Here is a 144,179-nt window from a genome sequence, read left to right as displayed (position 1 = left end):
GTGCCTTGAGATCCGTCCGATAGCTACAATGTTATCAATCCTATTCAGGGACTGGAATAGGTACAAACAACTCTAGGCCTTAAATGCAAATGAAGAGCTCAAGAATTAAGAAACCCTGAGTCAAAGGAAAGACCGATGCTTTTGTACTTGTTAGGAAGAAGGTTCGGTTATCAATCAAAGTAAGGGATTATTAGAACTCATGTCTCAAGCAATGTTGAAACTTCAACATATGTCCTAGCCGAATGGAGGAAGTGTTAAGTAAATTTTGCATGGAATCGCTTAGATCCCAAGGGGGAGAGCAAATACATGATGGAAAGGTTATCGCAACTATTCCTACAATGTTTGAAAAAGGATACCATTGTTTTTGTTGATTGATCAAATAACGTCCTAAATGCTTTTACATTAAACCGATTGTGGGATGTGAATTGAATGATTATTCCAAGTGCTTGTGTTTGATGGTAAATGTATGGCAGGGGTCTGTGATGACAAGTTGCCATGGAAATAAAGGAATGTTCTCTTGGAAGATGATATTAGATTGATTACCTTGGAAGATGATATTAGATGGAAATAAAGGAATGTTCTCTTGGATGATATTAGATTGATTACCTTGATTGTGGTTGTTTCTTAATTGGATTAATTAAAGAAGGAGATTTTGCGCGGGAGGATCACCTCTAAGGTCACGCCGCAATTTAACCCGAGAGGGCATTGCTCGATTCACGGGCCGAAGGTTGAGTGGTGAAAAGGCTAACCACGGAAAGTTGTGTCTCACTCTTAGGTCGCTTGGGGTCAGTAGAGCTCTGGACACCCCTTGCCAAGTACAGAGCGGAGGTGAAGACTGCCATGAGCCCAACGTCTAGGGCGCTGGAAGATCCTATTCTAGATAATAGATGGAAATTATGGTGCCATGTGATTTGGATCGGGTAATTCTATTGGACAGAAGGGATACATAATCTCTCATGTATGGGTAAGAGACAAAGATTAATGTGAAGATAAGTTAAGGAACTTATTTTCCAAAAGGACTGCTTGCACTATTTTCGTGTCTGTTCCATAAATTACGCGAACAAACCCTATTTCTTAAAAGGTTTAATTAAGGAAGCTAGTTTTAAATATCACCCATAAATGTAATAGGACCTAATTAGTTAACTAAATAATGCCTATTATTTAGGGAAACGGGTGGGCGAAACCACAACGGGTCTGTCCTACGGCAGGGCGATCCCAAAAAATTGAGAGGCTTCTCACAAGGTTTTTACCGACATCCGACCCTTAAGAATTGTTGGATTAGAACCCTGATTCATGCCATTTCAGGGGACCAGAATGGAACCATGCCCTACGAACAGAGAGTTTGAGCACCACATCCCTCTCATTTCCCATTCTCTTTGAACCAAGTGTGGCATGGATCTGTTTTGAATTGGGTATCTTTGTGTAAAGTAGGATGTCCAAAACCCAACGCTGGAATGCTAACAGAAGACCTTGACTCCTAGGAATCCAAGCTTCAGGTCGATCCTAGTGGGTTTGGTCATGAACGTTTCGTTGCGAGACAGACTCGAGAAACCCCAGGCAACCAACCCCGTGACATTCCATGGGAGTGCCAGGTGGTGTCACCTAGACTTATCTCTCAATGGACTGTTAAAAACATGCTTGGGTAATAGGACACATTATAGAAACTCTCTAGAACCGCACACCAAGTTTGTGTATTGCATTAATTAAGCATGTTTTGGGGCTATTTAAAAATGCTAAACAATTGTAAAGCATATTTTAGCTGAACATTCCCCTCTCATGCCCAAAATTGAGCCTAAAGGGAAGGCCAACAATGCTTATCCGAAGACGTTCCACCCCAAAGTAGCCAGGGCATTGGACAAAGGGTGCACGTCGACTGCCTAGTGGCTTACCAAAACTATCGGGATGATAGTTATCTTACCAAGGGAGTCCAAGTAGTCATCCCAGAGAGGATAGGGCATCTGACAAAGGGTGCATATCGGCTACTCAATGGCCTACCAAGCCCTACAAAGGCAAATGGAACCACATTGATTTTGAGGGTGGTGGCCAATTAAGTAACAGTGACCCACAAGATGAGAGTAGGGATGGTAACACCAACATAAATAGTACAAGCTTACCTAGGGAAAGGTGATGAAGTATCATGGGAAGAAGGATGGTGGTGTAATCCGTTGGTGAAAATAGCTTAGGATCCGTCTAGTGGTGCTCTGCACAATGGGATGCATAGTATGCTACGTGCTGAAGAATGCTCCGCAAGATGTGGATGATTTTCAAAATATGCTAACTTTAATAGAGGAGGCTCTTGAATTAAATACCCTTCATCACGTATATACCTACCATCTGTTTCATTTGAGCAAGTAAACCATACTTCTTAACTCCCTCCCATCACACCACTATCTTTTTCACATTTTGATCTACTCACATCTTCATTCCAAAATCTGGAATTACATTCCATTGCCACTCAAAGCACACTAGGGGTTGGATCTTCCATCTCTGCTCCTAATACTTTCTCTTTCTTCATCCCACCATCTATCTACCCTCCATTCACTCCACCTCTTGGTGTACCGCTAGAGGGAATGCCAGCCTTTAACACTATATCTTGCACCTACCCCACTTTACCACATCTTTCACTTTGCGATGGCTATGATGGCCATCCCCCTCACTACCCCCAAACACTCATAAACCCCCCATACAACCTTTCAGATGCAAGGATATTTATCATCTCCTTATGGACTCTCATCATACATCCCTTGGGTCACTCCTACATAGGGATTTCCATCCTCTGCTTCCTGTGTCCATATGCCTCCACCTTAGGCTCCACAGGCAGTTACCATACCCATACCCAATCTGCCCTTGCCCACATTTGGATTCCCTATGCACACTTCTTGTATGCACAGTGGGCACTCTGGGATTACTTTCCAAGTGTGCTTCACTCTCCCACCCTTATCCCCTATTCACCCTACCCCCATTACACACCTTCTCCATCTCCTAGCATTACCACTCCTATTGCAATGGCTAAGAATGCCTTCTTGAATAAGACACATTTTAATGGATCGAATTTCACCACTTGGTCGAACTTCATGCAACAAGTGCTTAAATCTCAGGAACTTTGGGACCTCGTCATTGGTACTAAGTCTTTGCCAAATCCTTGATTAGCTCACCTTGATCACATCCATCAATGGAGAGCCCGCAATGTCACAGCCAATGTTGAGTTAATGCAAGGGTTGCTTCCTAAGTTCCACTCTCAATTAAAAAATTTTCCCTCGCATCTGAGCGTTTGAGTCATCTCATTGACCGCTATGCGGCTCGAGATCGCACTCGACATATCGATCTCAATTTTGAGCTTTAGGACTTTTCCATTAAGGGGATGGTTGAAAAGTCAACTTGGCCGAAAATCGGCTGTTAGTGGTCAAGTTTGCCACTATTGGTTCCCGAAGTCAGACAACAATCAGGTATCATTCTTCCTAAACAAGTTGCTCAATAAATACTTTCATTTTATCTAGCACATTATCTCACTCCCTAGATTTTCGACCTTCTACGAGTTTGAGTGGCAGTTCTTGCATTACGTGAGGCTAGACAATCAAGTCCACAAGAAGTCCTCCACACACATCCATTTAGAGGTACAAGGGTTGGTTGCCTCTTCTTCAAGAGGTATATGTTGGGAGTAAAGGCACCTTCGTCTAGCCGCCCGTGTATTACTACACTGATAGTACCCGCACCTACACACTGCAGGTGGCGGGCGCCTATCACTGTCACTTCATTCTTTATTCTTTCAGTGACATTTCAATAAAGGGAAGGCCGGTCACACATTGTGACTATTGGAGTTCCCACATTTGGAGTCTCTCTCTTTCTTGCTCTTGCTCCATCTGCCATAGTTCTCACCTCCGTGCTCTCTTGCTCGATCCTTCTCACATTTCAACTGGTATCAGAGCTTGGCTCTTCAAGGTATTGAACGTGGTTGGGCACTCCTTCAAGATTCATTCGAATACCTACACTCTTGTCTTCACTCTTGGCAGCCATAGCCACACCTTTCGAGCTTTTGGTCGCGGTCTCATCCTTCTCGGGCAAGCATTGGGCCTTCTTGGGCAACCTCAGAGCATTCATCTACAGGTATTGGAGCACTCATTCCGGTCTTTATTTCAGCCCATAGGGTTTGAAGAATAGGGCAGCCATGGCTCAGCCCATGAAGGTTTGGAACTGAGCTCCCTCTCTTCTATGCCTATTGAGGCCTCTTGGGAAGCTTCTTTGGGAGCCAGAGAAGATCCCTAACCATTAAGTAGTGCCCAGCTCCCTCAGCAACATCAAAATGTGATTTTAGCAGGTTGTGCCATTTTCTCAGCCTGTAAAAAATGTGGCCTTCATCTCTAGCACCTCTTCAAGCTGTTGGCACTACACAAAGGTCTCATTTGAGGCACAGGAGCATGCTTCAACCATGGCATTGAAGACTTGAGCTTGGCATTGACATTTGGGTCTGATATAATTCAGTCCAAGACTGTCATAATAGTCCACAGGCAGCCCCAAATAGTGCTACATTAGCATTAGATGTTTATGCTTGCTTGGTACTAGCTATTGATGCCATTTGGGACCTGAATCATGCTCGGATATTATGGGAAGCTATGCATATGATATGCCATTGATTTGGTGCTGATTTTGGCCTTGTTTATGCTTAGTTTGACAATGAATTTACTGCTGTAATAGAACAGGGCTGAAGCTATTTAACTCGGGTTATGTTATGCCTATTGGTCTCATGTGCTTCCCAGATGCTTGTTATGACTATTTGGATGCAAATGGAGGTTGGCAAATGTCTTGGATGGTTCCATAATGTATTTTGAGCCTCGTTTGAGCTCTGTATTGGTTGGCACTTACTTGACATTGGTCTACACTAGCATGCTTTGTGACAGAGGTTATACCTATGGTCTATGCATGGCCTGTTGGTGAGCCCGTGTACACGCTTTGAAGCATATGTCAGTGATGCATGTTACCTACATTGGTTGAGCTTCTTTGTCACCTGGAGGTTCAGTTGAGCTTGTACTTGGATACTTTGGAACCTCTTTTGGATGTTTCTTGGCTTGTCAGAGATTGACTTGGGTTCATACATGATGTACTTGGATGCTATCAGATGCTTGACTGCTTACATGCTCTTGGTGCTCTCATGATGTACGGTCTTGGCTATGAGATGTCTTATGCAATTACATACTATCTCTGAGCTTGGTTTCTCATTTGCCATCAAATTATGTGCCAGTGGGAGCTTTATGCTTATGGTCTTGGATTTACCCAGAGCTTGCAGGTTATGCATTTGAGCTATTACTTGAGATTTCAGACTGGGATCTCTTACACGACCTTGACTATGATATTTACTTGGTAGATACTTTGTCTACTATTGGATGCTTATGAGCTAATTTGATCCGTCTTCATTGAGCATACACCGACCTTTGTCAGGTCTAGCCAGTGGTGTGTACATCTTGCTTATTAGTCAGGGGATGTATCGATTGTACTAACGGACCCTCTTGACACATTTGGGTGTTTGGCTCATGTTCATTGGTTGTCATAGTGCCTCTATTATGCCCGCTTGATGTAGGATTGGACTTGGCAGTCACTATTGTCATTGGATCTCTACTAGCTCACTGTTTGCTCTCATTTACTCGCTGTTGTCATTTATTACAGCAAGCAGTTTTATGCGGACTGTGATGTATTTACTGAGCTTAATCATGCCCTTTTGATGTACTTTTGGTACTATTTGGTGAATAGCTGGTCAATCTAGCAATTTCTCTTATTTTCAGCTTGTTTTGGCAATGGTTTTGGCTTGTTTACTGCTAATTACAACGGGTTATTTTTTGCATAGTCTGCCTCAGTTTTGACTCATTATAGCTGGTCATCTAAAAGATACGGCTTTGTTTAACATTGCGAAGTTAGATGACTATGGCTACTCGAAATCTCAAATATGGCAGGTTTTGGTACAGAAATTGCAGATTAAGCCATAAGAAACAAAAGTATTAAACCCGAGAATATGGACGATGATGAATGGGCTGATTTAGATGCACTATGCAAGTCCACTATCATTTTATCACTCTATAAAGAGGTCCATAATAATGTTGTTGAAGATGAAGATTAGAGTGCATGGAATCTATGGGAAAAGATTTAGGAACTGTATGCAAAGCAGAGCCCTGCTTCACAAATGTATTGGCTTAAACAGTTGATGGATCTTCGCATGAAGGAGGGGACCCCATTGTTTGCTCGCTTTAGCCAATTTCATAAGTCCCAATCTAAGTCATGTGGATGCAACAAATCCCATGGAGGTAAGTTTGATCTTACATGCCATTACTGTGGTAAGTTTGTGTATTTGGATGTGAGACCTCCCTCATATGCTCATTTGTGTGTCTTTGGATGTGAGGCCTTTTGCCATGTGCACAAGGATAAACGCAATAAGCTGGATCCTAAAAGTGTGAAATGCATTTTCCTTGGCTATGGAGACGTAGGTGAGATGGGATATTGTCTTTGGGATCCGCAGGTGCGGAAAGTGATCCATAGCCATGATGTTCTGTTCCATGAGGACAAAATGCATATGCATCATGAGAAAGTTGTTTAGATACACAGGGTTATATTTCAAGAGAGTCCCCCTACTCCCACATAGCTAGCTAGACAACCTGCACCAGTTGATCCTCATGGCCAGGATGTTAGACAGGATATTGGATAGGCAGCACAGCCTGCATTGAGGCATTATACTAGAGATAGACCGCTATGAGCCCGCCACAAATTATATCTTGGTTACAGATGCAGGAGAGCCTCTCACGTGTGATGAGGCTATGCACAGGGGTAACAGTCGCTCCTGGGAGAGGGCTATGCAATCTAAGATTGACTCGTTGCATAATAATTGTATGTGGCATTTGGTTTCCTTTCCTAGTGGTAAGAGGGCTTTGCCTTGCAAGTGGGTATACAAGTTGCCCTAGACTTTCATGGGAGACTTGGTAAGATAAACTCTAGAAATGTTGGCTCAACTATTAGATACAATTAGTGTAAGTGCCTACATAATGCGATTAAGGATCACGTTGATAATGGACATGCTCGGAATAGAAAAACCAATGTTTGGAAAAAACTAGACAAAGTATTCTTTTATTGTGATAAAACAGAGTGAAATGATGATGATCTCAAAGACTTCAAAAACCAATTGAACCTTTTTTAAAAGGCAATGACAGAAGCTCGGGGTAATCAACACTTCACTCACTATATGGTAAGAAGTTTGCATATGTATGTCTCTTTATTTTCTGACTCATATAGGATTTTATAATTGAATTTTTTATTTGTTAACTATGAAGCATATTTTATAAAACCATGCTCCATATTCTATCAAGAAATATAGATCTCTATCTATTTGGTCAACCCAAGGTATGGAAAAATCACATTATCAAGCAAGAAAAAAATACTTTAGACACACAAGACATGGAGGTGGAAGATACAAAGCAAACAGTTTATTAAATGTCTTTCAATGATTCTACATACAAATTTGGCACAAATTCAAGCTCAAAGACACAATCACATCATGTAATACATCATCTTTGGCAAGGACTATATCCACTATTACCCAAAGAAGAAAAGAGGGATATTTAAACTCTTGTGCAAAGCAAAGATATTCAGAATGGTTACAAACTAGACAAAGAGATGGAAAAATATGGGTTTCAAGAAACCCTTAACCTCTTTTATTCTGACTCTGTTGCAAAAGAGTCTTTAGTTTCGGGGAATTCACTAGGTCCTCTAAAGGAATCTTTTGTTTCATCCCACTTGATGAGACCTCTACATTTTAGGAACTCTTGTTTCCTACATCTTGGAAGGAGCTTCAAATTCTAGACATCTCCTACATGGGAGAGAAAATAAGAGCCAAGAGCTCCAAAGTATCCTATGCTAGATCCATTGTATCTAGGCATGAAGCCAAAAACTCTTACAACTTCTTCCTTCTCCACCAAAATTATCTTGTTTGAAGCTCTATTGAAAGCTTGGGATCCAATCACCTTGGAGATAGCTTTCAAAGCCATTATTGGTAATCTTGGAGAGCTTGGCAACTTGTTATGATAAATTGTAACTGCTAGATTATTTAAGCTTCCAATACAGTGACCAAATCCTTGTTGAATTTTGCCAAGCTTCAATGGCCTTGAGCCCTTGGCTCTTCCAAGAAAGTTGTTTGCATCTTCAATTTCTATCTCCACAATAAACCATAATAGTATAAGATGTTAGTAGATAAATATCCAATAATATTTGTCTATAATGCATAACATACTCTAATATAAATCACAATGGATATCTTAGAATTATCTTTCATACCTTAGGGTTTTCATCTTCTTCAAGAATACTATCATCATATAGATTTATTGAACTTTTTGGTTTCTCCTCTAATGGGGACTTCAACTTCTCTTCATACCCCATGTTATCAATATCAAGTCTCTACTAAATTTGTAAGTACTCTTCCTTTGTTAGGTATCCCCCCCTTTTCATATTCCACAATCTGATTAATACAAGAATGCAAGGTTACAGAGCTGTCTTGAAAATTATCTCCCTCAACATCAAGAGTTGCTAGCAATTCCTTTTCATAAACTATAAAATTCTTATCATTTTGACCCCATGTTGCAAGGATTGACAAGCAATAATTTTGTCTAATATAAAAAATGTGTTGAATATCATTTAGCAATACATATCTCTTTTTGTTGATGAGATAAGTGGGAAATGTTTGGACACATTCAAGAGGACCTGTTTCAATCTTTGCACTCAACTCTATCTCCTTTTTTTCCACTTTTGTAATGTTTTCACTTTTAAACAAAGCAACATCAAATCCGTGCACTAACTAGTTCTCAATATCCTCCTGAAACATTTTCCCCTTCTCTTCAACTTCTTTGTATTTGCATACAATATCCTCTATCTTCTTCTCTTATATTGTATTTTTGAAGAACAACTATCCATATATTGAAAATATACAATAAATCCAACATCCTTCTTTACAAGAAGACATTGATGTTGATTCTGATGAAAAGGTCAATCTTCTTTCCACTTCTTGAATTTCCCATCAACAAGGCTAAACCTTGTTTGCAAAGTTGTTCTAGCACCATTGGTAGCTTCCATTACATTGCTATAAAGGACAAATCCCTCAATCTCTAGGCCTTCCACATGTCTATCATAAAACTCCCTAAAATAATTCAGTTTATCTTCAAGATCCTTGAAGAGCTCTTCATATCAAAGGGAATGTCGAGCATATCTCTGATGTAAACAAATCTAGATGAATTTTCAGTTGCATGAAGAAAATCAAACAACAGCTTTTTATCACATGTATTGTCTAGATCCTCCTCCTCCATTCCCTCTAAAGAAAACTTCCTTTTAGTCATCCTGATTACTCACAAAACCAAATCCAAAAAACAAAAATAAAAATTAGGGGCAGAATATACAAATCCACATTTGCTCATATCCAGAAGACTAAAGAAAGATTGGTAAAAAAAATTAGTCAAAACCTACACGGCACTGCTTTTGTATTTTGGAAAATTTAACGTGTTTGTTATGTAAGATATTTGGAAATACAAGATGAATGAAGTGAATTCATCCTTTATGCAGTAGAGAAAGCATGAAATTACAAGTCTCATCGATCAAATTTTGTTTTACATTCACAACTCATGAAACATGAAAACAATGATCCAAACCACTTCATAGTTCATAAAATCATGTCTCACACGTCACTTTGACAAAAAAACTTGATGAATTTGTGTTTTATATATCCAAAAATTTTGAACAAAACAATGCATCAAGAACCCTTATAGAATTTATAAGTTCCTGATGTATCTTTCTCCTCTTAAACCAACTAACATCTTCAATGCCTCGAAATTGAGGATTGCAGAGAAAAAAATATTAAGAAAAGTGTGATACCTGCTATTTATGGTCCCTAAGAATAAATGGTTTTTTGTAAGAATACACTGGTTTGGCTTGCAATGCTTACAAGATAAATAGCTTGTCAAAGATAAGACAAGATACGTGAAAAAAAATAGCAACATAAACCCGACCATGAGTTGTCATATATATATGCCCACAGTCACCGCATGTTTGTTCAAGAAGTACATTGCACTAATTTGAAGGAGGTGCGCTTAAAATGAAAAGAAAATGCTAAGAATTACCTTTAACCTTTAAAAAGTGGAGCCATAAAAGCGCTATCATGCCAAAAAAGTGACACATGGCACAACTTCCCAAGCATAAACGGTCTACCCATCACACATGTGAAATTAACTACGCATTATAGCACCCACACATGCAAACCAACATCCTTATAAACCCAATTTCTGAATGGCCAAAAGATTTTTTTCGAGGACAAAGCTCTTTCTATGCTCGATCACACCAACACAACGCTAACTTGATCACAATGCAAAATTATTCTTCAACGCAAGGTGACTAAAGAAGGCTTCATCACCCAGCATACATGTCAAACCCTCGAAAATATAATTTTTTTGAAAAATGTGAGTTAGCTCTGAATCACTTGACAATTCCTACCAAATGATCCTGAAAAAAGCCCAACACATGAAATGCGATTAGTCATGAATCTTCCCATGGACAAGAGTTATTTCGTGTTTCATATATTGCTTGGAGTGCAAGTTTCTTCAAATAGAATCATGGATCAACAAATCTTGATCACACAGAAGGATAATTTTAGTTCCACTTATGTTGATAAGAAGTAACTGGATAAGATTGAAATATTATTGATGTGAACATTCAGATAGATCTTTCAAGGGTTGAAATCATTGAGAATAAGATGTGAGATTTGCAAAATGAGAACTGTTCTATTGTGAGACTTGCAAAACTTCATGACATTAATTTACTTTAATCAAATATGTATGTAACGCGAGAGGGTGTTAGTTTCTCTTGTCCATGTGAGTCCTCCTTGCATTTCATACGTCTTAGGCCTGCATTGTTTCTCTTGTGACATATGAAACGTGAGAGGATGTTAGATTCTCTTGTCCAAAATGCCTCCTCGTGTTTCATACGTCTTGTGTCTGGATTGCTTTATTGAAATTTGATTTAGACTATGTGATTAGTGTTTGTTTGCTACTTAGTGATTGTAGATAACATTATATGAGAGATTTGGGAGATCTGTCCTAATTTGGTTGTATTATTTGTTTTTTTGTATTACATTTTGTGAGCTGGACCACACAAGTCACCAGGTCATCTGCGTCCATGCGGATCAAAAGTAGTCTCAACTCATTGCATGCATCAAAGGTACTCTTAGCTTCAAAGATGGTTTCACAGTTCCCTTTTTTAAACCAAAATTTTGAAAGCATCAATTGCAAATGCTTGTCCTCAATAACAAAAATTTCTTTTAATGCTAAAATTTCAAGCGCAAACGTCACTTTTTGGTGGCATCATAACTACAAACGTTGATAACTAGAATTTCGTTCTTTGGTAGCATCATCACTTGCCAATGTTTTTTTAAATATTTTTTGGTGGCAGCATCATAAGTTGCATTTTTGTCGTTTGGACTATGCATGTTGACTTGCACATGTTTTTTTGGTGGCATCATCAACAATTTTGTTTGCCACCACCAATTCTGCTTCTCTCGTTTTTGTGTTAGAAAGATGGATCTAGAGCATGGCAAGACCTATGGAGGTTGGGAGATGAATACAAGACTCATGATAACATAGACAATGGACTGACTATTACACAACTGAATTAGGTTCCAGGATGGAACCTTGGACTCATAAACACAATTTTGTGTAAGACAATGAGAATGACACTAACTGAAAGAAGAAAACATCATGATATATTACATTTAATTCTCTGAAAGTGATAGTCAAGTACAATGCTTTATAGTAGTTGGATAGTAGCATTCTGCCTCACTATATGCATATGTGATTCAGGACATATCTTTTTGGAGCATATATTATTTGTCATATCTTTTAACACCCCCCTCTCAAATGACGAGTTCCTACACTTGCTAGCTTTTGCCCCCCCTACATGATGACATGGCTCAGGAGACTAGCTCATAGCAGCCTAGTAAAGTTAAAGCTTGAAACTTTACCTATTTGGCAAGTTTTTTTTTAAAAACAAAGCAAATTCACTAAGGGGAACAAAATCCACTATTGGAAAAACACAAGATCCATACAATGAGAATTTCTTCAAAATAATATGTCAGAGTGTCCAATAGCGGAAACATCTTCTTCATTCAGGGATTGATTTTGATGGTTACCATTCTGCACTTGTTGTACTCTTTTCCTATGGAAATATTCACTAGCCACGTGCCTAGTCTTACCACAATAATGACCTGACATGCCACTAGGTAGAGGAGGAGATGGAGACAAAGATGGGAGAGAGCAACTGTTGGATGGATCTGGATATGAGAGGTAGAGAGAGAGAGAGAGAGAGAGAGAGAGAGAGGATGGATGTGGGCATGTGTATGTCTATATGCCCACATGTTGACACATTTAGGCATGTGTATGTCTATATGCCCACATGTTGACACATTTAGGCATGTATGTGTATGCCTATATGGAATTGTTGTGTGATTTTTCATGTGTATCCACAAGAGAGAAGGTGTACCCCTTAGCATATATGTGTATGTCTATATGCCCACATGCTAACACATGCGTAAGATTGAAAAGAGTTGCGGGGGTGTGCTCGCTTTGTGACTATGCTAAAAGAGGATTTCAACAATATTAAATAGTAAATAAGGGCATCGTGGATTTTAATTTTCTTTGTGCTTTATGCTCAAGTTGCATATTATGGCACCAAAAAGACTGCCTAGCAAGATAAAGAAATATGTCTCACCTCATAGTAATCGTCAAATCAGCATGAAGCTATATTCGGGATGTGTTCCCAAGCGGATCATAGACTAGGAAGCATCATCACGTGTGAGACCTTTGGATAATCCTCCAAAGAAGAAAGGATGTGGCCCAAAAAGAGGTGTGTTCATTGACGATGAAGCACAAGTAGATCGGGACTCCAATACCATTGACGAGATTGCTGAGCAGACAAGTAGTCACTTATATGTTCATTTCACTTGGGTAAGCAAGTCTCTCTAGGCTTGATGAGTGATGTACTAAGCCAGTTTTATATCAAGAAGAGGATGTTGCCTCCTACTATTCCTTTTTCTAGATTGGTGACTCATGAGGCATTCAAATTTACCATAGAGATGATGCTCAATGGTTGATTCCTTCCTTTGATTCCATTGGTTATCTTGAGACCATGGGACACTTCCTTGTGTTAGTTGCAAGTCCCAAAGGGGAGACCATGCATGTGACATCCAATGATCTAGATAAGTGGGGTTTGATTTGTCATCAAAGAAATGAGGAGTTTGAGAGGGCTCTTGGGAGAGAATGGCAAGATCTTAGGGGCAAGAAGTTCTTGGTTTGGGATGGGAACCATAGGCTAATAACATAGTGGAGGAGACGTATCAAAGAAAGTAAGTAATCATTTATACTTTGACCATTATACATGTAAGCACTGAATATATGTGTCCTATTCTTATGTTATTCAGTTTTTGATTATAGAGTACTCCGACAATACTCAATTCCATATTTGTGTATGGTGTCAATTCATTCATGTGCCAAGAGAAGGAAGCAGAGCTACTACTCGCATTGGGTACCACCAGAGTGTAAGTCTTCCTCCTCCAACTATGCCCCTCATTGTCATATTTATGATTGCATTCTCATATTATGCTTATGTTTGTTTCCAATGGTATTTCTAAGGCGCATGTTGCTCCAAATATTGCTCATGAGGTGTACATGTTCCAAAATTTTGGCACTACAAACAAAGAATCCATTCTGGATAGATTTATTCTAGATATGAGGAAGTGGGTTGATGTTGAGATGAGTATAGAGGGAAGGTACTATCATGGTGCCACTCCATGGTATAACTCTCCCTGTAGTGTAATATCTCAACTTGTTGGAAGGTGCTCTTCTATCTCTAGCTCTCTTATATGGAATGTGTTTTTCTATCTTTGGATATAATTTAATTTTTGTTTTGGCATGATAGGATGAATTACATGCCTTTGTCTCAAAATAAATTGTGAAGGTTGAGGCTCTTGGTATAGATGAGTTAGAGAGGAAGAAACGTTTAGATAAGTGTATAAGAGCAAAAGAGGAGTGTCTCAAAAATAGGGGTTACAAATACTTGTGCATTGCCAATCTCCAAAATGGGGATGATTTCTTTAAGTTGTTATTTAGCCTAAGGTGGGATGATGTGAGCATGCTCAAGATCACAAGAGACAAGTTGTATTGTCTTACAAACTCAAAAATCTCTTCGGAGAGGTAATTTGTATTTATAAATCAAGTTGTGTGTGTGGTGCATTTTTTCATCAATGCTTTCTATTCATGCATGTTGTTGTGCATTGCACGAAAAAAATATTGTTACGTCCTATGAGTCTTACAAAGTCTAAATATCCCCAATACCCTCACTTTGATGATTACAAGATCTTTTGGGTTTACACAAAGAAATTGGGCTCATTTGCATTTGGAGGCAGTGCTACAGATCCAAGGGATACAACTAGAAGGTCCACAATTGCTGGACTCATTTGAGTTCTTCAACCTTAACTTGAAGAATCATTCCATGTAGGTTGACACAACGCAATACATTCATATTTCTTTCTTGAGCTTTTACATGTATGTGTCAATGTTAAGATTTTGTAAATGTTTGTAGGCTTTTGTACATCTCTTGGATGGATTGAAGTCTTTAGACACTACAGAGAAGATGCTAGATCTTGTGCATTCATCCAAATGCATGATTTATAGGTTTATTTTGATGGTTGTGCATGAGGAGTAATCATTTGTTCTCTTATGGTAAGTGCTTTGATCTTTATGGAGTCATTTGGATCGAGAATGTTGTGGGTGGATACTATAATGTGTAGAAGAGAAGAGATTGGATGCAGCTTCGGAATTCATAAGAGAGTGGATTGATATCCATGATGAGAATACTATGTATTCTCCAACATTATGTGAGAGGAAATTTGTTGCATGGGAGGAAAATGTTTGTCCTTGGTGGCTCAATTACCCTATGGGAGTTATCCCCTAGAAAAAGAAAATTTGAATGAGAAAAAGTACTTTAACCCATGTAAAGCGTCTTGTCGCTTTTGTAGAATTAGTTTTTGTTCTCATACATGAGGGTTTAAAGGTTTAATCATGCTTGTAGGGTTCATGGAGGAGATTGCTGGTCATGATTCACTTGCTACGCCCACTACTATAGACAAGCAAGCAACTAAGGATATAAGGTTGCAGAAGGAAGTACTTAGGCCACTGAAGCTCTCAAGGATATTGATATTATGCCATGTCACACTGACATTGGTATAAAAGGAGAGGATATGTAATTTTATAGAATCTTTTTGACATATTAATACAATTACAATATTTCTCTCCCTTCTTGCTCACAGCTTCTATGGCTTTCCCTTCTTTCCTGTCTTTCTCTCTCTAAATCTAGTCTTTCTCTCTCCTCGTCACTCTTCTTCTCTCTCTTCCTGCAGTCTTTCTCTCTCTTCTACAGTCTTCTCTCTCCTCTTTCTCTCTCCCTAGTTCTCTGTCTGACAAGTGGTATCAGAGCTTGAGTCTTTGATCCATTCTTTTCTTCCATTTTCAGTCCCATTTTCCTATTTCAAAATCAATTTCAGACAAAAAAAATGGTACAAGACAGTGACTAATGGAGTGCTGCAAGACATCTACAATTAGTAGGAGACTACATCTGGAGATATCCAAGGTCAGATATGGTGGATAATGGCTTAAATGGATGGACGTCATCAAATTTCATGCAAAAAAGGAGGTAACTAGGGTAAAGGATGGTTAACCGGGCTTAGTTAGAGGCTAAACTACAGTTACTTTTCAAAAGAGAGCTTCTCTTCTCTCTCCTTCAAGCTTCCCTCAAGCTTTCATGGTGGATCCTTGCTCATATCTTCAATCTATGGCTTCTACACTATCCAAGAACTTCAAATCTTGCCTCTCTTCAACATGAGCTTCATGAGGAGTAGCCTTATGGCTAGTTCATCTCGTTTTTTCTTACGCATCTCAGAGTGTGTGTGCAGCTGCCATGGCACTCAAGAACATACTCATGTATGATACAAAAATTGGGGCTAGATATCCAGTGCGATCCTGAGAAAGAAAACCTCTGCCTTTTTGCTTATCCCGACGGAACGTGGGAAGTGACTTTTCCAGCGCAAGAAGTGCCGTTAGACCTCCCTGAGCCTGCTCTAGGTATTAACTTTGCAAGAGATAGCTTGGAGGATCAGGATTGGCTCTCTCTCGTGGCTGTTCATAGCGATTCATGGCTATACGTAGTAGCCTTTTACTATTGTGCTCATTTCAACCAACAAGAGAGAAAGCAGTTGTTTACTATGATCAATGAGCTCTCAACTGTATATGAAGTGGTAAGCGGAAGGAAGCAAGTCAAGGAGATTTCCAAGCAGGTGATAGTCATCATCAAACGCCTGGAAGGAACCAGGACCGCCATCAAATGGAACTTGGTACATGTCAGAGCCAGCTGCTCCTCCGGCATAAGGCGGAACTATACTACTGGCATCATCTTCACCAGCTTCACCAGATCGGACACAAGATATCTTTGTCGACATTACCCTTGGCTGGCCTGGAATCCAAAGCCTCTGCTGAGCAAGAGTGAGGCTCAACTTTCACAGAAGGAACATGAACTTTGGCAGACCCATCTTCACATTGCGACTCCATCAATCCCAGATGTCAAGCTATGGTCACAATAAGAGTTATACTGGCATCATGAAGCTACACCGCACAACACAATAACCATTGAATGGAAAGTACATTGTTGTAATTCCTGCAATCAAGCCATGTCTGATTGCAATACGATATGCCAATGGGAGGTTCGAAGGCCATGACCTTGGAGGCCATTTGGCATTCATGATTCAAGTATTTCCCAGAAGAGTCTATGTGCAGGCCTGCCTAAGGCCCTGCCACAGTGCCATGGATTCCAGGGTGGTCAAACCATAATTACAGCTGCAAGAAAGTTTGCCGCATTCAGTATTCTGAAATGTCTACAGATTCTCCTGCAAAATTGATGTTCAGAAGTCCTGTTTACTTCATCTCATATGTTGGAATCTCTCTTGATGTTTTAGTATGCATGCCTTGGTGGCAGATCTTGAAAGTCTTTTGACTGGGTTTGGTCTTGGTGCTCTTCAGTACAATGGGATGCCTCTTTTGCCAAGTGCTCGGTCTTTTCAGAGGGTTTGCAATTTGCTGGAAAACTAAATCCTGGAGGCAAGTATGCAAATCCAGGGGGCAGCTCTGGAGAAAGCTGTGATGGAGTTTGTGAACCATGGCTATCTTGGGCCTTCGTTCCAATGGGCGTTTTCCCTGTATCCAATGACAGTGCAGGCACCTGCACCAAGATCATTTTCAAATACTGGTATTTCTATAGTCCTGAGACCAGACACTGGACTTCGTGTAGTCCTTATATTGCACAAGTTAGCTCCAAAGTGATTGTTCAAAGGATCAGCCTTCAAGCAACCTTTTGGACCTGCATCACTGTCTTCCTTGGGTTGCCTTACAGAACACTCATTTGTGAATTTTAAGACATATCTGAAGTTAATTCTCGAATGTTCTAATCCACAAGCCTGCTAAGAAGATCTGATTGTCTCTTGGCTCATTGGAGATCCAGATTCATACATTGCATTAGCATCATCAATGATATCTGGAACTGTGCTTTCTCTAGAAATATGACTGCCAGGATAAACTTCAGCAGATTTCACTTGAGGACTTCTGCTCAAAAGCACCTTCCTTAAGCATCTTCCATCACCGTCTTTGTCAGGCCTATTCCTTGATAGTTTATTACAGCAGCAAGTAAATCTCAGATTTCTTCTTCAAAATCATGGGGTTTTCATCTATTCCACTCCTTGAGGTCTCTACTTATACCCTATGACCGACATTGAAGGACCTTTGAGCTTGAAGCTTTGTTAGGGCATGGCTATGAGGTTTCAAACCCTAGGATTGATAGTTTTGGACAGCACTAAAATTGTTCAAAAATTTTGAAGAATTTCATGGGGCTTCTTCTCTTCAACACTTCCTGAATGTTCTTAGCATCAGTGACCGACAACATTTGAAGGTTCTTCCCCAACATTGAAGAGATTGAACCATTTCTTGAAGGCTCAGCAATGATCTATTTGAAGAATCTTGTGCCACTTGACTCCTCGTCATCAACCTATTGCCTATGGAAGACCGATGGAGCATTCTCAAGGGTATGATGCTTTGGGGATGCAATCTTGTAATGCCATATTCATGGAATGCTCTCTCCTACTCATTTGAGTGTATCGGTATTGGGTATTGACTCAAGTTGGATAAGAAGTACTCAAAACACTTGGAACAGGGCCAAAACAGGGTGTTGTAATAATAGGACAGATTTGGTAATTTTGCTACTGAAATTTGTCAACTCATTCTAACTAGAAAAGGACACTTGGAGTGGATACTAGGCATCACAAGCTTCGAGCGGAGCTATCAAACGCTTCATTTGGACACATATTTCTCAAATTAGAGCCAATTTTGTGCCGACAGTTCACTAGTAGTTCACTGTGGACAGTTCTGGAAATTCTTAAACAGAGAGGGGTATTGCTACTCCTAAATTCAAACCAGGATTTCTACTTGATACTAGACATCCTAACTTTCGAGTCAAGCTATCATACACCTTATTTGGACTTATATTTTTCAAGGTAGGGCTGAAGATGGCAAGCCAACAGGATTGCAAGGATTGTATGGACTCGGTGATTTTTCTTTTGGTCTGCATGTGTTGAATCTCAGGGCAGGGTACAGTTGAATATATCTGCTGGTTTGAGGACTGTGTATTTTGGGAGTATGCATGTCAGATGAATGAAACCGGAATTTTAAGGCAAGGACAGGAACAACATATCTCTTCAACTTGACTGTAATGGCAGCTGAGATCAATAGCTCCAGCTCTAGTGAACAATGTTGGCTTCAAACACAGGCTAAAATTGACAAACTTGGAGTTTTGACTGATTAGTGTATTGCTCTTATGAAGATGGTTATGGAAAAAACAGCAAGACCTGAATCAAATGCTTATGCTTATGGCCAACATGTATATGCTGATGAGTATCATTCCATTGAGCCTTGGCAGCAGAACTAATTTGGTTATATTATTCCTAATTTGGTTATATTATTTGTTTTTTTGGATGTTTCAGATGGCTAGAACTAAGGCCACTGCAAGGAAGCAAAAAGTTGATCCTAGAGGTCTTACTTCAAAGATCCATCAGTCCTACAAGTCTTCCAAACTTATAAGGAAATCAAAGCCAAGAAGAAGGTTCTCAAAGCATGTTAGGTTCCTTAAGAAGATTAGAAGTGCAATGAAGGCACTTAATAATGCAATTCCAAAACTACCTTTTCAGAGGCTTGTTAGAGAAAGTTGTGACAAGCATAGTCTTGATAGTTTTAGATGGACTAGGGTAGCTCTTAACTGTATTCAGGAGGCTATATAAAAAATTTTGATTGAGTTTTTTCATGATTCTTATATCTATGCTGGTCATGCACATATGCTTACACTTATGGATAAAGACATGATAATTCTCAAGAGATTGAGACACAGGTTTTCAATGGTCATTGAGCTAGTCCCCCTTTTTTATGTAAGGACTTTCAATATTTTAAATGTGCCTCTATATAGAAAGAAGAAAAATGATCCAAGTCTTAAGGTTGAAGATGTCACCCATGGAAAGAACACAAGATAACATGACAAAGAGGAAAAGGCCACAAACGAGCAGGCAAATAAATGGAGGGAGTGTAAAAGAAAGAAGGAAGAAGAAAAGGAAGCAAAAAAACTCCCATCTTTTGAAGATGAGTTATCTACCCTTCTTGAAAGGGCTGACCCTAAGGGCTTCAATGTTTGTTGCTTTTTACCTGGTGATATTAACGAAAGATCTGATATGGTATTTTTGGACTCTAATTGTGTTCAAATTCTCAAGAATAAAGTGAGAGAAGTAAATGACTCTATTCTTGTTGTTGGGATGAGGTATAGTATACCAAAATGTATTTTTACTCACTATATTTTTCTAGCAATAGACTTTCATGGTGATGCTTACTATCTCCATTCCTTTACTAGGTGTATAATGCATGAGCTCCCCTTTGATATACAACAAAAGATTGAGGTCCTTGATCCATCTATCTCATACTATATGAGAAGTGAGATTGATGCAAGTGTAAAAAGATTGATTGAAGTACTAGAGAAAAGTCCTCCCATGCCTTCTAACTTACTTGCAACAATGCAATATAAACAAGTTGCGATAAGGTCTTGATTAATATGGTTGGAACATACTAAGAAAATTTATTCTAAAAAATACCATAAACAAGTTTCGTAGTTTTACTTTATATTGTTCATTGTAGTGTCCTCATCAAGTTGATAGTTACTCTTGTGGGTAGTTGGAGAGTAATTGTAAATGCCAGAAGATTGGTTCAGTTTATTTATCTCAATGATGATAAACTTATAAAGATAATGTGAAAAATACTAAACTTTAAGATAGAGGTTTATTGCAAAATAGTCCATTGATGATAATAATATAGTCCATTGTAAAAAAGAACAATGAACTAAAAATCTTTTCTTACAAATGTATGATAGTTTACAAGGGATTACTATACAAGTGAGCATGTTTGGTATATAAGAGCAAAGCTAATGAAGTACATAATGGTCAGTTGTATCCAACCAACAATAATGGATAATAGTGGGGGCTTGGACATTGAAGGAGAGGAGGTGCATGTAACTACAACAGGTGAAGCTATGCCTTCAATACCCAAGACAACCAAAGCATCAAAAATAGGCAAAATGACTCCTAGAAAGAATGTCCCTTCTCCTAAGAAAAGTTCTCAAAAAAAGTATCTTTGCTTCATTGATTGTAAGCCCTTGTGTATAAGTCATGGAGGTGGCTGAAAAAATTTGCCACAAAATTTGTACATGTATTTTATATTGATAGTAAAGATATATTTTCTTCAATATCCTTGCATTGTATATTATTCTCTCTCCTTGTTGATATCTTTTTTAAAAATATGTTACAAATATTTATTAATTAGAAAGTAAAATCACATATACACCTAAGTGGATATAATATGATATAAAAACTTACTTGTTTGTTATTAAGTTGAAAAACAAATAAGTATGGTACTTCAATATCTTCATTCTGTAAATCCATCCTCACTTGATGTAGCATACATGATGATCTAACCTTTACGATTGCAATAATGTCCTTAGTGTACCAAACATCAAAATCCACTATAGGATATTTGCTAAAATTATCAAGATTTTGGTCTAAAGCAACCAAACTACCACCATTATAATGCCATCTACTACAATAAAAGCTAAGGATGAAATTTTGAGTAGCAATTATATATTTACAAGCTTTAGTCTTGATCTATCTTACATATAATTTTTCATTATGTCCTAGTGTCCCATCCCTTATCAACAAATTGTATAACATATTTTTGGAATGGGTTAAACACTAATATGGATGTGATTTGGGATCTTACATGCCTTGTTGAAGGTCAAATTTTTGTATCCATATGAGAGAGAGAGAGAGAGAGAGAGAGAGAGAGAGAGAGAGAGAGAGAGAGAGAGAGAGAGAGAGAGAGAGAGAGAGAGAGAGAGAGAGAGAGAGAGGACTGAGCTACCACAAGAAAGGAGGGAAAAACACGAGAGGGATAAAAAAAAGGAGGAAAAAAATAAGTGCCAAGCTCTTTATTAATTTAAATTTAGATTAAACATGTCATTTTCATTAATCTAGACATATCATCAAATAAAAGTGATGGGGATTGTATATCATTAATGCAAAGAATATTATAAAAGTTAGTCAAATAAGAGAGCTAAAAGTATTAGCTAAACTACAAACCCTTACCTATTGATGCCATCACTGGTCCTTAAAGTACTTGAAAAAGTCCTCCTCTTCCTTATACGTATGCAAGAAATCATCCACCAAGTCCATAGCTTGTCGCTCAATACTCACCTGATTGGTGCTAGCTTGGCTTCGCATGTTCATTATTTGACCTAGTGCTTTGAACACGTCTGCTCGTTTCAAGGCATTGGAAACCTTCTTGATCAAATTCTTTAACCAAGCCCGTCGAACATGCCAAATGCAAAGGTATATTGGCACACCAAACACCTCCCTTTTGCCAACAAAATACAAAGAGTCCCCAAATGAACATCTAATTCCATACACAATGAAACATAAAGTCCCATAAAATAACACATTATATAGAGTAATTAATCTCTATGCATAGCTTACCTAATGTCTTGTATTTCTACAAGGGCGTTGTGAGGGCGTCGTCGACCATAAATGCATTAGGTTGCCATGATTTTTTGACATCAAGAAATTGATTTTGAAATGCCACCAACCACAGTCGAATGTCAACCATGGTGAAAGAAGATGCAATAATCCAGGCAATAGGGACGCCATTTCGATGAGAGTCAAACACCAAGATTGTGTATATGTAAAACTGCAAAAGACCATTCTAGTCAACATTAATTAAATTTGTTCAATGCACACAATAATTACAATATAATACCTTATATTTATTGGTGCCAAAGGTGGCATCCATTGCTAGCAATCCATTGTCCCCATGTTTTTTTGCCATCTCTAGTTGCCAATCAGTTTGCACACCAAGCACAAGTGCACGCCCTTTTGCTTCATCACCTATTTGATTAAAAAAAGTTTGGCTCTTATTTGTGATTTCCCAATTGTGCACACTATGTGCATCATCTTGGTCCATTTGCAAGGTGATGGTTTCCAACTTGCTTGAAATATTCAGAATATTTTGCAATGTAAGAAAAGTATCTCTTGTGGTCTTAAAGCTACCATCTCTAGCACCTCTTTGTATTGTGTGTATGTGAGGTTGCAATACCTGTTGCAATATGAACACTTTGTGAAGCATGTCACAAATCCATGATCGCATCCCCATTGACAACCATGGTGCAAAGGCCATCCATGAACTAGATTGTCTTGTGTACAGTGCACCATAGCACACATTTCCTTTTACATCAACGTGCTCATATTGGATATAAATCAAATGGCAAATTGTGGGCCAAAGGTATAGTTGCATAGTCACAAAGTGACACTGATAGCCTATAGCATAGGTTTGGCACTCAACCCTGTGTTTGCCTGCCTTCTTTTGGGCTTTCATTGTTGGTGGGTTATCACAAACATCAGTAGGGCCAAAGTTGCACCAATACGCATATTATATAATATAATATTCCATAACATTAGGAAAATTACTCCAGGTTGGGAAAAAATGCTTAATTAGTGTATGTTACATTGTGCTTTGGAAATATGGATTTACCCAATAAGCTGCATGTGACTATCTGTCGTCGAACGTAATATTTTACTTGGTGCGTTCTTTGATGTCCATTGCTTGTGAAAGCCAGTAGGTGCATCCTCTCTTTGAGATTCACCACATATGAAATCATCCCACCGATCCCATGGGATGTAGGCAATGTTTTGGACCTCAAACTTTGATGAGGGATTGGTACATGCCTCCCATTGAAGATTTTAGGCATCAAATGGACTAGATGAGGGTTTTGGAACATTATTTTTTGGAATTATGATAGTAGGGGTGGCATCTTTGATAATGATGGGAATCATAAAGAATTGTGTAAACACATGCAAAAATATATTTAGGTGTGAAGGCAAACTTTGCTAAGACTTTCAAAAAAAGAATATTGAAGAAAGGACTACTTAGAAAATTGTAGAACTGATAGATTTGCAATGTTACATGGGGAGGGAAAGAGCTTGTTGCTGAATGGAGAAGGGGAGGAGCTTAGAAATGGAAACTTGAAAACAGGACTGCATAAAGAATGGAGAGGAATGGAGAAGGAAGGCATGCTGTTGAATGGAGGAGGGGAAGAGCTTGAAGAACAAATCTTCTTCATTAGAACTGGGAGGAATTTAAGTATTTCAATTTTGGCTTGGTAGACTTTGAAAGTGCTTCATTTTTATTATTTAATATTTAGGCTCATTAAAAGGCATTACATCCGAAATTTCAAGCTGAACTCCATCGATGTAGACCCCACCAGGTTAAAGCTTGCGATTGTGATGGCAAAGCTATGATGCACATCATCCCATCATGAATGGTGAATTATCCCTTCGTTTTACCCTGTGGGTCCCACCTCTACTGCCTTCTTTTGGTGAGTTGTATGTGGGACAAAAAACCCCACTTGAAATCTATCGTGAGCAGTCTGAAGTGGTGACCACCTTCAGTAATAGCCTGAAGGAGGTTGCCACTGCCCCCACCCTGAGCTCTTGCAAGTACCATGGTCATCGATGACTTCATCCTTTGGTTGGGACCTTCCTCGACTACATTGTTAAGAAATCCATGGACAAGTTGCACTTGCGCTGTGATGTCCTCTAGAAATCTCTGATTAGTGAGTGCAAGAAGCAGTAATAGTTGAATACCTTGCATGGGAGGGAGAAATCTCCCAAGGTTATTCTCGGCGTGCTTCTCTTCTCCTTCTCTTGGACTCTTGCATGAGCCGATGGGCTGTCAAGTCATTCTTGTTTTAGAGAGAGAGAGAGAGAGGTCATGTATCTTTTGTGTGGTAATTGCTAATCCTTACTTCTGGATCTTGACTTGCAGGATCAAATCGGAGTTGCAGTCAACACCACCAATGTGACAATCGATTGGGCCATGGTAGAGCTATTGATCCATCAATCAGTTTTGATGAAGCTTCAAGAAAAGCCACATACATTTCTAGCTCCATCCAAATTTGGAAGCTATAATTGATTGGATGGAGATATAAGATTCAATGATAGCTACCAAATGCAACATGGCAAGGAACATGGAGATGAAGGTGCTCTTGAATTGCAAGTCTGCTTGCAAGGGATGCCATGGTTGTTAATGCATGCTCTCTCCACAGCACCACTATCAACCAACATCATACAAATGAAGGATTTCAAAGAATTGTCTCAAATGTTGTGGAAGTGAAGCTGATGATGTTGGCATTTTCAGCAATCATACAGCTTGTTAACCTTATTTGCTAAAGCTTTAGCATCCTAATTGTCATGCAATGTAACATTTGCACCTTAAAAGTATTGATCCATCTATATTTGCAATATGCAATATTACTAATGAGCTAAGCATTGTACATCCCAAGCATTGCAAGTCAAGGTAGGAGGACTCTTGAAAAGAAAACTAGGTTGTTTTAAATGACAAGATTGTAATGTGGAGACTTAGTCTTCTGAAAAACAACTAACAACAATAGATCACTGATCATTTTTGAAGCATTTTATAAAGGCTAAAGTGGTCAATTTTATTTGACAAGATTGTATGTGGGAACTTAGTCTTTTAAACGACTAATGATAATAGATAATTAATCATTTTTGAAGCATTTTATCAAGGGTTTAAGGGGTTTCAGTACACGTAAAGTTATTAGGTGTACAAATTTGTTCTTTCATTCTAGTAATTTGGAAAAAGATAGTCATTCAAAGTGCAAGACTTCTTTTTTATTATAAGAGCTATGTTGTTTTGTAGATGGATTAAAATGAAACAATCTATCCCCTTTCTATTTGGAATGTGATGCTTTCTAATAGCTATGCAACAAAATACTACTACTCTCTAAAGGAATAATTACAGTCTACAAGAATGCTTGTGTGCTTTCAATCTATGCTATCCCACATGATTGGAATCCCAAATGGTGTATGTTAGCATGTTTGAAACTATGATATAATTCTACTTCACAAGTGTGGTAATATCTTTTAGATTGATGACATCACATATTCGTATCCCATGAAATGGTTTATATTAGCACATTGCACTACAAATGGTTTTTTTAATAACTCTTCACTTTTCAATTGTCATGTGCTGGTGAATCATGCAAAGTGCAAACAAAGTTCCTTAATTATTTAAATCCTTAATCTCATCTCTCAACTCTCAGTAAGAAAATATGACATACTCTACTCCACCCAAATTCTCACAATCACTCTAGAAAATGATGGTCCTCAAGATGTTGACTAGATAAGAACAACCCATATCACAATTGGCGATGTTCTTCATTACCCTCTAGCTCACCCAACCACCTTACACACTCATAGGTTCCTAACCTTGTGATGAACATCCCAAATATTATGTGTGCAAGAAATGTGTGTGCTCAATGATAGGTGCCCTCTCAAGTGCGCGTGTATCTAAAATTTACTGCATATAGCTGCAGTAGGCCTCATGCCGTGCTAGTGCTCAATAATGGTGCAAAACATACTTAATCCCAACCCATGGCATGGTAGTATTTCATAAGAACAGGAGATTACCCCCGAGTGTAGTGCAATCAAACAAGTGCAACGTGAAGTGTTTGTGAACCCATAATCCCCGTGATGTGCAAGAAGAAAACAAACCTTATTCCACAATGTTCGACAGCTACTAGCAAACTTCAGCTTCAACCTATCCAAAAAATACCAAGCTTGACCAAGACTATTGAGTTTCACACTTAACAAATCAAACAAAATGAGAAAAACAAATCCTAAGCTAGATAAACATAAGAAATCCAATTACAAAATGACAAAACAAACAAATACACAAACAAGTTAGGTAACAAAAAGTTAACCTAACTACAATTTGATTAGGGGTTTTTCAGTTTTCGCAAAAACACTTGACATATTTAGCCCTTCCCCTAGTCTGCAAACATTCATGTGCAGCAGTTGCTTTCATAGAGTGATGCTACATTTATGAGCTAATCAAAAATTGAATCCAACGATCTATCCATAATCTTCTCAACAAACACAAATGGCACATTTCTCTCAAACAACTCCTTTACAGGAAGACAAAACTCATCCATGAAATTTTCATCAAAATCACTACAATTCTTCGATCTAAATTATTTGAGACAATCCTCACCATCTAAGGAAATTACATCATCCTTAAAAATCTTCAAATCCCAACCATAATCAAAAAGTTTCAAATCTCTCAAATCCCAACCACACTAAAAAATATTAAATCCCACTCATCCTCCCAAGGAGAAAACATGTTACTTCTAGAGTCTCTAAATAAAGTTTTGACCCTTTCTTTGTTCCCAAATTCAAACTCATTCACTGTTTTATCTATCCAATCATGAATAACTTCTCATAAAGATACTATGCAAGGATCTTCCAACTCAATATCCAAATCAAACACAACATCAAAAGGAGTCAACTCCAGACTCACAACTCCATAAGAACCAACAACATCAACACATGGGTTCACTCCAGGACACCCACCCACGTCACTAAGCTCATCAACAATACAAGAATCCATTAAGTCTTTCACACACAAAGAGTGGTAAACACCTTTCATAGTATCCTTACAAGCAACCTCACAAGAAACTGAAGCAACTTCCACATCTACATCATCACAAACAACATCTTCACAATGCAACAACTTCGGATCAATAACCTCAACCAAAGACTCCTCAACTACCAAATCCCCAACTACCTCCTCACAAACCCCTTCCAACTCCATTTCCTTGGTTTTAAACCTCTCTTCCCTCAAATTCTCAATTCTTTTCAAAGCCTTACTCAAATTCTCTCTCACATCCTCATCAATGTCACTCTTAGGGTACTCAAAACCCCAATCAGAATCATCACAAACAACATCAAAACCTTTAGGAGAACTCAAAGAAATCATAAGAATATATATCAGATGAAGTTTTTTCTTTGACATTGTTGCCAGAATCAACCAAACAACTATCAAGAAGCATGAGGCCCATGTCTACTCAAAACAACATCATCAACACCACAAACATAAGGGCTACTCAAACCATCATAAACCAACTCACAAGACTCATTAGAGTCAACAACACCAACACCAAAATCACAACAAGAGTCAGAACCCATAACCTCAAAAGTCTCTTGATCAACAAACTCACAATAAATATCAACAAACTCATCACGCAACAAATACGAACCCTCAACTTCATCTTGAAACCTTACAATTTCTAATCCCTCCCCCTCATGGTCTTCTAACAAACTCAAAAATTCATCCTCTAATCTCTCTTCATCTTTCAAGCAATCAGATCCATCTATACTATCACCAAGGCAAACAAGCTCACTCTCTAAATTGTATTTACTCTCTTCAACACTGCCATGACTATCAGAACTTTCATCACACCTTGATGGGACCTAAAACGGGCCGGCACTGGCTCATGCACTAGCCCGGCCTCTATCATGCGCTCAACAACCCCACGGCCTCGCGGCCAGGAGCATGGATGACACATACATCATCTTCCTAAACATCTTGCATTTGTATCACGTATCGTAGTCCAACTCTAGCCCAATTAACACTCCTCAGAGGGAGTCCCAACACATTTCCAAATAGCACGAAGTACAAACGTAGGAGGTCCTCCCATGACTGACTGCCGCTACCTCACTGTGACTCTCCTACACCTTGGGGATTGGCCCCTTGATGCATCGCTAAACATATATAACATAATATCGCACACATTTCCACTCAAGGTACCAATTGATCGTATCCAGGAATGTACCATACCTCACTTTCTTTCCCTTAGACCCAACGCCTAGCCTATAGCTTGGACAACCTGTCTCACTCAACGTTGGTCACGATCTAGAGAAAGCAATTGCCATGCATCCAGGAGGTATTGTCTGATACTTTTTATCATTTCTTTATGATTCATGCAAATTGTGAATGTCCACGTGCTCAAACAATTAAGATAATCAGCATTGGTGCACATGTGGAAAACATTTCTTTCAATGATTTTGACTATTGCTCGTATGCGGTGTTGCATGAACCTAGCACCGAGAAAACCCCGTGCTACTAGATTCTTATTTTTTAATTATCGACCAACCTAAATGGTATGCATAAAAACCAGCAAACTTTTCATCATTTCATTCAGCATTTCAACACCTTTTTATACACTGTACCCCCTCACCCGTTTAGGTTGTGCATTATTGATCGGTTTAGGGTTCATTTTCCACATTTTTATTGTATAAAAAGCCATAAAAACTCACTAAAACGTAAATGTAGGGCCAAACTGAGGCTGAACCTCATACTTCAGACCCCCCATACATCCACAAACATGAATCTTATTTTCCCTTAATTTTCGGCACTCAAAATCCATTTTTTCTCTATTTTTCCCTTATTTTTCCCATTTTTCTTGTATTTTTCTTCAATATTAAATAACTGAAAATACAAAATGAGTTGTGGGCTGTGGCCCTTAGGTTCATTTGCAGCAAAAACACAAGTTTAGTTGGTGTATCTTATTATATTTTCCATTGATATATCAAAAACACCCAATTTCCCCATATTTCGCGTGTTTTACAGGTTTTACACTATTAATTTCATCCACAACACTTATGATTTCTGATTTTCTGATCATAAACAATTGCAAGACATTGCAAACAATATCATAATGCATAATCATCCCATGGGAACAAAAATTCATGAAGCAACTTGCATAAAACATCAATTTCCTTTGTAAAAATGAGATTACCATTCTTTGCGGGTTGCGGGTTTTTATTTGCCATATCTCAGGACTGATTTCCAGCCACCATTGATGCTCATGACAGTCCACAGTCAGCAATCTTCATTCCTCTTGAACCAGGGAGCAATCCGGTCTTCATTGGACAAGCATCCGCCATCCATTCTTCTTCTTCTTCTTCACCACATGAATCTGCCTTTAGGGGAGAGAGAGGGAGGAGAGAGAAATACTGAAATCAGAATTCTTCACAGAGACCACCATTTCTCGGGTGAGAGGCGGCGATATGATTGGCATCCAGGAGGGAAGCAAGGGCAATGATTAGTGATGTGGGTTGTTTGCAGGCTGGAGGTTGGCCTCCTTCATCCATGGCGTGAATTTTGGCGCCCTCTGTTGGCGCCTTCTTCTCCTCCATCACGATTTTTTTGTGTGCCTTTTGGTTGGGGGGTTAAAATGTCCCCAAAGGGCACCCCCCCTTTGGTCCATGTTGTGGCCACCCTTTCAAATCTTGCCCATTTCTTGGCCATTTCCCCGTTCGGACTCCGAATTGCGCTCTAAAAAATCTTGGGCGTCTGGCTTGGCATTCCGCATTCGTCAGTAACTCTTGTCCACCCGCACGACAGTCTGAAAAATTATGAAAAATCAACAAGTGTTGCTCAGGCGCCTTTAAAGCACTTTGACGCTTAATATCGGCCGCCGCCTTCGACGTTAAATATTTTTTCCCTTGATATTCGTAAATTTTAGCTATTTTTAAGCACTTCTCGACACCAAAATTCCGCTCTCATTGGCGACCACGAGATAGGGCGACTCAGCCCGTCGAACCCACAAACACATCTGCACATAAACAACCAAAGGAAGCATCAAGCTAATACAAAACAAATATATAATAAAACTCAGCACAATGCTCCCCCTACCCCCTGACAGAACCAAGGCATGCCATCCACAAGGAGTAGGCCTAGCATAATCGGATAAAAGGTCCGAAGCTAGTCACTAACCAACTGTTCCAACACGGCCAAACTAAAAAACCTATCAAAGAGGTTGCCCTAAGAGGTGGTCTGAACTACCGACCTAACTAAGGACAACACAACTAGGAGCTCCTACAAGACTAGCCTGATCAAGAAGTAGTTTCTTTCAGCGCATTCCCTCTTTTAGGGTTTTATTTTATTGACATACTCGGGTATGTAAAAAGGAGGGAGCTGAGCATAGTGACCCAAGGAGAACAGGGCATCGGCCTCAGGACCTGTCTCAGCACCCAATAACCTACCAAGCCCTCGCAAGGTGACACTTAATCCTTTTCTGACGCTCACTTTTATTTTCGCTCCAACCTTCCTTATGTCTTCTTTTCTAGCAAGATGCCACCCCAAGGAAGACAAGGTATCGGCCCCGGGTCTGACTCATCCCCAGGAACCTACCAGGCCTTCACAAGGCGAAGATCAACTGCTAATAAATTTTTCTTTCTTTTTTGCTTCAATTTTGATAGGGGTTAGAACCCCTTTTTACACATCTTTGTATTTATATTCATTATCTTGTCAGATATTCAGGGTTTATTTTCCTTCTGAGGCCTCGCTAACTGCCTCACAACTAACAAGAACTCCTAGAACGGCTGCCTAGCAGGCTAGCAAAACAGGGTCACTAGGACTTCCGTCTAAAACAAATCTTTCAATGCTTGACAATGTCGTTACAGGAGGCAACAACTATTCAGACCTCCCTCAAACATACTGAACCTAAACCTGGGACATCATGCCTTGGATGCCGGTCCCCAATAAGAAACGAAAAACCCCTTAACAAGTACTCAACCACATAGAACATAACAACCACAGTACTCATAAAGGAAAGATATCACCTGAATAGGGCCACAAGAAGCGTCGATGCTACGACAAAGGCTCCCTCCAGCTCCACGGAATCTGTCAAGCACAGGACTCAAACAAGAAACCATTAACCGCACCTGCACTAAACACAGCCCTCTTGGCCTAATGAAATAAAACACTTCACCACAAAACTTAATCGGCCCTCTTGGCCTAACAAAATAAAGCATTCAAAACCTCGCAATACTGGCCCTCCTGGCCTAACAAAATCAAACAAAGTAACACCTACACATCCCTCCCTGGAAGAACAAAGATATACAATAATAAGCTCCTTTCCAAGGAGGAAATACAGGCTCGTAGCCCTAAACTAAATGCATGAGGTTATGACCCATCCCTCCTGCATAAATAGCAAGAGGCATACGCATGATGTGTTGTCTAATCAACCTATGGGTCCCGGATAATAACGGTAGATTGGTCTCGGCTACTCTTTGAATCACGCATATCGACCATCGTCTGCCATATATTGCATGTTCTGATAACATACCCCACAAGCGACCGGGTCCCGTTTCATCATTGATAACAATATCCAGACTAGGACCACAATTAAGAAGAGGTCTTCTTCATAAACAAGATTTGCTAATGAATCCGCAAACTGATTCCAGTAACGTGGAATCAGCTGAAAAGACACTCTCTCAAAATCCTCTAGTAGGGTCTTAGCAGTCCGATGATACATATAGAGAATGGGATTCCGCACTGTGTATGTCCCATCTAGCTGATTCACGATCAACTGGGAATCCCCTTTTACTAACAATCGACGAATACCACCTTGCTTGGCAATATGCAGTCCCATAATGAAGGCTTTATACTCCGCCATATTGTTAGTGAATCCTACCCCGAGATAAGCAGCTAACTTCATCGTAACTCTACATCGGGAATCTCGGATTACTACTCCAACACTCCCTTTTTTATTAGGGCCCCTGGACGCTCCATCAAAATATAATGTATACGTCCACAATGGGTTTACACAGCTGGCCGTCACGAACCCCTCTATTCATAATTATAGTAATCAAAGTTTAGCATATTGAGAGGATGAACTAACGGCTCCATCCCACCTTCTTCAATTGAACTCAACAGGGATACTCGTCAACAGTCGTAAGCAATGATGGAAGAAGACTTTAATCTTCCACACAAAGGTTCCGTCTTCTTGCTCAATCACTTTATACCCTTTGCTCCACCAGATGAGTTTCCCCTGATGGTATCTTTGCTCCAGATATGGGTGCTGCAAATAAGGGATTAACCGACCCATCAACCGTCTTTTAAGCTCTTTCGCAGGTCTCAGATCATTCCTAGCATGGACATGTAATGCATTTTTTTTGTATTAGCAAACTTAGAAGTAATAAGGTTTAATCTTATTAAGATTAACCTTATTCTTAAACTCTACTCCCTGTAAATTAGCTAATAGGGCCGTAGACCTATTCAACCAGTTGTCCTTTCTTAAAGATATACTTCTTCGCTTTTAGGTCATGCAACTGTTTGATGCGACATTTAGCCACCTCTTGGTGTAATAGGCTTTGCAACTTGATTTCATCGAGGTGCGCTAAAGTCGTAAATCGCTCTAATAGGGCGTCTTCACTACCCAAAGAATGGTTTATTGCGAATCTAATGGTTGGCAACTCAATTTCTAAGGGTAAAACGCACTCTTCACCATAAACTAGTTTGAACGGTGTGTGGCCAGTGGCAGGCTTGAACGTGGTATTATATGCCCATACTGCCACATACAACTTCTTGTCCGAGTCTCGTTTCTTTTCAGATACGACTTTCGATAGGATACCCACAAGCTGCTTGTTGGTACTTTCAACCTGCCCATTTGCCTGCGGATTATAAGGAGCCGTTTTATTGTGCTTGATTTGCCAAGCCTCTGTCAAGCTTTTGATAACCTTGCTCAGGAAATGGGTTCCACGGTCCGACACCAATTCTTTCGGTGGACCAAAACGGCATATTATCTGCTCTAAAAGGAAACTAGCAGTTTCTTTAGCATCATCTTTCCTTGTTGCACGTGCTTCTGACCACTTTGTGAAGTAGTCAGTTGCTACAATAATATACCTCTTTTGCGCAGTCGACGACAGAGTAATAGGACCCACAAAGTCTATTCCCCACTTCTCAAATGGAAGTATCGCCATAATAGGGGTGAGTGGTCTTTTCCTATTCTCTCGACTATCATGTCGTTGACAAATATCGCATCTCTTAACATACGCAAATGCATCCTGGAAGATGGCAGGCCACCAGTAACCCGCTCTTAAAGCCTTTTGTGCTGTAAGCCGTCCAGCAAAATGGCCTCCGCAAGCGGAATCATGGCACTCTTCCAAAATGAATGGCACCTCGTCAGGCATCACACATCGGCGATAGATGTCATCAACCCCTTGCCGATATAGTGTACCTACGATCAAAGCAAACTTTAATGCCTGCTGCTTAATTTTCCTTCTCTCAGCTTTAGATAGTTTGGATCCAGCCTCTCCTGGCGATAAATAATGCATTATTGCAGCATACCTAGAGGGAATAGACGCCGTATCTATCTTAAATAACGACTCCATGTCACTACCTTTAGCCACAGATTCTTTCGGCTCCCCAAAGTCCACAAGACATTCCACAATACCCTGTAACCTTGGTGGCTTACTCCTGATCTCATAATCAAACTCCTACAAAGTAATTAACCACTTCGCTAGACGATCAGGCGGCTGCAGTTTATTCATCAATAATCGAAGCCCCTCCGCCTTCGTATAAAGCACAACTTTCTCATAGAGGATATAGTGCCTGAATTTCTTGGTCCCAAAGACCATCGCAAGACACAACTTCTCCATGTAGGTATAATTGATCTCGGATACCCCCAATTTCCGACTAGCAAAGGCTATCGGATGATACCACTTTTCTTCCCAAATTTGGGCTAAACAGTAGCTAATACTATGCATGGTGGTTGCTGAAAATATATAGAACACCTCACCTCTTTTAGATGCTTTTAAAACGGGAGCTTTGACTAGCTCCTGCTTCACATCCTCGAAAGCTACCTTACAGGGGTCGCTCCATACAAACAAACAGCTAAAGGACAATAGATTTGTAAGTGGCAACGTTCTTTCTGCCAAGGCGTTTATGAATCTACGGTAATAACCAACCGAAGACAGGAAACTATGAACTTCTGTCGAAGTGCGTGGTGGACCCATGGCAACTATGACTTTGACCTTCTCGGGATCTGTCGCAATTCCTACTGAACTGACCACATGGCCCAGCAAGAGCCCATAAGGTACACCAAAAACACACTTACTTGGGTTTAGGGTGATGCAAAATTGTCTGCAGTGCTTAAAGCATTTTCTTAAAATGATCAACTACCTTTCTCTCATGGTGGCAACCCCTAAGTCATCAATAAACACCTTCAACTCTTCAGGGGATATGTCACCGAATATCTTATCTGTTGTTCGTTGCCACGAACCAGGCGCATTGCATAAACCAAAGGCCATCACATGGTACGCAAAAGTACCAAAGACAGTAATAAAAGTTGTTTTCAACTTATCCTCTTCTGTAATTGCCATCTGGTTATATCCTGCAAAGCAATCCATAAACGAATATATCTCCCTTTTACCCGCTAATTGATCCAAAATCTGGTAAATGAATGGCAACGGGTAGTAATCTTTAACTGTCTGCTTATTCAGCTTCCTAAAATCTACACATAATCAAATTTGATTATTTTTCTTCTTTCTGATCACAACTGGTGAACAGCATTCCGTCTGTTGCACAGGAAAAATCAAACCCGCTTTCCGAAGCTTCTGTAACTCTTCAAACAGCCCGTCCCTCAGTTTGAAAGGCATACGCCTTACTTTCTGACGCACAGGACGACTGCCCTCTTTTACAGGAATAGTATGAACAGCCAGGCTGGGAGGAATACCTCGCAGCTCATCATAACTCTAGGCAAAGATATCGCAGAATTCTTGAATCAAGGACACATAGTCCTCCTTTTCTGCTGAACTGAGCATAGAACCTAATTTGATTGGTTGCGAATCATCAGGCATACCAAGGTCTAGCTCGATAACATATGCATCTCTTATACGATCTTGGGCCTCTATCGACTCGTTCAAAGTGATCTGATAGATGTCCTCTGTGGTGGATCCCTCTTTGGACTCATCACTCGATGATGTCTCATTGGCGGATAAATCCTCTAATGTCTCCAATTCTGTAGAAGATAGAGGAGCTCTCTCACTCTGCAGGGACTCAGGATAGGCATCAATCACCATGCGCTGAGCACCTCTGCCGAATATCAGCCGACCGGCGGGTATATCCACTTGACAGTCCACTTGCAAGATCCAAGGTCGTCCAAGTAATACTTGGTAACTTGGACGCCCTGCAAAACAAATTACCCTAAAGTCCAACAGGCATTCTATATTTGCAACAGTGACATGGACCTTAGTAATGCAGCCTTCCGGCTGTCTCAAACTATCATCTGCCATTCTGAGAATTGTGGAGGTATCTTTCTGGATCGCAAGACCCAACCTTTCCATCAGTTCAGAGCTCATAATGTTAACAAATGATCCCGTGTCGACAATGGCATAATCTACTAATATCCCATCGACATAGGCTGCAACCCTTGGGCAATGCTTCTCAGCATGCTCGAACCAGTCATCACCAACTCGCGCAATACCTAAAGGTTCTATGATATACCCGGTACATAGGATCTTTCCAAATTCCTTGCGTACTCCTAGTGAAAGCTTAATAAGCTATAAAAGGTTCACATCCGACTTGACTTCACAAAGAGAACTCGTCAAATCGAATTCATGATAATTCGATAGAGTTCGCTTTTCACGCCAAACCATCCGCTCTTTAGGTCGCTGAACCGGCTTTATTGCTTCTTTCTTAACTTTCACCTTCTTCCTCGGTGGTTCCTTATCCTTCTTAATATCGGCTTTACTCTCCACGGGCTTCAGAGGTCCCCCTTCCATGGCAGGATCCAGAACTTGTGTTCCTTTGTCGCCCTGTTTAGGGTTTTCGTCGACAGGCTTATCCTTGTCGACCTCTCTACCCTTTTGACCTCTTGTAAGGACAGCTCGCAGATTAGAGGTTTAAACGTCATTAACATGCACAGTCTCAATCAAACTAACCCCACTACCACTAGGCAGCTCCTCCACTGTAGTCTTTGGTCATTGGAGTATTTGTTTAGGTCTCTCTTCTCGCTGGGAATCATTTCCTTGCACACGATGATTAACAGGCCCTGGTCTGACTACCTTGCTGGAGGGAACTAATCTTACTCCAGCAAGTGGCTGCTAAATGGCCGGATTTTCTACAAATGTTGCACTTGACATTTGGGCAATTTCGTGGGTAATGTTGCCCACCACACCATTTGCAGCTAAACCTCGAAGGTGAATCCTCATCTGGGTATCTACTTTCTATCAAATTTTGTTGTTTTTTAAGAAAGTTGACATCAATGGCTATTTGTCGATACTGCTTCGTAATCATGTCGGTATAATGCTTCATCATGTCCTTAACCTCGCCAAGAACATTGGAAGCGCTCGACTCGTAGCCTTGATCATTACCCTGTCGTTCCATTGGCCTAACAATTCGATTAGGCACTGGTTGTTGAACCACAGGCATGATATTAGGATTAACTGCCTGGCCTCCACCATTTGGAGCCATTTGACTGCCCATAGGCATCGTCATGCTAGGGGGAGCTGGTAATAAAGGCACATTCTGCATCATGTTCCCTCTCCCATTAGGATTAGCCATCGCTATCCCTTGGCTACTACTGCCATTGGCTGTCGCCATATTATTTCCCAATGCTAGACCCATATTCGAATTGCCTCGAGAGGCATAGGCTGCTTGTAGTCGGGATTCCACTTCTTGTGCTTGTGTAATGGCAGTATCTATATCCCCCAAAGGGACACTACTCAACTGCAACTGAATATTAAAGTCTAAGCCATGCAGAAAATATTGCAATTGGGCAGCTATAGGGATAGGAATAGAGGTGTCCAACTTACGGAAAACCTATTTTATCTTCTTTGCATAAGCACGAATATCCTCGTGTGGTTCTTGGCGGGTCACGTAAGTACACGCAACCAATATTGCCCACCCCGTTTAGGGGCAAACTCCCTTCGAAAAGCTCCATAAAATGAATCAATATTCAATATGGTTCCGGCTTCTAAACCATGATACCATATGGCAGCTCTTCCTTTGAGAGTCATATTGAAGAACATCATAAAATGTCCTTCTTCTTGGATGCGATAGTTAAACATCAGCTTTTGAAACTCCCTGATGTGGAGTTCCGCATCTTCCTCAACTAGCCCACTAAAAATGGGTAGCGGGTAACCTAGAGCCAGTAAATCCATCGTTCCTGCAAGAATTGCAATAGGCTACGCCATGACGGAAATTGGATTTGCACTAGGAATAGGGGACTGTGAGGTTACACCTCCCGCACTTGATGTAGACTGCCTTATGGAAGGAAGGGGAGCCCTCGAGCTTCCACCTTCTCCTACCTTACTTCTTGTGGCACCAAGACCACTAGATCCACTCCCTTGTAAGGGTTCAGCACCGCTACGCTTAGGGGAATATCTCCTAAGAATTTCAGCACGTCGCCTAGCTCTTTCGTCTCTCTTGCTTTTGGATTTCTGCTAGACGATGCTTATCGATGAATAACGGATCAATCTCAGTATCCTTTGGCATAAACTGCTAACTGGTCCCTAGACAACCAGGATTCAAGGACCGCCACTTCTAAGCAGCTCTCGGCAGACGCACCACTGATGGGACCTAAAACGGGTCGGCACTGGCGCATGCACTAGCTGGGCCTCTATCATGCGCTCAAGAACCCCACAGTCTCACGGCCAAGAGCGTGGATGACACATACATCATCTTCCTAAACATCTTGCATTTGTATCACGTATCGTAGTCCAACTCTAACCCAATTAACACTCCTTAGAAGGAGTCCCAACACATTGCTAAATAGCATAAAGTACAAACATAGGAGATCCTCCCACGGCTGACTGCCGCTACCTCACCGCGACTCTCCTACACCTTGGGGATTGGCCCCTCGATGCGTCGCTAAACATATATAACATAATATCGCACACATTTCCACTCAAGGTACCAATTGATCGTATCCAGGAATGTACCATACCTCACTTTCTTTCCCTTAGACCCAACTCCTAGCCTACAGCTTGGACAACCTGTCTCACTCAACGTTGGTCACGATCTAGAGAAAGCAATTGCCATGCATCCAGGAGGTATTGTCTGATACTTTTTATCATTTCTTTATGATTCATGCAAATTGTGAATGTCCACGTGCTCAAACAATTAAGATAATCAGCATTGGTGCACATGTGGAAAACATTTCTTTCAATGATTTTGACTATTGCTCGTATGCGGCGTTGCATGAACCTAGCACCGAGAAAACCCCATGCTACTAGATTCTTATTTTTCAATTATCGACCAACCTAAATGGTATGCATAAAAACCAGCAAGCTTTTCATCATTTCATTCAGTATTTAAACACCCTTTTATACACTCTACCCCCTCACCCGTTTAGGTTGTGCATTATTGATCGGTTTAGGGTTCATTTTCCACATTTTTATTGCATAAAAAGCCATAAAAACTCACTAAAACATAAACGTAGGGCCGAACTGAGGCTGAACCTCATACTTTAGACCCCCTATACATCCACAAACATGAATCTTATTTTTCCTTAATTTTCGGCACTCAAAATCCATTTTTTTTCTATTTTTCCCTTATTTTCCCCATTTTTCTTGTATTTTTCTTCAATATTAAATAACTGAAAATACAAAATGAGTTGTGGGCTGTGGGCCTTAGGTTCACTTGCAGCAAAAATACAAGTTTAGTTGGTGTATCTTATTATATTTTCCATTGATATATCAAAAACACCCAATTTCCCCATATTTCGCGTGTTTTACGGGTTTTACACTATTAATTTCATCCACAACACTTATGATTTTCTGATTTTCTGATCATAAACAGTTGGAAAACATTGCAAAAAATATTATAATGCATAATCATCCCATGGGAATAAATATTCATGAAGCAACATGCATAAAACATCAATTTCCTTTGTAAAAATGAGATTACCGTTCTTTCCGGGTTGCGGGTTTTTATTTGCCATATCTTGGGACTGATTTCCAGCCACCATTAATGCTCATGACAGTCCACAATCAGCAATCTTCATTCCTCTTGAACCACGGAGAAATCCGGTCTTCATTGGACAAGCATCTGCCATCCATTCTTCTTCTTCTTCTTCACCACATGAATCTGCCTTTAGGGGAGAGAGAGGGAGGAGAGAGAAAGACTGAAATCAGAATTCTTTACAGAGACCACCATTTCTCGGGCGAGAGGTGGCGATATGATTGGCATTCAGGAGAGAAGCAAGGGCAATGATCAATGATGTGGGTTGTTTGCAGGCTGGAGATTGGCCTCCTTCATCCATGGCGTGAATTTCGGCGCCCTCTGTTGGCACCTTCTTCTCCTCCATCACAATTTTTTTGTGTGCCTTTTGGTTGGGGGGTTAAAATGTCCCCAAAGGGCACCCCCCCTTTGGTCCATGTTGTGGCCACCCTTTCAAATCTTGACCATTTCTTGGCCATTTTCCCGTTCGGGCTCCGAATTGAGCTCTGAAAAATCCTGGGCGTTCGGCTTGGCATTCCGCGTTGGCCAGTAACTCTTGTCCACCCGCACAACAGTCTGAAAAATTATGAAAAATCAACAAGTGTCGCTCGAGCGTCTTTAAAGCACTTTGACGCTTATCGTCCTAGATCGAGCCGCCGCCTTCCACATTAAATATTTTTCCCTTGATATTCGTAAATTTTAGCTATTTTTAAGCACTTCTTGGTACCAAAATTCCGCTCTCATTGGCGACCATGGAATAGGGCGACTCAGCCCGTCGAATCCACGAACACATCTGCACATAAACAACCAAAGGAAGCATCAAACTGATACAAAACAAATATATAATAAAACTCAGCACAATGTTGAGGATCCGCTTCCCATCACAAGTTGAGTTGTGTAATTAATTGAGTTGTGTTAGAGTAATATTCCTCTTTCAACTATTGGATTTTGATCATAAGTTTGCGATAACCTTCTTAGACATTGGAAATTACATAGTTAAATCAAGGGAAGATATTACATGCAAATTGGAAAGGATTAGAGATTATGATTGTCTTAACATTCAACTAGATTTTATTTAAGATTGTTGAGAATCCATTCCAAATTTCACATCACAAGTTGATTAGAGGATGTTCAATTAAAATAAGTATGACATATGGATCATGAGTACACAAGTGAGGATATTAAACTCTTGAAAGATTATAGTTATGAAATTAGAGTAAGATAATGTTAGCTTTTGAGGCAAAGAAATGTGTAATTAAGGGAGACATTAGCATGACTTAGCAAAGTCCTAGATAAAATAGGGAAATTTATTTCTTGAGAATCGATTAGTGACTTTAAAGTATCCTTATAACCATAGCAAGATAAAGTATCTAGTTTTTGTAGGATAGAAAGGGCATAAATGAGAGGAGTAGAATGACTAGAGGGTTAGGACATTTGCACGATGATGAGGTGAGTCATATCATGCTAAGCTTGTCTGGACATGCTAGAGGTCGAGCAATGGTGAGTAGTGTGACATGAGAAATTTGAAATGAGGTTGACACATGATTATGATAGATCAGAAGGTAAGGGCTAACTTCAACATAAATTGAAACACTTGACAACTTGAATGATGGAAGGTGAACCCGGACTCGGGTAGACATGGGTTGTATTGATCATCTAAGATACAATAGACTAGGGGTACCCAAGTGTACCCGGGTTGTATTGATCATCTAAGATACAAATCGAATAGACTAGAGCTACCCAAGCCAACAATACTGATATAAGGAAGTACAAGACAAATTCTATTGAGATGTCAAGCCATCACATTAGCAAGGTGAGTCAATAGGCCATGTTTAGAATGGAATTGAGGGTCATGAAAGCCTTCTAACCTCTAACATCGCTCAAGTCCCTAAAGCATCGTATCTAACATCAAAACTGACACATTCGTTTTTCAAGTGTGCATACCATACTTGAAATTCCAAAAGTATGCATGTTCTCAATCAATAAAATCATGTTGAGCTAACCCTTATCATCAACACAAACTCTAATGATATAGTAAATGCTTAAATATCTAGAGTTACTAACTCTGAATCAATCAATGCTTATATTGAATGCTTACTACTAAAATTGCTAAATCGATACCTTGATTAGTATTGTAAACACCTCCCTCATGCAAGGACAATGTAGTAACCTAGAGAATGCACGGTTTCTCACACATTGAGAACCAACAAGGATGTCCCAGGAGAAGAGAGACGAAATTTGATCCAACAGTATGAGTTTCAGATGAAGCACCTGTGCATCCCTTTCCATTAGCATACTTGTCTCCCTGGTAGTCCCCGCCAAGCACGAGGAAGTGTAGCCAGGAATTGAGGAAACGACATTAACATCGTAGCTATGATTGGCAACGACCTGAATCACAAACATTGGCAGATATAGCAACTGTCGACAAGCATACAGTTATTGGAACATAAAAGCATAAAGCATCTATCATCTGCATGCATCCTGTATCAAACCTAACATATTTGATCGAATTATAAGGTGATTTGCATCTGTGTATGGACAGTATGCAGATGTGAAACTGAGTTTTGGGTGAATATAAACCTGAAACTGAAACTTGCGCAGCTTGCTCCAGGCATGCCCTAGCTGTGCAAGATCTTCTTCTCCAATCCCTTTGCATTGGCATATTGCCAAATCCTCAATCTTCTCCAGCTTTCCCAAAGAATGCAGCCATTCAGTACTGTTCACGTTCAGGCATAGCTTGAGGTGTAAAATCGAAATACTCTTGTAGCCATCGATGAGGGACAGGAGCCCATTTCCATTGATTCGGGGCATGAAGTTTAAATTGACAGCCCGAAGCTTCTTGCAGTTCAAATGCCATCCTGCTCGTTATACCTGGCGTTTTCCCTTCGACGTTAAATTTTATAAACTCCACGAGCCTTTAACCTTTAGGCTTTTTGATAGTCAAATTGCGTTTTCACTGCTATAGTGTGGTCAGTGATAACGAGCACGCCAGTGAAAACGCAATTTGACTATCAAAAAGCCATGTGTGATACTCGAATCAAACCCCAAGAATCGACGTCCTTAATCTCCTCCTACTCATCATCAGTGACTCCATTATCCAAAGGTTGGTGATTGGAACATGCTTCTAGAAGGCTTGGTCTTTACAGCTCTCATTAATGTAAAAGTGGTTCAGCAATAAACTGAAAATACTAGTGCACCCAAGTCCAATATGGTATTAGTAACTTCAAATATCTCATCCCGTGCTTTCTTTAAAGTTTGTCCAGTGCTCCTTTCATTTTGACTGCTGTATGTGATGCGATCAACCCCCATTTCGTTTTGCTTTTAATGACCCTGCAAGTGTGTAAGTTTAATATGCACATAAGTGCCCATAGGACATACAAACACGGATGTATTTCTGTAATTTCCTGCATCAATGCATTTCTTTTTTATCGACTGTCTTGTAATTTCCTGCATCAATGCTTATACGAGAAAGGAACACAGATGAGAAGAACAGCCAACTGATTACTGGTAACATTAACATAGACGAGCCCGTCCAGCTGCACCCCGAGACCAACGCAAGAGCAAATAAGGGTGTTAGAGAGCCTGTTCAACGCAGGTACTACAACCCCATCCAGAGACATGATGGGCACAAAGCAATCGTGGAGGATGGCGTTTTTGACTATCGAAAAGCCTAAAGGCTAAAGGCTAAAGGCTCGTGGAGTTTATAAAATTTAACGTCGAAGGGAACCAAAAGCCTTAAGCTTTTTAAGAAAAAGCCAAAAGCGAAAAGAGAAAAGCCTAAGGTATGTGAGAGTACTTGTGACAAATATATAAGGAGATGAGAATGGAGAGCAAAGGGCCTTCTCTCTCAATTCGAATTGTATCTTGTGAGAGAGGTGAGACTTGTTCTTGATCATCGCTTGCGTAACAACGTGAAAAGTCTCAGCTCGATGGATGAGAGCTCGAATGTCATCGCCCTTCTTTTCGAGTACGGTAACAACGATGAAGAGGATGGAGAGAGAGAGAATCGAGAGCAAGGAATCAGGACACCTAATGGCGATGAAGATGATGCCAAGATGGAGAGTAAAAACGGGGAAGGAGCAGGAAGAGCAGAAGAACAATGCGTCGAAGACACTAGACCTTTGCAGTCGCCCGAAAGAAAAAGGCAGGATATGATCGACCCAGCTTTTATGCCACCTCCTCCTTCAAGCAGGTGTTCTCTTGCTTTACAGGAGAAGTTCTCTGCTTATCTAGAAAAAAAAGTTAAAGAATCATTACATTTCAATAAAGTTTTGAGAAAATCACGAGGATATCGCAATCCTTATTTCATGGAACACCTTATTGACTATTATCAAATTGATGTAATAGGGAGCTGTTTTGACAGGTCCATTTTTGACCCAAATGGCTTGGGTTCTTGTGATCTTTGTGATGCACTTGACTTGAAGCCGAGCTTGGAGCTAAAACTCCAACAAGAAAGAGCAAAAAAAACCAAGAAGAAAAGTAGATGGGCCTAGAGAGAGAGAGAGAGAGAGAGAGTTATTGTAGCATACAAAGCTCTGTCTAGTTCAAGATTTGAATGTTCTTTATAAGCTTGCTTTCTACATAACATTTCAAGAGTAATATATATATAGATATATCTATATATATATACATATTTCAAAGATTTGAAAGTTTAAGTAGATTGATAATAATTGTGATATAATGTTTATGATAAAATTTATTTTTCTTTTTTAGTGGTAATGTTAAAATATATTAATAAAAGTAAATAAAAAAGTGTGAGGTACAAAGTCACAACTCAAAAATGACACAGCCATCCATTACATACTCAATAGTGTTGAGGAGACATATGAGGGCATACTTATGAGACCTAGTTCCAAAATAATACCCTTTGTAGGGTAAGCACTATTTACATTTCATCCCAAGTAATAAGCATTTTCTTTCATGATTTGAAAGGTCAAGGGCATGGTAGAAGCTTGGGATTCACACCCATCTTTGCTTTAAGCTCATCCATAACGAATTGGGTAGCTCTCATCTCCTCTTCCACTACATCACTTTTTCCTTTCCCTTTTTGTTCGCCCTCGTTGAGCCAATTTTCATGTTGTTGTAGCAAGGAGTCTTCCACTTGCTTTATCTGCATCCATAGTTTGATTTTAGAGGTTCTTCTTGTACATTCTCAAATTGGCTCTTATTTCTAGCATTCCAGATAGTCCATAGATATAATCCTCTTATCTAGTTCTAGAATATTGGTGGTATCCTAGATATCCCCCCTAGTAGCATTCCTTTAACCTTGTAATGGATAGGCTCCACATATGATAGAAAGTAGCTAAACCGTACTGAGTCTTTCTAGCTCCAAGGGAGAGTGAATTTTTATTGAGGGGAGAGAGTGAGTATTTGAGAGTATCTAAACCATGATTGATGAAGATATTGAACTACCATGCTCATTTGTGTTCCAACTTAATAACAAACGAGTAAGTTTTTATATCATATTATATCTGCTTAGTGTATATACGATTCTACTTCCTGATTATTAAACATTTACAACATATTTTTTGCATATATCAACAAGGAGAGAGAAGAATATACAATGCAAGGATATTGAAGAAAAGATATCTTTACTATCAATATAAAATACATGTATAAATTTTGTGGTAAATTTTTATCAGCCATCTCCATGAGTTATACACACGAGGGCTTACAAGCAATGAGGCAAAGCTACTTCTTTTTTTTTGAAAACTTTTCTTAGGAGAAGGGACATCCTTTTTAAGAGTCATTTTGAGAACTTTTCTTAGGAGAAGGGACATCCTTTTTAAGAGTCATTTTGCCTTTCTTTGATGCTTTGGTTGCCTTGGGTGTTGAAGGCATAGCTTCACATGCTGCAGTTACGTGCGTCTCCTCTCCTTCAATGTCCAAGCTCCCATTATTGTCCATTTTTGTCAATTGTATACAATTGACCATTATGTACTTCATGACCTTTGCTCTTATATACCAAACATGCTCACTTGTATAGCAATCCCTTGTAAACTATCATACATTTGTAAGAAAAGATTTTTATTTTATTGTTATTTTTTACAATGGACTATATTTTTATTATCAATGTACTATTTTGCAACAAACCTCAATCTTAAAGTTTAGTATCTTTCACATTACCTTTATAAGTTTATATTCACTGAGATAAATAAACCTAACAAATCTTCTAGCATTTGCAATTGCTCTCTAGCCAAGAGTGACTATCATCCTGATGAGGACACTGTAATCAACAATATAAAGTAAAACTGTGAAACTTGTTTATGATAGTTTATAGAATAACCTTACTTATTATGTTCCAACCATTCAAATCAAGACCTTACCGCAACTTGTCTATATTGCATTGTTGCAAGTAAATCAGAAGGCATAGGACTCTTTTTCTCTAGCACTTCACAATCAATCTTTTTATAGCTCTATACCTAAAAGATAATAAAGTTTAGAATAATTACAAAAAGAAAGATGAAAAAATCAATGAGACCTTGGATTATATAACTTACAACTTGGCATTTCAATGGCTTCCTTTCATAGAATTGATGAGGAAACATTGCCTCTCCACACAGTCTATTCCAATTAGGCTCCAATGAGAACTGAAAACAATTATATTTTAATAATTTAGTAAAACAAAAGCTCATAAAATCTAACAAAATATAAGATTACTTACTTTTCATTATATGAAATTAGAAGAAACTCCAAAAGTTCCAAAGTCAATTGGATTGAATCAATAATCAAATGCACTTGCATCAAGCTCACTCTTCATATAGTATGACATAGATGGATCAAGAACCTCAATTTTTTGTTGTATATCAAAGGGGAGCTCATGCATTACACACCTAGCAAAGGAATGGATATCATAGTGAGCATAAATATGAAAGCCTATTGCTAGAAAATATAGTGAGAAAAAATAAATTTTGATATATTATACCTCATCCCGCAAGAAGAATAGAGTCATTTACTTCTCTCATTTTATTCTTGAGGATTTGAATACAGTCACAGTAAAAAAATATCATATTTGATCTTTTGTTAATATCACTAGGTAAAAAGCAACAGCCATTGAAGCCCTTAGGGTCAACCCTTTCAAGAAGGGTGGATAGCTCTTTTTCAAAAGATAGAAGCTGCTCTGCTTTCTTTATTCTTCCTTCTTTATTTTATACTCCCTCTATTTATTTGCCTGCTCTTATGTGGCCTTTTCCTCTTTCTCATGTAGTCTTGTGTCTTTTTCATGGGTGACATCTTCAACCTTAGGACCTGGATCACCTTTCTTTTGTCTATATGGATGCACATTTAAAATATTGAAAGCCTTCACATCAGAATGGGGGACTGGCTCAAGGAACTTTGAAAACTTGTATCTCAACCTCCTAAGAATTATCATGTCTTTGTCCATAAGTGTAGGCCTATGTGCATGAGTAGCCTATATATAGGAATCTCGAAAAAACTAAATCAAAAAATCTTCTGCAACCTCCTGGATGCAATTGAGAGCTATCCTTATCCATCTAAAACTCTCAAGACTATGCTTACTACAAATTTCCCTGACAAGCCTCTGAAAAGGTAGTTTCGGAATTGCATTGTCCAGAGCCTTCATTGCACTTCTAATATCCTTTAGACATCTAACCTGTTGTTAAAAAATTCACATTGGCTTTGACTTCCTTGTAAGTTTGGAAGGCTTGTAGGATTGATGGATCTTTGAAGCAAGTCCTCTAGAATAAACTTTCTGCTTTCTTGCAGTAGCCTTAGTTTTAGCCATCTGAAATCTCAAGATAAAACAAAAAAACAACTCAAAATTAGGAAAGATCCCCAAAATCTAATATAGTGTCATTTGCAATCACTTAGTGGTAAACAAACACTACTCAAATAGTTTCAATCTCAAGCCAATCATATATTCACACTTTGAAAATAAATTATTTTATCAAATTATAAAATTAAACTTTGAAAATAACTTATTTTATCAAATTATAAAATTAAAACAACGGAAAATTAGCAAAGATCCCCAGAATCTAATATAATGTCATTTGCAATCACTTAGTGGTAAACAAACACTCCTCAAATAGTTTCAATCCCAAGCCAATCATATATTCACACTTTGAAAATAACTTATTTTATCAAATTATAAAATTAATCAAAGTTATCATAGTTTTTCTAACCTTCCAAATTGAATTCCTATTTAACAATATAGCCCTCTAATATATGAAACACAACCTAGGACCTCTAGGTAAAGGAGACATATGCCTTTTCGCGTTTCATATGTCACATTTTTTGGTGAAAATTTTAGCCAAATTTTGAAAAATAAATCCGTAAGCAATTAGAATATGATTTTGCTATTGGACTTGTCAAGATCTTTTAAATTTCTTGTTTTTTGAACACAAAAGCATAGTAATCAATATATTTAGTTACTCAAACTAATCTCAGCATAAGATTGGGCTATTTTAATCAGTTGTAAAGCTCTTCTCGACGTATGAAACGTGAGATGGCTACTCTACATGGGGACAGCTATGCCTTATTGTGCTTCACTCGTCAAACTTTTTTGAATAAAATTTAGACAGGTTCCGAGAAGATTTCGAAGAAAAATTTGACAAAAAAAACATCACTATTGAGTTTACTAATATTTTCTAAGAAAATTACATTTCTAAGACTTTGGCACATTTTGTGCAGGGTGATGAAATCTTACCTTGTCTAGAAGGTGCTAAAGAAATTTTAGCTATGACAAAGTCGCCTCGTACTGGTGTTCCGGAGCAAGGAAAGGGCTTGCTCTTCGAAAAAACACTTTTGTGGTCCAAAAATTTAAAACACTTTTGTGGTTCAAAAATTGGTTTTAAAAGGACCTTTGTTCACACATGTGGCTGCTATAATACGTAGTTAACTTGACACGTGCACCATCGTCAAGCATTTTTGCGAAAATTGAAAACCCCTAGTCAAACTGTAGTAAGGTTTTTTTTTTGTTGTTTGGGTGTTTGTTTGTTTTGTCATTTTGTAATTGGATTTATTGTGTTTGTCTAGCTTAGGATTTTTTTTTGTGACTTTGTTTGATTTGTTGAGTGTGAAACTTGATAATGTTGGTCGAGCTTGGTATTTTTTTGGACAAGTTGAAGCTGGAGTTTGCTAGTAGCTACCGAACATTATGGAACAAGGTTTGTTTTCTTGTTGAGATTCTTACACATCACAGGGTCACATGGATTATGGATTCACGAACACTTCACATTGCACTTGTTTGATTGCACTGCACTTGGGAGTCGTCTCCTGTTCTGTCAAATACTACTATGCCATGGGTTGGGATTAAGCACATTTTACACCATCGTTGAGCACTGGCACAGCATGAGGCCCGTTGCAGCTATATGTAATAAATTTTAGATGCACACGTACTTGAGAGGGCATCTTTCATTGAGCACACACATTTCTTGCACTTACAGTATTTGGGATGTTCATCACTGAAGGGGATGCAATGGAAGTGGAGAAGGAGAAGAGGAAGATGCGCCACACAATGTAGGTGTTGTCCAGCTGAACTGACAGGCTTATTGCACTATCATATTATATATGAATAAATAATAGGCGGTCGCAGTATACACGGGTAGGCCCAGAGGCCTTTTACCCCAACAACCTCCCACTAAAAGGCCAATGTGGCTTGGGAGTGAAAACAAAGAAAAGAAAAAAAAGACAAGTTGAGGAATCATAACATCTCACCCAACGCCCAATCGGAAAGTGAGCTATGCAAGAAGTGTCGGGTACCTCTGCAAAAGAAGAGTCAAGCATCCCTGAGTCCATGACATCGAGGAGATAAGCGATCCCGCAGCTCTATACAATGGAGCAATCCAATAATGCTTCTCATGAAGCAAGCACAACTCATCAGTGCACGGCTGTAAAGCATCAGAGTCGTGCATAGCATTAGCATGGCGCATATAAGACAACGGAGAGCAGTCAAACTCTCCAGAGTCAATCACTGAAAGAGGGCCAACATCCCGCTGAAAGAGGGCCAACATCCCGCAACGGGGTCTCAAGACTACATGTGGCCTCAACGAAGTGGAAGATTGATATATGGCTGGCTGTCTAGCCTGCAAAACTACAAGAAAATGGCTCTCATGAGCCTGCAAGGGGTCTAGCAATTGGCCACCAACATCCTGACCCTGACTGCTATGCATAGCTACGTCATCTGGGCCAATAAGTGCCTCATTTTCAGCATAAATAGCTTGTTGTAATGGCACTTAGCTGCTGTAAAATCAGCCATAAAGCGTACTAAATGCTCATCAAGAGGGCTAAGAGGTGTCTCCGTCTCATAGAAGACATCATGACGGCTGCATATGACTTGATGGGCATCCAAATCCCATAATCTGCAGGCCTTAAAGTCACCATCTCCATAACCAAGGAGGATACATCTACGTGACATAGGCTCATGTGGCATATGTACAGATGCTTGGCAGCCAAACATCCTCAAGTAATCATAGGAGGGCTACATGCCACTCCATGCCTGATGGGTGTAATACCATCCAAGGTCAAGCACGGCATCCTGTTAACCAAATAGACTGATGTCATAAGGGCCTCATCCCAAAAGCCATAAGATAGCCCAGCTGTGGTAACCATAGAAGCAACCTTTTCCTGTAAGGTCAAACACATGCCATGCACAATCCCATAATACCGTGGGCACAAGAAATCAATGCCATACTGCTGATAAGAGATTCGAAAGCTGAGAGAGAGACAGAGAGCATGACTCTTACAATCCATCTGCAAGCACCTAGGCCTACTACCAGCAGAATCCATAAACCTGTCAAGCATAACTGCAGCATCCTCAATTTGCACCAAGGGAAAAGCCCAAACACGATGGGTAGCATGATCAATAAAGGCCACAACGTATGACGCTCCACCAAGTGACTGGGAAGGCATAGGTCCATATACTGCACAATCGACAAGATCTAGAGGAGCATGCCTCATACAATCGCCATAAGCCAAGGGGGCTCTGCAAGGACCAAGAGTACAATCAGGGCAAGCATCAAGATCTGTAAGTGACATAGGAGGCAGCAATGAGTCTGAACGAGACAAGATCTCCATCTCTCTATGGTGCATATGGCCTAGGTGATAATGCCATAACAATGCATGTGGTATCTGGATAACTGCAACCATAGAATCTCCCACATGAGAGACATGCACTGGGTAATGAGAACCAACTCAAGAACCTCTAGCCAAAACCAAGCAACCATGATAGATCTTCCATGACCTATCCTGAAAAGAAACAAAGTAACATGCATCATGCAACTGACTGACAGAAATTAGGCTCTTACTGAGCATGGGAACATGTAGAATATCCCTGAGCATAAGAGAAGTCCCATTAGGCAAAGCCAGGTGTATGTTCCCTATACCAACAATAGCATAAGTCTGCTCAAGGCCCAGGTCAATACATCCATCAACCTCCTTATAAGAAGAGAACCATGCTCTATGAGGGGTAACATGACAAGATGCCATAGAGTCGAAAAGCTAATCAAAGGCATAGGCCTGATCATTAAGCAAGTAAGCTATAGGGAAACTAGATGGCAGGAGGACATGCTCAACTACATCATCATGGGTAACTGCATGTACCTCACCACTAGAAAGAGTGGTAATACCTGCTGCATCGCTGACTCTCTGCTCATGTCGAGTCCGCCTCTATCTCAGCTGCTCTCTAATCCATCTAAAGCATTTTCTTTGAACATGCCCAAGCTTCCCACAATGGAAGCAAACAACATCTGAAGTAGAAGAACCTGTAGAAGATGACAATGAATCCAAGTCATCATGAATAGGGCTATCCATAGCATCCACGAAGCTCAAGTGGTCAAGGGCTATCCCAACATAGGGAACTTGCTCATAAGGACAATCATCTGCTAGTACATCAGTGGTAGAAGCATGCTGCAAATGCTCATGAATCCTCAATGGATGGGAGGACATAAAGGCATCAATCAAGGATGCAAAAGCTCCCACATGAAGAAGAGTTGTACCCAACTGCATGACATAACCAACCACAGTACAGTAAAGCATAAGATATCTGTCATAAGAGCATATGATATTCAGCCATGAAATCAACCCATAACCATATGCGTACGCATAGCTCTGCAGTACATCATGCCACCAAGGAACATCCAAGTCAAGTAAAGACCGAAAAGTGGCAAAGCATCTTGCAAGAGTCAAGCTCCAGGTGAAGCCCAAACATCTATACAACAACATCCAAACAACTGGCTCTGTAAGGTATATAACAGTAGACCATGTGCATAGACGGGTAAGCATACATAGCATCTGCTCTCTAACATGGACGGGTAATAGGAGCCCAACTAGCATAGAAGCTAGACAACAAAGGAGCAAGAAAGCCATAACTGTAAATCCCAAGCACTATCCAAGTCCATTGATCAGTAAGTATCCCGCATATCAAATGCAAATGAGCAATCACAGCTCAATAGACAACTGCCAGAACAAGGGAGCAGTTCACTACCCAATACCTGTAAGTGTATCCAAGTAATAGCCAAGATCCATAATCGGAGCATCAAATCCCATATAGCATCCAAGGTCGTAATGGAAAAGGCCAAGTTGTAACGGAAAAATCCAAAGTCAATGTCCAACTGCTCAAGGGAATACTCAAATGAATGTCGAGACGAGCTCAAATAACTGCCATCCACAGCCAAAGCATAAAGCATTCGCCAAGACATCATAACCTGTATTGGGTAGCCTAGGCATAAACCATGTCATAAATGAAATGCCAGCTGCAAAGAAGTGACAGTCAAACCCATATCAAGCTCTAATCTCAGCTCAAAAGCATTCCGGAGCATAAACAAGACATGTGGCATAGTCCAAATACATCATGGCATCATACCGAGTAGCCGGGAGCACCTCATGACCAATAGGCATAACCCAACTGTAGCATAAATAGCTTCAGCCCCTGAAGTTTCCAACAGCATATAACCTCTGTAAACTGAGCAAATCAATGCTCAATCCAAGCTCAAATCCATATGCAAACATTCTCGTATGTATAGGCACCAACCGGGCCCAATCTCATATACCCCACCTTACAAGGTTATCATCTCTATGTTAATGGTCACAATGTCATTAGCCATTTAATCCTTGAATAAAAAACTACGAAGTAGATTTAGTTCCTCCATCCACTTTGAGGTTTTCAATGTGGTCTAGAAGAAGTTGCACGATATTCTTTTTGGGCCATGGAGAATATTCTAGTATGCTCTTTACTCACTACCCTTATATCATAAGCTAACTACAAGAATAATAAGGGTTCCCATTATTATTGCAACAATGGTTTATAAGATTGTCAACCCAAGCTATAAGTCATCTAGGCTATCATCTCGTAAGTTTTTTCTTGGTAGAAATGGTTGGGATCTATGTCCTTATAAGTTGGTGGCTTCTTTAGGTATGACAAAGAACATATTTATTTGGTAATTTGGAGTACCCCTATCATCAAGTTTTGGACATAGGGTTATGTAGAAAAATGGCCACACATTTCCTTTGTACTTCTTGTATCACAGCGATATACACATAATGTCTAAGGTACCAATTCATTATCATTATCAAGAAATCGATCTATGAAGCATATAAATAGTACATGCTAACAATATTTAATCTTTCATTGAGTGAACTCCCAATAACTTATATTAGAGTTAAAGGTTTTGGTGTGTATAGATTCTTATGCATATCCAACTCCACGGTCAAAAGTTAAGCATATACAAACTATATAGAGGCGGTCGTAAATTTGAAGGAATAAATTTCTTCTCCATTATCTCAAATAAGTCTTTCTAGTATGAATAGTCATTTGAGCCATGATATGCCAGAAAGAAATGATATTTCTCAATTAGGTAGCCTCCTCTCGTTGAAATCAATGGTTGTCAATCTCAAAAATTCAATTCAATTAGGTAGCCATGTATGCACTAGGAATCAATGGTTGTCAATCTCAAAAATTCAATTCAAATAGATGTTGTTAACTTCACTGAGTTTCTTTTATTAGTCAATTCCCTTATCTTAACCATTTCTCTACTACCATGTATGAGGTGCCCCTTCTAAATCTCAAAGGAGTCCTCTAGTAGTTGACCAAAACTCTTAATCCATGAGCAACACCATCTAGTCTCCCTTTGGGAAACAAAAAACTTAGTTGGACATGGGAATTTTGATTTTACTTCATAGGGAAAGTATGGGAGGGTCATCCCTATCAATAGCTCAACACAGGCTCAACACCCACCTAAGAAGGGTTATTTTCTTAAAAGCTTTTACAATGTCATTGCACTTATAGATTTAACTATCACTTCTAGCATCCTACATCTTGCCCAGGTTCGTTGCATTTTGTATATTATCATATTCCAAGGAGTGAAGATCCACATCCTCAACCCTTTGTGCTATAATACACTTTGGTTCTCTACCATTTTCAAATCTTTCCACATTCTAGTCAAGCATTTTATTCATTATATATCCCTTCCCATTATATGTGCTAGTAAAAATTTGATGTGACTTCCAAAATATAGCATCAAATTGGATATGGAAGGTGTCATCCCAAAGCTCATCTATAATATCAAACCCTGTGCATAGCTCATGCAATTTTATGATAGAAAAAATTTATTGCAAACTATCCAATCGTAGCCTGCTCCTCATAAAAGTATTACATTGCCCATAAATACATAGGAGTGTGATACCAATTGTACCTTAATTATAATTTACTAATGACATGTAGAGCCTTGTTGCAATGAATGGCATCACAAACACGTTTCTCAAAAAATCCTAGATGGGTATTTGATGGATCGATGCAACATAATTACCAACTAAGAATCATCAAATCCTAAAATGGTTGTTCTCCCACACACGTATTTCTTCTATCATTCTATCTCAAATAGTGGAGAAACATTGGGAATTGTTGGAGTTGACATTTTCAATGTAGAATGGCATACGAGTACTGGTCAAAATTTTATCAAATCTATTCTTGATATATGTAATAATACCTATACAAAATATCCTTATAATTATTTCATGGACAATATAAATATTGGAATATGAATTTTTATCCCATTCTTTTAATCTCTCTTGGGAATATTTATATTTATACTTTGCATGTAGATATTAGAATAATTGATCATCTTCTCAGATGCAAATTGATTATACATATGCAACTAAGCCAATATTTCTATCAGATCAATGCATTGGTAAATATGAAGTATTCCTATCAATGATGGGGTTTCATGGGGATTAAGTACCTACTAGGGAAAGATCTAACAATGTTAGGAAAACACTTGGAAAACAAGATAGGTCTTGGCATACATCTCTATGGGTAGCTCAAAAGTCATATGATTTTTAGGAAAGCATAGACAAAAACAAGTGAATGCAATATGACAATGTTGGAAAGAATTGTGTGAGATTATAACAAATATGACCAATGCACCATGAGTTTGAAGGAGTTGCAAAGAGATTGGAGATTGCATGTGTGCACGTGTGTGCGCACGCACACACGCACACACACACGGAGAGAGAGAGAGAGAGAGAGAGAGAGAGAGAGAGAGAGAGAGAGAGAGAGAGAGAATGTGGTGTCTCCAATAGCTCTCTTATGAGCAACATATTATTGTCTTATTAATCAAAGAATTTAGAATGAGTGTATACATATATAGATAGGGTTGATGGGTAAGATAGGTAGTGCTTCACATTGGCCTTCACCCCAATAACTTCTCACTTAAAAGGCCAATGTGTTTTTAAGGGGAAAAAAGGAATAAGAGAATGTGTGGGGTAAACATATGTAAGTTAGCCTCACCGAATGGTCATCAATTCCCTGCAATGTGCAAACTTTTCAAAGGGCAGACTTTTGGTAAGAAAGTCCACAAGGCTATCATTAGTATGAAATTTGAAAGGCCCAACTTTCCTATTCTTAAGCGCCTGATAGATTAAGTGATACCTCATTTCTATATGCTTGGTTTTTACATAAAACACATGATTCTTTGCCAATATGATGGCACTCGAACTATCACTATGTAATATTGCATGTCTTCACCAAGGATCAAGTCTCCCCCATTAGAGACATAGGCCATATGACTTCTTTGTATGCCTATATGGCTACAATGTATTCAAATTCAATGATAGATAATACCACACATTTATGCAAAGCAGACATCTATGAGATTGCTCACCATACAAGGTAAAAACATATCTTGTGCTTGACTTTTTGCAACTTGCATAGTCTACATCTATGTATAAGTATAATACTACTACTTCTCCCAAAGCATAACTACATATCTTTTGTGTCACTCAAGTATCTCAACATGCCTTTCATTGCTTTCCAATGCTTCTTGCTAGGATTTTACATGTACTTGCTCACTATTCCCATTGCAAAAGCAATATCCAAGAGAGTGGCAAACATAGCATACATGAGACTGCCTACAAATGATAAGTATGGAACGTTGGCCATTTTAGTCCTCCTCATCAGATTTGGAAAAATTATCAACACTAAGTTTCACTTATGGAGGCAATGGAGTACTTATTAATTTCATTCCCATCCTCCATTTAAAATGCTACAACACTTTGCTAACATAATCCTTTTGGGATAGATAAAGCAATATTTTGCTTGCTTATGCCATGCTTATCTTTTATAATCAAGTTGCAACTATTTCCATGGTCGTTTATGTAACAACCATCATATATAAACTGAAACTGCAATCCTTGTTTCACCATCTAACAATAGAAACTAGGTTCTTGGTTATTTTTAGTCCATATAACACATCAGTGAAGTACTTTGTTTTACCATCCTTCATACTGAAGGGAACATTTACAATGGAAGTAATGGAGTAGGATGTATGTTCCCCTATCTCCACATAACTTGAAGACTCTAATATGCAACTTGTCCTCTTTGGCTCTCCCTTCCTTGGGACTATCATCCCCTATTTTCTATGCATCACAACTTTGACCATGATCACCACATTGGCCTCAACCACAACCTCTATATCTTCTAGTAGAGTAAAACACTTGTTTAGACTTGCTTTTACTTTGAGAAGAAGAGAAATCCAAGCCAAGGCTTTTCTCCTCAAATATCAGCATAGAAATCGGATTTACAAAGTTGGGGAGTATCACCCCTCATTTTCATAGATGACTTAGATCTCTTGTACTCATTTCCATGTCCATCTAAACATGCTCTCATAGTATCATCATTATCACTTGCTACATTGATAGATCCAAGAGCTTTCATAACACTCTTGATCTTCAAATAGTCATGAATAGATATATTCTCTCTTTTAACTTGATTTATCTCTTACTTGAGCTATAGCTTTCTAGCCTTTGTGTTTATCTCAAACAATCTCACCATGTTCTTCCAAGCAATAGCAAGGGATTTAGATTCTTGAAAATAGTCCATCATACTATTTGTAGCACTTACAAATAACTGATATACTTTAGTCTATGCTTGCTCCCAATCCTTCTTAGCTTTTACATATTTTGCAGTAGCATTTCATTGAGGGACTTCAAATGTCATTGCCATGTCTCCTTCCAAATACAAATACCTTTGTCCTTCAAAAAATTTGTAATCTTGAGCTTCCATGCAGGATAATCATACTTATCAAGCTTCTTACTGACAATTTGGTTGAAATTGTTAGATATTTTGATAAGAGAAGCAACCTTGCAAAACTTGCAATTTGCAACCAAGCCAATACTACATGAACTACAATCAAAATATGTAGCCTTTTTACTAATTGTACAACAATAATTGTAAGCTGCAATTTATACTGTGCAAATGATATCTATATTTGGAGCCTAGTAAACATCTAAAACCTACAGATTCACAATCCATAACCACTGCATTTGTAAACGACAAATACAGTCGAATGTGCAATATACCTAAAAACTACTTTCTACCAACTTGAATGCTTAAAACAAAGGTCAGAGTGACCTCATATGGTAATAAATATAGTGGGAAATCCCAAAAGCACCTATTTTTAGAATACATACATCCCTCTTCATTCTCACCAATTTTTACCACACTACAATTGGGAGATTGTAGCATGCCAACCTCAAGAGCTACATGCGGCTATATTCCAAGATAAATTAAACAAGAAAAAAGAGTTTCTTATCCATTACTTGCTTGCTTTCTTTATGCTCTCTCAACTTTACCATAGCCTTGATCAAGCTCCGTGCAGGTGTGGGATGGCTCTGATACTATCTAAATAGAGAAGAGGAGGGAGAGGTGAAGCAACCAAAAGTACATATACGCAAATGACACTTAATACACAGAGAAGTAGAGTTGAAATCTTCTTCATTTTTCTTTTTTTTCCACATAAAAACTTAGTCTATAACATGATAAAGGACTAACATGAAAGTCCTAGAATAAACATACATGTGGTTACTAGGTGTGAACCTGCTAACGATATAGAGATGACACAATGAACGTGCCATAACCAAGAGTAGACTATGTGGATTTAGTTTAGTTGTAGAATCAATAATATGTTCTCCATATCAGTCACCTAACATGCTAGTGGGTAAATTCCTACCATATCACCAAAGCATGTAGCGGATGCAAACTCATATGGAGCTTGACATGTCAACATAAGATTCATAGCCAAATCTTCTTAAATGACCACAAGAGGGATTCTTTCTTGACCATGCCTCTTCAAGAATAAATTAGAATTAGATAGCATACTCAACATCCTTTCATTTATCTTCATATTCATGTACTCTACGATACCATTTTGGGTAGGATTACTAGTGTACTGAGTTCCCTTTTTATTCCACAAGCTTCATACAAATTTTTGAATCCATGAGAGACATATTCTCCATCATTATTAATTCTAGGACACTTAAGTATCTAATGAGACCAAATTTCTCTAAGTGCCAAATTTTTTCAGAAACAAGACAAATTCTCATCTTTTCTAGCCATAGTGTAAGCCCATACTTTTCTACTTGCATTGTCAATGAATGTGATAAAATAGAATTCCATTATAGACTTTTTAGAGATAGCATTTTCATTCCTTTTCTAGATATATGTCCGAAACGTTGATGCCATAATATACACTTCGCTACTTAATTACTTCAATTACATGATTTTTTATTTAAAAATACATGAACCTGATACACAATACCACATTTGGATCTTTTAGCCAATAACAAATGATTCCTTATGGATTTTGCATCATTGACTCTCAAAAGTAGTCGAGTATTCCAAGTCATCCAACATACTGAAAAGTAGAATACACATAAGCTATAGCAAATATGTATGTGATGACCAAGATGGATTGGTCCATACCTACTGCTGTCATATGAGCAAAACCACTCCTTAATTATGATTAGTCATATGAAAAGATGCACCAAAATCAAGTATCCAATCTTGAGCTAGTTATTGATTTGTTGAAACTAGCATATGTAAAAGAAGAGTCAAGTAAAGAGAACTTCACCTTCATTTTTATGCGTAATCATTACCTTTAATTCTTCAATCTTTACCTTTTCTTACCTTCTTTCCTATAAGCATCCTTATCCTTCTTCTTCTAAGTGACTCTCTTAGGCAGTGCATCCTTCTTGAGTGAAAAGTCAAAGTAAGGAGAACTTCACCTTCATTGTTATGCATAATCATTACATTTATTTCTTCAATATTTACCTTTTCTTAACCTTCTTTCCTATAAGAATCCTTATACTTCTTCTTCTAGGTGACTCTCTTAGGCAATGCATCCTTCTTGAGTCAAGAACTCTCTTATGAGAGAAAACCTTGAGAGCATCCCATGCATTGGGTGGATGGTTCTGAGAATTATAAACTCTTCTTTTCTTTTCCCCTTTTTCTTTCACTAATGTCCCCCTATTCTAGCCAAAGAATTTCCCTTAATGGGAGCTATGATTCAACTTTGGATTCTAGCTCTTGAAATGCCTAGGCTCATTACAGTGGTAGCTTAATTAAGCATTACTATTTCTAATTGTGGAAACAAAGTTTCCTATTGCACTTTCCTTAGCTTTTTGGCTTGAACTCGGCATGCCTACTATTGACCTTGAGCTCTCTTCGTGAAGGCACATGGTTCCTTGTTTAGGGCACATGCCCCCAACATCTTTCACTCTTTGGTTTGGATTGAATCTTCTGATACAACGGGTTGGCTTGAAGTAATGCATCCTAAATATCCATAGATTGCATTACTTCAAGTTGAGTATCCAATGGCAGGCTTAACACATGACAGAATTTGCCCCCTGTTGAGAATTTTTCATGGATGCGGCATATTTTTGAAGTGTAATGAATCTTAAGTGATAAGCCTCCAAACTCAATCCCAGTTGATGCATGGTAAAAACTTCATTTAGTTGCTCCAAAGTGGTTTTTAGTTTAGATATTTCCTAATCCTTGCACCATAGTCAAACTTTACATATTAGCTTAAAGCTTGGCAATCATGGCTTGATTTTGGTGGGATTAGTTCCAATAGTGAGGAAGTAGTCTTCCATTATTTCTATCCAAAATTCAACAACCATTTCCACACCTCTCTCCTTACTATCAAACTCAGTTGGTTTGACCCACTTGAGGAGAAACTTCTTCTCCTAAATCTTGAGAGGACCTACAGCAGATGTAGCACCTTGGGATTTTGCAATGCATAGAGTTAACCTTTGGATAATTTATTCAAGCCTGCACTCATACTTTTACACATCTTGCTTATTAGTCAGGGGATGTATCGATTGTACTGACGGACCCTCTTGACACATTTGGGTGTTTGGCTCATGTTCATTGGTTGTCATAATGCCTCTATTATGCCCGCTTGATGTAGGATTGGACTTGGAAGTCACTATTGTCATTGGATCTCTATTAGCTCGCTGTTTGCTCTCATTTACTCGCTGCTGTCATTTATTACAGCAAGCTGTTTTATGCAGATTGTGATGTATTTAATGAGCTCAATCATGTCCTTTTGATGTACTTTTGGTACTATTTGGTGAATAGCTGATCATTCTAGCAATTTCTCTTATTTTCAGCTTGTTTTGGCAATGGTTTTGGCCTGTTTACTGCTAATTACAACGGGTTATTTTCTGCATAGTCTGCCTCAGTTTTGACTCATTATAGTTGGTCATCTATAAGATACGGCTTTGTTTAACATTGCGAAGTTAGATGACTATGGCTACTGGAAATCTCAAATATGGCAGGTTTTGGTACAGAAATTGCAGATTAATCCATAAGAAACAAAGGTATTAAACCCGAGAATATGGACGATGATGAATGGGCTGATTTAGATGCACTATGCAAGTCCACTATCATTTTATCACTCTATGAAGAGGTCCATAATAATGTTGTTGAAGATGAAGATCAGAGTGCATGGAATCTATGGGAAAAGATTCAGGAACTGTACGCAAAGTAGAGCCCTGCTTCACAAATGTATTGGCTTAAATAGTTGATGGATCTTCGCATGAAGGAGGGGACCCCATTGTTTGCTCGCTTTAGCCAGTTTCATTCTATCATGAAGAATCTACTTCAACAGGGTATTGAGTTTCAGGATAATCTGCATCCTTTGTTTCTGCTTGGCACTTTACCTGAGTCTTGGGATGTAGTTCGCATTGTGATCTGTACCAACAAACTTGATGGGCTGAAATTGCAAGATGTAGAGAGTGCTCTTTTAACTGAAGAAATTAATAGGAAAAACAATGATGCTTCCCACAGTTCACATGCTTTATCCGTTAGAGGTGGTAGAAGTGGCAAGAAAGATAATGATCGTCATGGGAAGGACTCTTAGAAGTCCCAATCTAAGTCATGTGGACGCAACAAATCCCATGGACGTAAGTTTGATCTTACATGCCATTACTGTGGTAAGTTTGTGTATTTGGATGTGAGACCTCCCTCATATGCTCATTTGTGTGTCTTTGGATGTGAGGCCTTTTGCCATGTGCCCAAGGATAAACGCAGTAAGCTAGATCCTAAAAGTGTGAAATGCATTTTCCTTGGCTATGGAGATGCATTGAGATGGGATATTGTCTTTGGGATCCGCAGGTGTGGAAAGTGATCCATAGCCATGATGTTGTGTTCCATGAGGACAAAATGCATATGCATCATGAGAAATTTGTTTAGATACACAGGGTTATATTTCAAGAGAGTCCCCCTACTCCCACATAGCTAGCTAAACAACCTGCACTAGTTGATCCTCATGGCCAGGATGTTAGACAGGATATTGGATAGGTAGCGCAGCCTGCATTGAGGCGTTATACTAGAGATAGATGACCTCCTGACCGCTATGAGCCCGCCACAAATTATATCTTGGTTACAGATGCAGGAGAGCCTCTCACGTGTGATGAGGCTATGCACAGGGGTAACAGTCGCTCCTGGGAGAGGGCTATGCAATCTAAGATTGACTCGTTGCATAATAATTGTATGTGGGATTTGGTTTCCTTGCCTAGTGGTAAGAGGGCTTTGCCTTGCAAGTGGGCATACAAGTTGAAAAGTACCCCTAGACACCTCAAGCCGGCATACAAGGCTAGATTGGTAGCAAAGGGTTTTAAGCAGGAGCATGGTGTTGACTTTGATGAGGCCTTCTCTCTTGTGGTTAAGATGACCACCCTACGCTTAGTCTTGGATTTGGTTGCACAGCTTGACTTGGACTTATATCCGTTGGATGTCAAGACGACTTTTTTACATGGGGACTTGTATGATGAGATTTACATGGGGCATCCTAAAGGCTTTCCAAATCCTGCTAGGAAACACCTAGTGTGCAGATTGAGGAGAAGTCTTTATGGCTTGAAGCAGGCACCTAAGGAATGGTATCATAAGTTTGATGCATTTATGTAGTCATAGGGCTACAGCCGTAATGCTGTGGATTCGTGCTTGTATACGAAGAAAACCCATGATAAATCTTTATTGATTTTGGTACTCTATGTGGATGACATACTTTTGGTAGGGAAAGCTCATGATGAGCTAGATGCTCCTATGGCTCAGCCCAAGAAGAGCTTTGAGATGAAAGATCTGGGACATACCTCTCATATTCTTGGTATGTGCATTACATGTGATAGGCATCAAGGACTGCTCTATCTATCACAAAGAGAGTACATTCATAAAGTCCTTGAGCGCTTCCGTATGCAGGATGTAAAGCCTATTGACTGTCCATTGCCTTCTCATGTGAAAGTATCATAGGCCGATTGTTAGCAGATAAATGAGCAAAGGGCCAAGATGGCCAAGATTCCCTATGCATCTATAGTGGGCAGTCTTATGTATGCCATGATAGCCACCCGTCCAGATATTGCTTTTGCAGTTGGTGTTGTGGCACGTTATATGGCTACACCCATGGCAAGAAGCATTGGAATGCCATGAAGGTATCATGAAGTATCTGAAGGACGTTGCTGATATGTGCATATGTTATGGCAGTCAGGATACAGGAGTCATGGGATACACTGACTCTGACTATGTAGGACATGCAGATAGTAGAAAGTCCACCTCTGGCTATATGTTCACTTTTGCTGGAGGTGTTGTTTCATGGATGTCTAGGGTACAGAAATGCATGGTCCTTTCTACTACAGAGGTCGAGTATGTTGCAGCCATCCACTGAGGCTTGCAAGGAGGCCATTTGGTTGGTTGTTTGGTTACTAACCTTGGTATTGCAGATGCTATCCCTACACTGCATTCGGATTCTATGAGTGCTATCCAGTTAGCCAAAAATCTAGTCTTCCATGTGAAAAAACACATTGAGGTGAGATATCACTTCATTTGTGGGGTCTTTTAGGACAAGTATGTTGACCTTGTCAAGATCTCAACTGACCAAAATCTTGTAGAATTGCTCACGAAAAGCCTCTCTATAGAGTGCTTTGCCTTCCTTAGGAAGTTGATGGGTGTTGGATGAGATGAAGTCTTTCCTCGTCCTCTTGTATCTATGTACATGTTTTACTGTCTTTTTTCTTTTTCCTTCTCACTCCTCACTGAGGCAAACTTGCCTTTAAGTGGGAGGTGGTTGGGGGTAAAGGCGCCTCCGCCTAGTTGCCCGTGCATTACTACACTAACAGTACCTGCACCTACACACTACGGGCAGTGGGCACCCATCCATGTCACTTCATTCTTTATTCTTTCAGTGACATTTGAATAAAGGGAAGGCTGGTCACACATTGTGACTATTGGAGTTCCCACATTTGGAGTGTCTCTCTTTCTTGCTCTTGCTCCATTCGTCATAGCTCTCACCTCCGTTTCTCTTGCTTGATCCTTCTCACCTTTTATGAAAACCAACAATGGCAAGAACTCGCAATATGCAAAGGTAAGCTAAAACAAGGGTGACACCACTTCTTTTGACGGAACCAAAGAAACATGACCCCTTTGGCAACAAATTCCTAAGAAAAATAGGTTTTGCACACATTGCTAGAGGTTATACTATGTGGACAAGGAGTATCGTATCAAGGCCCAAGGTCTTCCTAGTAGAAATTATGAGTTAGAATTGAGTCATGTGTGAGTCTCACACAAAGACTAGCTTCCACAATTACTGCAAGATACTCTTTAGAAGAGCACCGGCTCTAATACCATGTGAAAATATGCTAGGGTTTGCACTGAGGAAACACAGTATATATGACCAAGATTGAAACACAAAGATTCAGATAGAGACAAGAAAAACTCAAACCCTAAACACAAAGGCGCCATCTTCCATAATTGGTGGAGAGGAGGCTATGGCACCTGTAAACAACCCCCCAGACCGATTGCATACATGATCTACACTTATTCGCTTCTAATCGCCGGTCTCCACTCCTCCATTGGTTGCATAGTTGTGGAGATGAGATTTCAGTATTTCTCTCTCCTCCCTCTCTCTCCTGCAAGGGGCAGTTCCTACGTGTAAAGAAGAATGAAGCCCGGTTGGTGAATGCTGGTCCTGCGTGGTACCGAATTGCTTCCAAACCAAAGGTGGGCTGAAGATGGTAGTGTGGAGGCGGGCTGAGCATCAAACGGGTCCTGGTTTGCAGACCCACAACAAGTTTCAAAACCCGAAATAATAAAAAATACACAGTAATGGTATTTTTACAAAGAAAATAGCTCTTTTTCGGCATTTGATGGGGTTAACAATGTTCTTATGGGCTGAAAATTGATAGACATGTTGTTTGCTGCTGGTTTTAGTCTTTTATAATAAAAAAATCAGAAAATGTACACTTAAAGTGTGGAAAATAAATGGAAAAACCCAAAAAGCATGGTTTTTAGAGGAAAAATGGGGTTTTTGGGCTTAAAATCGGAAAAGCATGAAATAAAACACCAATAAAATCTACATGGTTGTTGTTCAAGGAATCAAGAGCCATAGCTCTGAAATAATACTAATTTTCTTTCATTTTTATTGATAATAAATAAGAAAAAATAAAAAATGATTTTTAAAAGGAAAAAAAAATAGGGAATGGATGAGAAAAATTATGGAAAATTATGGATGTCTCCATGAGTGTATAATGAGGATAAAGCATGAGGGTTTGCCTTAGGGTATCCCCATTTATATATTTTTGTGAGTATTTACTGCTTATTTCCTGCGAAATACACATGAAATCAAGCCTTTACCATGCAACAAGGCAAAACCTTAAGCGATAGGGGAGGAGGGAAGTTTGAGCGCTGAAATATGATACAAAATCTGATGTATTTGCTACATTATTCATATAGGATGACATTAAGTTAAATAAAGAGAAGTACAGCACGAGTGTAAGGCTCGGTGTCTTCTCTCATCACAGCAATCACGCATTAGTGTATGGAAACATGAAAACAATGGATTTGCACAATGCACGAGGTTGTTTTTTCAATTGTTTGAGCACTTAATCATATACACATTTACATCAAGCATCGTCAAATGGTATCAATTACAAGCTCCTGGATGCATAGCACTTGGTTTCTTTAGGACTTGACCCACGTAGAGAGAGTGGGTCCAAGGGAACGGATAACTAAGGATCAGTGCACACCTGGAACAATAAATGTATTGGCAATAAGAGGGGAGCTTGTTTCGAATGTGTCTATATGTGGAAGCACTGCATCGAGGGGCCAATCCCCAAGATGTAGGAGAGCTGCAGTAGGGCCACGGCAATTTGCCGATGGGGTGCCCTGTGTCTGTGATATGTGGCATTTATTGCCGATATATGTATAATCTCCCTTTGAGGAGACGGGAAAAGGGAACATTCATTGGATTACAGACTATAAACGCAGTGATTAGTGTTTAGGATAGTGTATCCCTCGACAGACGCTCCTGGCCCGCGAGGCCGTGTGGTGGGGTTGTTTATTGAGGGCATGAGGTCCCCCGGCTAGTGCCTTAGCCAGTGCCGGACCATTTTAGGTCCCATCAACACTAGAAGACTGCAAATGCAACTGACTAGGAGACACTTGGATGAGGAGTGCCACCAGCTGCCGCCTAAAAAGATGAAGGCCAAACGCAAGTAGCAAAAGGTCGTCGAAAGGTGTGGGAGATCACTACCAACTTTCACTCAATGAAAGACTGTCCAAAAGCAAGCAAGAGGAGACAGATTGCATGCTAGCAATGGCAGAAGATTCCAAACACAGCAAGGGAAGAGGGCGCCAACATGGCTAATGAAAGGCATTATTTTTCATGTTTGGAAACACATTATTGTGTGTAAAAGTGTATGCTTAGGTGTGAACACCTTTTAAACCACTTAGCATTAAATAAGGGTGAAAGGGTTAGCTACACCACTTAGCATTAAATAAGGGTCAAAGGGTTAGCTACACAGCTTAGCTTATATATTCAGGGTCTACCACTTTTACTTGTTGCTCACTTATCATTATCAATCTATCTTTCTATTTATGTGTACTTGCAATAGTTCTCTCTCTCTCTCTCTCTCTCTCTCTCTCTCTCTCTCTCTCTCTCTCTCTTGCTCGCTCTCTCTCTCTCTCTCTCTCTCTCTCTCTCTCTCTCTCTCTCTCTCTCTCCCTCCATGGAATTCCATCCAGCATCGCCTACTTGTACACAACTTAGCCTATATATTCAAGCCCTATCACTCGTAGCTCACTTATCATTATCAATCTATATTTCAGTTTTTGTGTACTTGCAAGAGTTCTCTCTCTCTCTCTCTCTCTCTCTCTCTCTCTCTCTCTCTCTCTCTCTCTCTCTCTCTCTCTCTCTCTCTCTCTCTCTCTCTCTCTCTCTCTCTCTCTATGGAGTTCCATCCACCATAGTCTGCCAGACACACACATAGTATCAGACCACATTCAACTACAGCTTCGCTCGTGGTTTAATACTCTACTGGTTCTCTTGGTGTGGCCATTTTGCTTGTTGGCTATTGGATGTCCATTGTGTAGTGCCCTCAAATGATGAAGTAATAGAAGAATAAGAAGAGAAAAAAGAAGTCACATCAAGTGTGTAGCTAGTGTCTCCATTGTACCTGTTGTGCAGTTGCCCTAAAATGATAGCTGATTGACATCTGACAATTGTTGATTCCTATTCCCTGGTCCCTACACCCCAGTCTGCCCCCACATGTCAGCATGAGTCTGCCTCATGTATGGGTGACTGACATCTGCCCTAAGTGACATGAATCTCAATCGCCTACTTGAAGGTGCATCTGCAATACAAACTGCTACGTTGATCTGGCTTGTCAAATGTGCAGCCTGCCAAATCTATCCCCCCACAAGCAGAGCCTGTCATCCAAAGATGAGCTTAAAATTAAAAGTCTCAATCAAACTTTAATTATTAAAGTTTACACATTGGCTTCTAAGGGGAAGTTTGCTGTAGTTTATATATTTTTAACTTAAAGAAAAATTTCTCCAAATTTCTTTATCAAATGTTGGGGTCTTCCATGTTTGAGTGCTCAGCCATCAAATCGGAACTTCCATCAACATATTGAAGACCACCTGAGTGCTTGCATTTGACATTAGTCAAAAAATGCCCACCAAGCATCTAGTGCTTTTGGTGATACTGTTGCAAGTGATCAACATGGGCTACATCGTCCTGAAGCTCAACATCGAGGGGGGGATTATAATCCCATGAAGATTCTAAAAATTGAAAAAATATAATAACAAGTTAATTAAAGAATAGTGAAAAAAATATATGATTTGAATTAGACACTAGCCATGTTCATGCATGTGTTAAGACCTTTCCATTAAAAATATTAAATAATTGTGTGAGGTTCTCTGCTTGGATTTTAATCCAAAACAAGTTGTATTTCTTTCCTTTCCTTCCAATTTACAAAGGAGCTATATTTTAGGGTCGATTGTAACCATTTCCCATGTGACCTTTGAGTTGATCCCCAAAAGCTATACCCATGTATTTGGCCTTTGGTCATGTGTCCAGTGCCTCTAAGCCATGGTGGCTTTTGATCAGTCTCTGAGCCATGCACAACCACCTCTGAACCATGTCTTACCTTGGGTCCTTGAGCTTCCTAGTACACCATGTCATGACCATTCTCATATTGCACCTCTCTTTTATGTATCTTCTTTTCTAGAACCATTGTGCGGGATTAGACACTCCCTCTTCCTTCCCTCTAAACCATGCATAACCACCTCTGAACCATGTCTTACCTTGGGTCCTTGAGCTTCCTAGTACACCATGTCATGACCATTCTCATATTGCACCTCTCTTTTATGTATCTTCTTTTCTAGAACCATTGTGTGGGATTAGACACTCCCTCTTCCTTCCCTTTTCCTTTTTTATATGTTTTGTTTCACGGATTTAGTTACCCATGACCCAAAGGGGGGTTTGTTAGCTTTATTTATCCTTGTATGTGAACACACATCATTGTCCGTAAAAGTGCATGTTTAGGAGGGAGCACCTTTTACACCACTTAGCCTTAAATAAGAGTCAAAGGGTTGGCTACATAGCTTAGCCTATATATTCAAGCCCTATCACTTGTACTTATATCTCACTTATCATTATCAATTTAGCTTTTAGTTTGTGTATACTTGCAAGAGCTCTCTCTCTCTCTCTCTCTCTCTCTCTCTCTCTCTCTCTCTCTCTCTCTCTCTCTCTCTCTCTCTCTCTCTCTCTCTCTCTCTCTCTCTCTCTCATACACACACACCTCCCCCCTCCATGGAGTTTCATCCACCATAGCCTACTAGACAAACACGAGCTCCATACCCAACAGAGAGGACACTTTCGCAATTTGGCCAAAGGTGGGGAATCCATAATCACATATGCTCGAAGGTATTAATGACATGATGGTCATGTATGCTACTAGAGAGGCATTGTTAATAGATATAGAGAGTTACTATGATTCTTTTCTATTTTTAGGAGTCAGTATGATCGACATTCACATCAAGTTTTCTTTTGAGGCACCTTGGTGGTGGATTGGCAACTCACTGCTTGGGTCTCCATGGTTCTATCTGAGTGCCATTATTATCCGTACTATGATGAGTCATTTTCATTGTATATTGATAATTGTATTGTACAAGATCAGCATGGTCTAAGAGAGGGTGTTAGCAAATTAGTGAGTTCATGTGTGAGTCTATCCACCTACAATAGCCAGGGCACATTCTTTATTAGTCATTATTTGTTGGTGCCTTTTTTTATTGGGGTCAATTTATGACTGAATGTGCATTTTATGGCTAGCTGATTGCATATTTATGGCCGCCAAATACTAATTGACCTGATCATGATTAGTGGCTATTTAGTACCAAGTTCTCTCCTCCTCAATTATCATCTTTAGCATATTGTGACATTTGCAGGTCTTGTTGTAGAGAGGGAGCTAGTGCTAGTGCCCAATCGCCACTCAGCGGATGACTCACTATTATATTGGACGATCTCATGATTTGGTATATGGATTTCATTTCTCAAGTATTCTTGTGAGTTCTCTTTGTAGTGTTCTCCTATTTATTTGTAGTCCCTTTCTTATCTCTTGTATTGTACAATCTATTACAATAGATTCTCACGCTTCCATCATTGCACCCACTTCCAACACGTTATGCATCAAATGTTGTAATTTTCTCAATCAAGCTTCTAACCTTGGGGAAGAGTCAGTAGATTAGAAACTTTATGGTTCATAATGGCACAAAACTCCAAATCAACTTTGGAAGACATGGCCTTTGAATAGCTCAACGCAAATTGGTAGCCCCCTCAAAAGCGACTTGCTAGGGCTTCCTTCGCTCATTCTCTGAACAAGCTTTGAGTGCCGAAGGCAATTAAAATTTAAATCTACTCCAAAATTATAAAAACTAGTCTTTCTCCTACTTTGATTCTCTTCATGCACACAAAAACAGCAAACAAGCCTCCTTTCTAACACGTCTCTGCTCGTTCTAGCCTTATGTTGATGTATAGCCTTTCCGCTTGCTCTAGAACACTTAAAATGCAATCTTGGTGTCACATTGAAATCTCTCTTCAAGTCTACCCAGGATCGATTACCCCCTTAATGCTGCTCTAATATCACGTCAAAGTGCTACGATGCCAAAGTGTACAACTAAACTAAATGTTAATATTGAACACGGAGAGAGAGAGAGAGAGAGTGTGTGTGTGTGTGTGTGTGTCAGAGAGAGAACTAGGGAGAGAGAAAGAGGAGAGAGAAGATTGCAGAAGAGAGAGAAAGACTATAGGAAGAGAGAGAAGAAGAGTGACGAGGAGAGAGAAAGACTAGATTTAGAGAGAGAAAGATAGGAAAGAAGGAAAAGCCATAGAAGCTGTGAGCAAGAAGGGAGAGAAAGATTGTAATTATATTAATGTGTCAAAAAGATGTGAAAAATTACATCTTCTCTCCTTTTATACCAATGTTAGTGTGACATAGAATAATATCAATATTATTAATACTAATTTGTTATTCCCAGCTTCTTACAATCCATCCCTTCCCAAAAGTTTTTGTCCTCAAAAACAATCCTAGAAACAACTAGAAAGAAGATGGATAGAACATAGTACTACTCTATTTTACAGCTTTACAAATGGGAAATGAATGAAAAATGACCACTACATGAGCTGAATTTGAAGAACGGAAGTAAGCCCTAACTATATACATGATTTGAAATACTTCAGAAGCAAATGGAGCCATAAAGTCTTCAACAAATAATCCCAGAACAAAGTAGACAGCTTACTGAGTAAACAGTCCCTGCTGGACCAAATCTACCATAACTTTTGATAGAAGTGTCCAAATGAAATGTATCATATATCAAAACGAAGCTCTTGAAGAGTACTTTAAGACCATATAGATAGCTTAATTCTGAGAATTAGGTACGACAAAAACTGTTCTAAAATAGTGTGCTGTCCTGAACCAGTCTACATCATCACTAGCTCCATAAGCAATAGGCTTCAGCCACCAATGTCTCCCTCAAGTATGGATACTCATCCAATATAGAATCAGGTCTCCAAGACGCCTCTTCAGATGGTAAACCTCTCCATTTGATCAAATATTCCACAATAGAACATGATCGAAGCTTCTTTTCACGCTGACCTATAACAGCCTCTGGGATGTACTGAACAAGACCATCCTCATCAATAGGTGGCAGCTCATCAACTATATCCATTGGATCACCATAATAGGAATTGAGCTTACTAACATGAAAGACGTTATGAATCTTTGTAGAAGAGGGAAGCTCTAGTTTGTATGCCAAATCTCCAATTCGCTTAAGGATCCTGTAAGGGCCATAAAACCTGTGGGCAAGCTTGTTACTGGATCCATCTTTTAACGTAGAGTACTTGGATTTGGGCACCTTCAACAAAACCAGCTCTCCTTCTTGGAACTCTAAAGGCCTCCTCTTCTCATCAGCATACATCTTCATTTGATCTTGAGCCTTCCTTAGATTTACCTTGCATTGCTGAAGAAGGGTCTGCATTCTTTCCAACTCCTCCTTCCCATGAGGATTGATCTTTTCATTAAAGATGACTGTGGGTAAGGGCACCTTGTAACCATATAAAGCCTCAAAGGGTGAAACTCCTATGCTCGCATGAGTGGAATTGTTGTAAGAAAACTCAGCCAGGAGTAACCAAGAATCCCACGAAGTTTGGACATCATAGCAAAAATGGCGAAGATAAGTCTCCAACCATTTATTAACTCTCTCTATCTGTCCATCAGTTTGGGGATGATAAGCCGTAGATGAAGCCAATTTAGTACCCATAGATGTAAATACCGCCTGCCAAAAGTTACTCATAAACTTTGAGTCCCTATCATGGTTGGGATGAAATGAGCTGCTTTGGTGAGTCTGTCAACCACCACATAAATACTATTCCACCTCTTCTTAGTAGTAGGTAAGCCAGTAATGAAATCCATAGTAATATGAGTCCATTTACCTGTAGGAATAGGCAATGGCTGTAACAAACCTCCTGGCTTATGGATGCTATCCTTATTTTGCTGACAAGGCATACACTTCATAACGAAGTCCTTGACATCTTTCCACAGTCCTTTCCAATAAAAGCTTTTGCCGATCCTATCATAAGTCTTGAAAACTCCCAAGTGTCCAGCTAAAGGCGAAGAATGTAACTCCTCCATAATTTTCCGCTTAAAAGAAGAAGTAGAGGGAATAACAATCTTGCCTTTCCACCAAATAAGACCATTTTTAAGCTGGTAATGCGAGTTTTCTTCCATAAGACCTTGCTGTAATTTCTGAAAGATTTGGCTGAATTCCTCATCTAAAAGATAGGCCTCCTATAGTTCTTTAATCTAATCATTATGTAATTCTGTCATAGCTGACACTTTGCAGGCCCACATACGAGAAAGAGAATCAGCCACTATGTTATCTTTGCCCCTTGTATGAGTGATATCAAAATCATAGTTCTGTAATGTAGCTACCCAGCGACGTTGCTTTGGAGTGAGATTTGACTGAGTAAGGAAATACTTGAGTACCCGGTGATCACTATGTACTGTGAATCGGCTGCCATATAAGTAATGGTGCCACTTCTTGATTGCATGCAGGATAGCCAACATCTCCTGGTCATAAACATTCATGGCCATCTCCTTATCTGTAAGCTTACGACTCTCAAATGCAATTACTCCATGCTCATGTAGCAAAACAGCCCCAATGCCACGGCCACTAGCATCACACTGTATAGTAAAATCTTTGGAGAAATCCGAACATACTAAGATAGGAGCAGAAGTAAGGAGTTCCTTTAACTGGTTGAAGCTGCTATCTGCAAGAGCGTCCAAAAGAAAGCCTCCTTCTTCAATCTGTCAGTCAAAGGAGCTGCAATTGCCACATAATGCTTTATAAATCGGTGATAGAATGAAGATAGACCAAGGAATCCTCTAAGAGAGGTAGTAATAGTAGGCGTTGGCCAATCTCTTATGCATTGCACCTTCTTGGGATCAGCCTGTATTCCTTTTTCACTGACTATATGTCCCAAGTATTCCACTTCAATCTGCATGAAAGAGCACTTCTTCTCCTTAGCAAAAAGCCTATGATGTCTCAATACATCAAAAACCCTCATCATATGTGCCAAGTGATCCTATAAAGTCTTGCTATAGATCAAAATGTCATCAAAGAACACCAAGACAAATTGAAAGAGGAAAGGTTGCAAGATCTTATTCATCAAGCTTTAAAAGGTAGCTGGAGCGTTTGTAAGCCCAAATGGCATCACCAAGAAATGATAGAGCCCACGATCAGTCCTAAAAGCAGTCTTGACTTCATCACCCTCTCGCATGCGAATCTGATGATACCCTGATCTCAAATCAATCTTCGTGAAGAATCGAGCCCCCTTAAGCTCATCAAGCAAATCATCAATCATGGGTATAGGATACCTGTTCTTCACTGTTATCTTATTGAGATCCCTATAGTCAATGCACATTCTGAAAGATCCATCTTTCTTTTTGACTAACAGGATTGAGATGCATAAGGTGAAGAACTTGGTTCAATGAATCCCATTTCAAGAAGTTTTTTTATTTGCTTGGCTACTTCCTCTCGTTCACACTTTGATAATCTGTAAGGTGGCTTATTGATTGTCTTTGAGTTGGGCTCCAAATCAATGGGGTGATCCACCGCTCTCTTAGGAGGCAATGAAATAGGTACTTCAAACAAATCTCTATACTCCTCAAGAAGAGCTGTCAAGGCTGGATGGTTTGCTAAATTATTGGGCTGATCCTGTGTTTCTTTGTTCAAATGCAAAACAAATATTTGTGAGCGCTTCTTGTACTCTTTTTTGAGTTGTTGAATGGTGATAAGCTGAAAATCAGATCTACTAGGAATTCCCTGTAAATGGATAAGCTGTCCATTGGAGATAAACTCCATATATAACTGTGAGAAATCCATAGTGATCCTGCCTAATGTCATCAACCAATCACAACCAAGTACAATATCTATAGGCCCCATTTCCAGAGTGATCAGGTTTACTTTGGCTTCAATGGTTCAACTCTCTTGGAAGATACTATCATCAATTATTATGGATGCACACACTTAGCTCGTCTCTGAAGCTAGGAAGCTTTGGCTTTTGCAAGAGGGTGGGAGGACAATACCAATAATTAGACCAGACCAACCAACCAATCTACAAACCCATGAGAACCCTGCAACAACTGAATCAACTAAATCCACGTTTAGCCATCAAAATGGTAACATGATAGGTAAACAATGAATTTCGATTATAAATAGATGTAGAAATTAAATTATTGGTAAAATTGATGTACATAAGAGTCGGTTGGATCATAAAAGTACTCCTGTCCAACTTTCTCCTCAAGATCTTCATTTTCAGCATTAATTACCACTGCATTAGCTTCATCTATGTCATCTTCAAAGTTCTCAAAAACTAGCATACTCTAAAGCTTTGGCTTGATATTTTTGTATACACACTTTGAAGCATGATCAGGTGTATACTTTTCTTCACACTTGAAACATAAGCCCTTGTCCTTCCTTTCCTTGTAAAGATCCATGGGAATAGATTTGAGATTTGTATTAGCTGAAATGGACTTAAGCTTGTTGTCCCCCTGTTTGAATTCAACCTTTGGATTGTTTGCTGTCCTAAAATTACTTTGAGGCCTAGAAGCATTAAATGGAGGATAAGTTGGTACCCGTAAGCTCCCATTAGGCACATGATTGCTACCATAAATGTTACCAACTTGTCCCTACTTTAAAACAATCTTTGGCTGTCCATAACTAGGCTGAAATGAAGATTCTTTCCTATACTTTCTTCCATAGCGCTCCGCAAGCTCAATAGCCTTGAAAAGTGAAGTAGGATTTTGTGCCATAACATCAGCTGACAAAGATGGCTCCAAACCATACATAAACTTGTGAATCTTAGCCTTATCACTGATGCTTTCCACATACATGGTCAAGTTGAGGAATTGGTTTGTATACTCTCTTACACTTAGGCCCCTTTGTTCCAAACCATACCATCTCCGTGCTAACTTCTCTTTCTCAAGAGGCGAAACAAAGACTTCAGCCATAAGTGCCTTGAAAGCTTCCCAATTCTCTACAAGTATATTCTCTTTCTTGATATACCTCCACTAAGTATGGGCAAATCCTTCTAGATGCAAAGAAGCAAAGTCAATCTTCATATCATCAGTTTTAGGGTATATATCAAAGTAGGACTCCATCTTAGAGGTCCATTCCTCTAAGTCTGATGGTGAAGATGACTGGCCATTAAATTTGGCTAAAACAATTTTGTCCTTAAACTCCCTTTCATGAAAGGGTTGCTATCCCAAAATTGGCTGATCAGGATTACCAAGTACAGAGCCTCCAAATTGAGACTGAAATCTTCCAACAAGTGGCTGAGAATTACTATGTAATCTTCCTGTTGGTAGATTACCCCTGGAATTTGGAGTATGCAATCCAAAAGCTTGAGTATTGGCCCCATTTAAACTGCCCAAATAGTCATCATGCCTTTGTGAAGCTTCTCCTACTTCATACTGACTATTTGGAATGCCTCTTCTTCCAATAATCCCATTTCCATGACCATTTTGGTTAGATGGCTGAAGTGGGGCTGAAGGGCCACTATTTGAACAAGCCTTCTCATTAACTTCTCTTGATGCCATTTGCAACTGCATGAATTTAGAGATTTGTGCCATGAGTTGTTCATTGGATTCCACCAACTTATCAATAGAAGCCTTGGTTTGATCAGTAGATAGAACCATATGCTTCATTCTTGACAAGATTGCCTCATGTCGTTCCCTATGTCTTTGTTCATGGGCACACAAAGTATTATTGAGTATACTGACTTCTCCTTGTTGTTGAAGCTCTTCAGGGTTCTCTTAAAGTGTACTATCCATCATGGAATCCCTGATTTACTGAGCATAATCCTCCTGGACCTTATTTTTGCCTTTATGTCCTGCCATATTAGTGCAGTCCTGCAGTACCCCCTGTCAGAAAAATAGCTTTAACTTTGGCTAGGAAACTCCGATTTCAGAACTTTTTTGTGCAAATCGAAGCTAAGAATCCCCTCTTCAAGATGAGCTATAGCACGCTATAACAGGTTTAGGACAGAAAATTATGTAGCTAGATTTCAGAGTCTGAACTGTCCAGTCCTGCACCCTGTCTAGACCTGTAAGTGCCCTGTTTTGACCATGTGATGCAAGATAGTAACCCCAAATGGCTACCAAACCCTGCGAAAGGGTATATAGGACCTGTGGGTACCCTGTAGTGCCTACACCTGTGCTTCAATAATATAGTGTACCTGTAAATACCTTGTAAGTGACCTGTAAATTCCCTGTTTTACCCTGTTTTGGTCCTATAGGTACTTGAGTCCTTGGAAAGTCTTCAATCTTCAATCCTCCACTTGTTGTACCTATGTGAGGGACAAAACGGCATGACGGGCTCTCTACACGAGCTCTGAATCACCGGGAGGTGGGCAAAGTTCCCCCCCGTGTCAGTTGGTTGCACCCCTTCGGGATCTTCGATAGTGAGGGAGGGTCACCTCTCTTTTGTCCCACTATCTCCCCCAGCATCCACCTTTTTCCTCGGTGGGAATATCAACATGGCAGAGGCTAGTGTTCTAAGTAATCAGCATGATATGCATTTCTGAAATATTCATTCAGCCTTTCATGAGATGCAATTGAATGAGATTTGGAAAAATTGGGATAGGAGAAGGGTCTTACAGATGCAATTCAGTGACTCACTGATTGCTAGTACTTACCCTTTTACAATATTTCAGCTTGGGTGAGAGAAATTCAACAAAACAAATCAAGGTTATGCATCAAGCTGATCAAATTATACCTATGATGAAGTAATGATTTGAATCAAAATGAAATTCAATGAAATAGGCTGGAATCAAGGAGAATTAACACTAATCTCTGATCTATTGATCAATCCAGTGAATCAATTGATCAATAATCTCCCATCAACAAGTGAAAAAGCCATTAGCAATTGGATTACTGAGAGATTTCAGAGATTAGTAAAAAGAAATATCTCCATTAAGCTTGAAGAATATGATGGATGTCAACTTCAATCCCATTGATACAAAAGTTCTTCATAAACCATCATAAATCCGTCATAAAGCTTGAAATCTCCATAGAATCAATCCATACAAGCTCCAATATGATGAAATCCTTGAAGAATCAATGCTCCAGCCTTGCTTGAACACTTCAACATCAAAGATTCAAGCTCCTTGATAAAAAGCCCCAAAATAATCCTTCCATTTGAGCTCCCATATCATGCACGGGCTGAAATCTCTTCAATGTCTTCAATCTTGAAGTCTATCCGGCTTGTACTTAGCTTTAGAGAAGCTTTGGAGGTCGGGGAAGTCCAAAATTTTGAGAAATTTGAGCTTCCAAGTCTGTGGCTATGGCTGCCCTGCTGTGTATAAGGGTTTGAGCAAGAGAATGGCTGATCAGAGTTCCTATGTGGATGAAGATTATTGTAATCAAGTGTCTGATGAAGCCTTCAAAGTCTTTGATCAATGTGCTAAAGATCTGGAGCAGGCTGAGCAGGGAGAAGGAGCAAGGAATTCGGCGCATTTTTCGAGCTGTTTCTGGCTGGTAATCTGCAGCATTCCTTCACTATGGTACTCCTCCTGAAGCTCATGCAACAAAGATCATTTACCCCATGCTTTGACAGTGAGAAATGCTCAGCAGAGAGAGGTATTTGGGACTTTCTTGACAGCCACCATGAAAGCTTCAGCCAAAAGCTTAAAGGAGAGAGAAGAGAAGCTCTCTTTTGAAAAGTAACTGTAGTTTAGCCTCTAACTAAGCCCGGTTAACCATCCTTTACCCTAGTTACCTCCATTTTTGCATGAAATTTGATGACGTCCAGCCATTTAAGCCATTATCCGCCATATCTGACCTTGGATATCTCCAGATGTAGTCTCCTACTAACTTAGATGTCCTACAGCACTCCACTAGTCACTGTCTTGTACCATTTTTGTCTGAAATTGATTTTGAAATAGGAAAATGGGACTGAAAATGGAAGAAAAGAATGGATCAAAGACTCAAGCTCTGATACCACTTGTCAGAGAGAGAACTGGGGAGAGAGAAAGAGGAGAGAGAATACTGCAGAAGAGAGAGAAGAAGAGTGACGAGGAGAGAGAAAGACTAGATTTAGAGAGAGAAAGACAGGAAAGAAGGAAAAGCCATAGAAGCTGTGAGCAAGAAGGGAGAGAAAGATTGTAATTGTATTAATGTGTCAAAAAGATGTGAAAATTTACATCTTCTCTCCTTTTATACCAATGTCAGTGTGACATGGCATAATATCAATATTATTAACACTAATTTGTTATTCCCAGCTTCTTACAGAGAGAGAGAGAGAGATGTTGAAGACTAGAAAAAACTGAATACTGAATATAGAAGGCAAGAGTATATACAATAGGCTATGTGCATATGAATAGCTAGAAGTTCTCTCAACTTCACAACATTGAAGTGACAGAGATTGGGAAGACAAAAGCCTAAAATAGACTAAAAAAGGAATTAAAAATAAGTAGTCGGCTCGTATTAAAAGTAGTCGATTGGACAACTCGGCCCTATGAAACTGACCTATAGATCTAATGTTTAGGGTAGTAAACATAAACTTAACACATACACACTATTCACTTCAGCAAAGAAAATAAATGACGCAAAGAACCTAAGAGCTAGAGCATTCTTGCACAGTAGATGACACCAGATCGGCCCTCAAAACAAAGTGAGCACCTCTTATGGTATTTCTTTAATATTAAAGATGATCCTTTATACGAACCACTTGTGACCAACCCATGTAATCAATTTGAATGTTGTAGATCAACACTCTTTTTGCTAATGATTCCTCGAATGCTTGACTCTTCAATGGACCACGTGCCCTCCAACTACCATGTCCTCGGTTGCTCTTGTCAACCTCATCAACCTTGACCAATGAGCTTTGAATTTGTCCCAATTACACATTCAAACTAGTGTATCTTCAAGCATACAGAGCTGCAATCACTCCAATGTTGACCAACATGACATTGAGAATTGCATCCATAGTCTCTCACTACCGCCATACTACAATCAATGAACGAGACTAGTCCAATTCATCGAATTAGGCCTTGCGTTGATTGTCCAATAATGTAAGATCTTTGCCCTAACAAAGTCAAATTGAATTAGACATGTAAATCTGTTGTCCATAAACCCTAATCTCTGGCATGCATTTGCCCTGATATTAAGTGCTGAATTTAATTGTTTCAGTGGTTGGAAAATCAGACCTGCATGTCTGAATACATTTTCTTAATCTCTACCCCAAATCCTCAACAATTTTGCAATCCAAAACAAGGGGAAACTGAGGAGTTGTGGTTGGAAAGTCTTCAACCAGCAATTCCACACCCAAAGTGACTGATTTCAACAAACCCTAGCCACTAATTTGTTGTAAACAGCAAACCCTATTTTTGATATGTTCTAACATGTCATTGTTACGATATTCTCACGGTCACATCAAACCTAGAAATCTAGGCCACCATAAAGGTGACAAAGATTGTCATAATGAAGATCTTACTCATCCTCATTAAAGTGAAAACTAATATTCAATTTGAATTTTGTTCGACACTTGATTACTTCCTTGCATTCTCACTCTCTTCTTTCTTTCCCATCCTTACTAGTTTCTTCTTCGTTTTCCTTCTTGTTTCTAGTTCACATAGTTTTTCAATCTAGTCTTCTAATCACATCCTTAGCTATGGATCAATCATCCAATGATCTCAGTAGCTCTAATAAAATACCTCTCTATCATCTTCATATTGAGTTGGATAGTAAGTATGAACCAATAAGGAAGAGAACAAAACCCATTACTATTACAGAGTCTACGAAAGATATACTTAGGTTTGAAGGAAAGAAGAATCTTGATCTTTGGTTAGATGGCAGGTTAGATGGCAGGCTATATCCCAAAGATCCTAGCAAAAATGGCACTCCGTCTTTCTATAATAGCTCTTCATTGTTGAGGTTCATTGGTGATGTTTATAATGGGTTTTTAGGTTATACACTTAACTTGGTTGCAGAAAATGATGCCCTCAAATTGTAGAACCATCTTTTATCAAAACATAACAAGCTAGAGGGCTATCATCACAGGATTCATTCATTGGAGATACACATAAAATCTTATCAACGAACACAAACTATTAAGGCCTTCGAAATCGACAAAAGACTCTTAGAAATATTGACCATCTCAAACAAGGAGGAGGTGGTTGTAGTAAAAGAATCCAAGCAGCAAGATACAAAGGTGGCTAGGAGCATTCAAAGTAGATATAGAGGATTTTGATATATTGTATTGGGTTTCTCATCAAACACCAATACCTGATGTTATTAAGAGACAACAAGAAGGAGAAAGACTATTTCTGAAGGATTTCGAAACTATAAGATTCAGTGGCATATAGTTGGTGATTTAAAGACACTTAAATGTATGTACAATGTATCAAAGGGAGCCAACTCTAGATCTCCTTGCCTATATTGCATGTCCCCAGTCATAGAGTTAAACTCAAGCAATTGGAATAGAGCTCCCTCTAGGCACAACAAGGATCCACAATTTAAGCCAGTGTCCTAGATATTCCTTTAGTAAATTTCCATATATGTACACTTCATGCACTTTGTAGGATAATTGAAAAGCTTATTCATCTTTATAAAGGATTTGCATGGAAGATGGAGCTATTATCAGCTAGAACAAATGTTGTAACAAAGTTTGAAAAAGTCTTATTTGCAATTGGTTTGCATGGTTATAATGTTGTTATTGAGCCAGATCTTCCCAAAAAGCCATCTATTGGTGGAATGAAGGTTAGGAGGTTCCTAGACTTTCATGGGAGACTTGGTAAGATAAACTCTAGGAATGTTGGCTCAACTATTAGATACAATCAGTGTAAGTGCCTACATAATGCGGTTAAGGATCACGTTGATAATGGACATGCTCGGAATAGAAAAACCAATGTTTGGAAAAAACTAGACAAAGTATTCTTTTATTGTGATAAAACAGAGTGGAATGATGATGATCTCAAAGACTTCAAAAACCAATTGAACCTTTTTAAAAAGGCAATGGCAGAAGCTCGGGGTAATCAACACTTCACTCACTATATGGTAAGAAGTTTGCATATGTATGTCTCTTTATTTTCTGACTCATATAGGATTTTATAATTGAATTTTTTATTTGTTAACTATGAAGAATATTTTATAAAACCATGCTCCATATGCTATCAAGAAATATAGATCTCTATCTATTTGGTCAACCCAAGGTATGGAAAAATCACATTATCAAGCAAGAAAAAAATACTTTAGACACACAAGACATGGAGGTGGAAGATACAAAGCAAACAGTTTATTAAATGTCTTTCAATGATTCTACATACAAATTTGACACAAATTCAAGCTCAAAGACACAATCACATCATGTAATACATCATCTTTGGCAAGGACTATATCCACTATTACCCAAAGAAGAAAATAGGGATATTTAAACTCTTGTGCAAAGCAAAGATATTCAAAATGGCTACAAACTAGACAAAGAGATGGAAAAAGATGGGTTTCAAGAAACCCTTAACCTCTTTTAGTCTGACTCTGTTGCAAAAGAATCTTTAGTTTCGGGGAATTCACTAGGGCCTCTAAAGGAATCTTTTGTTTCATCCCACTTGATGAGACCTCTACATTTTAGGAACTCTTGTTTCCTACAGCTTGGAAGAAGCTTCAAATTCTAGGCATCTCCTACGTGGGAGAGAAAATAAGAGCCAAGAACTCCAAAGTATCCTATGCTAGATCCACTATATCCAGGCATGAAGCCAAAAACTCTTACAATTTCTTCCTTCTCCACCAAAATTATCTTGTTTGAAGCTCTATTGAAAGCTTGGGATCCAATCACCTTGGAGATAGCTTTCAAAGCCATTATTGGTAATCTTGGAGAGCTTGGCAACTTGTTATGATAAATTGTAACTGCTAGATTATTTAAGCTTCCAATATAGTGACCAAGGCCTTGTTGAATTTTGCCAAGCTTCAATGGCCTTGAGCCCTTGGCTCTTCCAAGAAAGTTGTTTGCATCTTCAATTTCTATCTCCACAATAAACCATAATAGTATAAGATGTTAGTAGATAAATATCTAATAATATTTGTCAATTTGCATAACATACTCTAATATAAATCACAATGGATATCTTAGAATTATCTTTCATACCTTAGGGTTTTCATCTTCTTCAAGAATACTATCGTCATATAGATTTATTGAACTTTTTGGTTTCTCCTCTAATGGGGACTTCAACTTCTCTTCATACCCTATGTTATCAATATCAAGTCTCTACTAAATTTGTAAGTACTCTTCCTTTGTTAGGTATCCCCCCCTTTTCATATTCCGCAATTTGATTAATACAAGAATGCAAGGTTACAAAGCTGTCTTGAAAATTCTCTCCCTCAACATCAAGAGTTGCTAGCAATTCCTTTTCATAAACTATAAAATTCTTATCATTTTGACCCCATGCTACAAGGATTGCCAAGCAATAATTTTCTCTAATATAAAAAATGTGTTGAATATCATTTAGCAATATATATCTCTTTTTGTTGATGAGATAAGTGGGAAATGTTTGGACACATTCAAGAGGACCTGTTTCAATCTTTGCACTCAACTCTATCTCCTTTTTTTCCACTTTTGTAATGTTTTCACTTTTAAACAAAGCAACATCAAATCCGTGCACTAACTAGTTCTCAATATCCTCCTGAAACATTTTCCCCTTCTCTTCAACTTCTTTGTATTTGCATGCAATATCCATTATCTTCTTCTCTTGTATTGTATTTTTGAAGAACAACTATCCATATATTGAAAATATACAATAAATCCAACATCCTTCTTTACAAGAAGGGCTTATGAAAGAACCGGGCACCTCCACAGATCTAGGGAGAAAAAATGTGACGCAATCATTTATGGCACCCACCACCTCCTCTCTCCTCTCTCTCTCTCTCTCTCTCTCTCTCTCTCTCTCTCTCTCTCTCTCTCTCTCTCTCTCTCTCTCTCTCTCTCTCTCTCTCTCTCTCTCTCTCTCTCTCTCTCTCTCTTTGTGTTCAATCTACACCTACACTTCTACATGGCTGCACTCTGACAAGTTTTTCCTAGGAGTGATTATAATGAGATATCGCTTGTATTAATGCATCTATAACATGATGCTATTATATGGTATCAAGAGTGGACTGAGAAGCAATGGCTTGCTCATAGTAGAAGCCTCACTTTTTTAGAAGATCCTTGAACTCACCTATAAGTGGATAAGTTTTAGGAAGCCTTGAAAGCCCACTCTCCCCCTCCACAGTATCTTGATTGATTAGGGTATTATTTCCATTCTCTTAAGCAAAATAATGCACCTGAAATGACTTACTCAAACAAAGTAATGTAGCTTGATATGCAACTTAAAAATAAAAATAAAGGAGTGACTTGGAGCATTTATTAATTACTTGGACAATCTAATCAAATTTTATTTGCAAGCTCAATCTCTAATGACGTTGGCTAAACAATTTGCTTAGCTCAACTGCAAATGATGAAGCACAATCATGGTAGGCTCAAGATAGCAAAAAAGAACTCAAATTCATCCAAGAAAAAGAACAAGTATGGTAATGGTAATGGCAAGCATTCCTCTCAATCATTTTATGATTATGATGACAAAGGGGAGAAATCCTCTACATCGTCATCAAAAAGAAGGAAAAGTCCTCTAATTTAGGTAAGGCTAAGCTTCCTTTGAACAAGAAGAAAACACAAGAAACCATAAAAGGTAAACTCACACAAGGGAGGTGAGGGAATAGAAAGCTCATGTCAAGCCAATCACTATCTCTTAGTGGAGTAGGCTACATAGCAAAAGAAGAAGAAGGAGTTGAACAACCTTTATCTCTCAAAGGAGCGGACTAATGAGAAGATGGTATCCAACAATCATTATCTCTCGATGGAGCGGATTGCAGAACCATAGTCGTGGCCGTGGAAGCCATTTGACCTCAAATAGGTGGGAAAAACCTCCAAAAAGCCCCACTTGAGATCTATCGCAAGCTGTCCTTGACTCTCTCCCTCTCTCTCTCTCTCCATCCTCTTCATCATCACTATTTCCATACTCGAAAAGAATGGCGATGACATTTAAGCTCTTATCCATGGAAATAGCGATGACATTTGAGATCTATCCCAAGCCGCCCTCGACTCTCTCTCTCTCTCTCTCTCTCCATCCTCTTCATCACTATTTCCATACTCAGAAAGAATGGCGATGACATTCGAGCTCTTATCCATGGAGCTTAAGGCTATTCATGTTCTTGTGTTAGTGATTCTCGATCAATCGTATCTATCGTACGCCTGTCTGTTGTGATACCGAAGAACGTCCTTCATTTCTTGCAAGTTTATATAGGATTCTTGCCTTTTTTGAGCTAACATTGTTCTTTCTCATGCTTTTGACAAGTTCAAACTTTTGAAACGTCCACGCGCGTACCTATGGACAATGACATGACATGCATGGTCCGTGAGATGAGAGTGTTGCGCTTTTGACAACAACTAAGATGACAACTCAAAAGCAAAAGCCTAATTCAAGCTTCCAAGTTTCCATTATTGTTTTTATCCTTTTAACAAAACACAATATCAATCAACCAAAAAAGGAAAAAGTTGCCATGTCATTAAAAAACAAGGTGATGTAATCATATGGGCCTGCCTTGGTGCACTTTGCATGGTGTGAATCATTGCAGCGTTTCCCATTTTTCTAGGCAAATACTTTTTTCTCAAAACAAATACTTTCTAAATATATTTCCTTTATGGAGCACAAACATCTTATAGTCAACATGTTGATAAAATTGAATCTTGTGTCTCAAATAAACTCTTTAGGACTTTCATGGGACAAATAGAGGATGTTGAGATACATGAACAAGATATCATTATTTTAAGAAGTCTTGTTGATGACTTCTTTATATCTAGGGTTGATAAGCCCCTAACAATTCATCATTCTTCTGCAAAGATCTGATTACTTCACTTGCAAAGGAGAGATTTGATGGGGATTATTTTGAGGAATTCCACATAACTTTTTCAGCTATTGTTACAAATATAAAAGAGAAACGTAATGTTTTTTTATCTTTCTCCATCTGAAAATGAGGAGAAATTTCCATTCCTCATGTGCATATTCAAAGTCCACAAAAGTGAGTTTAGATGACTCACAAATGCAACAAGCTGCATCTACTCCCAATACACCTCTCTTCTAATGGACATTCCAAGTAGCTACAAGAATGTTTTTAAGGAAATTTGTGCAAATTTGAATAAGAAGATTGAACATATTAGGACATAACATCCAATCCTTTTGGATTATGAAATCTACTTAGGAAGTGTTTCTCAATCTCTCTGATAGCATATTTAGTGCATGTTTAGTAGACATAACTAAGTGTTATGAAAATATCCATCATGAAGGTGATAATGACCTCATTACCATTATCAGCAATGTCATTAATATGTCCTTCCAATGCAAAGATGCAAATATATTTTCACTTGAAAATGGAATATGAAAATGGACCAAGAACAACACCTCCTAAAATCTCTCATTTACAAAAGAATGTTGTATACATCGTAAATCATGGATCATTAGTAACACACTTCTTGGTTTAGGCATGGAGCAATTGTGCAATTGATTTTATGGAAAATGAATGAGAATGAAAGAATTAATCAATGCACAATGATACTCGATCATGAATGAAAAAGTGGTGTATTAATGAGTGAGAGAGAGTACAATGTTCAACATGATTACACTAAATAATGTCACACTTATGTGCAAAAAGCAGCCTACGCATTTCATTGAGGTATGCATGGTGATATTTCAGGAGGAGCCTCCTATTGTTGTACATTAGCTAGATAGCTTGCAAAGCAGTGGTGTGGCTGATGCTCTAGTGGCCCAGGTCCCTAATGCTACACAGGATGTACAGGCCCCACAACCTGTCTACTAGAGATAGATGATAGTCTATATGGTTTGAGCCCTCTATGGATTATATTATGGTGATAGATACTGGTGAGCCTATTACCTATAATGAGGCTATGCACCGAGGTGATAGTCACTCTTGGGAGAGGGCCATGCAGTTAGAGTATGACTCACTGCAGAAAAATCATACGTGGGTTCGATATAGTGCTAAAAGTAAAGGGTACCATCTTTATCGACCCTCTAAAAGCAAGGTTATTGTTGGTAGAGATGTTATCTTTGTTGAAAATGCTTCTCACCCCTGGTAAGACTATAAAAAATAGCCTACTATTGATGCTTCAGACATGTTTGACAGCCTAGTACCGCTTTTCCATTATGGTACCATGGCTGATCCTTTTTCTTAGCCTTCATTTTTTGATGACCTACATTCATATTACACTAGTCTATTCAGCCTCATTTCCAGCCACAATAGCATCATGATACCTTGTTCAAAGAGTAGCCTCCTATTCTTGATTAGTTTTAGCATACAAGGGCTAAAATTCAGTAGCCTAAAAGAGTCACTTGTTGGTGGCTAGACACTCTTACGGGACGGTAAGCTTCCTCTTCCATTGGCAATCTGCACATGAGCCTCTACTTGTAAGGATCAAGGTAATCTTCTTACATGTGGATTGGTGGCTACAACATGCAATGAAAAACCTCTATGTTATAAAGATACATTTTCAAATGAGAGTTGGGTGGAAGCAATGAAGGCAAAGCTTGATTCCATCCATCAGAATGATACTCGGTAGCTATGTGACTTACCTCATTGCAACTGTGCAATAGGTAAAAAATGGGTTTATAAAATTAAAAGAAAAGTAGATGGTTCTCATGTTACAGGTACAAAGCCCAACTTGTTGCTGAAGATTGATGGCATCCATCAGAATGAGACTTGGGAGCTATGTGACGCTTCATGGCAAGCGTGCAATAGGTAACAAATGGGTTTATAAAATTAAAAGATAAGTAGATGGTTCTCATTTTACAAGTACAAAGCCCGCCTTGTTACCAATGGCTATGCCCAATAGCAATGAATCGACTTTGAGGTGACTTTTCCCCTACCTCTCACATTACTACCAGATTCAAGGGTATGATTGCCCTTGCTATCCACTTTCATTGGGAGGTACATGCGTTGAACATCAAGATTGCATTTCCCCATGGATATCTCACTGAAGAGATATATGTTTCTCAGCCTTTAGGATTTGTAATTAAAGGCTCTGAGCACAAAGTCTATCACCTCAAGAGGGCTTTGTATGGTTTAAAGAAAGCTCCATGGGCTTGGTATGCCCGCATGCATTCTCAACTATTGCAACTTGGATTTCAAAATATCCCTACTGAGGCTACTCTTTACATTCGACATCAAGGATCTGATTTTATTATTCTTGTGCTTTATGTTGATGACATGCTTGCCACTACGACAAATGCTAGTCAAATTGCAGCATTTAAGGCTGAGTTATAGCAAACATTCTCTATGACAAATCTTGGTCTACTTCACTATTATTTGGGTATCCAATTTGCCACCATTGAGGAGGGCATCATTATGACACACTCCAAGTATCTTGGGTAGCTTCTTCAACTCTTTCAGTTTGAGAATTATAAGCCCGTGTCTGCTCCCTTGGAACCTAGTTTTAGATTCACTTCTGATGATGGAAGTACATCCTTTGATTCTACTTTATATCAATAGGCTATTGGATGCTTGATCTATCTATGTCACATGAGGCAAGATCTTCAGTTTCTTGTCTCCCAATTGAGTTCTAGTTCTATTTCTAGTTGTGAAGCTAAGTATAGAGTAGAGTTCACAGCCACATTGGAGTGTGTTTGGCTTTGCAAGTTACTTATAGATCTTCATGCACACCACACGGCTCTAGCACATATCTACACTAACAAAACTAAAGTGCTTTGGCCATTGCACAAAACCTAGTGTTCCATGCACGCACAAAGCATACAGAAGCTCATTACCATTATGTTTGATTGTGAGGGTGGATGTTAGCTGGAGAAATAGAGTTGTCTTATGTACCTATTGAAGACAATTTGGCAAACCTTTTCATGAAGGCTCTTTCTCAACCAAAGTTCTAGGCTTTTCGGCAAGCCTTGAACTCGATACCATTTGTTCCAAGATTTTTCATACTCTATACTATCATGTGTTGCTATATCCACTTAAATAAACTTGTGCAACGATGACCTTTTGTTTCTTTTTATTTTCTAGGAATCTTTCATTTTTCCTAGATCAAACCACCCATTTCATGGAGCAGGGTTTGTAGGCCATCTTGTGGATTGCATGTGGATGCCCTTTGATCCATGATCTAAGCTCTGTAGGCCTTTAAACTATCATTAAATGCAGTTGTTGGCCCTAGTATCCTAGGCACTAAATGACACGTGACACTAGGATTACGATTTATTATAGGGTCTCCTATGATGGCTAAGCAATTAGGATTTCATTTTTAATTATTTAAAAACGCTTCATGTCTCATTATGCAAGGAATAGCTTCATCATCTAGCTTATGCCTTTTCTGAGAAGGCACATCAGCATATGCCAGTGATGCAAAAATCCTCATATGAGAGAGAGAAGGCTTGGAGCCAGTCCATGTCTCATAAGGAGTGATGGTGTGTAAAGTTCTCATGGGACACCTATTCAAAACATAAGCAGGACAAAGAATAGCATTGAACCAAAAATAATTAGGAAAATTATAACTCTTCAACATGCATCTTTCCATTTCCATGAGTGACATATTCTTCCATTCTACTACTCCATTTTGTTGTGGGGAGTAAGGGATGGTACATTGATGATGAATACCTCAAGATGCATTATACTCTTAAAATCCTTTAGAAAGATATTCACTCCCCCATCTATTTGAATGGTTAAAATGCGAAAGTTGCTTTGCTTTTCCACTATGGTAATAAAAGTCCTAAAGCAAGAGAACACTTCAAACTTAGATTTTAGCCCATCTACCCAAGTGAATTGAGATTTGTCATCTATGAATGTGACAAAATATAGAAATCCTCCAATGGATTGTGTTTGCATAGGCCCAGAAACATCACTATGAAGGAGATGCAAAATAGATGGCAAATGAACATGAAAATCCTAGGGAAAGGAGAATTGATGCATCTTAGCAAGTAAAAAACCTTTACAAATGTGATGTAATGTCAAGTGTAATTTTGGAAGATCTTTGACCATATCCTCTAATTGGAGCTTCATCAATTCTCAAGAGTTAATTCCTTTATTGCCATAAATGTGTATCGTGAAAAGATTTCTTTGTTAATAAGGCACCGTCAATATCAAGACAATAGAGACCCTTAGTGAGGGTGCTTGTCAGACAATGGAAGAAGAATCTTGATCATCATATACTACACATACATGGCCATAAAAATGATGTGGAACCCTAAAATTGCAATGGTTGAAATGGAAATAAGATTCTTCTTGATTTTGGGCACATAGAGAACATCATGGAATGTCGAAAGACTACTAAAGACACACAAAACCTACACATGGTCAATGCATTTAATTGCATAAAAGGCATTGTTACCACACATAACTATACCCCCCTTAGGTACATTAGAGAGAAATGAAAATAATTCTTGGCAAGAGGTGATGCACTTAGATGCACCATTGTTGAAATACCAAGTAGAAGTTGCATCAGCAATAGAAAAACAAGTATCATGAATAGAAGGATTATACTTACACTCAATGAAAAAATGAAATGCGCTTACGATATTTAGTGATGTCATGCCTTGTCTTTCAGCAATAATTACACCTCTTAGGTTTGTTGATTGTACCCGTGGAACGATTGGAAGAGGATGGACCAATATGAATGAATATCTTTGATGGAAAAGGTGTGGATGTAGAAGGATGTCTAGCATGAAAGTTTGCTAATTTTTTACCACAAGCCTTGTTTTTTTACCTTCGCTTTGGGTTTTCCACAATGATGGGTGGAAAAGGCCTATTCGGTCTCACCATGGTAGCCTCCCGATTGGAGCTAGCTTTGTTCTTCCTACAACAAAAGAGGCACAACACTGTAGGTAACTTGGTTACCCATATTTACCAACCACAAGGTTGTAGCAATACCTTGACGAAGTAATCAGCGATATGTTGAAATAAGATATTAATGGTTGAAACTTCTCCAATAATGCAAAAAAAATAGAAGAAATATACTGAAAATTTATCGAATAATATGCTAAAATAATAAAGTTTGTCTTCAGTTTTAGGGGAAAGACTACACTAGTAGCCAAATAATAAAGTTTGTCTTTAGTGTTAGGGGAAAGACTACACTAGTAGCCAAATAATATGATATTGTAGTATGTTGAGGGCCAAGAAAATGAATTGAGGCAAAAGTCCCAAATTTCGGGCGCCTTTGTGGGTGGAATTGGGCAAAAGCCCCAAATTTGACCTAAAAATTGAAGAGAAATTGAGAAATTGGATAAAATATTTACCTGTTTAATGTTGTTGAATGCCATGCCACAATGTAACTTAGCCCTCAATATTGATGAAATTTGATGAATTTTTAAAAAGTCTCAAAAATTGAAGAAATTTGGGTGAAATTAAGCTCAAATGACAAAAAGCCTCAAAATGTATTGGAAAATTGAAGAAAATTTTGTCAAACTTTGTAAAATTTTTACTTAAATGGTATTGAATGTTGCGTGCAATGATGAATTGAGTCTCAATGTCAATTAAGAATGCCAAATTTTTTAAAAGCCTCAAATTTAATGGCAAAATTTGGATAAAATTTGATAAATTTGATAAAAGCCCCAAAATTGATGATGACACTGCTAAATTTCTTCAATTCAATGATGATTTTGGAAAAAATGGATGAAACAACAAGGATCCACAGTTTAAGCCAGTGTCCTAGATATTCCTTTAGTGAATGCCCATATATGTACACTTCATGCACTTTGTAGGATAATTGAAAAGCTTGTTTATCTTTATATAGGATTTGCATGGAAGATGAAGCCATTATTAGCTAGAATAGATGCTATAACAAAGATTGAAAAAGTCTTATTTGCAATTGGTTTTCATGGTGGTAATGTTGTTATTGAACCACATCTTCAAAATTCTAAGGATGGTAATTGTGTCCCCAAAAAGCCATCTATTCATGGAGTGAAGGCTAGAAGTTTCCTAGACTTTCATGGGAGACTTGGTAAGATAAACTCTAGGAATGGTGGGTCCACTATTAGATATAATTAGTTGAAGTACTTACATAATGCAATTAAGGATCGCGTTGATAATGGAGAAGATCGGAATATAAAAGCTAGTGTTTGGGAAACACTAGACAAAGTATTCTTTTATTGTGATAAAACAAAGTGGAATAATTATGATCTCAAAGACTTCAAAAACCAATTGAACCTTTTTAAAAAGGAAATGACAGAAGCTTGGGGTAATCAACACTTCACTCACTATATTGTAAGAAGTTTTCATATGTATATCTATTTATTGTCTGACTCATATAGGGTTTTCTAATTAAATTTTTTTATTTATTAACTATGCAACATATTTTATAAAACCATGCTCCATATTTTATCTAGAAATATGGATCTCTATCTATTTGGTCAACCCAAGGTATGGAAAAGCACATTATCAAGCAAAAACAAAATACTTTAGACACACAAGACATGGAGTTGGAAGATACAAAGCAAACAGTTTATTAGATGTCTTTCAATGGTTCTACAGACAAATTTGGCAAAATTCAAGCTCAAAGACACAACCGCATTATTTAATACATCATCTATGGCAAGGACTATATCGAGTGTTACCCAAAGAAGAAAAGAGGGATTTTTAAACTCTTGTGCAAAGAAAAGATATTCAGAATTGTTATAAACTAGACAAAGAGATGGAAAAAGATGGGTTTCAAGAAACCCTTAACATCTTTTACTCTAACTCTGTTGCAGAAGAATATTTAGTTTCGGGGAATTCACTAGGTCCTCTAAAGGAATCTTTTGTTTCATCCCACTCGATGAGACCTCTACATTTCAGGAACTCTTGTTTCATATAGCTTGGAATTAGCATCTCCTACATGGGAGAGCAAACAAGAGCCAATAACTCCAAAGTATCATGCCCTAGATCCACTATATCGAGGCATGAAGCCAAAAACTCTTAAAACTTCTTCCTTCTCCACCAAAATTATCTTGTCTGAACCTAAGCTTGGGATCCAATCACCTTGGAGATAGCTTTCAAAGCCATTATTGGTAAGCTTGGAGAGCTTGACAACTTGCTATGATAAATTGTAAGTGTTTGATTATTTAAGCTTCCAATATAATGACCAAGGCCTTGACTTTGCCAAGCTTCAATGGCCTTGAGCCCTTGGCTATTCCAAGAAAGTTATTTGCATCTTCAATTTCTATCTCCACAATAAACCACAATAGTATAAGATGTCAGTAGATAAATATTCAATAATATTTGTCTATAATGCATAACATACTCTAATATAAATCACAATGGATATCTTAGAATTATCTTTCATACCTTAGGGTTTTCATCTTCTTCAAGAATACTATCATCATATAGATTTATTAAACTTTTTGGTTTCTCCTCTAATGGAAACTTTAGTTTCTCTTCATACCCCATGTTATCAATACCAAGTCTCTATTAAAATTTTAAGTACTCTTCCTTTGTTAGGTATCCCCCCTTTTCATATTCCACAATCTAATTAATACAAGAATGCAAGGCTACAGAGCTATCTTGAAAATTCTCTCCATCAACATCAAGAGTTGCTAGCAATTCCTTTTCATAACCTATAAAATTCTTATCATTTTGACCCCATGCTACAAGGATTGCCAAGGAATAATCTTTTCTAAGATTGAAAAGGTGTTGAATATCATTTAGCAATACATATCTCTTTTTGTTGATGAGATAAGTGGGAAATGTTGGGACACATTCAAGAGGACATGTTTCAATCTTTGCACTCAACTCTATCTCCTTTTCTTCCATTTTTGTAATGTTCTCACTTTTAAACAAAGCAACATCAAATCCTTGCACTGACTAGTTCTCAATATCCTCCTAAAACATTTCCCCTTTCTCTTCAACTTCTTTGTCTTTGCATTCAATATCCTCTATCTTCTTCTCTTGTATTGAATCTGAAGAACAACTATCCATATATTGAAGATATATAAGAAATCCTACATCCTTATTTACATGAAGACATTGATGCTGATTCTGATGAAAAGGGCAATCTGCTTTTCAGTTCTTGAAATCCTCATCAATAAGGCTAAACCTTCTTTGCAAAGTTGTTCTAGCAGCATTGGTATCTCTAAGAAAGCATAAAATTCCATGTCTCATCGATCAAATTTTGTTTTACATTCATGACTCATGAAACGTGAAAATAATGATCCAAACTGCTTCACAGTTCATAAAATCACGTTTCACACGTCACTTTGATTTTCGTTTTATACATCCAAAAATTTTGAATAAAACAATGCATCAAGAACATCAAAACCCCATCATCTAACATGTGTACAATACCAATATTGAAAGAAAAACAAAGAAAAACCCTTATAGAATTTCTAAGTTCCTGACGTATCTTTCTCCTCTTAAACTCGAAATTGAGGATTGTAGAGAAAAAAATATCAAGAAAAGTGTGATACCTGATATTTAAAGTCCCTAAGAATAAATGGTTTTTTGTAAGAATATGCTTGGTTTGGCTTGCGATGCTTACAAGATAAATAGCTTGTCAAAGATAAGACAAGATACGTGAAAGAAATAGTAACATAAATCCAACCATGAGTTGTCATATATATATGCCAACAGTCACCGCATGTTTATTTAAGAAGTATATTGCACTAATTCGAAGGAGGTGTGCTTAAAATGAAAAAGAAAATGCTAAGAATTACCTTTAACCTTTAAAAAGTGGAGCCATAAAAGCACTACCATGCAAAAAAAGTAAGTGACACGTGGCACAACTTTCCAAGCAAAAACAGTCTACCCGTCGCACATGTGAGATTAACTAAGGATTATAGCAGCCACACATGTAAACCAACATCCTTATAAACCCAATTTCTGAAGGACAAAATATTTTTTTTGAAGACAAAGCTCTTTCTATGCTTGATCACACCAACACAACGCTAACTTGATCACAATGCAAAATTATTCTTCAGCGCAAGGCAACTAAAGAAGGCTTCATCGCCCAACATACACGTCGAACCCTCAAAAATGTAAGTTTTTTGACAAATGTGTGTTAGCTCTAAATCACTTGACAATTCCTACCAAATGATCCCGAAAAAAATCCCAGCATATGAAATGCGATTAGGCATGGCTCTTCCCATGGACAAGAGTTATTTCGTGTTTCATAGGTCGCTTGGAGTGCAAGTTTCTTCAAATAGAATCATGGATCAACAGAGCTTGATCACACATAATGATAATTTTTTTCCCACTTATGTTGATAAAAAGTAGTTGGATAAGATTGAAATATTATTAATGTGAACATTCAAATATATCTTCTTTCAAGGATTGAAACCATTGAGAATAAGATGTGAGATTTGCAGAATGAGAACTATTCTATTGTGAGATGTGTAAAACTTCATGACATTAATTGTTTTTGATCGAATATGTATGAAACATGAGATGGTATTAGTTTCTCTTGTCCATGTGAGTCCTCCTCACATTTCATACGTCTTAGGCCTACATTGTTTCTCTTGTGACATATGAAATGTGAGAGGGTGTTAGATTCTCTTGTCCAAAATGCCTCCTCGTGTTTCATATGTCTTGTACCTGCATTGTTTTATTGAAATTGGATTTAGACTATGTGATTAGTATTTGTTTGTTACTTAGTGATTGTAAATAACATTATATGAGAGATTTGGAGATCTGTCCTAATTTGGTTATATTATATGTTTTTTTGGATGTTTCAGATGGCTAGAACTAAGGCCACTGCAAGGAAGCAAAAAGTTGATCCTAGAGGTCTTGCTTCAAAGATCCATCAGTCCTACAAGTCTTCCAAATTTATAAGGAAATCAAAGCCAAGAAGAAGGCTCTCAAAGCATGTTAGGTTCTTTAAGAAGATTAGAAGTGCAATGAAGGCGCTTAATAATGCAATTCCAAAACTACCTTTTCAGAGGCTTGTTAGAGAAAGTTGTGACAAGCATAGTCTTGATAGTTTTAGGTGGACTAGGGTAGCTCTTAACTATATTCAGGAGGCTATAGAATTTTTTTTATTGAGTTTTTTTAAGATTCTTATATCTATGCTGGTCATGCACATATGCTTACACTTATGGATAAAGTCATGATAATTCTCAAGAGATTGAGATACAAGTTTTCAAAGGTCATTGAGCTAGATCCCCTTTTTTATGTAAGGACTTTCAATATTTTTAATATCCCTCTATATAGAAAGAAGAAAAATGATCCAAGTCTTAAGGTTGAAGATGTCACCCATGGAAAGAACACAAGATAACATGACAAAGAGGAAAAGGCCACAAACGAGCAGGCAAATAAATGGAGGGAGTGTAAAAGAAAAAAGGAAGAAGAAAAGGAAGCAAAACAACTCCCATCTTTTGAAGATGAGTTATCTACCATTCTTGAAAGGGCTGACCCTAAGGGCTTCAACGTTTGTTGCTTTTTACCTGGTGATATTAACGAAAGATCTGATATGGTATTTTTGGACTCTGATTGTGTTCAAATTCTCAAGAATAAAGTGAGAGAAGTAAATGACTCTATTCTTGTTGTTGGGATGAGGTATAGTATACCAAAATTTATTTTTACTCACTATATTTTTCTAGCAATAGACTTTCATGGTGATGCTTACTATCTCCATTCCTTTACTAGGTGTATAATGCATGAGCTCCCCTTTGATATACAACAAAAGATTGAGGTCATTGATCCATCTATCTCATACTATATGAGAAGTGAGCTTGATGCAAGTGTAAAAAGATTGATTGAAGTACTAGAGAAAATGCCACCCATGCCTTCTGACTTACTTGCAACAATGCAATATAGACAAGTTGTGATAAGGTCTTGATTAATATGGTTGGAACATACTAAAAAAATACTATAAACAAGTTTCATAGTTTTACTTTATATTGTTGATTGTAGTGTCCTCATCAAGTTGATAGTTACTCTTGTGGGTAGCTGGAGAGTAATTGTAAATGCCAGAAGATTGGTTCAGTTTATTTATCTCAATGATGATAAACTTATAAAGATAATGTAAAAAATACTAAACTTTAAGATAGAGGTTTATTGCAAAATAGTCCATTGATGATAATAATATAGTCCATTGTAAAAAATAACAATGAACTAAAAATCTTTTCTTACAAATGTATGATAGTTTAGAAGGGATTACTATACAAGTGAGCATGTTTGGTATATAAGAGCAAAGCTAATGAAGTACATAATGGTCAGTTGTATATAACCGACAATAATGGATAATAGTGGGGGCTTGGACATTGAAAGAGAGGAGGTGCATGTAACTACAACACGTGAAGCTATGCCTTCAATACCCAAGACAACCAAAGCATCAAAGATAGGCAAAAGGACTCCTAGAAAGAATGTCCCTTCTCCTAAGAAAAGCTCTCAAAAAACGTAGCTTTGCTTCATTGATTGTAAACCCTTGTGTATAAGTCATGGAGGTGGCTGAAAAAATTTGCCATAAAATTTGTACATGTATTTTATATTGATAGTAAATATATATTTTCTTCAATATGCTTGCATTGTGTATTATTCTATCTCCTTGTTGATATCTTTTTCAAAAATATGTTACAAATATTTATTAATTAGAAAGTGAAATCACATATACATCTAAGTGGATATAATATGATATAAAAACTTACTTGTTTGTTATTAACTTGAAAAACAAATAAGTATGGTACTTCAATATCTTCATTCTGTAAATCCATCCTCACTTGATGTAGCATACATGATGATCTAACCTTTACGATTGCAATAATGTCCTTAGTGTGCCAAACATCAAAATCCACTATAGGATATTTGCTAAAATTATCAAGATTTTGGTCTAAAGCAACCAAACTACCACCATTATAATGCCATCTACTACAATAAAAGCTAAGGATGAAATTTTGAGTAGCAATTATATATTTACAAGCTTTAGTCTTGATCTATCTTACATATAATTTTTCATTATGTCCTAGTGTCCCATCCCTTATCAACAAATTGTATAACATATTTTTGGAATGGGTTAAATACTAATATGGATGTGATTTGGGATCTTAGATACCTTGTTGAAGGTTAAATTTCTGTATCCATATGAGAGAGAGAGAGAGAGAGAGAGAGAGAGAGAGAGAGAGAGAGAGAGAGAGGACTGAGCTACCACAAGAAAGGAGGGAAAAACACGAGAGGGATAAAAGAAATGAGGAAAAAAATAAGTACCAAGCTCTTTATTAATTTAAATTTAGATTAAACATGTCAATATCATTAATCCAGACATATCATCAAATAAAAGTGATGGGGATTGTATATCATTAATGCAAAGAATATTATAAATGTTAGTCAAATAAGAGAGCTAAAAGTATTAGCTAAACTACAAACCCTTACCTATTGATGCCATCACTGGTCCTTAAAGTACTTGACAAAGTCCTCCTCTTCCTTATACGTATGCAAGGAATCATCCACCAAGTCCATAGCTTGTCGCTCAATACTCACCTGATTGGTGCTAGCTTGGCTTCGCATGTTCATTATTTGACCTAGTGCTTTAAACATGTCTGCTCATTTCAAGGCATTGGAAACCTTCTTGATCAAATTCTTTAACCAAGCTCGTCGAACATGCCAAATGCAAAGGTATATTGGCACACCAAATACCTCCCTTTTGCCAACAAAATACAAAGAGTCCCCAAATGAACATCTAATTCCATACACAATGAAACATAAAGTCCCATAAAATAACACATTATATAGAGTAATTAATCTCTATGCATAGCTTACCTAATGGCTTGTATTTCTACAAGGGCGTCGTGAGGACGTCGTCGACCATAAATGCATTAGGTTGCCATGATTTTTCGACATCAAGCAATTGATTTTGAAATGCCACCAACCACAGTCGAATGTCAACCATGGTGAAAGAAGATGTAATAATCCAGGCAATAGGGACGCCATTTCGATGAGAGTCAAACACCAAGATTGTGTATATGTAAAACTACAAAAGACTATTTTAGTCAACATTAATTAAATTTTTTCAATGCACACAATAATTACAATATAATACCTTATATTTATTGGTACCAAAGGTGGCATCCATTGCTAGCAATCCATTGTCCCCATGTGTTTTTGCCATCTCTAGTTGCCAATCTGTTTGCACACCAAGCACAAGTGCACGCCCTTTTGCTTCATCAACTATTTGATTAAAAAAAGTTTGGCTCTTGTTTGTGATTTCCCAATTGTGCACACTATGTGCATCATCTTGGTCCATTTGCAAGGTGATGGTTTCCAACTTGCTTGAAATATTCAGAATATTTTGCAATGTAAGAAAAGTATCTCTTGTGGTCTTAAAGCTACCATCTCTAGCACCCCTTTGTATTGTGTGTATGTGAGGTTGCAATACCTATTGCAATATGAACCCTTTGTGAAGCATGTCACAAATCCATGATCGCATCCCCATTGACAACCATGGTGCAAAGGCCATCCATGAACTAGATTGTCTTGTGTACAATGCACCATAGCACACATTTCCTTTTACATCAACATGCTCATATTGGATATAAATCAAATGGCAAATTGTGGGCCAAAGGTATAGTTGCATAGTCACAAAGTGACACTGATAGCCTATAGCATAGGTTTGGGACTCAACCCTGTGTTTGCCTGCCTTCTTTTGGGCTTTCATTGTTGGTGGGTTATCACGAACATCAGTGGGGCCAAAGTTGCACCAATACGTATATAATATAATATAATATTCCATAACATTAGGAAAATTACTCCACATTGGGAAAAAATGCTTAATTAGTGTATGTTACATTGTGCTTTGGAAATATGGATTTACCCACTAAGCTGCATGTGACTATCTGTCGTCGAACGTAATATTTTACTTGGTGTGTTCTTTGATGTCCATTGCTTGTGAAAGCCAGTAGGTGCATCCTCTCTTTGAGATTCACCACATATGAAATCATCCCACCGATCCCATGGGATGTAGGCAATGTTTTGGACCTCAAACTTTGATGACGGATTGGTACATGCCTCCCATTGAAGATTTGAGGCATCAAATGGACTAGATGAGAGTTTTGGAACATTAATTTTTCAATTTGTGATAGTAGGGGTGGCATCTTTGATAATGATGGGAATCATAAAGAATTGTGTAAACACATGGAAAAATATATTTAGGTGTGAAGGCAAACTTTTCTAAGACTTTCAAAAAAAGAATATTGAAGAAAGGACTACTTAGAAAATTGTAGAAGTGATAGATTTCCAATGTTACATGGGGAGGGGAAGAGCTTGTTGCTGAATGGAGAAGGGGAGGAGCTTAGAAAAGGAAACTTGAAAAAATGACTGCATAAAGAATGGAGAGGAATGGAGAAGGAAGGCATGCTATTGAATGGATGAGGGGAAGAGCTTGAAGAACAAATCTTCTTCATTAGAACTGGGAGGAATTTAAGTATTTCAATTTTGGGTTGGTAGACTTTGAAAGTGCTTCGTTTTTATTATTTAATATTTAGGCTCATTAAAAGGCATTACATCCTAAATTTCAAGCCGAACTCCATCGATGTAGACCCCACCACGTTAAAGCTTGCGATTGTGATGGCAAACCTATGATGCACATCATCCCATCATGAATGGTGAATTATCCCTTCGTTTTACCCTGTGGGTCCCACCTCTACTGCCTTCTTTTGCTGAGTTGTACGTGGGACAAAAAACCCCACTTGAAATCTATCATGAACAGACTGAAGTGGTGACCACCTTCAGTAATAGCCTGAAGGAGGTTGCCACTACCCCCACCCTGAGCTCTTGCAGGTGCCATGGTCATCGATGACTTCATCCTTTGGTTGGGACCCTTCCTCAACTACATTGTTAAGAAATCCATGGATAAGTTGCACTTGCGCTGTGATGTCCTCTAGAAATCTGTGATTAGTGAGCGCAAGAAGCAGTAATAGTTGAATACCTTGCATGGGAGGGAGAAATCTCCCAAGGTTATTCTCGGCGTGCTTCTCTTCTCCTTCTCTTGGACTCTTGCATGAGCCGATGGGCTGTCAAGTCATTCTTGTGTGTGTGTGTGTGTGTGTGTGTGTGTGTGTGTGTGTGTGTGTGTGTGTGTGTGTGTGTGTGTGTGTGTGTGTGTGTGTGTGTGTGTGTGTGTGTGTGTGTGTGTGTGTGTGTGTGTGTGTGTGTGTGTGTGTGTGTGTGTGTGTGTGTGTGTGTGTGTGTGTGTGTGTGTGTGTGTGTGTGTGTGTGTGTGTGTGTGTGTGTGTGTGAGGTCATGTATCTTTTGTGTGGTAATTGCTAATCCTTACTTCTGGATCTTGACTTGCAGGATCAAATCGGAGTTGCAAACAACACCACCAATGTGACAATCGATTGGGCCATGGTAGAGCTATTGATCCATCAATCAGTTTTGATGAAGCTTCAAGAAAAGCCAAATACATTTCTAGCTCCATCCAAATTTGGAAGCTATAATTGATTGGATGGAGATATAAGATTCAATGATAGCTACCAAATGCAACATGGCAAGGAACATGGAGATGAAGGTGCTCTTGAATTGCAAGTCTACTTGCAAGGGATGCCATGGTTGTTAGTGCATGCTCTCTCCACAGCACCACTATCAACCAAGATCATACAAATGAAGGATTTCAAAGAATTGTCTCAAATGTTGTGGAAGTGAAGCTGATGATGTTGGCATTTTCAGCAATCATACAACTTGTTAACCTTATTTGCTAAAGCTTTAGCATTCTAATTGTCATGCAATGTAACATTTGCACCTTAAAAGTATTGATCCATCTATATTTGCAATATGCAATATTACTAATGAGCTAAGCATTGTACATCCCAAGCATTGCAAGTCAAGGTAGGGGGACTCTTGAAAAGAAAATTAGGTTGTTTTAAATGGCAAGATTGTAATGTGGAGACTTAGTCTTTTGAAAAACAACTAACAACAATAGATCACTAATCATTTTTGAAGCATTTTATAAAGGCTAAAGTGGTCAATTTTATTTGAAAAGATTGTATGTGGGAACTTAGTCTTTTAAACGACTAATGATAATAGATAATTAATCATTTTTGAAGCATTTTATCAAGGCTTTAAGGGGTTTCAGTACACGTAGTGTTATTAGGTGTACAAATTTGTTCTTTCATTCTAGTAATTTGGAAAAAGATAGTCATTCAAAGTGCAAGACTTCTTTTTTATTATAAGAGCTATGTTGTTTTGTAGATGGATTAAAATGCAACAATCTATCCCCTTTCTATTTGGAATGTGATGCTTTCTAATAGCTATGCAACAAAATACTACTACTCTCTAAAGGAATAATTATAGTCTACAAGAATGCTTGTGTGCTTTCAATCTATGCTATCCCACATGATTGGAATCCCAAATGGTGTATGTTAGCATGTTTGAAACTGTGATATAATTCTACTTCACAAGTGTGGTAATATTTTTTAGATTGATGACATCACATATTCATATCCCATGAAATGGTTTATATTAGCACATTGCACTACAAATAGTTTTTTAATAACTCTTCACTTTTCAATTGTCATACATTAGGGGAGTTTTGAGGTCTTGAAAATGCCATGTAAGCGATCTTAGAGAGAGAAAATATTTTAGAAAATAAAATTATTTTTTATATTTTTAACAACATTTATATTTTGGTAAGTAAAAACATCAAAATTTGTTAATAAGTCATTGTCATGATATTCTCATGGTCACATCAAACCTAGAAATCTAGGCCGGCACCATAAAGGTGTGTTTGATTACTTCCCTCCGTTCTCTCTCCCCTCTTTATTTCCAATGATCACATCCCTTCTTTCTTTCATTCTCACTCCCTTACTAGTTTCTTCTTCATTTTTTTTCTTATTCTTAATTCACATAGTTTTTCAATCTAATCTTCTAATCACATCCTTAGCTATGGATCAGTCATCCAATGATCTCTGTAGCTCTAGTAAAAGACCTCTCTATCATCTATTATCATCTTCTTCCTTCAGTAGTTTCAAAAGATATTTTGGAGAAGAAGACATTTAAAAAGGCAAAGAAACAATGCTTGGAGTCATTTATAAAGAATCATTCTTTGGATAGTGAGTTAGTGCCGAAGACACTAGATAGTATTGGTATCAATCGAGATGCTTATATACAACTTTTCCAACTTTTACAATCAAATATGAATCAAGGACAAGTACGCAATTGCATACTTCCAAGGCCATCTGAAGTTAGAACTATTATATAGAGAGTGAATAACAAAGTGATAAAGATTCTAGGTGAGCCTTTCCATATCAAGGCTAGCTTCAAGGGCAAGAAAAAGGAAGTTGTATTCAGTGAATTTAACAATATTTTCCTAGACTTGCCCACCCTACAATATTTAATTATCAAATTCTATGACTTATCACTAGAAGAGGCACAAGGAGTGGTTAAACTTGATGAAAGTGAGATTTTGAAATGCACAAAACTTAGACATTACCACCATGTAGACAAGATCTTCAAAAGTCTAAGGATGGCAATTGTGTCTCCAAAAAGCCATTTATTGGTGGAGTGAAGGCTAGAAGGTTTCGAGGCTTTCATGGGAGACTTGGTAAGATAAACTCTAGGAATGGTGGCTCAACTATTAGATACAATCAGTGGAAGTCCCTACATAATGCAGTTAACGATCAGGTTGATAATAGACAACTATTAGATACAATCAGTGGCTCAACTATTAGATACAATCAGTGGAAGTCCCTACATAATGCAGTTAACGATCGGGTTGATAATAGACAAGCTCAGAATAGAAAAGCCAATTCTTAGGGAACACTAGACAAAGTATTCTTTTATTGTGATAAAACTGAATGGAATGATTATGATCTCAAAGGCTTCAAAAACCAATTGAATCTTTTTAAAAAGGCAATGATAGAAGCTTGGGGTAATCAACACTTCACTCACTATTGGTAAGAAGTTTGCATATGTATGTCTGTTTATTGTCTGACTCATATAAGGTTTTTTAATTGACTTTCTTTATTTGTTAACTATGCAGCATATTTTATACAACCATACTCTATATTTTATCAAGAAATATGGATCTCTATTTGTCTGGTCAACCCAAGTATGGAAAAATCACATTATCAAGCAAGAACAAAATACTTTAGACACACAAGACATGGAGGTGGAAGATATAAAGCAAACAATTTATTAGAGATCTTCCACAATTTTGGCACAAATTCAAGCTCAAAAATGCAACGACATCATGTAATACATCATCTTTAGTAAGGACTATACAAACTATCACCCAAAGAAGAAAAGAGGGATATTTAAACTCTTCTGCAAAGCAAAGATTTTCAGAATGGTTACAAACTAGACAAAGAGATGGAAAAAGATGGGTTTCAAGAAACCCTTGACATCTTTTAGTCTGACTCTATTGTTTGCAAAAGAGTCTCTAGTTTCAAGCAATTCACTATGTTCTCTAGAGAAATCTTTTGTTTCATCCCACTCAATGAGACCTCTACATTTTAGGAACTCTTGTTTCCTATAGCTTGGAAGAAGCTTCAAATTCTTGGTATTTCCTACATGGGAGAGTAAATAAGAGCAAAGAACTCCAAAGTATCTTGCCCTAGATCCACTATATCGAGGCATGAAGCCAAAAACTCTTATAGCTTCTTCCTTCTCCACCAAAATTATATTATCTGATCCTTTATTGAAAAAGTCTTGGGATTCAATCACCTTGGAGATAGCTTTCAAAGCTATCATTATGGCAACTTGGAGAGCTTGACAATTTGCTATGATAAATTGCAATTGTTTGATTATTTAAGCTTCCAATATAATGAACAAGGCCTTGACTTTTGCCAAGCTTCAATGGCCTTGAGCCCTTGGCTCTTCCAAGAAAGTTGTGTGCATCTTCAATTTCTGTCTGCACAATAAACCACAATAGTGTAAGATGTCAATAGATAAATATCCAATAATATTTGTCTATAATGCATAACATACTCTAATATAAACCACAATGGATAACTTAGAATTATCTTCCATACCTTAGAGTTTTCATCTTCTTCAAGAAAACTATCATCATAAAGATTTATTGAACTTTTTGATTTCTTCTCTAATAGAGACTTCACTTTCTCTTCATACCCCATGTTATCAATACAAGTCTCTGTTGAATTTGTAAGAACTCTTCCTTTGTAAGTATCCCCCCCCCCCCCCCTTTTCATATTCCACGAACTGATTAATACATGAATGCAAGGCTATAAAGCTATCTTGAAAATTCTCTCCCTCAACATCAAGACTTACTAGCAAATCTTGTTCATAACCTAAAAAATTCTTATCATTTTGACCCCATGCTACAAGGATTGCCAAGCACTAATCTTCTCTGAGATAAAAAAAGGTGTTGGATATCATTTAGCAATATATATCTCTTTTTATTAATGAGGTAACTGGGAAATATTGGAACACATTCAAGAGGACCTGTTTCAATCTTTGGACTCAACACTATCTCATTTTCTTCCACTTTTGTAATGTTCTCACTTTTAAACAAAGCAATATCGAATCCTTGCACTAATTGGTTCTCAACATCCTCCTAAAATATTTTCCCCTTCTCTTCAACCTCTTTATCTTTGCTTGCAATATCCTCTATCTTATTTTCTTGTATTGTGTCTAAAGAACAACTATCCATATATTAAAGATATACAAGAAATCCAACATCCTTCTGTACAAGAAGACATTGATATTGATTCCGATGAAAAGGGCAATCTGCTTCCCACTTCTTGAATTCCTCATCAATAAGGCTAAAACTTGTTTGCAATGTTGTTCTAGCAGCATTGGTAGCTTCCACTACATCACTTTAATGAACAAATCCCTCAATCTCTAGGTCTTCAATATGCCTATCAGGAAATTCCCTATAATACTTTATTTTGTCTTCAAGATCCTTCAAGAGCTCTTACAAATCAAAAGAAACATTAAGCATACCTCTAGTGTAAACAAATTTGGATGAATTTCCAGTTGCATGGAGGAAATCAAAGAGCTTCTCATCATAGGTATCCTCTAGATCCTCTTCCCCCATTCCCTTTAGAGAAAACTTTCTTTTAGTCATCCTGGTTCACAGACCCAAGCCCTGAAAACAACAACACAAGTTTAGAGAAACAATATACGAATCCACATTTGCTCACCTCCAAAATTTTTGTCTAAGCTATGTATGACATACTCACTAAGAAAACTTGAGCAAGACATTAGTGTGAAACTAGAACAATGAGCCACAATGACAATTTATTTCATTCACCTTGGATGTCTGAATCCATATATCATACTCCACATTTGCAAATGCTTGGATAACATAGCATACATGTTAATTTGTACAAAACAAAACAATATTGCCTTATGAAAGGTGAATTGACCCTTTGGACACTCGAGCAGGCATAACATTTCGCGTTTCATACGAAAATCAGTCATTTCAAATGAAAAATAACAAATTTAATGATCTCTGATTCCTCAAAATACTCATTGAGCTATTTTCCAAAGATTGCAAAAAAATAATGATAATATAAGTTTGTTACCTGAAAATTAAATTGCTTCCTTAATATAAATGGGCATTGTTGAGAATACACTTACTTTTGGCTTGTGATGCCTTGTTCAGGATATGGTTGCAGATGAGAAATCAATTTTCTTGGAAGAAAAATTTGCATAAAAAGGATCCTGAGTGTGTTAACGATTATCATGCCTTTCTTCAGAAAAAAGCCATGCACTCGTTTAGAAGAGCTGTATTTAAAGTGAAAATGAAAAGGCTAAAAATTTCCTTTTACACCCAAAAAGTGGTGCCATAAAAGCACCATCATGTCCAAAAACGCCAGTGACATGTGGCACAAGTTTCGAGGCAATAACAGTCTACACAGTGTTATGCGAGTGGTGATCGAGAGCAAGCCTCACTTGCAACCCGATAATGAGACGTTAAGGTGTGCTGCTTGGGAAAATTAACTTTGTAGGATGCAGAACACAATTAAAAAATTTTAAATATTCTAACAAACACCACACGAAACTAAACAACACATAATATCTCTTGTAGCTCAAACAACTAAAAACCCAAATTACACAACCTTTCAACAATTTCAAAAAACACCAGCACTTTGCACAAAAGGCCAAAAACAAACTTTGAAGACAAATCCAATATCATGGAAATTTCATACCTTGATAACCTTAGGCCGACACTCGGTGCTTCGACATCCAAATTCTCTAACTTCATAACTAGCACGACAAGATTTCACACTCCTGCATGTGACCCTCCTCTCTCATGATACAATTGGAATTGAGGGAAAAGGCCCTTAACTCTTCTCTTCCTCATCCTTATATAGTTTTCACAAGTTCTCTTACATACATTAGGCTTTTCTATTTCAACTGTTGGCTTTCTAAAAAGCCTTAATGCTTTTATGATTTTGGCTTTTGCTTTTTTTACAGCTTTTCACTATTTTCGTTTTTTATGACCTATGCTTGTTTGCAACTTGTTTGGATCATAACTTTGTTATATGAACTCCGAATATAGTCATCCAGGTACTCAAAACAATCGGAATGCATCTGGTCAACAAGCTATCGTGGGAAGAATTACAAAAATCGATGAAAAATAGGCAAAATATTGATTTTTGTAAATCGCATCATTTTTCTCCATCTTTTATCTTGGATGACTTATTTCCTTCATTGGCCTATTGTCCTTGTAATTGCACATACTTTCAGCACACGTCCTCTTTTTCTTCAAGAAATACTCGTCGACGATGTAAAACTTACGACCTTTTTCTTTGATCCTTGAGTCTTCAAAATACACATTCTCTAGATATGAACCTATTTTTTATGCAGTGTGCCCTAGTAGGAATATGGTTTTTTGAAATGAACTCCGTGCCCAATCATTTGTGATTTAAAAAAATATGCAAAGTGGGATCATGGTATGCAACCAATCGATCGATGCTTCACACGAAAATTATGAATGCATTGGGGAAATTGTGCCTAGCCTATCTATATGTGCTGGTGAATCATGCAAAGTGCAAACAAAGTTTCTTAATTATTTAAATCCTTAATCTCACCTCTCAACTCTCAGTAAGAAAATATGACATATCCAAAAAATACCAAGCTTGACCAAGACTATTAAGTTTCACACTTAACAAATCAAACAAAATGAGAAAAACAAATCCTAAGCTAGATAAACATAAGAAATCCAATTACAAAATGACCAAACAAATAAATACACAAACAACTTAGGTAACAAAAAGTAACAATTTAACTAGGGGTTTTTCAGTTTTCGCAAAAACACTTGACATATTTAGCCCTTCCCCTAGTCTGCAAACATTCATGTGCAGCAGTTGCTTTCATAGAGTGATTCTACATTTATGAGCCAATCAATAATTGAATCCAACGATCTATCCACAATCTTCTCAACAAACACAAATGGCACATTTCTCTCAAACAACTCCTTTACAGGAAGACAAAACTCATCCATGAAATTTTCATCAAAATCACTACAATTCTTCGATCTAAATCCTTTGAGACAATCGTCACCATCTAAGGAAATTATATCATCCTTAAAAATCTTCAAATCCCAACCATAATCAAAAAGTTTCAAATCTCTCAAATCCCAACCACACTAAAAAATGTTTAAATCCCACTCATCCTCCCAAGGAGAAAACATGTTACTTCTAGAGTCTCTAAATAAAGTTTTGACCCTTTCTTTGTTCCCAAATTCAAACTCATTCACTGTTTTATCTATCCAATCATGAATAACTTCTCATAAAGATACTATGCAAGGATATTCCAACTCAATATCCAAATCAAACACAACATCAAAAGGAGTCAACTCCGGACTCACAACTCCATAAGAATCAACAACATCAACACATGGGGTCACTCCAGGATACCCACCCACGTCACTCAGCTCATCAACAATACAAGAATCCATTAAGTCTTTCACACACAAAGAGTGGTAAACACCTTTCATAGTATCCTTACAAGCAACCTCACAAGAAACTGAAGAAACTTCCACATCTACATCATCACAAACAACATCTTCACAATGCAACAACTTCGGGTCAATAACCTCAACCAAAGACTCCTCAACTACCAAATCCCCAACTACCTCCTCACAAACCCCTTCCAACTCTATTTCCTTGGTTTTAAACCTCTCTTCCCTCAAATTCTCAATTCTTTTTAAAGCGTTACTCAAATTCTCTCTCACATCCTCATCAATGTCACTCTTAAGGTCCTCAAAACCCCAATCAGAATCATCACAAACAACATCAAAACCTTTAGAACTCAAAGAAATCATAAGACTATATATCAAAAGAAGTTTTTTCTTTAACATTGTTGCCAGAATCAACCAAACAACTATCAAGAAGCATGAGGCCAGGTCTACACAAAACAACATCATCAACACCACAAACATAAGGGCTACTCAAACCATCATAAACCAACTCACAAGACTCATCAGAGTCAACAATACCAACACCAAAATCACAACAAGAGTCAGAACGCATAACCTCAAAAGTCTCTTGATCAACAAACTCACAATAAATATCAACAAACTCATCACGCAACAAATACGAACCCTCAACTTCATCTTGAAACCTTACAATTTCTAATCCCTCCCCCTCATGGTCTTCTAACAAACTCAAAAATTCATCCTCTAATCTCTCTTCATCTTTCAAGCAATCAGATCCATCTATACTATCACCAAGGCAAACAAGCTCACTCTCTAAATTGTCTTTACTCTCTTCAACACTACCATGACTATCAGAACTTTCATCACACCTTTCCTCATCAGAAATATCAAAACATTCGTGACTCTCATCCTCTCCCAAGGAACATGAAAACTCTTGGTCCTTTAAAAAATATGGTCTCTCATTTTCTTATTTACAACTTAGATCCATCCCTAGCTCATCTCTATGGTCCTCAAGCTCCAAAGTATCATCAGTCGATCCCTCCTCTTTAGTTAAATCACTAATCACTAGACTAGAAGTATCCATGGTCAATGGGTATGAATTCCCACTCTTAGATTCTTCACTCTTATTAGTCAAACAAGTATTTTTCTCCTCAACCACCCTAGGGAATTTCTCTTCCCAGACTTCGATTGATTTCTCACAAGTCAATTCATTCTTTCTAAATAGAGAATATAGTATATCTCTCTCAAGATAGGCATAACTAACTCTTTTCTCCTCAAAAACTTTTCTCTCAACTCGCATTGAACTCAACCTTTCCTTGGTTCATCAAACCCTAGCTCTTTTTTCCTTTTGGTCTTCCTCTCTTGATATTTAGCTATCTTCACTGCTTCCTCAAAAGTCTTAGGGTTCTTAACCTCTAATTTCACTCTCCAATCTTCTAATTTCAACCCATTTACAAAATACATTATCTTCAACATAATTGGGGCTGTCTCACCTTCTGACAATGTCAAACTCCATCGATTTCACAATCTTTTAAAATCCCTAGCAAAATCCTCAACACACTGATCATCTTTTTGAACACAAGTTTCTATTTTTGCCCAAATCTCACTTTGACTTTCTCTTTTTTTAAACCTAGATAGAAATGCATTTTAATAGATTCATAGTACAATTTCTATCTCCTAAAATTTAGGATTCTCTCAAAGTCAAGCAACCAATTTTGTGCTTCTCCCTGCAATTGATACCTAAGAATTTGGAGTTTAACTTCAGGATTGGTCACCCTCCCTATCAAACAACACAGCTCTATTTTTTCTAAAACTCTTTTGGGATCTTTTGTATGATTACCATGGAACTTAAGAAAATCATCAGCCATTTTCAACAATCACAAGAAATCAAAACTAGGTCACTTACAAGTAAAACAACTAAGACAAAGCCAACTTTTTCAGCACTCCTCGGTAGGGGCACCAAATAAGAGATGTTACGCGAGCGGTGATCAAGAGCAAGCATCACTCACAAGCCGATAATGAGACGTTAAGGTGTGCCGGTTGGGGAAATTGACTTTGTAGGATGCACAACACAATACAAAAAATTTAAATATTCCGACAAACACTGCACGAACCACACATGAAACCAAACAACACATAATGCATCTTGTAGATCAAACAACTAAAAACCCAAATCCACATAATCATCTCATAACCTTTCAACAATTTCAAAAAACACCAACACTTTGCACAAAAGGTCAAAAACAAATTTTGAAGACAAATCCAACATCACAAAAATTTTATACCTTGATAACCTTGGGACGACACTCGGTGCTTCAACATCCAAATTCTCCAACTTCACAACTAGCACGACAAGAGTTCACACTCTCGCATACGACCCTCCTCTCTCCTCTCTCATGATATAATTGGAATTGAGGGGGAAGACCCTAACTCTTCTCGTCCTCATCCTTATATAGTTTTCACAAGTTCTCTCACATACATTAGGCTTTTTGCTTTTAGCTTTTGGCTTCCTAAAAAGGCTTAAGGCTTTTATGCTTTTGGCTTTTTCCTTTTTACAGCTTTTCACTATTTTCATTTTTTTCGCCCTATGCCTGTTTGCAACTTGTTTGGATCATAACATCATCATATGAACTCCGCATATAGTCTCCTGGGTAGTCAAAACGATCGAAACACATCTGGTCAACAAGCTCACACAAGAAGAATTGTGAAAATCCATTAAAAATAGGCAAAATATTGATTTTCGTAAATCACATCATTTTTCTCCATCTTTTATCTTGGACAACTTATTCCCTTTCGTGGCCTATTATTCTTGTAATTGCACATACTTTCAGCACACATGTCCTCTTTTTCTTTAAGAAATACTCGCTCACAATGTAAAACTTATGACCTTTTCCTTTGATCCTTGAGTCTTCAAAATACACATTCTCTGGATATGAACCTATTTTTTATGCAGTGTGCCCTAGTAGGAATATGGTTTTTTTAAATGAACTCCATGCCTAATCATTCATGATTTGAAAAAATATGCAATGTTGGATCATGGTATGCAACCAATCAATCGATGTTTCACACAAAAATTATGGATGCACTAGAGGAATTATGCCCAGCCTATCTATATGTGCTGGTACATCATGCAAAGTGCAAACAAAGTTCCTTGATTATTTAAATTCTTAACCTCACCTCTCAACTCTCAACAAGTAAATATGGCATACTTGGCTCCACCCAAATTCTCACAATCACTTTAGAAAATGATGGTCCTCAAGATGTTGACCAAATAAGAATAACCCATCTCACAATTGGCGACGTCCTTCACGACTCTCTAACTCGCCCAACCACCATACACACTCATCCCTAGGTTCATAACTTTGTGATTGTTGGGGTAAAAGGCCTCTGGGCCTACTCATGTATACTGCGACTGTAATGAACAAGGATCACGGGAATATGGCATGGGAACATACCAGTCACACTGACGGTATATAAGGTGTAAGAGGGTATTTTGAGGTATCACAGAAATTATCAAGAAACTCTCTTTTCACCTTCTCAAGCTTCCAAGGAGACCTAACTGTCCTAACTAAGGGGAAAGAGAGAGAGAAGGACTGCAGAAGAAGAGGAAGAGGAGAGAGAAAGGCAAGAAGAAGAGAGAGAAAGAGGGAGAGAGGAAGAAGCAGAGGAGAGAAGGTGAAAAGAGAGTTTCTTGATAATTTCTGTGATACCTCAAAATACCCTCTTACACCTTATATACCGTCAGTGTGACTGGTATATTCCCATGCCATATTCCCATGATCCCCGTTCATTACAAAACATCCCTTCTCATAAAGTTTTTGTCCTAAAAAACAAGGGATGTAGTCATGGGCTGTAAGAGTGTGCTGTAGGAAATCAGCCATAACTTTGTGTGGGCAACTCCGAATGGGACAATTGAGGTGTCGTTACGAAGCCCATGAGATGTACTTTCAGCCCATGTGGGTGAGGCGGGGCTGCAATCAAGTCAGGACCAAAACTGGTACAAAATAAAGGGCTGTCCAGGAATTTCTAGTGTGTAGTCCCAGATGGTATGGCTGGAGAAAAACAGCCATAACTTCCACCGGGAACTCCGATCGGGGCAAATAAGGTGTCGGCACGGAGCCCTCAAGGTATAATTTCTGGCCATGTATGGAGAATGGGCTGAGAGTGGACTAGGACCAAATCTGGTACAAAACAGGTGGCTGTCTAGATGCAGACTGCATCCCAAAACAAGGGTCATGGTGAGGTGCCAGCCAACACAGCCTCCTTGAGGTGTGGAAATTCATCCAATATAGATGCTGGGCGCCAAGAGGCTTCCTCTATTGGTAGGCGCCATTTGATCAAGTATTCATGTATGGAACGGGTGCGGAGTTACTTTTCACGTTGCCCAATGACCGCTTCTGGAATGTACTGAATAAGGCCCTCCTCATCTATGGGTGGGAGCTCCTCTGCATGATCTTTGGGAGTGCCAATGAAAGGTTTCAATTGGCTCACGTGGAAGACATCATGGATCTTAGTGGTGGGAGGGAGTTGGAGGCGGTAAGCCAAGTCCCCGACCTTCTTAATGATCTTGTAGGGCCCATAGTAACGGTGTGCCAACTTGTTGCAAGAGCCATCCTTTAGCGTAGCATAACGGGACTTGGGGACCTTGAGGAGTACCATTTCACCCTCTTGAAAGTCAAGGGGTCTTCTTTTTGCATTAGCATGGAGCTTCATGTGCTCTTGAGCCCTTTTGAGGTTTACCTTGCATTGTTGAATTAGAGCTTGCATGCAGTCTAGCTCTTCTTTTCCCAAGGGGTTGAGCTTTTCATTGAAGATCATGGTAGGAAGGCGCACCCAATAACCATACAATGCTTCGAAAGAAGAGACTCCAATGCTTGAATGAGTGGAGTTGTTGTAAGAAAATTCAGTCAAGTGCAGCCATGCATCCCAAGAATTTTGCACATCATGACAAAAATATCGCAAGTAAGTTTCAAGCCACTTATTGACTCTTTCGGTCTGCCCATCCATTTGGGGATGATAGGCTGTAGACGGAGCCAATTTGGTCCCCATGGAGCTAAAAATGGTCTGCCAAAACTGACTCATAAATTTGGTGTCCCGGTCATGTACTATGACTTGGGGCAAGCCATGCAACTTAAAAACATGCTCCATAAACTGAGTGGCAACTTGGGATGCTGTAAACTGGGATTTTATAGGGATGAAATGGGCTGCTTTAGTGAGTCGGCAGTCAACTACCACGTAAATGTTATTGAGATCACGGTAGTCAATGCACAACCGGAAAGATCCGTCCTTTTTCTTAACCAATAGGACCGGGGAGGCATAAGGGGAAGAGCTAGGCTCTATGAATCCCATCTCAGTGAGCTCCTTGACTTGCCTTGCTACTTCCTCTCTCTCACATTTAGAGAGTCTATATGGGGGTTTATTGATGGGCTTGGCATGGGGCTCCAAGTCAATCGGGTGATCCACCAATCTTTTAGGGGGAAGGGTAGTGGGAGGCTGAAATAGGTCCTCATACTCAGCCAAAAGTGCTTTTAGTGCTGCATTTTGCTTCCCCAAGGTGTGTTGGTCATCATTATCCTTATGTAAACGCAAGATAAAGATTTGGGAGCGCTTCTTGAATTCCTTTTTGAGTTGTCTTGCTGTTATAAGCTGAAAATCTGCATTTTCTTTGATTCCCTCCAAGTGTACAAGCTGCCCATGCATTACAAACTCCATGTACAGCTGAGAGAAGTCCATAGAGATTTTTCCCAACTGCTGAAGCTAATCATATCCCAATACAACATCCACGGGGCCCATATCAAGGGTAATCAAGTCCACCTTTGCAGTGTAATTTTCAACCAGCATGAGAGACACTTGTGTGCATGCATGGGAGCTCACTTCCTCATTTCCATTGGCCACTTGAACCCGAAGGGGTTGCTGTAATTCAGTGGGAACACATGTCCAACAGCTAAGAGTTGATTTATTTACAAAGCTGTGTGTGCTGCCACTATCTATGAGGATGTATACACTCTTGCATCAATGTTACCATGCACCCATAAGGTGTTCGGACTCCTAGAGCCGATCCATGCATCCATGGAGATTGAGCAGGCTGATATAGCGGTGAATGAGGGGTGCCAAGGGTCATTCCCAAGCATGTCATCAGGGGGTAGCCACCAGGGTCAAAGGGGAACCCATCCGGTGAGTCATAAAACTGATCGGGATCAATATCCTCCTCATATTTAGCATTTTCAGCAAGTGTCATTATTTGAGAGCTATCATGCATATCCTCTTCCAGCTTGTCACTATCTTCCAGCACATACATGCTATTAAACTTGACAGTGGCGTTCTTAAAGGGGCATTTGGATGCATGATCAGTCGTGTACTTATCCCCGCATTTGAAACACAAGCCTTTGGCTTTTCTATCCTTGACAACTTCAGGAGGAATGAATTTTTGACCGTTGGAACCGAAGCCATTCCTGGCCTTATTTTCAGCATACTTTGGGTCACTTTTGGAGGGTGGTGCTATCCCAAAACTGCCATATTTCCTTTCAGCATTAAAAGTGGGGTAAGTAGGAATTTTGGGGTTGCCATTCCCTGCATTATTGCTGCGATAATTATTAGCATATGGGGGTTGCCTAATAGGGTATCTTTGCTGTCCGGCAATGGGCTACGTGCTCTCATTGCGGCGGTACTTTCGACCATAGCGTTCAGCCAATTCTATGGCTGCAAACAGGGTGGCTGGCTTTTGAGCCATTACATCAGCTGAGAGATGCGCATCCAGCCCATAAATGTATTTATGCAATTTGGCCTCATCACTAACTGCCTCAACATACATGGATAGGTTCATAAACTGGTTGGTGTACTCCCTCACGGTGAGATTTTGCTGATCAAACTGATATCATTGCCTAGCCAAGTGTTCTTTTTCCACCGGGGAGACAAAAACTTGGATCATGTGCATCTTGAACTCTTCCCAATCACGAAACTCCTGGTTTTCTCGTTGAAGAAATCTCCACCATGTGTGGGCAAAACCTTCTAAGTGAAGGGAGGCAAAAATGATCTTTGCTTTATCAGTACGGGGGTAGATGAGAAAATAGGCTTCCAATTTAGAGGTCCATTCCTCTAGTTCAGCTGGGGATGAGGATTGCCCATTGAATTTTGTAAACACAATCTTATCACGCAGCTCATTTGGGCCTGGCTGCCCATGAATGCCATGTGCTACATGCTGCCCATACATGCCTTGCTGTCCAAAATTCCCATGGGGGCCATGTTGCCCGTGCATTACATGAGGACCAAATTGCCCATTAGGACCTTGCTGTCCAAAATGTCCATGCTGCCCATTACCATATACATGCTGCCCATTGCCATATGCATGCTGCCCATGCACTCCTTGCATTCCATGCTGCCCAAGATTTGCATTGGAGCCATTCCCTTGAGTGTTCAAGTAGCTTCCGTTACGGGGAAGTTGGGGTGCCAATGATGGGCTGGAAGGATTCGTAACGAGGGAGGGAAGGAGGGGCTCATCATATCGAGTGGAGGGCTCACCCGTCTCATAAGTGCTATGGAGGATGCCATGGGTACCACCAAGACCTTGTGGGTTGCGCCCGGTCTCCAAGGGGGGAGAGCGGTTAGCCTCACGGGGAGGGACATACTCCTTGGGTCGATCTGAGGGGGAGCAATGGCGGGAATGAGGGCGCCCATACGCTCTATGAGTAAGTCCATCTTGGCCATCATCTCGGAATGACACTGATCTTGGCGGGTTTCCATCTCCCTGTGGCATTGCTCCATCTCTCGATGTCGTTCAGCATGACGGGTCTCATGTTGGCATAGGGTTTGGTTGAGCAAAGGCAAGCGATCTATCTCGGGGCCACCTTCTTCAAACAAGTCTTCATGATCCTCTTGGGCTGAGCTAGGATCATTCATTGAGGCAGGGGAGTCCCTTATTTCACGCTGAAATTCCTCCTGGGCCTTTGCTTTACCCTTGTGGCCTGCCATCCCAAGTGCAGTCTACCAGACCCCTTGTTACAGAAATGATGATAACTTGAGCTAGGGAACTCCGATTGCCAAAATTTCTTATTCAAATGAAAGCCCTCAATCCCCTCTACAAGGCTTTGTAAAAATATCTCCGACAGTAAATGATGAGGGCTTTGCTGTAATCACTTTTTGTGGACAGACTGTGTAGGATTGCTGCCTGTCCCACAGTACCTGGGGGCACAAAACTGAGTGTATCTCCCAAACCGTAGGGCAGAATGGGGAGATTTTTAGCTCAGATTGAAGGGGAAGATGCCCTCTTCGAATCAAGCTATAGAGCTCATGCTCAGTCACACGAGAAGGCTTTGTTGTAATCAGTTTTTGCGGGCTGACTGTGTAGGACTGCTGCCTGTTCCACAGTACCTCTGAGCACAAAACTGAGTGTATCTCCCAAACCGTAGGGCGGAATGGGGAGAAATTTAGCTCAAATCGAAGGGGAAGATGCCCTCTTCAAACGAAGCTATACAACTCGTGCTCAGTTACACAAGAAGGCTTTGCTGTAATCAATTCTTGTGGGCTGACTGTGTAGGACTAGCTGTCTGCAATATCCTGCAAAGGCTCCCTCAAGGAGCATACTTTATCCCAATGGTGAGGGTCTTATCCCAGACATCCAGGGCCTCAATGGTGGCTCTCAATTACCCCATAAAGTCATACATTCCTTGCATCCGTAGCTCATTGCTGAGACCAGTTCCACACTGCATACCCTGCCCTTCTTGCATTGCATCCACCATACATTACCAAGCGATTCATGACATTACCAATGCATGTAGGGGTTTGTAGGCTCAAGTGATCAGGGTTCGAGTTATTCCATCAAATGTACCTGCACTTGAAATAATTCTTTGGGCTTCGGATCACCGAGAGGTGGGCAAAGTTCCCCCCGAGCCGGGTTGTGCACCCCTTCAAGGACTTTGATGGCAAGGGGGGGTCACCCCTCTTTTGTCTTGCCACCTCGCCTGACATCGGGCTTTTCCTCACCCGAAAAATACATGGCAGACATTTATTAATTAAACAACCAGCATGAGATCCATTTCTGAAATCAAAATTTTGGGCTTTTCATGAAGTGCATGGAATTGGAATGGGGAATAGGGATAGGGAGCTTACCGGCAGTGACTCACTGCCTACTCACCCTTATACAATGGATTTTTTTATCACTTCTTGGCTCAGCCAATTCACAAGAAGCCAAGCGGGTTATGGGTAAGCAAAATATAATCACAATGAAGCTTCAGCATGAGTAAATCCATTTTAGCACTATAAGATTAAAGGGAAATGACTGGGACAATTAATCAGCATGCATTCAAGGTCTGGGCCTCCTATTATCTACTTGGACTCATACATTCTCTCAAACAAATGGATGGGATTCAACAAGAGGCTTAAACGGAGAGAATGAGAGCCAAGAGTCAGTTACCTTGAGTCTTTTGGAGAAGAAGGTAGCTACTAATGCCACCTTAGTCCTCCATGAGAGCTCCATTTGATCCCGAATTCTCCATGGCTCCAAAATGGGTATGCTCCATCAAGAAAGGGTGAAGTCAAGCTTGGGGCAGGATGGTTCAGGACCTCCCCATGAAGAGTTCTTGTTGAAATTGAGGTCCTACTCCATAGCCATGGCTGCCCACAAGTTCATGCTCTCAAATCTTGCTTGTAGTCTTCTTCCCGTTCTTCTTAATGGCTGAAATCTTGAGCAATGTTGAAGAAGGATTCTCGGGGACCAAGGAGAGACCAAAATCTTCAGGATTTCTAAGCTTGATGCCAAGATTCCATGGCTGCCATGGACTGCACCAGACCAAGGTTTCTTGAGTGCAAAAGGGGAGTCCAAGGGCTGAGGAAAATGTCTCTGATGCTACCCAAAAGAGTTGCCAAGGGCCAGGGCTGAAATTAGGAAAGAGGGGAGGGTTGAGAGGGCTGCCCTGTAGGCCAGGAAGCAGCCCGTTTTTTGCCCCGCAAATTTCGGGCTGCTCCTAGGGGGGCGACAAGCAGGGAAGACCAAGGGTGCTGCTGCTCAATGTGCTCCTCCAACTGAGGAGGAGACCTTAGGACAAGACAATCTTGCTGAGGAAGAGGAGGGGAAGCAGGATTTCTGACTTTCTTGGGCTGGAGCTTCCATAGCAACTTGGGGAAAAGAGGAGAGAGAAGGTCTTCTTGAAAAGTAACTGAGTTTTTGGCCTTCTCTAACTGTGCTACCCTCCTTTTTGCCCAAAACCCTAAAAAACTCCAAGAAAGGTTGCCACAGTCTTCAAGAGGGCTGATAGCCTGCCTGTCAAATTTGTCTGCCCGCCTCCAGATTTGTCCATGGTTCTTGGGAAAGCTCCAAGAAAGGTTGCCACAGTTTTCAAGAGGGCTAACAGCCTACTTGAGTACTCCTGTGTACTTGTGAAAGAGATGTAACTGGAGCTTTCTAACTGTGGGAAACTGTGGGAGCCCTAAATCTATGGGGAAAGAGAAGGATCAAGGACAAAGCTCTGATACCACTTGTAATGAAGGAGACCTAACTGTCCTAACTAAGGGGAAAGAGAGAGAGAAGGACTGCAGAAGAAGAGAGAGAGGAGAGAGAAAGGCAAGAATAAGAGAGAGAAAGAGGGAGAGAGGAAGAAGAAGAGGAAGCCATGGAAGCTTGAGAAGGTGAAAAGAGAGTTTCTTGATAATTTCTGTGATCCCTGAAAATACCCTCTTACACCTTATATACCGTCAGTGTGACTGGTATGTTCCCATGCCATATTCCCGTGATCCTCGTTCATTACAATGACCGCCCATTCTTTATTCATATATAATATGATAGTACAATAAGGATGTCAATTCAGTTGGACAGCACCTACATTGTGTGTGCTCTTCTTTTCCACATCTTCCTCTTCTCCTTCTCCATTGCCATTGCATCCCCTTCAACTGGTATCAGAGCGGGTCTTCAAGAGCTCATCCTAGCCTTCCACACGAGGTATGAGATCTTCATTCTCACTTAGTTTTCAGCTCAACAGGGTTTTCATAGGTTGTGGGCAGCCATAGCTCACACCTTTTGGAGCTTCCTTCACCTGGATCTTGCTTCCAACCTATCAAGGCTTGCTGAGGCTTGGTGTAGGCCTTCTTTGGCCCCCATTTGTGCCCCCTTTGGACCCCATTGTTGACACGTGGGACAGCAGACCCCCCAGCTAGCTCACGTTTTTTTTGCGCTTGTTTCATAGTCTGGCCCAAAAATCACTCTTTTTGTCATATCTCGGGCATTCGGAATCCGATTCAGGCAAGGTAAGAGTCTAAGTTGGGGTTTCGGCATGCTCTGCATGCAATGGTGATGTGGGATTTGCCAAATTTTGATGACAAAATATTTTGCAACAGATTTCAAGTTTGAGACAACATATATTTGTATACCTATGGCTTATGTGATGCTTCTATTGATATCTATTGATACCGGATCACTTGTGGATGTTATGGCTCTTATGTGAGACATATTTGGAGCTAATTTAGCTCAGCCATTGACTGTTTTGAACAATCCCAGATCTGTCCAAAACAGGGCAGCCACCTGTTACTTCAATTTTATGCTTACAGGTCTTGGCATTTGATGCCCGATTATGCCCGGTTGGTGCCTATACATACGGGAATGTTTGCCTATGGATTTGAGCTTGGATTGAGCACTGATTTGCTCAGTTTACAGAGGTTATATGTTGCTGAAAACTTCACGGGCCGAAGCTATTTATGCTACAGTTGGGTTATGCCTATTGGTCACGAGGTGCTCCCGGCTACTCGGTATGATGTCATGATGTATTTGGGCTATTCCACATGTCTTGGTTATGCTCCGGAATGCTTTTGAGCTGAGATTAGAGCTTGATATGGATTTGACTGTCACTTCTTTGCAGCTGGCATTTCATCTATGGCATGGTTTATGCCTAGGCTACCCAATACAAGTTATGATACTTAAGCAGTTGGACATTGACTTGGCTTTTTCCATTACGACTTGGCCTTTTCCGTTACGACCTTGGATGCTATATGGGATTTGATGCTCCGATTATGGATCTTGGCTATTACTTGGATACACTTACAGGTATTGGGTAGTGAACTGCTCCCTTGTTCTGGCAGTTGCCTATTGAGCTATGATTGCTCATTTGCATTTGATATGCGGGATACTTACTGATCAGTGGACTTGGTTAGTGCTTGGGATTTATAGTTATGGCTTTCTTGCTCCTTTGTTGTCTAGCTTTTATGCTAGTTGGGCTCCTATTGCCCGTCCATGTTAGAGAACAGATGCTATGTATGCTTACCCGTCTATGCACATGGTCTACTGTTATATACCTTACAGAGCCACTTGTTTGGATGTTGTATAGATATTTGGGCTTCACCTGGAGCTTGACTCTTGCAGGATGCTTTGCCACTTGTCAGTCTTTACTTGACTTGGATGTTCCTTGGTGGTATGATGTACTACAGAGCTATGCATATGCATAGGGTTATGGGCTGATTTCATGGCTGAATATCATATGCTCTATAGATGTCTTATGCTTTACTGTACTGTGGTTGGTTATGTCATGCAGTTGGCTACAACTCTTCTTCATGTGGGAGCTTTTGCATCCTTGATTGATGCCTTTATGTCCTCCCATCCATTGAGGTTTCATGAGAATTTGCAGCATGCTTCTACCACTGATGTACTAGCAGATGATTGTCTTTATGAGCAGGTTCCCTATGTTGGGATAGCCCTCGACCGCTTGAGCATCGTGGATGCTATGGATAGCCCTATTCATGATGGCTTGGATTCATTGTCACCTTCTACAGGTTCTTCTACTTCAGATGTTGTTTGCTTCCATTGTGGGAAGCTTGGGCATGTTCAAAGAAAATGCTTTAGATGGATTAGAGAGCAGCTGAGACAGAGACGAACTCGACATGAGCAAAGAGTCAGCGATGCAACAAATATTACCACTCTTTCTAGTAGTGAGGTACATGCAGTTACCCATGATGATGTAGTTGAGCATGTCCTCATGTCATCTAGTTTCCCTACAGCTTACTTGCTTAATGATCATGCCTATGCCTTTGATTAGCTTTTCGACTCTATGGCATCTTGTCATGTTACCCCTCATAGAGCATGGTTCTCTTCTTATAGGGAGGTTGATGGATGTATTGACCTGGGCCTTGAGCAGACTTATGCTATTGTTGGTACAGGGAACATACATCTAGCTTTGCCTAATGGGACTTCTCTTATGCTCAGGGATGTTCTACATGTTCCCATGCTCAGTAAGAGCCTGATTTCTGTCAATCAGTTGCATGATGCAGGTTACTCTGTTTCTTTTCAGGATAGGTCATGGAAGATCTGTCATGGTTGCTTGGTTTTGGCTAGAGGTTCTCAAGTTGGTTCTCATTACCCAGTGCATGTCTCTCATGTGGGAGATTCTATGGTTGCAGTTATCCGGATACCACATGCATTGTTATGGCATTATCGCCTAGGCCATATGCACCACAGAGAGATGGAGATCTTGTCTCGTTCAGACTCATTGTTGCCTCCTATGTCACTTATAGATCTTGATGCTTGCCCTGATTGTACTCTTGGTCCTTGCAGAGCCCCCTTGGCTTATGGCGATCGTATGAGGCATGCTCCTCTAGATCTTGTCGATTGTGCAGTATATGGACCTATGCCTTCCCAGTCACTTGTGGAGCGTCGTACTTTGTGGCCTTTATTGATCATGCTACCCATCGTGTTTGGGATTTTCCCTTCGTGCAGATTGAGGATGCTGCAGTTATGCTTGACAGGTTTATGGATTCTGCTGGTAGTAGGCCTAGCTGCTCGCAGATGGATTATGAGAGTCATGCTCTCTCTCTCAGCTTTCGGATCTCTTGTCAATAGTATGGCATTGATTTCTTGTGCCCATGGTATTATGGGATTGTGTCTGACCTTACAGGCAAAGGTTGCTTCTATGGTTACCACACCTGGAGCTGTCTTATGGCTTTTGGGCTGAGGCCCTTATGACATCAGTCTATTTGGTTAACAGGACGCCGTGCTTGACCTTGGATGGTATTACACCCATGAGGCATGGAGTGGCATGTGGCCCTCCTATGATTACTTGAGGATGTTTGGCTGCCAAGCATCTGTACATATGCCACATGAGCCTATGTCACGTAGATGTATCCTCGTTGGTTATGGAGATGGTGACTTGAAGGCCTGCAAATTATGGGATTTGGATGCCCAGCAGGTCATATGCAGCCGTCATGCTGTCTTCTATGAGATGGAGACACCTCTTAGCCCTCTTGATGAGCATTTAGTACGCTTTATGGCTGATTTTACAGCAGCTACAGTGCCATTACAGCAAGCTATTTATGCTGAAAATGAGGCACTTATTGGCCCAGATGACGTAGCTATGCATAGCAGTCAGGGTCAGGATGTTGATGGCCAGTTGCTAGACCCCTTGCAGGCTCATGAGAGCCGTTTTCTTGTAGTTTTACAGGCTATACAGCCAGCCATATGTCAGTCTTCCACTTCGTTGAGGCCACATGTAGTCTTGAGACCCCGTTGGACAAGTGTCCGGGATGTTGCCCCTCTTTCAATGATTGACTCTGGAGAGTTTGACTGCTCTCCGTTGTCTTATATGCGCCATGCTGATACTATGCGCAACTCTGATGCTTTACAGCCGTGCACTGATGAGTTATGCTTACTTCATGAGAAGCATTATTGGATTGCTCCATTGTATGGAGCTGTGGGATTGCTTTATCTCCTCGATGTCATGGACTCGGGGATGCTTGACTCTTCTTCTGCAGAGGTTTCTGATACTTCTTGCACAACTCACTTTCCGATTGGGTGTTGGGTGAGATGTTATGATTCCTCACCTTGTCTTTTTTTTCTTTTCTTTGTTTTCACTCCCAAGCCACATTGGCCTTTTAGTGGGAGGTTGTTGGGGTAAAAGGCCTCTAGGCCTACCCGTGTATACTGTGACCGCCCATTCTTTATTCATATATAATATGATAGTGCAATAAGGCTGTCAATTCAGCTGGACAACACCTACATTGTGTGTGCTCTTCTCTCACGCATCTTCCTCTTCTCCTTCTCCACTGCCATTGCATCCCCTTCAGTGATGAACATCCCAAATGCCGTAAGTGCAAGAAATGTGTGTGCTCAATGAAAGGTGCCCTCTCAAGTACACGTGCATCTAAAATTTATTACATATAGCTGCAATGGGCCTCATGCTTTGCCAGTGCTCAACGATGGTGTAAAATGTGCTTAATCCCAACCCATAGCATGGTAGTATTTGATAGAATAGGAGACGACTCCCGAATGCAGTGCAATCAAACAAGTGCAAGTGAAGTGTTCGTGAATCCATAATCCATGTGACCTTGTGATGTGCAAGAATCTCAACAAGAAAACAAACCTTATTCCACAATGTTCGGTAGCTACTAGCAAACTCCAGCTTCAACTTGTCCAAAAAAATACCAAGCTCGACCAACATTATCAAGTTTCACACTCAACAAATCAAACAAAATGACAAAAACAAATCCTAAGCTAGACAAACACAAGAAATCCAATTACAAAATGACAAAACAAACAAACATCCAAACAAAAAAAAAAAAAACCTTACTACAGTTTGACTAGGGGTTTTCAGTTTTCGCAAAAATGCTTGACGATGGCGCACGTGTCAAGTTAACTACGTATTATAGCAGCCACACGTGTGAACAAAGGTCCTTTTAAAACCAATTTTGGAACCACAAAAGTGTTTTAAATTTTTGGACCACAAAAGTGTTTTTTCGAAGAGCAAGCCCTTTCCTTGCTCCGGAACACCAGCACGAGGTGACTTTGTCATAGCTAAAATTTCTTTAGCACCTTCTAGACAAGGTAAGATTTCATCACCCTGCACAAAATGTGCCAAAGTCTCAGAAATGCAATTTTCTTAGAAAATATTAGTAAACTCAATAGTGATGTTTTTTTTGCCAAATTTTTCTTCGAAATCTTCTCCGAACCTGTCCAAATTTTATTCAAAAAAATTTGACGAGTGAAGTACGATAAGGCATAGCTCTCCCCATGTAGAGTAGCCATCTCACGTTTCATACGTCGAGAAGAGCTTTACAACTGATTAAAATAGCCCAATCTTATGAAATTGGTTTGAGTAACTAAATATATTGATTACTATGCTTTTGTGTTCAAGAAACAAGAAATTTAAAAGATCTTGACAAGTCCAATAGCAAAATCATATTCTAATTGCTTACAGACTTATTTTTCAAAATTTGGCTAAAATTTTCACCAAAAAAATGTGACATATGAAACGCGAAAAGGCATATGTCTCCTTTACCTAGAGGTCCCAGGTTGCGTTTCATATATTAGAGGGCTGTATTGTTAAATAGGAACTCAATTTGGAAGGTTAGCAAAACTTTGATTAATTTTATAATTTGATAAAATAAGTTATTTTCAAAGTGTGAATATATGATTGGCTTGGGATTGAAACTATTTGAGGAGTGTTTGTTTACCACTAAGTGATTGCAAATGACATTATATTAGATTCTGGGGATCTTTGCTAATTTTGAGTTGTTTTAATTTTATAATTTGATAAAATAAATTATTTTCAAGTTTTAATTTTATAATTTGATAAAATAATTTATTTTCAAAGTGTGAATATATGATTGGCTTGAGATTGAAACTATTTGAGTAGTGTTTGTTTACCACTAAGTGATTGCAAATGACATTATATTAGATTTTGGGGATCTTTCCTAATTTTGAGTTGTTTTTTGTTTTATCTTGAGATCTCAGATGGCTAAAACTAAGGCTACTGCAAGAAAGCAGAAAGTTTATTCTAGAGGACTTGCTTCAAAGATCCATCAATCCTACAATCCTTCCAAACTTACAAGGAAGTCAAAGCCAATGAGAAATTTTTCACACCAGGTTAGATGTCTAAAGGATATTAGAAGTGCAATGAAGGCTCTGGACAATGCAATTCCAAAACTACCTTTTCAGAGGCTTGTCAGGGTAATTTGTAGTAAGCATAGTCTTGAGAGTTTTAGATGGATAAGGATAGCTCTCAATTGCATCCAGGAGGTTGCAGAAGATTTTTTGATTTAGTTTTTTCGAGATTCCTATATATAGGCTACTCATGCACATAGGCCTACACTTATGGACAAAGACATGATAATTCTTAGGAGGTTGAGATACAAGTTTTCAAAGATCCTTGAGCTAGTCCCCCATTCCGATGTGAAGGCTTTCAATATTTTAAATGTACATCCATATAGACAAAAGAAAGGTGATCCAGGTCCTAAGGTTGAAGATGTCACCCATGAAAAAGACACAAGACTACATGAGAAAGAGGAAAAGGCCACATAAGAGCAGGCAAATAAATGGAGGGAGTATAAAAGAAAGAAGGAAGAATAAAGGAAGCAGAGCAGCTTCTATCTTTTGAAAAAGAGCTATCCACCCTTCTTGAAAGGGTTGACCCTAAGGGCTTCAATGGCTGTTGCTTTTTACCTAGTGATATTAACAAAAGATCAAATATGATTTTTTTAAATTGTGACTGTATTCAAATCCTCAAGAATAAAATGAGAGAAGTAAATGCCTTTATTCTTCTTGCAGGATGAGGTATAATATATCAAAATTTATTTTTTCTCAGTATATTTTTCTAGCAATAGGCTTTCATGTTTATGCTCACTATGATATCCATTCCTTTGCTAGGTGTGCAATGCATGAGCTCCCCTTTGATATACAACAAAAAATTGAGGTTCTTGATCCATCTATGTCATACTATATGAAGAGTGAGCTTGATGCAAGTGCATTTGATCATTGATTCAATCCAATTGACTTTGAAACTTTAGAGTTTCTTCTAATTCCATACAATGAAAAGTAAGTAATCTTATATTTTGTTAGATTTTATGAGCTTTTGTTTTACTAAATTATTGAAATATAATTGTTTTCAGTTCTCATTAGAGCCTAATTGGAATAGACTGTGTGGAGAGGCAATGTTTCCTCATCAATTCTATGAAAGGAAGCCATTGAAATGCCAAGTTGTAAGTTATATAATCCAAGGTCTCATTGATTTTTTCATCTTTCTTCTTGTAATTATTCTAAACTTTATTATGTTTTAGGTATAGAGCTATAAAAAGATTGATTGTGAAGCGCTAGAGAAAAAGAGTCCTATGCCTTCTGATTTACTTGCAACAATGCAATATAGACAAGTTACGGTAAGGTCTTGATTTGAATGGTTGGAACATAATAAGAAAAGTTATTCTATAAACTATCATAAACAAGTTTCACAGTTTTACTTTATATTGTTGATTACAGTGTCCTCATCAGGATGATAGTCATTCTTGGCTAGAGAGCAATTGCAAATGCTAGAAGATTTGTTAGGTTTATTTATCTCAGTGAATATAAACTTATAAAGGTAATGTGAAAGATACTAAACTTTAAGATTGAGGTTTGTTGCAAAATAGTACATTGATAATAAAAATATAGTCCATTGTAAAAAATAACAATAAAATAAAAATATTTTCTTACAAATGTATGATAGTTTACAAGGGATTGCTATACAAGTGAGCATGTTTGGTATATAAGAGCAAAGGTCATGAAGTACATAATGGTCAATTGTATACAACTGACAAAAATGGACAATAATGGGAGCTTGGACATTGAAGGAGAGGAGATGCACGTAACTGCAGCATGTGAAGCTATGCCTTCAACACCCACGGCAACCAAAGCATCAAAGAAAGGTAAAATGACTCTTAAAAATGATGTCCCTTCTCCTAAGAAAAGTTCTCAAAATGACTCTTAAAAAGGATGTCCCTTCTCCTAAGAAAAGTTTTCAAAAAAAAGAAGTAGCTTTGCCTCATTGCTTGTAAGCCCTCGTGTGTATAACTCATGGAGATGGCTGATAAAAATTTACCACAAAATTTATACATGTATTTTATATTGATAGTAAAGATATCTTTTCTTCAATATCCTTGCATTGTATATTCTTCTCTCTCCTTGTTGATATATGCAAAAAATATGTTGTAAATGTTTAATAATCAGGAAGTAGAATCGTATATACACCTAAGCAGATATAATATGATATAAAAACTTACTCGTTTGTTATTAAGTTGGAACACAAATGAGCATGGTAGTTCAATATCTTCATTCTATAAATCCACCCTCACTTTATGTACCGTACATGATGATCTAACCTTTAGGATTGCAATAATATCCTCATTGATCCAAACATCAAAATCCACTATAGGATCTTTGCTAAAATTATCAAGATTTTGGTCTAAAGCAACCACACTACCACCAACATAATGCCATCTACTATAATAAAAGCTAAGGATGAAATTTTGAGTAGCAATATATTTACAAGCTATATAGTCTTGATATATCTTACATATAATTTTTCCTTCTGTCCTAGTGTCCCATTCCTTATCAATAAATTGTATGACATGATCATATGTTAGTCTCTTCATTGAAAGCATAGTCATTGATCTTCTTATCTCAACATTAGAAAAGAAGTCAATAAATATATTAATAGGCATGAACAAAGTAACTTTTCTTAACCTACTTGAGATATTAGGTTTTAATGCTCTCTGTATCTCAGAAAATATTTTACACCTATAGCCCTCACTAGTATAGCTGGACTTGGCAAAGACCACTCAAAGCTTGAAAAATCGAGCAAAGGAAGGGGGGATATTGATCCCCATTGGTTGCGTTGTATGGGGACAATATAAGAATGCTCATAAAAGAATATTCCATTCTATGCAAGCTCTGTCTTCTTTCTACCTAATTACATTTCTTCTCCAATTGAATCATGCATCACATCAATAATCAATAATAGACTCGACCGGTTGCCATTGCTCAAGATTAAAGGAATAGAAATCTACAAGACAAATAAAAAAATGTTATAATGAAAAACCTTAAACCAAGTTCAAGAAATAAGAATTTAAGAATCAAATTTTTACAATTTGGTCTATGCATTGGAAGATTTGAAGTTCCAGGTTCCAAACATAACTCTCTATGCATAGACAACATGTTGCACCAATACCTATTCTTATTTACTCCAAGCTTGAAATCTTGGATTCTACCCTTCCAAGTAGAAATGAACTAGCTCTCATATCTTCACATTTTTCCACGTTTTTCCTGTTACATGGTGATCCAACTGCCTTTGCTAATGATTGTAGAAATCCATCTTTCATCTTTTTGGAACGAGTTAAATACTGATATGGATGTGATTTAGGAGCTTGGATGCCTTGTTGAAGGTCAAGTTTCTGTATCCATAGCGCACACACACACACACACACACACACACACACACACACACACACACACACACACACACACACACACACACACAGAAGATTAGGCTACCACAAAGGAGAGAAAAAAACGAGAGGGACAAAAGAAAAGAGGGGAAAAATACATGCCAAGCTTTTTACTAATTTGAATTTAGATTAAACATGTCATTATCATTAATCTAGACATCATTAAATAAAAGTGGTTGAGATAGTATATCATTAATGTAAAAAATATCATAATCACGAATATAAGAGGTTAAAAATAGATATTGATAATATAAATTTGTAATATTATACACACACACACACACATATATATATATTTGTAAAATAATTTTTTATCTTTTTTAAAATAGAAGTTCCGTTATGGAAGCTTTGCTCCTATTGGTCTAGAGCACTCTCTTTTTATCTCCTAAAAGGCATTTTCAAGACCTCAAAACTCCCCTAATTTGTATTCAAGATGGCTATGTGCGCTACTAGAATTGTTTTGGTACTAAAATCGTGTTATCTCTAAACCTAGCCCTTTGAGCTTACTAGGACATACAAAGAGCTACATTTTAACCAACATATCTTTGATACCATAGTTGTGTTATCTCTAAACCTAGCCTTTGAGGTTAGTACACTCAAATGGCCATAAAAGGACATAAGCAATAACCATTTTATAAAGATGAGATAGTTTTCGGTGCACTCTAATGGTTGTGAAATGAAGTTTTCAACTTAGAATAATGATCAAGAGATCTTGATTAAGAGAAAATAACACAATGATTATAATTAATCTCAAAAAGTAAAACCTTCTAATTGATTTCCATGGGGTTAGGATGTTATGTAAATAATTATAGTTTTTTACTATGCTTAAGTTGGATACTACATTTTATTATACTTTCTAATCCTTTATACTCTATAGCATGAAGTTACGTTAGATCATCAAGTTTACTATTCTCAAGATACAATTGTGTTGAGGGAAACAATACTAATATTCAATTGATGGTCATTTAGATGTTGTACACATACATCTTGTGCACTCCCTATCCCTATGTGAACTTTGAGCACCTTACTTTCAACAAAATGTTGGTATTGTTGATTGTATTATTGATGGATTGTATTTATGCCATTCTTCAACTAAATTTCTATTAGGTGTTGTTGACAAAGAAAATAATAATGACACAAAATGCTCATGAATATTAGCCAAATTTGAATCCAAACAAATTATACAAGGAATTAAAAGAAGTACTACTCCAACCATTACTGGAAGGTTGGAAAGAGTCCATGAGATAATCATAAATGAAGGAGTCATTAAAGTAATCCAAAAAAGAGATAATAAAGATTGCCTCAATAACGAGAGACCCGTGACCTTAGCATATAATTTTTTCACAAAAACTCCGGCTACACATCTATCAATTCATTTGAATGAATGGATAAGAATTGAGCAAAAGGGATTCATAAAAGAAATATATATTCTTGATTCCATGACTTAGTTCTATGATAAACCTATAGGAAGGGTTTGAACATGTCCAAAAACAAATAAGGACTTTATCTTTTTTAAAATAGTGCTAATATGGGATTATGCAAGAAGTTTGTCAAATTTGTTAGCATCTTGTTTAGAAATGCCACTGCTAGGGTTGCTATTAATGGAGACCTCCTTGACTCCTTCCCATTGAGGAGATCTATCAGACAAGGCTACCTACTAGCCCCTCATGTTTGCCATTGTTGCAGATGTACTGGGATGGTTGATTGACAATGAGGTGAACAATGGTAATTTCTCAGGAATCCAATTACTAGGTAATAAAGCAAATGATTCTTAACTAGTTTAAAGATGATACCAATGGAGCAGTAAAAAATGAATCTGTCTTAATACGTACTTTTTGGAATTGTCTTTGAATCTTTTGTCTTGCTTCTAGTTCTATTGTAGTATTCTCTTGACTGGCTACTCAAAGAAGGGTGTAAAATTCTTGAAGAAGGAAAGATATTCAATTTATTGGGTATTCCTATGGGATTTGGAGTCACATTGAAACAAAGGTGGGATTGGGTTCTGGAAAAACTAAAGAAAAAATTGGATTGATGGAAGGGACTATAGTTGAACCTAGCAAGGAGGGTTGTAGTACTTAAACACATAATTATCCCTACCACTCTATACTTCCTCTCATGCTGGGAACCCTCTTCAGCTAGTCTAAAATAGTTAGATAGCCTATTCAGAAATTTTCTATGGTCAAAAGATAGTGAAGAATTCAAGATCCCCAAGGTTGCATGGAGAATATGCACTCTAACTAAACAAAAGGCTGGCTTAGGCCTACCCAATCTGGAATTGATAGCCACTAGAATGGCCACCAAATGGATAGTACGAAGTTTTTATTTTCCTGAAGAGAGCTTAGCTGTGCTAGCTCATAATAGTATGAGCCATTTCAAAATTGAGGGGTCCATAAGGTGGAAAAGTTTGGGCCCCTTGGCTATAGCATTTAGCAAATTCAAAGTAAGAATAAGGGACTGCTCCCAGCTTATCCAAAACCTTTGGCAATCATGGTTTAGATACTCTCAAATACTCACTCTCTCCCCTCAATAAAAATTCACTCTCCCTTGAAGCTAGAAAGACTCAGTACGGTTTAGCTACTTTCTATCATATGTGGAGCCTATCCATTACAAGGTTAAAGGAGTGCTACTAGGGGGGATATCTAGGATACCACCAATATTCTGGAACTAGATAAGAGGATTATATCTATGGACTCTCTGGAATGCTAGAAATAAGAGCCAATTTGAGAATGTACAAGAAGAACCTCTAAAATCAAACTATGGATGCAGATAAAGCAAGTGGAAGACTCCTTGCTACAACAACATGAAAATTGGCTCAACAAGGGCGAACAAAAAGGGAAAGGAAAAAGTGATGTAGTGGAAGAGGAGATGAGAGCTACCCAATTCGTTATGGATGAGCTTAAAGCAAATATGGGTGTGAATCCCAAGCTTCTACCATGCCCTTGACCTTTCAAATCATGAAAGAAAATGCTTATTACTTGGGATGAAATGTAAATAGTGCTTACCCTACAAAGGGTATTATTTTGGAACTAGGTCTCATAAGTATGCCCTCATATGTCTCCTCAACACTATTGAGTATGTAATGGATGGCTGTGTCATTTTTGAGTTGTGACTTTGTACCTCACACTTTTTTATTTACTTTTATTAATATATTTTAACATTACCACTAAAAAAGAAAAAGAAATTTTATCATAAACATTATATCACAATTATTATCAATCTACTTAAACTTTCAAATCTTTGAAATATGTATATATATATATAGATATATCTATATATATGTTACTCTTGAAATGTTATGTAGAAAGCAAGCTTATAAAGAACATTCAAATCTTGAACTAGACAGAGCTTTGTATGCTACAATAACTCTCTCTCTCTCTCTCTCTCTCTCTAGGCCCATCTACTTTTCTTCTTGGTTTTTTTTGCTCTTTCTTGTTGGAGTTTTAGCTCCAAGCTCGGCTTCAAGTCAAGTGCATCACAAAGATCACAAGAACCCAAGCCATTTGGGTCAAAAATGGACCTGTCAAAACAGCTCCCTATTACATCAATTTGATAATAGTCAATAAGGTGTTCCATGAAATAAGGATTGCGATATCCTCGTGATTTTCTCAAAACTTTATTGAAATGCAATGATTCTTTAACTTTTTTTTCTAGATAAGCAGAGAACTTCTCCTGTAAAGCAAGAGAACACCTGCTTGAAGGAGGAGGTGGCATAAAAGCTGGGTCGATCATATCCTGCCTTTTTCTTTCGGGCGACTGCAAAGGTCTAGTGTCTTCGACGCATTGTTCTTCTGCTCTTCCTGCTCCTTCCCCGTTTTTACTCTCCATCTTGGCATCATCTTCATCGCCGTTACGTGTCCTGATTCCTTGCTCTCGATTCTCTCTCTCTCCATCCTCTTCATCGTTGTTACCATACTCGAAAAGAAGGGCGATGACATTCGAGCTCTCATCCATCGAGCTGAGACTTTTCACGTTGTTACGCGAGCGATGATCAAGAACAAGTCTCACCTCTCTCACAATATACAATTCGAATTGAGAGAGAAGGCCCTTTGCTCTCCATTCTCATCTCCTTATATATTTGTCACAAGTACTCTCACATACCTTAGGCTTTTCGCTTTTCGCTTTTGGCTTTTTCGTAAAAAGCTTAAGGCTTTTGGTTCCGTTCGACGTTAAATTTTATAAACTCCACGAGCCTTTAGCCTTTAGCCTTTAGGCTTTTCGATAGTCAAAAACGCCATCCTCCACGATTGCTTTGTGCCCATCATGTCTCTGGATGGGGTTGTAGTACCTGCGTTGAACAGGCTCTCTAACACCCTTATTTGCTCTTGCGTTGGTCTCGGGGTGCAGCTGGGCGGGCTCGTCTATGTTAATGTTACCAGTAATCAGCTGGCTGTTCTTCTCATCTGTGTTCCTTTCTCGTATAAGCATTGATGCAGGAAATTACAAGACAGTCGATAAAAAAGAAACGCATTGATGCAGGAAATTACAGAAATACATCCGTGTTTGTATGTCCTATGGGCACTTATGTGCATATTAAACTTACACACTTGCAGGGTCATTAAAAGCAAAACGAAATGGGGGTTGATCGCATCACATACAGCAGTCAAAATGAAAGGAGCACTGGACAAACTTTAAATAAAGCACGGGATGAGATATTTGAAGTTACTAATACCATATTGGACTTGGGTGCACTAGTATTTTCAGTTTATTGCTGAACCACTTTTGCATCAATGAGAGCTGTAAAGACCAAGCCTTCTGGAAGCATGTTCCAATCACCAACCTTTGGATAATGGAGACGCTGATGATGAGTAGGAGGAGATTAAGGACGTCGATTCTTGGGGTTTGATTCGAGTATCACACATGGCTTTTTGATAGTCAAATTGTGTTTTCACTGGCGTGCTCGTTATCACTGACCACGCTGTAGCAGTGAAAACGCAATTTGACTATCAAAAAGTCTAAAGGTTAAAGGCTCGTGGAGTTTATAAAATTTAACGTCGAAGGGAAAACGCCAGGTATAACGAGCAGGATGGCGTTTGAACTGCAAGAAGCTTCGGGCTGTCAATTTAAACTTCATGCCCCGAGTCAGCGGAAATGGGCTCCTCTCCCTCATCATTGGCTGCAAGAGTATTTTGATTTTGCACCTCAAGCTATGCCTGAACGTGAACAGTACTGAATGGTTGCATTCTTTGGGAAAGTTGGAGAAGATTGAGGATTTGGCAATATGCCAATGTAAAGGGATTGGAGAAGGAGATCTTGCGCAGCTAGGGTATGCCTGGAGCAAGCTGCGCAAGTTTCAGTTTCAGGTTTATATTCACCCAAAACTCAGTTTCACATCTGCATGCTGTCCATACACAGATGCAAATCACCTTGTAATTCGATCAAATACGTTAGGTTTGATACAAGATGCATGCAGATGATAGATGCTTTATGCTTTTATGTTCCAGTAACTGTATGCTCGTCGACAGTTGCTATATCTGCCAATGTTTGTGATTCAGGTGGTTGCCATCATAGCTACGATGTTACTGTCGTTTCCTCAATTCCTGGCTACACTTTCTCGTGCTTGGCGGGGACTACCAGGGAGACGAGTATGCTAATGGAAAGGGATGCACAGGTGCTTCATCTGAAACTCATACTGTTGGATCAAATTTCGTCTCTCTTCTCCAGGCTTTTGCCATAGCAATATATATTTCTTTGGGACATCCTTGTTGGCTCTCAATGTGTGAGAAACTGTGCATTCTCTAGGTTACTACATTGTCCTTGCATAAGGGAGGTGTTTACAATACTAATCAAGGTATTGGTTTAGCAATTTTAGTAGTAAGCATTCAATATAAGCATTGATTGATTCAGAGTTAGTAACTCTAGATATTTAAGCATTTACTATATCATTAGAGTTTGTGTTGATGATAAGGGTTAGCTCAACATGATTTTATTGATTGAGAACATGCATACTTTTGGAATTTCAAGTATGGTATGCACACTTGAAAAACCAATGTGTCAGTTTTGATGTTAGATACGATGCTTTAGGGACTTGAGCGATGTTAGAGGTTAGAAGGCTTTCATGACCCTCAATTCCATTCTAAACATGGCCTATTGACTCACCTTGCTAATGTGATGGCTTGAAATCTCAATAGAATTTGTCTTGTACTTCCTTATATCAGTATTGTTGGCTTGGGTAGCTCTAGTCTATTCGATTTGTATCTTAGATGATCAATACAACCCGGGTACACTTGGGTACCCCTAGTCTATTGTATCTTAGATGATCAATACAACCCATGTCTACCCGAGTCCGGGCTCACCTTCCATCATTCAAGTTGTCAAGTGTTTCAATTTATGTTGAAGTTAGCCCTTACCTTCTGATCTATCATAATCATGTGTCAACCTCATTTTAAATTTCTCATGTCACACTACTCGCCATTGCTCGACCTCTAGCATGTCCAAACAAGCTTAGCATGATATGACTCACCTCATCATCGTGCAAATGTCCTAACCCTCTAGTCATTCTACTCCTCTCATTTATGCCCTTGCTATCCTAAAAAAACTAGATACTTTATCTTGCTATGGTTATAAGGATACTTTAAAGTCACTAATCGATTCTCAAGAAATAAATTTCCCTATTTTATCTAGGACTTTGCTAAGTCATGCTAATGTCTCCCTTAATTACACCTTTCTTTGCCTCAAAAGCTAACATTATCTTACTCTAATTTCATAACTATAATCTTTCAAGAGTTTAATATCCTCACTTGTGTACTCATGATCCATATGCCATACTTATTTTAATTGAACATACTCTAATCAACTTGTGATGTGAAATTTAAAATGGATTCTCAACAATCTTAAATAAAATCTAGTTGAATGTTAAAACAATCATAATCTCTAATTGTTAGCTTTCATGGATGCAGATAGAGAGCAACATACAGAGTGAAGCAACATGCTTCCTCTCTCATTCAACTCATTATACTGAAAAGACATAGGTCAAGTATTTACAAGTCCAGAAGGACCATTCACACCAACCATAAAGACTAGAGTACCGACTTATTTAATATACCTGACTAATAAGGCTAGACTAGCTGTGTCCAGCTCATGTCGGTCAAACACACATAAAAGAGCTTGATATTCTAACACTCCCCCTCAAGCTCAAGACAGCATCTGTACTCCAAGCAGCTGTCTAAAACCACATAACTTATCTTTACCCAAAGACTTGGTAAAGATATCCGCAACCTGTTCATTTGTCTTTACATGCATAAGATCAACGCGTCCTGCAAGAATCATCTCTGATGAAATGGTAGTGTACCTCTATGTGTTTCGTCCTAGCATGATAGACTGGATTCATAGCCAGGAGTACACTACTCAGATTATTACGTAGTAACTTCACTGGAGCATCTACCTGTATGTCCAAATCAGCCATAAGCTTGAGCAGCCATGAAATCTCTCATGCTGCCAATGCAGCACCCCTGTACTCTGCCTCAGTACTCGACAAAGCAACCGTAGGCTGCTTCTTGCTGCTCTAGCTAATCATGCCGCTACCAAATCCAAATGCATATCCACTCGTAGATCTACGATCATATGAGCAACCTGCCCAATCTGCATCCGTGTATCCAGTCAATATCAAGGGCTTATCTCTGACATAGAACAGCCCATACTCTACAGTGGACTTAACATATCTCATAATGCGTCTAATTGCATCCAAGTGCGGCTTTCTAGGCTTCTGCATAAACTGGCTTATGAGCCCTACAGCATAGCTCAAGTTAGGCCTAGTGATGGTCAAGTAAATCAAGCTGCCAACCATCTGCCTGTACATAGTCACATCCTCTACTTCAGCCCTAGTGTTCATGTCTAGCTTGACATTCTGATCAAGAGGTGTATCCAACGGTTTGCATTCAGCCATGCCATACTTCTTCAGCAAATCCATCATATTTCAGCCTATCCACAGGATACCTAACTCTGGTATACCTGCGCAAAGTAGGTTCACTCCCAGGTGCTCTCAAAACATCCCTGGTCTTCCTTACTCTAGGTGTAACAATAGAAGGAATACCCAACTCATCATCAATGCTCTGTTCTGAGCCACTAGATTCACCATCCACATAAGAGTGACTTGCATTCACATCAAACATGGGCTGATCTACCTTCTCTTTTCCTTTTCGTGATACCTGCATACCACTATCTGCATTGCTTTGAGAAGATTCTCCTGATCTCAATCTGCTTGTCCATGGCGAAGAATGTGAACCACTGTTAGAGTGCGCTCCAGGTCCACTAATATTTTATGACTGTTGTTGTGAATTCTGTGCAGCATTACCATTTTGTGCATCTACATCATCAATCACATTTACTGGTTTATGCATCAGCCATAACCCATTGTCAGCTGGAACTACCTCAATGCCCAAGAAATACTTCAGTTCTCCTAGGTCTTTCATGTCAAATTCAGATTTCAGCATCTTCATTACATGCTGTATGCTCAAGTCATCATCACCAATGATTATCAAATCATCAACGTATATGACCAGCACTACCAAGCCACTGTCAGTCTTCTTTGTAAATAGGCTGTGATCAGCCCTGCCAACAGCAAAACCCAATCTCTGCAAGTAGTTACTGATCCTAGCATGCCAAGCTCTCGGAGCCTGCTTCAGCCCGTACAATGCCTTTTTCAGCCTGCATACATAATGCTGAAAATCAGGGTGAACATACCCTTCCGGCTGAACCATATAAACATCCTCTCCTAGGTCACCGTTAAGAAATGCATTCTTAACGTCCATCTGCTGCAATTTCCAGCCTTTAGCAGCAGGCAAGGCAATCACAGTGCGTATGGTTGCCATCTTGGCAACAGGGCTGAATGTTTCCTCATAATCAAGTCCATACTGTTGAGCATACCTCTTTGCGACCAACCTGGCTTTGTATCTCTCCATACTGCCATCTAACTTGCATTTGATTTTATAGACCCATTTGCAGCCAATGGTCTTTTTCCCTTCAGGCAGTGGCACTAAATCCCATGTCTTATTTTCAGCCAAGGCATTCATTTCTTCATCCATGGCTACACATCAATTCTCATCTTTCACTGCTTCAGCATATGTACCTGGTTCTTTGACCTCCATCACTTTTGTCATGTAAGCATAATGCTTTGCGGAGTAGCCACTGTATGTCAAACTGTCAACAGGGTATCTGACCCTCTGCGAGCGTCTAAGCTGTGGTGTACTACTCGATTCCCCTCTTTCATGAGGCGGAATATACCTGCTCTGCCTTGTGCCAGGCGTATAGATAGTCGGAATACCAAGTTCGCTGTCTAAAGTATCAGCAGACTCATAGCCAGAAGTCATTCTGCCAGGTGTCATCATACCAGATGCATCCTCAATAACTTTCTCTTTTCCTTTGCTGTCCAAGACATTATGTCTCCCCCTCACTGACATACTGGTGTCAGTGGACGACGAGCTCCTCAATCTCCCTGTCCATGGGGATACTGTCTGACTACGAGGTCCTGTCATAGCAGTGCTCTGCTGTAAATCAACTGTAGAGACATGAGTGGAAGGCATGTCCGATGGCACTGCAACTGGTGATACATTCCAAGAGCCCATCTCATCAAAGATAACATCCCTGCTTACCAAAGTCTCCCTGGTAGAGGGATCATAGCATTTGTATGCCTTCTTCTCCTGCGAATATCCAATGAAAACACACTTATGCGCCTTGGGATCCAGCTTCTTCCTTTTCTCATCTGGAATATGCACATAAGCAAGACAGCCAGAGACTTTCATGTGACTTACATCTGGCTTATAGCCATACAGCTTCTCAAACGGTGTCATCTCATGAATACCTGCAGTGGGAGTCCTGTTCAGAATGTATACAGCTGTCATAACAGCCTCTGCCCAATAGTAAAGCGGCATATGCTTTTCATTCATCATGGCCCTAGTAGCTTCCATCAGAACCCTGCTCTTTCTTTCAGCTACTCCGTTCTGCTGCTGCGGAGTGTAGCTGCAGGTTAGCTGCCTACGAATGCCATTTTCAGCCAAGAAATCATCAAATTCATTTGATACATACTCCCCACCACTGTCAGATCTCAAGCAAGAGATGTAGCATTGAAGCTCCTTCTCAACATGTGCTTTAAATTGCTGAAAAACAGCAAAGACCTCATCTTTTGTTTTTAATATGTAGAGCCAGGTATAGCGACTGTAGTCGTCAATGAAAGATACATAATATCTGGAACCTCCCATAGATGTATTATGAGCTGGCCCCCAAACATCAGAGTGCACTAATTGCAATGGACGTGTACTCTGCCTTACATGCCTGACAAACGGCAATCTAGACTGCTTACCGAACTGGCAAGCATCGCATACATGACCAATATCTGAATATTGGAACTTGGGTAAACTCGTAACCAGCTGTTTTTTCTGCATAATTTGCAACCTTTGCAAATTGACATGTCCCACTCTCTTATGCCATATTTCCAAATCCCTAACAGTGCCAGAACCATGGGCAAACATAGTTGAATTCAGCTCTGGCAAAGAAGCATCAAGAGTAAACATTCTGCCATTCTTGTGACCACGAGCTATCAACTTGCAGCCATTGCCAAACTCTTCAATAAAGGAGCCATGCTTATTGAATCTAACCTGCAAGTTCTACTCCGTCATCTGACCAACAGACAATAAGTTCTTCGTAATTGAAGGGACATGCAAGACATCATGCAAATTTTTCTTCCTGCCATCATGAACCACAAGAGGCACTTTGCCTTTATGCTCAATGCTATGCTGCGTGTCATCACCTGTGCATACATAGCCATGCTTTTCAACTACCATATCAGTGAACTAGTCACCGTGAGGAGTCATGTGATTCGATGCCCGTGAGTCAATGTACCACACTGCATCATCAGATGATTTTTCAGCAGCCTTATTTTTTGACATATTGCATGGCAAACAGTCTATCACTAGAATCATCTGCCTGACTGGACGTAGCATAGTGTCCATGCTGTTTGCCCTTCTGGTTTCCCTACTTCTTCCAGCAGTCCTTTGCAATATGCCCATACTTTCCGCAGTAATGACAATCCTTGTCCTTGTTCGGATTGTCAGATGAGCACTGCTGCTGCCAGGAGCCTCTGCCACGGGAGTTAGATCTCCCCCTACCTTGAAAATTTCCACCACCTCTTGCATTTGATGACTACTGATTGCTATTACCATAGGATGCATTCTGCTGGTCTCCTCTGCCAAATCCATAGCCCCTACCACGGCTGCCACGGCCACGCTGATTCGAGTAAAAAATTGCATCCTTATTCTTTGAACTGCTTGACCCTGTAGCTAAGCCAAGCTTCACCTCTTCATGGGCTTAGCTATACCTCTTCATGAATCAATAATGCAACCAGCTCATTAAAGTCACGCATTTCAGCCCGCACGGACACTGAAGTGTCAAAAGACTTGTATTCAGGACCCAATCCATTCAGAGTCACTGCAACCATATCTTCATCTTCAACCTGTGAACCAACAGATGCCAGTTGATCTGCTATGGTCTTAACCTCTGTGACATAATCCTGTATGGATCTGTTCTTCCTCTCCATGTTATTGAATTTCTGCTTCAATTGTATCTTCCTGGCACTTGTGGTTGTGCCATAGTATTTGACCAATATATTCCATGCATCTGCTGGGGATTTACAATTCATGATCTGCATCACCATAGCATCCGAGATACATAATGACAACCAATGTAAAACCTTGCGAGCTCTTTCCATCCAAGCTCGATGGGCTCATCTTTGATCAGCTATAGGATTCCTTTCTGGAACTTCAGGTTCAGCCTCAACACTTGTCACTAAGTCCCAGTATCCTTTCCCAATTAAGAAGTTCTCCATGCGGAACTTCCAGATAGCATAATTATTGCTATCAAGCTTCTCCCCCACAATCTGGGTTATATTGTCAGTTCTATCTGCATTTGCCATTTTGTAGACACTGCCGGACTACGTGCAAGCCAATAAGTGAACTTGACCGACTTCAGCCCTTGGCTGTTTATGACAGTTTTCTGGTTATTCTCTGCTCAGATACGCAATATTTCAGTCTGAAAAACACTGGTACATACTCCCCCTGACACTTGGCAATCACTAAGGTATTTCAACTTGTGTGTATGGACTGCAATCAATGCAAAGCCAACATGTATTCAAGAAAACTGTTCATGATCAGACATGCAGTCTGTAGGCATAAAACTTGAGTGACCAGCAGCTTCTTTGCAGTCCAAAATTGAGTGTATATGATCCAAAAATACACCTACAGCAATCCAGATGTTGACCTCTGCATACGAGGTTCCAAACAAGTCAATTTGACACTTTATACATGTACTGCAAGTACAAAAACATAGTAATCTGGTTGCAGATTTCAATCAGCCAAAGACATTCAATCACAGTGTATTTCAGTCCAAGAACTGCAAATACATTCCATCCATTCACTGCTTGATGACAAACTCAATACATGAGCATTCGGGTAACCAAAGACAAGCCGTCTTCAAGGAGTCAAACCCGTCCTGGAAGAGGCAAGTCAGGAGTTGCATCAACTGTTTGTAACCAGCCCATAGTCAATGAGCACAAATGACAATTTCTATTTAGCTTCAAATCAGTCCAGATTTGAGCATTCAATGCTCTCGGTACTTCACAAGTACTTTGCATTTACGAAGACCCACCTAGCATTTACTGTGACCAAGTAAGCATCTATAGGCTCTCAACTTCGAAATGCAAACTGTCATAAGATTAAAAACTGTTTTCAGCCAGTTAACTCTCTTACAAATCTGAGAGTTTAACTCTTCAAGGGCATTTCATTCCAGCCATGATGAATGTAAGGCATCCCATGAAGTTTATGTATGCCAACTCTACTATTCAATGACAAGAACTGTCTGCTAGTACATTCCAGATCTGGCTCAACCTTACATACAGTCCATGTCTATATGCAGGCTGAACATGGGGCTGCTAATGCTGCCCATAGCACTGAACTTATTGCATAGTCTCAATAGCCTTCAACCAACATGCCCCTTGTGTATTATCTTGAGGAGGTATGGTGCTACCAATTTGTCCATATATCAGGCGCATTTTCCTGGGAGTCATGTGGCCTGCACGCTGAATATACTCACGTTTTTACTGCTGCTGCTGGTATGGGAGATGCCAGGCACTAATCAGTGCTTACTATACTTCAACCACCAAGTGAAATGCCACCATTGATGCCAAGCATATAGGTGAATGCTTCATCACTTTGACCATCAAAAACAGGCGCAGATTTTCAGACTGTTCACGCTATTTTACAGGCGCTGATTTTCAGATATGTTTCCACTATTTGTTGCTTCCAATGCTGGTCATAATCTACTCCATAACATGATTCAAATCAAGCTCTTCAACCCTTCCTTCAAGCCTTGATGACCTCCTGTCAGTCGTATGCATACAGACATTGATACATATCTTCCCTTTGACTATGGCTTCTTTTGCAGGTGTCCAGCTCCTTCTTCATTTCTAACTTCATCTTCTCTGCACTGCAAGTGGTCATGCCCATTCTCCCACAGCCTCATGGATGAGGCTCTGATACCATGTTAGCTTTCATGGATGCAGATAGAGAGCAACACACAAAGTGAAGCAACATGCTTCCTCTCTCATTCAACTCATTTTACTGAAAAGACATAGGTCAAGTATTTACAAGTCGAGAAGGACCATTCACACCAATCATAAAGACTAGAGTACCGACTTATTTAATATACCTGACTAATAAGGCTAGACTAGCTGTGTCCAGCTCATGTCCGTCAAACACACATAAAAGAGCTTGATATTCTAACACTAATCCTTTCCAATTTGCATGTAATATCTTCCCTTGATTTAACTATGTAATTTCCAATGTCTAAGAAGGTTATCACAAACTTATGATCAAAATCCAATAGTTGAAAGAGGAATATTACTCTAACACAACTCAATTAATTACACATTCTAGAGATAGATAACTCATGACTAGTCTTGAGTCAAATATTTGTAAGTCCAAACAGGACCCCAAAACCATACGATTGAAAAAATCTTCAAATGGTTAAATGTAGCACAAGGGTAGAGATGTTGGCACAATGGGTCAATGTGAAAATGAGCTAAGAATCATCCCCCTTTGGTTCTTTGATAGTCAATGTCATAAAAAGATTTGTCCATCTTATGTTCCAAGTAACCAAAATGTCAATCAACTTGAAGCCTTCCCTACTTCTTCCTCCTCACATGCCTTGTCTAATTTGCCTTGCATTGTGAGCTTGATTTTTTTAGGAGGCTTTGGGAAAGAGGGGAGCTTCCTCACTTGTTCTTTAGTCCTCAAAACTTTCTTGCGACAACCTACCTCAAAGAATGGATGTGCCCTAGCTAGTGAATTCCCAAAACCATCCTCGACAGGCTGCAAGCTAATAAGTGGATGTAGTAGTTGCAACTTCGACACCTTTGCTTGTTGGACAGACATCTGCATTTGAAGAGCAAGACGTCAAGCAAACTCTAGTAGTTCCACATCAACATGTACCAAGCACACATTATTTTAAGACAACCATAATATTTATAGGTGGTCAAAGCTAAGATTGATCATACCCAACACTTACCACACTGGAAGAGTGTCTCATCAACAATTTGGCGTATTTGTGCAATCTTGTCCTCATTTGATGTCATCGATGAGACTAATAATAAACCTCCAATAATCAATGAATACTGATTTGCAACAATTTAACAATGATAGATTAGAGTTATTTGTACCTGCACCAACTGTGAGAGTGCGCAACGGAAGAAGAACACGAACACAGAGGAGAGGAGAGGAGAGAGAAAGCAGGGAATGAAGGAAGAAAGTCTGCACTGACTGAGATGAATGCTGAATACACTGAAATGGACGGAGCAGTCCCTGCACGCAGCCCGGAGCGTCAGTGAGGGCACCAGAACAGACTGAAAGCAATGGCAGCACCAATGCCGGAGCGGGAGAGGACGGAGAGAGTGCTAAACCTGCAGAAGACAATGCTGGGAATGACTGGGGGGCTGCTATATATAGCCCCCGGCCAGAAAACTGGCCGACCTGCCAAATCTGGCCGACTTGGCCAGATTTGGCCGACCTGCCAAATCTGGCCGACTTTGGCCAGATCTGGCCGACCTGCCCAGAAAACTGGGCCGACTGCACATAAGCAGCCCAGTGTGGGCTGTGTGACTCCCGAAGGCTGAATACAGACAAGAACAGCAACTAATAAGTTGACAGAGGTCCTCTGTCTCCTGTCAGACTCTGACAGGAGCTCACAACCAGGAGATGATAGACTGAGAATGATAAAAGAGCAGGCTAACACCCCCTCTCAGATCCTGGGAGGGTCTGAAGACCTAAGAACCGCATGTGATGAAGCAAAGAAGCCTGAGGCAAAGGCTTCGTAAAGAGATCAGTTGCATTGGCCGCCGTAGGACAATAGACCACCACCAGCTCCGAATCCACGATCCGCTCTCGAACATAGTGATACTGAACCTCAATGTGCTTCGTGCGAGCATGAAACACCGGGTTCTTGGCTAGAGCAAGAGCACTCTGGTTGTCCACACGCAACTCCGTAGGTCCGGTCTGGGAAAAGCCAATCTCCTCCAGTAAGCGACGGAGCCAAACTGCCTCCATAGCGGTCGAACATAGGGCCCGATACTCAGCCTCTGTAGAAGAAAGTGCCACAGTAGGCTGCTTCTTGCTGCTCCAAGAGACAGCACCGGATCCAAGGGTGAAAGCATAACCTGTAGTGGATCGTCTCGAATCCACATCACCTGCCCAATCAGAATCACTCCATCCAGAAAGGGTAATCCCATCTCCATACATGATCCCGAAGGATCGAGTCCCCTGTAAATAGCGAAGAACCCGCAAGGCTGCCTGCCAGTGATCCTGTGTAGGAGTCTTCATAAAAGAAGACAATAAAGCCACCACAAAAGAGATATCCGGCCGAGTGTGAAGCAACCAGATGAGAGAGCTGACAAGGCACCTGTAACGAGTGGCATCTGTAAGGGGGACTCCATCTGTCAAAAGCTTGGACTCAGGGTCCATGGGGCATGAGATAGGCCGACACGCGACCATATCAAACTCCGAAAGAAGCTCGGAGATGTACCTGTGCTGCGAGATAAAGATGCCCTGTGCCATCTGATAGATCTCCAGGCCTAGAAAGAAGTGAAGGATCCCTAGATCCGTCATGTCAAACTCCTGCGGAAGAATGGACCGAGTATGCTCCACTGCTGAGTGTCGCTCCCTGTAATGATAAGATCATCGACATACAAGATAAGGAAAACAGAAAGGGAATCCACAACCCGTAAGTAGAGATTGGGATCATGAGCGGAGCGCGCAAAGCCACTCTGTAGAAAGAAGCGGTCAATCCTCTGGTACCAAGCACGAGGAGCTTGCTTTAGGCCATAAAGAGCCTTCCGCAGCCTGTAGACATGATCCTCCTTCCCCTGCACAAGAAAACCAGGAGGCTGTGTAACATAAATCTCCTCCTCAAGAACGCCATTCAGAAAAGCAGACTTGACGTCCATCTGATAAACAGGCCAATAGTGGTGAGCGGAAAGAGCCAAAAGAACTCGAATGGTGGACATCCTAGCTGTAGGAGCAAAAGTCTCGAAGTAGTCCAAGCTTGCGCGCTGTGCAAAACCCTTGGCAACAAGCCTAGCCTTATGCTTGTCCAAGGAGCCATCTGCAAGATACTTGGTCTTAAAGACCCATTT

The sequence above is a fragment of the Lygodium microphyllum genome, chromosome 11 (genome assembly GCF_053477565.2).
Source record: "Lygodium microphyllum isolate KBCC chromosome 11, Lygodium_microphyllum_v1.1.10, whole genome shotgun sequence".
NCBI classification, from domain to species: Eukaryota; Viridiplantae; Streptophyta; class Polypodiopsida; order Schizaeales; family Lygodiaceae; genus Lygodium; species Lygodium microphyllum.
Note: the sequence above shows the minus strand (reverse complement) of the source record.